The 128,004-nt window shown below is 48.1% G+C and overlaps 3 protein-coding genes and 1 pseudogene across 6 annotated transcripts; 3 read left to right on the top strand and 1 right to left on the bottom strand.

Moving 5' to 3' along the window:
• The first annotated feature begins 6,318 nt into the window (after positions 1 to 6,318).
• On the top strand, positions 6,319 to 29,463 carry Mxra7 (matrix remodeling associated 7). Of its 4 annotated transcripts, none has more exons than XR_009057446.1 (5): positions 6,319 to 6,636; positions 14,975 to 15,038; positions 19,169 to 19,262; positions 20,241 to 20,328; positions 23,069 to 24,304. XR_009057446.1 is itself a non-coding variant. In XM_057776554.1 (5 exons), the coding sequence occupies exons 1-4, from the start codon at positions 6,367 to 6,369 to the stop codon at positions 20,272 to 20,274; spliced, it is 462 nt and encodes a 153-aa protein (XP_057632537.1). In that variant the 5' UTR covers positions 6,319 to 6,366; the 3' UTR covers positions 20,275 to 20,320; positions 23,069 to 24,304. The 4 variants fall into 4 exon arrangements, 3 of the variants coding, with proteins under 3 accessions (XP_057632537.1, XP_057632536.1, XP_057632539.1); XM_057776554.1 differs by having other exon boundaries at positions 20,241 to 20,320; XM_057776553.1 differs by lacking the exons at positions 20,241 to 20,328; positions 23,069 to 24,304 and adding an exon at positions 28,648 to 29,463.
• An 18,714-nt stretch (positions 29,464 to 48,177) lies between these two features.
• LOC130877095 (alpha-N-acetylgalactosaminide alpha-2,6-sialyltransferase 1-like) lies at positions 48,178 to 70,433 on the top strand. Its single transcript, XM_057773999.1, has 10 exons — positions 48,178 to 48,343; positions 48,570 to 48,669; positions 66,975 to 67,449; positions 68,470 to 68,638; positions 68,730 to 68,901; positions 69,091 to 69,229; positions 69,480 to 69,583; positions 69,773 to 69,862; positions 69,945 to 70,044; positions 70,242 to 70,433. Exons 1-10 carry the CDS (start codon positions 48,178 to 48,180, stop codon positions 70,431 to 70,433), a joined length of 1,707 nt encoding a protein of 568 aa, XP_057629982.1.
• Positions 70,434 to 83,440: 13,007 nt separating this feature from the next.
• Positions 83,441 to 96,129, bottom strand: LOC130878383 (alpha-N-acetylgalactosaminide alpha-2,6-sialyltransferase 1-like). The gene is made up of 9 exons (XM_057776322.1): positions 96,075 to 96,129; positions 86,448 to 86,844; positions 85,236 to 85,404; positions 84,973 to 85,144; positions 84,645 to 84,783; positions 84,291 to 84,394; positions 84,012 to 84,101; positions 83,830 to 83,929; positions 83,441 to 83,632 (listed from the first exon to the last, which is right to left on the bottom strand). Exons 2-9 carry the CDS (start codon positions 86,811 to 86,813, stop codon positions 83,441 to 83,443), a joined length of 1,332 nt encoding a protein of 443 aa, XP_057632305.1. The 5' UTR covers positions 86,814 to 86,844; positions 96,075 to 96,129.
• A 10,563-nt stretch (positions 96,130 to 106,692) lies between these two features.
• On the top strand, positions 106,693 to 107,551 carry LOC130877846 (40S ribosomal protein S4, X isoform-like; annotated as a pseudogene).
• Positions 107,552 to 128,004: the final 20,453 nt, after the last annotated feature.

The raw sequence follows: 128,004 nt of genomic DNA, 5'->3' as shown, positions 1-128,004 counted from the left end.
TAGGGACAGTTGAGACAGTATCTGACTGCATAGTCATGCAGGCTTTGAAGTCAGGAGCCTCCTGCCTCAACATCCTAAGTGCTATAATCATGCACCACCAGGCAAGCATGCTCACCCTTGGGTTTTTTTTTTTTTTTTTTTCTTTTGTCACTGTTTGTTATTTTGTTTCTTGAGACAGGGTTTTTTCTGAGTAGCCCTGGCTGTCCTGGAACTCAGTTCGTAGACCAGGCTGGCCTCGAACTCACATAGATCTGCCTCCTCTGCCTCAAATGCTGGGAGTGAAGGCGTGCGCCACCACACATACACAACCACACTGTGGTGTTCTGTTTTAGTGTTACCGTCCAGCCTTGGCCCAGCTGTGCTGTCTGCATGACAATTACAGGCAGTAAATGCTCTCTGCGGCAGGATTAGGGACCCTTGTGGGGCGCTGTGCTCACCGCTGAGCAAACAGAATCCTGTGGTGGTCCTGTGTAAGCTGTTAGTTGCCACCGTCTCCGTTCTCATCTTCTGTCCCTACCTTACCCTCTGTCTTTGTGCACCTTTCCTCTCTGACCCAAGCTCCTTTCTTTGGGCAGCTCTGTCTTTGTGCATCTTTCCTCTCTGGCCCAAGCTCCTTTCTTTGGGCAGCTCTGTCTTTGACTGTGCATCTTCCTTCTCTGGCCCAAGCTCCTTTCTTTGGGCAGATGCTGTAGAGTTTCCAGGAGTGTGCAGGCTTGGCCAGGACAGGGCCACACTGGCACCGATTCGATGGGTAAGAAATCTCTGTGCTGTCATGTTTGAGTGTTCTGGTCGGCCCTGTGACTATGAGAACCTGGTCATTGTTTCGCTGTGTGTCACCTTCCGCTGTTGGTAAGGCGCAGCTGTGTATCCAGGCAGAGTCGAGAGTGGTGAGGCCTTGATCTGTGTAAGAAGTACCCGAGTGTGTGCTGGCTTCATGACCTGCACCTTTGCCCACCACTTGGTACCATATTAGGGTTATTTTGCACAGGGGAGTCTGAAGTCTCAGGTGGTATATTTTGGGGGAACAGTAGAGGACATGACTGGGCCTCCGGGGAGGTGGTCCTGGAGTTTTTGTCTCAGAACTTGAGTTGTAGATAGGCCAGTTCCCACACATGATGAATCAGTAAGGAATGCCCTGTCTACAGGGGACATCATGATTGGTGTCTTCATACTTCCAATCCACGTGCATCAAGGGTGGCTTGTATATGCAGGAAAGAAATCCTCGCATGGAGCTGGCAGTTTTCAGGGTGTCGGGTTCTTATGAATAGCTCTGGTGGAATTAACCAGCAAGCACCTTGCTTGCCCCCTAGACTCACCTGCTTGCCTTCACCTGTCCCTATAGCCCAGGAAAGTAGTCAGAGAAGAGGTTTGTCAAGGTCTTGTCCCAGGCCAGACTGCCTGTGATGCAGGGAGCGTTTTGATGCTCTGGAACTGTGGCGCTGCCTGTAGAATACCCCAAGACGTGGGTCTCAAGGGGACTTCAGGGTCTCTGCCAAGTGATACCTGGCAGTGTTTCTGTTTGAAAAGCACTCTGCCACCTTCAGACCGCCTTTGCCCTGCGTTGCTCCTGGATGCCTCTTATCCTTTACCACTGTTCCTGTCCCAACCTGTTTAAAAAGGAGGGCCAGGGAGACGGCTTAGCAGGAGAGAATAGGGGTCACCAAAACAAAACCTTAGTTCTACCCAGAACCAACATGATAGAGTGAGAGAACCGACCCCCTTGGGTTGTCTTCGGACACACACACACACACACACACACACACACACACACACGGGACAGGAGAGGCCTCGGGAGGTGATGGCACACACCTTCAGTCCCAGTACTCGGGAGGCAGAGACAGGCAGATCTCTGAGTTCGAGACCAGCCTGGTCTACAGAGTGAGTTCCAGGACAGCCAGGGCTACACAGAGAAACCCTGTCTCAGAAAACCAAAACGGGGTAGGGTGGGGACAGGAGACATGGCTCAGCTGTTAAGAGAGCACTTGCTGCTCTCACAGAGGATCAGGGTTTGGTTCCTAGCTTCCACGTGGTGCTCTAGTTCCAGGAGATCCTCCTCTTATCTCTGCAGGCACCATGCACACACATGGTACATACACATAAAAATAAATCTTAAAAATAAAATAGCTGGGGACTGGAGAGATGGCTCAGAGGTTAAGAGCACTGGCTGCTCTTCCAGAGGTCCTGAGTTCAATTCCCAGCAATCACATGGTGGCTCACAACCATCTGTAATGAGATCTGGTGCCCTCTTCTGGCCTGCAGACAGAATACTGTATACATAATATTTTTTTAAAAAAAGCTGGCATAGTGGCATATGCCTTTAATCTCAGCACTTGGGAGACAGAGGCAGGCAGATCTCTGAGTTCATAGTCTTTCATGGAACATAGCAGAGCTTGTCTGAAAACTAATAATACTGTTTTTTTTAAAAATCTAGTAAAACAAGATGCTGAGTATTGTATGCCAGTAGTACAGCAGCCACGGGCAAGCTAAAGTGGGAGGATCAGCTGAGCTCCAGATTTCAAGATTAGCCTGGACCACAGAACAACGGAGGTTAGGCAAGTGGATCAGGAGTTCAAGGCCAGTCTCCGGGCTGCAGAGCAAGTTCAGGCCCAGCCTGGGCTGAGTGAGATCCTATTTCAAAACAAGTTAAAAATTGAAATAAAACAAGCAACCAAAGAAGAGGTCTCTTTGCTACCAGGGGGCGGGATGAGGCACAAAGCCAGTAGCCTGGGAGGTACAGAAATCTCAAATGGAAAAAGCAGCTCTCCTAGTTCTTCCCTCCCCACCCCGATGCCAGAGGTGCCTCCCAGTCACTCATCATCATCAGAAACGGGGTGCCTGACCACCCTGCAAAGAAGTGTGTGTTTATTCTAGCCAGGCCAGCGGTTCTGCACCCGTCTCTGCTTACTGTCCCTCTGGACACTATCAAATACGCTCCCCTGTGGAAGCAGAGCAAAGGCAAAACAGAGGGACTGAGTAGAGTTGTGGCCCAGTGCTCAGGATAAGGAGCCTGAGCTTCCCACCTGTTCCCTCTCTTGATATGCGTGAGAACGGTAACAGAATATAGAATTCAGCAACACTAGACTGTCTGCTGAGCCACAGCTGGTCTTATTAAACCAAAGAGCTGGGTTGATAAGAAAGAGCAGACAGAACAAAAGACTCCACGTGGAGTCTTCCAGAACATTCACCATCAGCCTGGTGAATCCCACACTATACAGGTGCCCCTCTGTGGTCCTAGCCCTATGGGCCTAGGGTCCCATCCCGGAGGAGAAAGCCACCTCAGCAGAAGCACCATCCCAGTCTTGCTTGATTGCAGATTCCCAGTTCCTAGTTTTTCAAGCCTTGAGCAGAATTTCTAGTGCCTGCAGATATATCAGGGACAGGCCTGGGCCCCTGCCTGCGTGGAGCTCAGTGGGTAGTGGCTGATGTTCACAGGAAGCTGGTGAGGTGGGAGGCTTGAAGGAGTGCCTTGCCACAGTCAGCTCTCACCAGAGGTAGGCATTAGACCGGAGGACGTGAACCACCCTAGCGGTGTGCTTGTGCACATCTGGAGAGCAGCTGAAAGGCTTGAGCTAAAGATGGGGACAGTCCTTGTGCCAATGCTTTGAGACCTTGAGCTTTAGGCAAGGGGTTGGAATGGGAACATAGCAGATGTAAAAGGTGCTGTAGGAGGCAGGTGTGAGGATGCCGCTGTGGGTCCCTTAGCTGTGTGTGGCATTCCCACAGAAATGAATTCTGATGAGCTCAACCCGGGCTCTGGCTCCTCGGAACACCCCATGTCCTTATCAAGATGATACAGGGATTTCAGTATATACTGTATCCATCCCAAAAGTGGGGTCCCTTCCTTGTAGTGCTCAGTCGTGTCTCATTGTTTAGTTCAAGAACTTGAAACACTTATCCCCCAGGAATCTCCCGAGGGGCAACCTGCCCAAACCTGCTGTCTCCATGGTAACTGGACGCCTCAGAGAAACCAGACTGCCCTGAGCACCCTAGTCTCTTACAGTTTTCAGAGTACCAAACAATCTGGCCCTCCCACTCTGGGCTCTACCGCCAAATGCTTGTGGCTCTGCAAGGTATAAACCTTGATCATCACTTCAAATAAAGCGAGTGGATTTGGGATTGTGTCTTTTGCAGTGTTTTCTCCTCCTTTCTGACTCTCCAGTCAAGGTCACTAGGATATACTCTGTTAGCAGAACAGACTTTCTGTTGTTTCTTGAGACAAGTTCTCACTGTGTAACCCTAGCTGTCTTGAAACCTGCTATTGGACCAGGCTGGCCTCTAACTCAGAGATCCACCTGTCTCTGCTTCCCAAGTGCTGGGATTAAGGGCGTCTGACACCATGCCCGGTTCCAGTACCTCATAAAAATACATTTTATGGCCAGGCATAGTGGACAGCCACGTGTAACAAGATTAAAAAAACCCTGAGACAGAAATTGGGGTCAGAGGAGCAAAATAGCCAGCCACTGGCTCTTAGATCTATGTCAGTTCAGATTGGCAATCCTGCCTCCAGGAATCTCAGAATGAGATTGTGTGTGTGAGCTGTCTCCCGTTTTACACTCCTCTCTAGGGCTGGGATTAAAGGCGTACACCACTACCATCCGGTTTCTATGGCAAACTAGTGTGCCTAATGGGGGGGGGTCTTAGAGTAAAATAAGGCTAGTATACTTCAGCTGCACATCCTGTAGGAGTGAAAAGCCGGGAGCCTAGACACCAACCCTTCTGCATTATATGGTTGGGCTTTTCCCATCAACTAAGAGGAGACACATGCTTCTTAAAACCAGTGCTGTGCTGGGCGGTGGCGCACCTTTAATCCCAGCACTCAGGAGGCAGAGGCAGGTGGATCTCTGTGAATTGGAGGCCAGCCTGATCCACAGAGCGAGTTCCAGGATAGCCAGGATTGTTACATAGAGAAACCCTGTCTCAAAAAACAAAACCCACCAGTGACTTGCTATAGAATTGAGTTCTCCTTGTTGCTGAGGGATCTTCCTGTCACAGCTGGAGCTCACAAGCGGTGACAAAACTGTTTCTTCCAGGTAAAATAACACTCTGTCCTGGAGGAAGTAGCTCAGTGGGAGCGCACTTGCTGTCACACAAGTATGCTTGAGATTCCTTCCCAGTCTAGTATCTAGCCGAAGTTGGAACCCCATTTTGTTGCATGAGCTGAGACTGCTCAGATTGCCTTGAACTGGCCTTGAGACCTCCTCGGCTTTCCAAATAACGGGGATTATAGGTGTGAACCACTATCCAGGTTGGGGAGCCCACTTCCTTTCTGTTCTTTTGAGACAGGGTCTCAAGTAGCTCAGGCTGGACCCAAACTCGTGGCATAACCTAGGCTGGCTTTGAACTGATCCTCCCGCCTCTACTGAATGCTGGGATTACAGGCTTGCATTAACAAGCCCATTTGGGTTTGTTTGTTTGCCATTAGTCCTTTTTTCCTGACACACTTCGTCTATCCTGTATTTATTCAAAGTAATGAAAAGGTGGGTGGGGAGTGTTAGGGAAACACACAATTGGTTACAGTGCGTTTTACACTTTCATCAATAGAGCCCTAGGAAAGACACGGAAAAACAAAAACACCCTTCTTTCCACCTCATTCCACCCACTGCCAAAGCCAGGATGAGAAGCCCTCAGCAAGAACTCATGAATGCTACAGCTGTGGGCCATGGCTGCCAGGAGTCATGAGAGATTTCCCTTGTCCCTTTGAGACAGGGTCTCATATGCAACCCTGGCTGACTTGGAACTTGCTATGTAGATCAGACTGCATTTGAATCGTAGAGAACCGTCTGCCTCCGCCTCTGGCGTACTGGGCTGTGGGATCAAGGGCGAGAGCCACCACGTCCCGCTTTGATTTGTTTTCCTTTTGAGGGAATTGGTGTTCAATTTTCATGAGTCTTCTTGGACTTGCCCCCACAAGTTCCCCCGTAGGGCCCAGATCACCAGTACCCCAAGATGAGTATTTTTGTGTGTAGTGGGTGTTGTTATGAGATGAGATCTTGTATGGCCCAGAACTCTGTACCTGAGGAAGACCTTGAACTCCTGCACCCAACCCACTTCGAGCGCTGCGGATCACTTTTCTGCACCACCACCTCTAAGATGTACTTCTTGCACACGGCTGAAATGAAGCCAAATCTAAAGACGATGAACAATGAGCCTTTCACCCCATTCAGCAAGCATGAGCAGAGCCGGTGCCCCAGAGCATCAACCAGCGAGAGGTGGACTGGAGCCTCCCAGGGTCCGGACTCCAAGGCATCCTGAGAGCGCGAGGGGGCGTGGTTTTGGGGGGACTCCGCCTCGGGGCGTGGCCTTGTGGCGGGGCGCGGCGGGCTCTCTCGGGGTCCCGGCGGGCGGGCACTCGGCGGCCGCGGCGCGATGGAGGCGCCGGCCGAATTGCTGGCCGCGCTGCCCGCGCTGGCCACAGCGTTGGCACTGCTGCTCGCTTGGCTGCTGCTGCGGCGTGGGGCAGCCCCGGCCTCGGCCCCGGAACGCGCGTCCCCGACCGAGGTCCCTGGGGATCCGGCACCGCCTGAGCTTCCCGAGCCCAGCGCCTCGGAGCCCGCACCCGCGGGGCCGCGCCAGCCCGAGCGCATGGCGGAGCCGGGAGAGCCCGTGGCGGAGGAGCCGGCGGACGAGGGGAGGCAGGTACGCACCGGGTTAGCCGTGGGGTCCCCGGTAGGACACCCACGAGCCTGCCGGCTGAACCTCCGCAGGAAGGGCCGAGCCAGCGGCTGGCAGGAAAGGAGGGTTCCTGCGGCCGGTACGCTCCATCCTCCCCCAAAGTGGAGCTGGCCACTCTCCCTCCCTTCCTCCCCGCTCTGGCGTTCCCGGGCCTCCCACGGACGTTGACACTCTGCTCTGCGCCCTCCTCTCTCCCCGCCTTTGCCCACGCGTGCCCAAACCTACGGACACGTGCCCTTCTTCAAGATCTGCATTGGAGTTGGCTTACTCTCGACAACTCACTACTTTGGGGTGTGCGAGAAGGGAAGTTGCCTGTGTCAACTTGAAATCCTGATTCCAGAGGCAATGTGGGCATTGTGTGAGGCCAGGCGGACTGGGCTGAAAGAAGAGCACTTACTGGGACCATGTTATTGTCGTTTTCAAACTGCTTGTAGGCTTTGACACCCTCAATCCCCACCTTCTGGTTGCAGATGAGTCCACCTGGTGTGGAACAAAAGGTACGAGTAGAAGCCCTAGCCCCCCTTCTCCACTCCCACCCCCCAGCCCCACCCCCGTCCCCACCTCCCAGGAGCCGGCCCTCAGCTGACTAGGCCTTCTTGAGGGCACCTATCGCATGCCCCTTGCCCATTCTCTGATGCGCTGTAGATTGGATCCTGGCTTGCCCGAGGTTACTGGGTTTTCACAGCTCCAGGCCAGGCCACCCACTCTGGTCTCCGGTCAGATTTTAACACTTTGTTCTTCATCCTGAAGGCAGGATGGCTCGTGGAAGCCGTGGGCTTGCTGCGCTGGTGTGGGTATGGTCAGCATATCTGCCGGTGCTTCCTCTGTCCCTCGCTGGATACAACGGTTTACACGGGAGTGAAGCCCTTGGGACGGAGGAGGCGGCAGTGAGACTGGGCCCAGGCCTTTCTCTTTGCTGAGTCTGCCAGACCCCCTACTATCAGGCTCTTTGCTTGACAAGTGAGTGACTAATTGTGTCATTAGTGTGGCTTCTAACTTGCCCAGAGCCAGCTGTGAGGAGAGGCTATTGTGTTCAACCCAGGGAGAAAAGGATGCTGCTGGAGGCTCGCAGACCCGGGGTGATTGGCAGGTGGGGTTTGGGGTTCCTCTCAGGACATTACGGGCTCCCTCCACCAGCTCTGTTTTAAACTGTTCCTCTAGATTCCGTCTAGACCAAGGTGTCTGTTAGGGGCGCAGTCCTATCTTGGTCCTTTGGAGTAGAGCAATTTCTTTCTTTCTTTTTTTTTTTTTTAAATATTTATTTATTATTTATTATGTATACAATAGTCTATCTGTGTGTATGCCGAAGGCCAGAAGAGGGCACCAGACCTCATTACAGATGGTTGTGAGCCACCATGTGGTTGCTGGGAATTGAACTCAGGACCTTTGGAAGAGCAGGCAATGCTCTTAACCACTGAGCCATCTCTCCAGCCCCTAGAGCAATTTCTTAAGAAACTTTCTACAGGGATTTTCAAGACGCTCATCCTGTAACAGGGTCAGTAACAGTATTGAAACAAGGGCCTTCATATAATTAACGCAAGTGGGCATTTTGGATTATTTTCTGGTGTTGGTTGGTTGCTGAGGCAGATACTTGACATGGGCTGGCCTGGATCCCACTGTGTACTCAAGGCTGACCTCAAACTCAAAATCCTCCTGCCTCGGCTTCCCGAAGTCTGATGACTCACACCTTTATTCTAAGCACTCAGGAGTTGGAGGAGGACAGATCTCTGTGAGTTCAAATCAAGCCTGGTCTGCATAACGAGACTCCCCCATTCCAAAAGAAAAACCAAACCAAACCCTAGGATTACAGGCATCGCCGCCACACCCAGGTTAGTGGATACGTTGGAGGATGAGGTACCGTGCAGGGAGTTTAAGATGGCAGCCGAGTTGTCCTGAGGGAGTCCACCCAACAGTAAGGTAGTTTTCTCATTTGGAGGTCAGGCCCATTACCTGTGAGCCTGCTCTCTGACTCCTGCCAGAAATGTCAAGTGGGCAGAGTCCCAGGTGAGGACCTGGGAGACAGAGGCTCCTTTGTGTGTTCCTTCCACGCCTTCCAGTCGTGGGCGTCAGTGTTAGAAGTTGTCTTAAAATGGACTCAGGCGTGTCCAAGTGTTTCCAGGTCTTTCTTCTGATGCTCACATTGTGTGTGTGTGTGGGGGTGGGGAGCAGGGATAGCCCTAAGGAAGAAAAACCCGGGTTGGAGGCTCCCTTGGTGGTCCCTAGGTGGATCGGGGCCCACCCCACTTCTGTTGGGTGGGAACCACTGCCCCTGAGAGGCTAAACGCGCTTCTCCCCCACCTCATTCTCTTCATTCTCTGTTAACTGTTCCCCCTAATCCAGTCTGCTCCTTTCCCAGCGAGGCCTGGCTGTCTGTGGCAGCTGCAGGCTCTGCCTCGCAAAGCTGATTACTGAGAAGGATCTGGAGTCTGGGAGGCAGCCTTCAGCTGCTGCATAGATGACTTGGGTGCCCTCTAGGCCAGGGACCAGGTGGTGGGAGGGGACAGTTATAGACTGAGGCCTGAGTGGGGACTCAGGGAGCAGGGTTGGGGGTGGGTGGGCGTGAGGCCCAGCCAAGATGAGGTCCCGTCCTGCCTCCCCACCCCCCAGCAGTTTATAGTCCTGGGCAGGGACTCGGAGAGGTAGGATCATATTATTAGAATGTGTTTCATCTCTCTCGTGGGGATTACTTGGGGCGGGCAATGCAGGAAGCATGGTGGGTGGGCACAAAGGTCGGTCCAGTGACTCTGAGGTTAGACGCTTAATCTGTGCCCCAGTCAGGCTTCCTGGCATGTGGGTTCTGGTTCTACTTAGGAGTCCGAGATGGGAGAAAATGAAAAGATGGCAGAAAGGTGGGTCTAGGTGAGAAGCATGCGGGTTTCACTGTATTGCTCCTTCAGCTTTTAACTCGAGCTCCACCCTGTGACCCTGCCGTCCCCAACCCTGTTGACATTGGAAGCTCACAGACCCAACCCTCCCATAGTGATCAAGGGACAGTTGAACCCTTCCCTGTCAACTCATCTGACTTAGCAGTTCCAAGATGGTCCCATTTTGTCCTCTTACCAAAACAGGTAGGAGAGGACCAGATAGACGCGTAATAGTTCCTGTCCTGTGGGGCCAGTCCTGTCTTAATCACCTTAGCTGATATGATCAGACACTGTTGACAGGTGGCTTTCCTTGCACCTTTGACTCCTGGATTCCTAGACACTGGAATGCTCAGGTCTCGGAGCAGCAGGCTGGACTCTGGGGAGACCTCCTGTCCGTGTGACCTTACATGGCAGGGAAAGGGACTGCCGTGGTGTCTTGTAGTATTTTTATGAGGGCTCTAATCTCATCTGTGTTCCAGACTCATCTCACCCAGTCACATGCCAGGCCTGTTGTACTGAGACAGGATTTTATATAGCATCAGGGTGTCTTAACCCACTGAGTAGACAAAGGTGGCCCTTGCTTGTAGAGCAGGCTGGCCTCGAACTCACAGAGATCCACCAGCCTCTGACTCCCAAGTGCTGGGGTTAAATGCATGTGCCACCACTACCCAGAGACCTTGAACTCTTGGTTTCCCCCAATAATAATAATTAATTTTTTTTTACATTTAAATTTTTTTATTTTGGATGTATGAGTGTTTTGCCTGAATGTATGCTTGTGCTCCATGTGTGTACCTAGTGCCCTCAGAGGTCAGAGGAGGACACTGGATCCCTGGAACTGGAGTTAAGGATAGTCTATGAGCCACCATGTAGATGCAGAAAACTGAACCATGGTCCTCTGAAAAAGCAGCCAGTGCTCTTAACTTCTGAGCCACCTCTCCAGCCCCTAAAATCTTCTTAATTGCACACACACACCCAGAGCAGAGACTGCAGAACCCCAACCTTGGGAAAGGGGAGCTCCTGGAATAGCCTTTCTCTTGGGTAGATTCTTATTTTTGAGGACTCAGAGGCTGGAGATAAATTTCAAGACCCGAAGCTGGGCGATGGTGGCGCACGCCTTTAATCCCAGCACTCGGGAGGCAGAGGCAGGCGGATCTCTGTGAGTTCGAGACCAGCCTGGTCTACAGAGCTAGTTCCAGGACAGGCTCCAAAGCCACAGAGAAACCCTGTCTCGAAAAACAAAAAAAAAAACAAAAACAACAAAAAAAAAAATTTCAAGACCCGAAAGCACCTCCTCCACCAGCAGTATCGGCTGGGCTGCTAGTCTGCAAGTCTCTCCGGGCCAAACCACCCACGACTCCCACGCCTAGGGAATCCAAAACTGGCTTCTCCTCTGGCTAAAGCCTTAAAGAGATTTTAAAAGGTACCTACCTACCCTGTGTGTATCTGTGTGTGTGCGTACGTGTGTCTGTGTGTGGGCACAAGCCTGCTGGTGATGGAACCCGGGACATAACCTGCAAGTGCTCGAAGCTACTGAGTTACAGCCCATCCCAACCTTCAGTTACCAGCCCTCCCACCTTGCTTTCCCAAATGAATGACTGCGCTCACCAGCCTTCTCTGTTCCGACGTCATCAATCCCTTCGTGATTTTCTTCTATTTTGAAATGTGGGGGAGGGGCTTCAGCCCAACGTTTGCCCTGGGGTTGGGCACAAAGCAGACTGCTGCCCATGGGGCTTTTGTGCGTTTGTCTCATTCTAGTTTTATGAAGTGCTTGGTGTCCTTTAAACCTGCTCATGGGAACATTGCCCCAAACTGTTAATCTGATGGGACTGAGTCTGCTGCGCCTGCTCATTTGAGTGAGTTTGCTTAAGGCTGACAAACATGTGTTTGACTGGGCAATGCTTGGAGCCCGAGATGATGTTTTTAGACTGGATGTCTGAACAGGATAAGGTCGGGGTGGGAGTGCTAGCTAAAGGAACAGCGTGTTGGTCTGCCTCTATCTCGGTCTGTGCCCCCCCCACTCCTTTCTCCAACCCCATCCCCCACCTCTCCTGTGCTGTAAGCTAACCCCTTACCCCATGTGTGTAATTGGGTTTTCTCCCTTCCCCCTCACATTCCCCTTGCCCTATTGGAAAGGTTCTGGTGTATACTATCAACCGAAGGTCTTCTGGACCTGCTCCACCATTGTTGTCCTCTAGAACACCCCAGCCAGCATTGCCCTGATGGTAGTGAAGGACGCCCAAACGCACGAAGCCCTTTCCCATCTCTTGAGGACAGACACCCCTTCCCCTCAGGTGTCTGTCACTGTCTGCCCTCTTCCCCAAATCTTTCCTCTCCCCATGCTGCCCACACTGCCTAGACCCGAAGCCCATGCCTGTCTTGCCCTCCTCTTTTTCCCTGCCTTCTTGCCTGTCTCCCAGAGCCTCCTCCCAAGGGAGCAGCTCCCTGTAGTCTTGCTGGCTGCTATTCCATGCTGTGTTCTTGTAGGCTGTCCGATAGCCTTTTTCCAGGCCCCTGCTGCCCCTGTGCCCTAGGTTGCCCAGCTCCACCAGCTCCAAGTTGGATTTTCATTAACCCAGAAGCCGCATCTCAGCTTCCTTACTTGAAGCCCTCCGCAGCTTCTGCTGCAGCAGGGTAACTTTAGCCTCTGAGGCTGATAGACCTTGATCACAAGGCTCACTGTCCCCACCGAGGCCTCTGGTGTCTTCCTCATGCTCAGGCCCATGTCTGGACACTCGTGCTGACTGACTGCCTGGTACAACCAGCCTGCGTCTTTATACAAGCCCTGTGGATATCCTGTCTCCGTGCCCTTGACCACGTTAGCAGATACCAATCACCCTGCTCTCAGCTCTCTCCCGGCTCTCTCTCTCTCCCATGCATCATCCTATTTGGCTCCCCTCAGAGCACTTAACCAGCATGAGGTCATCTTTTATTTTTGAGCACATTGTCTGTGCAGAGGAATGTCTGCACACCACACAAGAACGAGACCAGGCTCCTGCCCACCACATTCCCCACCCCTTCCCCACTCCTATCACAGGCCCACTTGACAGCAGGCACCTGTGAGGTCTTTTTCAATAAAGAGCATGCAAAACCCACAAACATCCAACAAAAACGTGCTGTTGGCTCTTTGCCAAAGGCAGGTTCCGTTTCCTTGTCTCTCCCCTCCCTACTTACAGCCTACCTAGCATCCCCTGCTGCAGAACTTACTCCCAAGCCCTGTCTGATGCTCCCAAGGGGTAGACTGCCCTGTAAGGGAGCAAGCTCCCCAGTGCAAGAAGCATTCAGGGGGGAACTGACGCATGTTCTACACTGGGTTCTGATGTCGACTGAAGTGCTAAGAACTCTCCTCCCTTTTGGGCCTGACATGGAGCCCAGAGCACAGAGACAAAGAGAGCTGTCCCACATAGGGAAACCTCGGCCCCTCTTACGTTTCTGCAGATCCAGGCAGCCAAACAGCTCTGAGCTGTCCAGGCCCTGTAATCTGGGAGACCTCTGGCCAGGCAGAGGGAGTCAAGGAACCCATGAGTGAATGACAGAGGGCAGATGGCAGGCCCTAAAGACTGGTACACTTAGCCGGTGCCACGTGGGAGGTAGAGGTGGAAGCATTGCAAGTTTAGTGTCATTCCCAGCTACATAGCAAGCTTGAGGCCCACCTGGGCTACATGAGACTGTGTCTCAAAAACAAAGGAGATTGTGGGGGGCTGGAGAGATGGTTAAGAGCACTGACTGTTCTTCCAGAGGACCTGGGTTCGATTCACAGCATCTTTATGGCAGCTCACAACTGTTTATAATGCCAATCCTCTGGAGAGAAGGGCTCTGGGTTTGAACTGGCTGGCACTAGCCAGCTCCGCTTTCCAGCCACACTGCCAACCTCCACCCGCCATGCCTTCCGCAAGGGGGAGACACCCGCAGGCAGTCTCTTCCACCCCACCTGCTTTACCTTTTCTTCAGGAGTCCCCCCTGAAGAGCTGGAACTGACTGAGCTCCACCTGCCTAGCCGAGCTGCCGCGGTCTAAAGTCAATCAATCCAGATGAGCATCAGGTTTAGATAGGCCGTCACACCCTGGTTTTGCTTTGGTGGCTAGCCACAGGGTTCCTGCTGATCTTGTCGGTAGGATGCAGGGCAAAGGCTTCTCCTGGGACAGCAGATGGGCACATGCACACACACACACACACACACACACACACACACACACACACACACACACATTTGCCTTGCCCTAATCATCCAGAAGCCTGTCCGACCCTTCCTCTGCAGTGGCTTCTTGGGGATGCTGGATGGAGACCTTCCGTCTCTTGCCACCTCTGGACGAAGCTGAAGTGGGAAATTAACTCAGAACAGTTGAAATAGAGTTATCCACTCAGTTATACTGGGCTCACAATCAGTGGGGTGATTGGCTGATCCGCCAGCACACAGCCTTGCCTGTGCTAGGGCAGAATGGCTTCCACATAACCAGCACCGAGTCTACGAGCTCTGCTCGGTGGTAGACACTGGCCCTAGATCCTGAGGAACTCAAGGCCCAAGAGTTTGCCTCTTGTGACCTCCCGCCATGGGGCTTGTAAAAGCTGTGTTTCCAAGCTCAATTTGCTGTTCTGTTGGGGAGCCTCCTCCTATGGAAGCTGACTGCTTCTTGGGGTATCTGGGGCACCCCAGACCTACATCCATGTTTGTTTGTCTCCACTGCAGGCAGCTCCCTTCTACCCGCGCCCTCCCCCTCAAACCTGAAGTTTCCACCCTGGCCTGCCAGGCTTCCAAACCACAGTTCCTCGGGCCTCTGATGCCCTCCCCACACCCTCCAGCTCCACACAGTTCGCCGGTCACATGGCTCTCTCATCCTCAAACATTCCTGAAGTTGAAGTCACTCTTGCCTTCCACCAAGGCCATCCCAGGACGGGATGGGCTGCCTCTCCCGGCCATCTGTGTATTGAATCCATGTGTGGGAGAGACCAGGCTAAGGGGGTGGAGTTCCAGTTTTGGGTAAATGGTCACTGCACTGAGTAGAGACAGAAAATAACATTGAAAGGAGCCAGAAGGCCACTCTCTTGGAATAGCTGGGCTCTTGAGCTGGCTTTGGCCCTAGGTAGTGCAGCCAGATTTTTTGGCGTCTCTCTTTACTTACTAAGGTGAGGGTGGGAGTTCCAGGCCACTTACCAAAATGCCTGGACAGGCACTACCTGGGAATGGCCTAAGTTGAGGGCTTGTGATCCCCAGGGTCCTCTGTCTCTTCCTCCTGTCCTTGACTCTGCCCTGACACCACAGGTTCCACCACAGCCACTGGACACGCTTACACGGACCTTGGAGATGCCTTCCCCACTCATCTTCCCCAATTTAGGAGGTGGTCTCTAGAGAGCCACCTCCCCCAGCCCACATCTCACCCTCTCCTGAGAGAGAACAGGGTTCAGCTAGGTAAGCGGCACTGACCCCTGCCATTGTCTTGCAGGATGAAGAGCAGGACTCAGACAGTGAGACGGGGCCGCCCACTGAAGAACCTGAGGAAGAGGATGGTGAGCGAGTGGTACCTATTCCCATGAGGCTGCAGTCTTTGGCTCTCCCTGGACCACTCTGGGGGTGGTGGGATGGGAGAACTGGGGACCACAAGGACTTGAGGGTGGATGAGGGAGAGGGGCTACGGGATGATCTGATCAAGGCCCCCACTCATCCCTCACCTTCCTGCGTATACCTCCTTTGCACTTTTGGTCCAGGCTTTTCTGTGTGTAAAACAAGTCATTTAGTGCAGGAGGCCTTCCCTTAGAGGCAGAAGCTCTCTGGCCTTCCCTTGCTGCCAGGTCTCTTCTCCCCTCTTCCACCCATGCCTGTCTTTACGTTGGTTCTCTCTGGTGTATTTTGTTGGGAGGTCTCCCAGGGGCTGTTTCTCCTGAGCTCTGGGTGGTTCAGATGGGAGAGAGAGAGCCACAGGAATATATGAAACCCAGAGGCCCCCGTTTGTCCTAGACAGACAGACAGACAGACAGGCTGATCTGTCACAGTTTATTTCCTTCACAAAGAAGCTGGAGAAAAACAAAGGAAAACAGTTAATTTTTATCAGACCAGTACAGTGAGCACACAGAGATAATTGCATTTTATTTTTAAAGCAGCTTTAACGGGAACGGCGGGGAGCAGGGGTTCAGGAATGTTGTAACTGAGGCTCCTGTGGGTGTCAGTGGCAATGAGGCTCAGAGAGTGAGCAGAGCTGTGGGTTTCTGTTGGCACAGCCTCCAAGGGTGCCCAGGCACAGGCAGTGGTAGGTGAGAATGCCAACCCCTGGCCAGCCAGGCCCATGCTCTGCCCTCCTAGATCATCGAGTTAGGAGCTAACAGTAACTATAGCCCAAGAGTCTGTCCCTGCTGGCACAGATTCTAAGGTCCTGTTAGTGACTTGAGCATGCGCAAGGGAGGTTGAAAGGAGTCTGAAGGCCCCTGGGTGCAAACAGAGAGACCCCACCGGCTGCCATTCCTAACTCTGCTGATGTCCACCATCCACAAGCCCTGTACCCAGCCCCCTGCCTGCTGCTGAGTTCTTAGCTTTTCATCTGAGCTGCTGTCCTGGACAGCCCCCATCCTAATGGCCTGCCCCTCTAACCAGGCAGAGGGAGAAAGGCCAGTGGGCTCAGCTGTCAGAGGAAGCAAGGCTGTCCCCCCTCTGACCCCCCCCCAGCACACCGTCCCCCACGCGCCCCCTCTGCAGTAAGCAGCTCAGCCTCCTGGGCTAATTGATTAGTGTCGCTAAAATGACTTCCCCAAGTGACTCAGATTGACAAGGCCTGGAAGAGGAAGCCCCCACCCATACGCACTCCCCGGGGACTCTCACACCCAGCCCTCCTGTTCTAATGAAATTGGATTCGGCCCACCGCGTATGATTAAGTTCAAGCCTGCGTCAGTGGGCCGTCCTGGTGGGCTGGAAGAGCATCAAGCTAATAAGACTTGCCCCATAAACCAGAGCCCAGCCGTGCACCCAGCTGGCAGAACTTTTGATCTTTATTTTTCTAAAGCGGCACCCGAAAGCCGAGGTTCTCCTTGTTTTTGTCACTTCTTTGGGTCCATCCTGGGGGTTGTCTGCACCCGGGCTACAGCTGCCTTTTGGCATGCAGGGTATTCAGAGCTTTGGGATAGATGGAGACACAGCCCCTTCGCTCCTCAGTCTAAATGCTGCAGCTCTCGGCTGCAGATTGGAGCTGCTCAGGGAAGCTTCCTGATCGCCATCCTCATCTGTTCACATCCTGGACGTGCTTAAAAAGCTCTTGGTTCCGATGACCCAGATGGAGTGGAGTTTCCTTATTAACCTAGCTAGGCAGAGCTTAGCCTGGTGGTGGAGGGGGCGGTGAGGTGGTGGGAGATGGAGGGAGAGGTTGCAGAGGAGAGGGAGGCTTTCTGAGAAGAACCGTTCAGCTCTGCCTCAGACCGCCAGAGCCACCACCTCACCCAGCAACCACACCAACCCCCGTTGACTCACCCACAGTCACCTTGCTGTCCTGTACCCTCTGTAGAGTTGACCCAAAGCTTAATGTGGACCAGGCTGGCCTAGAACTCAAACGTTCTGCCTCCCAAGTGCTGGGAGTAAAGATGTATGCCATCATACCCACCCCTCCCACTTCAGCCACACATGCCTAGGGCCAGCTGTTGTTGATTTGAGGCTTCTTTGTGTGCGTTTGTCTCCTGTTTCTGCGGGATCACCAGCACCTGGAATTGCGCTCTCTAAATGCTTGTGGAATGATCTGAGGAGCAAATCAGGCCTTGAGAAAGGTAGAGATGGCTTCCTGAGGACGCCTCCGGCCCTGGGCAGCTAGATAATGAGTACCCCAATCCTCCTAAGTGAGGATTGATGTGGGGGACAACATGGCCCCTGCAGGATGTTTGGACTCTGAGATCATTTCCAGACCCTTCTTCCTCTGAGCCAGGAGAGGATGGTAGCATCCGTGTGTCTCATGACGTGAGTGGGGAGCCTGACCTGCTCTGAGAGGATGTGGAGGTGTCTCAGAGACACTAGGAAGTTCTAGATAGCAGCTGGAAGAGGAGATAGCATTGTCACGGGCTGTCGCCATCCCCGACCTTTTCTACCCTCCTAGGCATTAGGTAGAAGCCAGCCAGCCCGCTATTCCTGCCCCAGCCTTTCTACCTTCCTAGACATTAGGTAGAAACAAGCCAGCCCATCAGTCTCAGTCTCCCAGACACTGGCTGGATTAAGAGATGCTGAGAGCATTGCTTCCAAGCAGACTTTCTCATCAGGACACTCCACTTTCCCATGCTAACCTGCAGTCCTTGCCTCCCTCTGCTGGGGTACCCCAGCATCTGTGCTGGTGCTGTGTCACATGCCCTGGCCCTTCTCTGCTGACACCCCCCCCCCACACACACACACACTCTTCAAACCTACAGATCTGCCCTTTCTAACAGTCTGCAGGCACTGGAGGCTGCTGGCAGTCCGCCAAGCCTGTTCATTTCTGCATCCCATCTCGGGCCTGATGTACGCCTTCAATTGCTGATAACCCGGCGGGGGGGGGGGGGGTGTGGACAGAGAGACTGGGCCTGGCTGTCCCAAGCTTAGGAGAAGAAAAGGAAGGTCTGAGTCCCTGGGGCCCAGTGTGGGGACCCATGTGCTCCCTGAGAAGTGAACGGCATTTGCTATAGGTATGATCAGCATAAACTGGGGTTGAGGGAGGCCAGTGTGGTGGGAGTTGGGGTGGGGGTGGGGGAGCCTTGCAGGCAAACAACTGTGTTGCCTCAGAGGCAGGCAGATAACTCTGGGCTGACTTAAACCGGACTGGGGAGGGAATGACGTTTGGAGGATGGAGCAGCATGGGGGATGGTTTCTGTTTGCCCCTTTCTGTTCCCTCTGACCCCATTAAAGACCAAGGCGGTTGGCTGGAGAAATGGCTCAGAAGTTAAGAGCTCTGGTTGATCTTCCAAAAGACCTGAGTTCAATTCCCAGCAACCACATAGTGGCTCACAACCATCTGTAATGAGATCTGGTACCCTCTTCTGTCATGCAGAGGACTGTTACACAGAGAAACCCTGTCTGGAGAAAAACAAAACCAACCAACCAAACAAACAAAAAAAGAACAAGGTATAGGAAGCTATAGGAATTCATAAAAAGTGTAGGATGAGCCTGGGGTCAGGTGCTGGGGTGAGAAGATGCTGCCACTGAGCGTGTGGTCTGAAGCTGGGGCTGCACTCAGGCTGCTACAAGGGCTGTGCGTGTGACTTGTTGGCCTCTCTGGCAATAGGTTTTCTCTGCATAGCCCTGTCTGGGCTGGAACTTGGATCAGGCTGGTCTTGAACTCAGAGAGCCACCTGCCTCTGGCTCCTGAGTGCTGAGATTAAGAGCAAGAGCCGCCACCACCTAGTTTTTTGTTTTGTTTGTTTTTTGTTTTCATTTACCCACTGAGCTATGTTGCTGGACTGTTTCTTTGAGAGCTGGGGATGTAGTTCAGGGAAGAATGCTTGCCTAGCCCAGCATGTGCAAGGCCCTGAGTTTAACCCCCAGCTACATGCACATGCACGCATGCACACACACGTGCACATGCACAGGGAGAGGGAGGGAGAATCAACTAAAACTGACCGTGGAAGGGGATGCTACTGATTGCCGATCGGGACAGCCTAGCCCCCAGAGTTGGCACTAAACTTGCCCGCTGTCCCCACAGGAGCGGCCTTCTCCTTTAAGTACAGCCCTGGGCAGCTGAGGGGAAGCCAGTACAAGAGGATGATGACCAAAGAAGAGCTGGAGGAGGAGCAGAGGTAGGCGGCTTCTGGAACACGGGTGGAGGGGCCGAGCAGGGTGAGCCAGCCACCATGCCCTCTTCCCTTCGAGTAGGGGTGGGCCTGGGCATCCTTTCTTGTCCTGGTAATCTTCAGCCAGCCTCAGTCAAGGGCCGATGTTCCCCTGGGGCAGGCAGCACAGGGGGGCGGGCATGAGATGCCAGGGAAGGGCCTGGAGCAGCCTCACTGGTCACTTATGCGTGGAGCCCCTGACAAATCCAATTTGTCACTTGAGGACAGAGCGGGATTCTTGGTGCTCATCCATCTGGCATCCTCCCTCCTCCCGGCCCCCACCCGCGGTGTCCTTCTCTATCTGTTCCGCTTCACACAGCTCCGCTCTGCACGGCTCAAGGCAGCTGTGTGACTTCTGGGTTCTGGAATCAGGCCACACTCCCCTCACCCACCAGAGCCCCCAGTGTGTCTATTGGCCTCCCCACAACATTTTATCTGGACTGCATGGGTGGCTGAGGGGGGTTGTGAAGCAATAGCGAGGCCAAGGCAGCCGGCCACAGGAGGAGCAGGGTCTGCCCTAGCTCCCCCCCCCATGTGCACCTGCTGTCCCGCCCCCAGCGGTGTGAGCATAGCCGCTGCGCTATAGTCAAGTCTCACTGAGCAGCACCATTTCCCAGTCCCGGCACCCACAGGCACTGGTGGGGGACTAGCCCCAACTCATGAGCGCAAGCAAGGAGTACAAGGCTGAAGTGAGATGCACGGCTTACCCACCCTCTCTGGGCTGCTCCAGGGCTCCCAGCTTCCCTCCGGTGTCACAACCACACTGCTTGCCAGATCCTGTCTCCCTGCCAAGATGCTGACTTCACAGGAAGCCTCCTCACCCGGGTGCAGAGGGATGTCAGGGTAGGCACAGGCAGGAAGAAGCCCTTACCATGCGAGTCCCTAACTCCTTGGATGAGGACGCTGCCTCTTGTTGTGACCCAGTTTGCTACCTTTGTATTTCAGGATTGAGCTGACCTCTGACCTCACCTCCCTGTAGCGAGTCCTTTAGTCCTGGGCCACAAATGTCCTTGCAAACCCTTGTGGTAAGGAGGTTGGTTTCGTAGACTAGCCGTGTTTCCTCTCACGTTGTCTGCTAATGTGTCCCCAAAGCCACTGACGTGGTCTAAGCCCTCCTCCTCCTCCACCATCTCCATAACCAGTTAATGCATTTCCTCCCATCTGGACCTGCCTTGTTCTTCCGTACACGAGGAATCCCAGACACAAAAAGAGCCTTTCCCGGGGACCAGTTCAAGTCCCTGGTGGACCTAAGGGGGGACCGTCATCTCTGAGACCCAGGGTGCTATGGGAATATACATACTTTTAGTGAGGTGGCCAACGTGGCTTCGTCTCACCCAGAGGAGAGGTAGCTGGTTGTATAGTACACGGCGGAACCCCTGAGAGGGCCTGCAATCCCTCCTGTGTTGCAGGGCAGGCAGGAGTGTTGCTCTTCTGAGTGGGGCCTGCAGACCAAGGCCAGGACAGACATGGTCACGTTTGCTTATTTTTCCGAGGCTGTTTTGAAACTCCAGTTGCAGAGCTGAGGTGTTGCCACCAATCCCGTGAGGGTTCAGCCCCAGCTGGAGAGGCCAGAGGGCCTGAACCCCACCCTGCCATCCCAGGTGTTTCTGAGGATGGGGCTTTGGCAACACTGTAGCCTCATCCTGTCCTCTCAGGTCGATGCACTGTGGGCCCTGAGGAGCTATCAGGGTAGCAGAGCAGTTAGGCCTCAAGTTTGAGATCTACCACCGTCCCTTGTGTTCACAGTTACTGGGTGGCAGCTAGGCCTCAGTTTGGAGTCTGCCACCGTCCCTGTGTTCAGAGCTGAGGCCAGGAAATGAAAAGGCAAAGCCACTCCTGTGTCATTTCAAAGACAGCAGATTCCCCACTGCCTGAGGGCCTTTGCCTCCAAGTCTCCAGGGGACTCCAGACCACCCATTGATGTTTGGCTCTTCTGTGGGCTAGAGACTGTGCCAAGGAGCTGCTCTTGGGGTGAGGAAGGAGTCCCCGACTCCTCCTCCTCTGCACAGGGAAGTCCTCATTGTGTGCAGGTGGAGGTCCCGGCAGGGCCCAAGTTCATCCCACTCCCTACTCAGCATGCTTCGCTTCCTGTGGCTCTCACACGCCTGCCCCATCTGACGTTTGCTTGCTTCGCGCTGACCCCTGCATGTGGCCCCAGCTGAAGCTGCTCAGCCCCCGACCACACTCTGCCTCGTGATGCTTGGGGTTGCAGAGGCTGTTCAGTTTGGCTTCGACTTTCTGTCTCTGCATTCTGGAGAGATGGTAGTTGCAACACAGACCTGGACCCAGTTGAGTTTGGGGAACGGCCCTAGGAGGGACCCCTGAAATAGCACAACTGTAGAACTGGCGAGGTGGCTCAGGGAGTAAAGGTGTCTGATGCCAAGCCTGACGTCGTGAGTTCGATCCCTGGGACTAACATGAAGAAAGGAAAGAAGTGACTCCCGTGACTTGTCCCCGGCCTCCACAACATACACACTCACACATCCATGCAAAACAAGTAAAGATGTAATAATAATAATAATAATAATAATAATAATAAAAACCCATCATGTTACCATCAAATGAATGAAGCTGTCCTCAAGCTGGCAGGGTGCCCACCAACTCTGTCCCTACCAGACAGCCTCTGTCTGCTCCGAGGCTGCCGCAGGGAGCGCCTGGTTAACAGGTGAACGCTGCACCGCCTCCGTGTCTTGAACGATCAGCCGGATCACCACCATAGCTGTACCTAGAACCCTGCTCCGCAGCGACTCTGCTCTCCCCAGGCTTGCTCACGGGCCCTTGGGGAGTAGCAGTTAGAAAGCTAGAGGTCCCAGAGGGTTCTCTGATCTCAGCTGAGGAATGCCCTCAGATCTGCTCCAGACAAAACTCCTGTCCAGTGCCCGAAGTGCTGTAGTCCTGGCTGCTGTGCACGCTAACCTTTGTCCAGTTCCCTAGCAACGGGCATGCACGCCCCTCCTCTGCTCCCCACATTGGCTCTATCCCTGCCTCCCCCCGAAGCTTCTCTTGGGGGCGCCACCTCCCTCTGTGTGATTGGGATCGTTGGCTCTCAGGCTTTTGACAGCTCCCCCTAGGGAAGAGGCCTTCTCACTCTACAGCTTGGCAGGAGAGAGAAAGTGGAACCCAGCTTGTACGCTAGGCTGTGTTGGCAGGTCAGGCCAGGTCGCACACTGCTGAGGCTGGCAATCTGAAGGACTGTCAAGCTTTGACCCGTGGAAATAGACAGGACCTCAGAGGAGGGTTTCAAACTGCATATTGGGCTAGTAAGGGAGGTGGGAACTCACTCTGGCTCTTCCTGAATCAAACTAATGGCTGAAAGTGTGCATTGACTTTAGCTTCCAGGAGAGGGCGCCAAAGGCACAAAATTTAAGATCACTCGCCTTCAGCGACGTAGCCGGGCTTTTGATCCTCCTGGGCAACCTCACAGGAGACCAAGACCCAGGCAGCAGGAAGCAAAAATTACCCACGGCAGTAGGAATGTCACTAGTGTAACCCGCCACATAGCGAAGGATCAGCAAGCTCACTGCCCAGCTACTCTATACCCAGAAGCTGGACGTGGCTGGTGGCCGCCTGGCCGGGGGTTGCGGGGAGGGGGGTGAGGGACAGATGGAGTCCCTGTCACTGCAAAGTGTGTGGAGCAAACTGCTGGACTGACATGGCCTCTGCGATTCCAACCATCCCCCTCCAGCCCCTGTGCCCGCTCTTTCTGTCCTGTGCTCCTTCTGAAGTAAACCGAGCAAGATACATGATCTTTTTCTCCCTATTTCTCTTTACAGAACTGAAGAATAACGAAGGTGTCCTTAGCCTCCTCCTGAAGGCTTTCTTGCCTTTTTCACATCTTAAAAGCTTGATTGAAAAAAAAAGGAGCCCCCCCAGGGAGGAGTTCGTGCAGGCTTGGGGTGGGGGAGAGTTTGTCTGCAAATCTGCTGACACACTGATACCCCCACCCCTCTTGGGTTCCCTTGGGCTAGCAAGATCTTTGGGAACCATTGTGTCTCTGCCTTGCTCAGAGGTGTTTATGGGGTGGGGGGACAACTTGCCAAGAATTGGCTCGGGTCTTGGGCTTTTCTTACCAGCCATGTTTGCTCCCCACACCCCGCTCACAAACCTGTGCTTCTGTTCTCACCGAAACCAAACCTCCAGAGTTGAGAAGTGATAGGCAAGCGAGGGGAAGCCCCACCGGTGCTCACTTGCTGTTAGAGATGGTCACACACACCCTGGGGCAGGGTGGGGGGCTTTCCTCTTTCTCTCTGGCAGAAATGATTCATGCCGGGTACTGGCTTTAACGTGGCCTCCCTTTTTGCCCCCACTCTCCTCCCGGGAGTCTCGGGTCTAACCTTCTTGGTACTAAGGCCTTTTCACTAGTGTTCTTACCAGCTCAGCTTAGTCTCCACTTTGCTTGCAATAGCCGTCTTAGCTTCGAGTAGACTTCTGGGTTGCGCATTTTCTAGGCTATTCCTGGATGACTTTGAACCTCACTAGATAATCAACCAGCGGTCCCAGATTAGTTTTTCAGATTTTATATTTGACAGTATTTATACTATATATCAGACGACTCTGAAGTCTTAGACTTGTTGACGAAAACATTTTTTTTTCTAAAGCACTGAGTTTTTAGAAGACTTTCCATTTATTTAATAGAAAACTGGAAACATATCCAGCATTGACTCCTAAGCCGTGTGTTCCTGGCAGCCTTCTCCCGTGCCTGATAACTTGGGTTCGGAGCTTAGGGTTGAGCAGGCAACAAAGCAGCAGACACAGCTCCATGCCTTTGACACAGAGCCACGTGACCAAAGGTCACACTCGTTCCTAAATAGCAATAGTGAAGTCCCTGTCTAGGCGGGATTTCCTCACACAGAGGAGTGACCTCTGGATACCGTTAATTAGGCTCGCGTGGAAACCTGAACACGGCTTGTGGGCCACAGGCACCCCCGACTCCTGGCGGCTGAGCTCGCTGTGTACAGTCCGTGTTCTGGCCAATAAAACGTTAAGCAGAGGACCTTGGTTACTGTGTGTTTCTTCAGTTTGCTTTGTTTAAAAAGGAAGAAAGAAAGACATCTTTAGAAACAAACTTTAAACCTCTCCTTTTGATGCCTTTGATGCTCCAGCAGCGCACAAGGCTGTACGCATGCCTGATTCCACGTACACAGCCCAGGCTGGAGACATGGCTGTTGGGCTAAGAACGTTGGCTCTTGCAGAGGGTACGATTCTCTTCCCAGCACCCTGATGATGGTCCGTAACTCTAGTTCCAGGGAATCCAGTTCCCTCTCTGACCTCTAAGGGCATCAGGCAAACATGTGGTACACACACACACATACATACATGTAGATAAACTCCTGAACAAATGAAAACAAATAAGTAAATCCCACAGCGCTGTGGGTAAGGGGTGATGGTAGTGTACAACTGTGATCCCAGTACCTAGAGGTGCAGTTTACATAGTGAATTCCAGGCTAGCAAAGACCATCTCAACACCCCTCTCCAGAATCTGAAAAATAATAACAGTAATAATAATTATAATGACAATTATGATAAATACACAATTATCATGACCACCAAAACATTATGGATAGTTCATTAAGAGACAATACTGTATGTAATAAGGAAGGCCGCTTGTTTGTTCCTAGCTGCTCAGCCCCGAAATAATCACACAGAAACTGTATTATTTAAATCACTGCTTGGCCCATTAGCTCTAGCTTACTTACTAACTCTTACATCTTAACCCATCTCCATTAATCTGTGCATCACCACAAGGTCTGGCAGACTGTTTCATGAAGCAGGAACCCTGAAGGATGGTCTCATCTTTAGGCAAGTTCAGCAGTCATTTCTCTGGGTGTCCTGCATGTCTAGTTCATAAAGCAGTCCAGGAAAGAGCAGTTTCTTGCCCAAATGGCTAATAGACTCCATAAGGAGCCTCTTTGATGCCCATCTTCCTCTTGAAATAGATTGGTGCTGCCAGGAGCAGATGTGTCTCACTGTCATGAAAAGTCCTAAGTTCTTAAAACATTTTAAATGTCATATTCTAAAGGTCTTTGAAAGGTTTGAAGAATGCCTGTCTAACTGAAATATATTTCTATATATCTAGAAAACCTAACATGACTAGAAGCTTGACTATTAAAGATGACTATCTATTAACTTGTATTTCTTAATTATACATTACATTTTTAAATGAGCTGGACAAACACAATACCTTAAACAAGAGCAGAAATACATATACACAGTATAACAAAATTGACCTTAAATTTGTATCAATAAACCAGGATCCATACCAATGCAAATCTCTATAGCATAGCCCCCTTTAAATATAAAGAAATATTTATATAAAAATATTTGGGAATTTGGGCATAGTTCTCTAGACTGCTTCCTGCTGATTGGGAACACTGTTAATCAGGTCTTTCATGGTGTATCCTGTGTGCTAGGTTTATCTCAGTCAGCAGTTGGGCAAAGTAATTTTTGGGGGCGTTCACGGCAACATTTCAGGGGGTCCTGGTGCATCGAACCACATTAGCCTGGAATGAATCCATAGGTTCTCATCCTCTGTGGAAACACAAGAAGAACGTCTTTTCCAAAGCAATATACCCTTAGATCCATATTTTGAAATCAAGACACCTTTAAAGTATATATGTTGGTTTAGCTTAGCAATCCCCAGAATCAAATGTCTCTCTGCAGTCAAAAAAATTCAAAGAAAAGACAATAATATACATAATCCAGACTCTCTGTGAATTTTCTATTTTTACATGGCTTATTTTTCTTTATCCCTTTTAATCTATAACTGTTTGTACTCTGTCTCTTTAAAGACTTTACCTTTTAAAAAAAACATTTACTTCATTTTATAACTGTCTGTACTCTTTTCTTCTCTCTTCTAAGCCTACATACATTAATCCAACACTGTGAACCATTTATAGGTTTTTTTTTTTCCCCACCTAAACTTGTGTTTATTGTGTATCTGTAATTCTTTACTGTTCAGGAGCACTTCTTAAAAGGCTAAGCCCTTCTTATGAACTTAAGTGATGCCATTGCCTGCTTGCCCTGCCCAGCCCAGCATGGTGGAGCTGCTTGCTGCCTGGAGAGCCATGCACAATGCCCCTTCTCTAGGCACAAAGCCAGTCCATGTTGCTACCAAGCAAGCCATAGCATGTTGCTCACAAACCCCCTTCAAATGCTCAATCTCCTGAAAGAATCAGAGGTCATGCTGGCAGTATGGCCCAGAAAGCCTGCATTTCAAAACCGTGACTTTTTTTTCTGCTACCGCTGAATCAGGAAAACCTCTCTTAAAGGAGCTGCGGCACACCGCCAGCAAACAGAAAGATGCTGTGTGTTAAACTCTGTATTTTTGTGACTAGAATTCCCTTACAAACCCTCTCAGGTTTTAAGTGGATTTTAGTCAACCACATCGCTGCCAATTTGTTGTGTGAAAGAAGGCCGCTTGTTTGTTCCTGGCTGCTCAGCCCCGAAATAATCACACAGAAACTATACTATTTGGGCTGGAGAGATGGCTCAGCAGTTAAGAGCATTGCCTGCTCTTCCAAAGGTCCTGAGTTCAATTCCCAGCAACTACATGGTGGCTCATAACCATCTGTAATGAGGTCTGGTGCCCTCTTCTGCCATACACACAGACAGAATATTGTATACATAATAAATAAATAAATAAATAAATAAATAAATAAATAAATAAATAAATAAATATAAAAAAAAGAGACTATACTATTTAAATCACTGCTTGGCCCATTAGCTCTAGCTTCTTATTTGCTAACTCTTACATCTTAATTTAACCCATCTCCACTAATCTGTGCATCACCGCAGCCTACCAGCAAAGTTTCAGCACGTCTGTCTCCAGCGGTGGCTTCTCTCTAACTCTTCCTTCTTCCTCCCAGCATTCAGTTTAGCTTTCCCCACCTACCTCTATTCCCTGTGCAGTCCTAAGACAGTTTCTTTATTAAGCAATGGTATTCACAGCATACAGAGGGGAATCCCACATCACAGTACTCTCTGAATCTGACAGTGATTTTATCCATGGTTCTCAGTAACCCCCTCTGCTCACCATACTTCACACAGTGGGGTACAAAGTCCAGCCTGCATGTCCCCTCTTCCTCTTACAGCAGAAGTGATTATAGACCTAGCTTGTGCAGACAAGGGAGGGTAGGAATTGGGACATCAGGACTCCAACTTCTAGATGCCGGGGTAGACAGGAAATGGATTGTTGAGTGGAGGGTCTTGGTAGGGTGGGAGTTAGAACTTACAGTAGAAGGAATTCCATTAAAAGCACAAGGCCTAGCCTGGCAAACTGGCGCACATCTTCAATCCCAGTACTCCGGAGGCAGAGGCAGGAGGGTCTCTGTGAGTTTGAGGCTAACCTGGTCTACAGAGTGAGTTCCAGACCAGCCAGAACTACAAAGTGGGGACTGTATCAAAGACAAAAGAAAAGAGGAAAACCCTAAGTCCTAACACATCAGGACTGCCTCTCCAGGCAGCCCAGTGGCTGACAGCTTTGTTGAAGCCTGCTTGGTTATGATGGGCCCACAGCATAGCTACAGCACACATGGCCCTGGGGAAGGCTGAGATCTTAGCTTGCAAGTGTGGCTTAAATTTTCTTCAGGCCCCGCAAAGCAATCAAGTGTCATGGACTCAAGAAATCAGGATAGCAAAATGGAGCCGGGATGCAGTGGCCAGTCACGCTGGCAAGCCCAGGGCGGGCCATGCAGTGGAACAAACTGGACCACACGCTTCCTGGCTTCAGCTGCTCAGCCCATCCTTGATATTTGCTATGGGAGTCATTCTGTGCTCGTCAGGTGGGGTGGTGAAGGTCATAAACCACAAGGCAGCCACAGAACCACGTGGTCAACACCGAGGTCCATCTGGATCCACACCCACTCTGTGTAGGTAGGAAAAGTGCCTCTTTCTCTAGGCAGCAGAACCCCAGAGGGTTAATTTTAACCTACCCTCTCCATGGCCCAGAACGCTTGCCTACACATCTGTATGCTCACATCTGTATGCTCACATCTGTATACCCCCATTTCCCTCGCTTCTCGCTCATCTGTCTAAACTGAGCCTGCTCCTAACCCATTTTTCTCAGCACCTCAAGCCATTTAATATGACACGGGTCTCTTCGTCCTTGCCTCACTGTGAGATGCAAGTCAACTGTAGGCCCCACGAGGAAACTGAGGCACAGTGAACCTGAGACCCAGGATTTCAGGGCTGAATGTTAATGCAAACCACCTCCTGCATTTTAAGTGGATCTTCCACTGAAAAGCAAAAGTAGTTAGGCAAGAGGAGAGTCTCCACCTGGCACAGGTCCCACGTCGCCCTCTACCCTCACACCCCATCAGGAGTGCCTTTTCCTCTCATCCTCTCTTCTCAACAGAGTGCAGAAAGAACAGCTGGCTGCCATCTTCAAGCTCATGAAAGACAACAAGGAGACGTTTGGCGAGATGACTGATGGCGACATGCAGGAGCAGCTCCGGCTCTATGACATGTAGGCCTGTGGCCCAGCAAGACGTGACCCAGGCCACCCTGACAACCCTGAGGGACTTGGTCCGGGCGGTTGCGATCCCAAGACTTTCGAAGGACTGTCTCGTAAACACAGATAGCGTGGTGTGTTGTATAAGGATTTGCCCGGCCCCTGCAATTTTGATGTCCTGTTTGAGGAATCGGCATTGTTTTCTTCAGAGGAGGAAACCCCTGACTCCTCTGGCTTCAGCCTGCTGGTGAGGCTCCAGCTATGTCATCTTCTACAGAGCTAGGGCAGGTGGTCCCAGGAAGCTGACGAGGGCTTGGTGCTTGGACCCTGAGCACACTGTAGACAGAATATGGGGTGCTCTAGGGGTGATGGGTGTTACCTAGTAACCCTATACTCTTCATTCTGCCCTAGGGGTATTTCTGGAGGTATCTGGGGTGGCAGCAGATAGTCTGATTGAAAGGCTCAGCTGTTCCCCTGGGACAGAACAGTGGGGTCAGCAGTAGCTGCCACTGCCGACGCTCATCTCCAGGACAGCCATGCCTTGAGCGAGTTTGGCACAAGCTGGGCACTGTAGGCAGAAAGAATAAAACATACAACAGGACCTGGGTAGAACACGTGCTTAGCAAGTTCAAGGCCCCTGAGTTCCACCCCTTCCTCCCCCCCACCTACCACCCCAGGATGACAGCGTGATCCGTACCTTTGGTGAGACTGCAAGCCCTTTAGAAAACAAGAAAGGACCAGAAAGCATCCAGGGAAATGCTCCGGCGTCCCCTAGAATAATGCCTGCGTCAGAGCAGACTGCTCCGTGATGATGGGAATGAGTGAGCCACAGTAGCTCCATCATGCCCACCAGTCCTACTTCTTGTCACCCCACTTAGCCGGAAAGTTCATAGCCTGAGCAACCTGAATCAAGGGTATGCTGAGGACAGGAAGCGGGAAAGCTCTTAAGATCGACTTTTATTTGCTAAAATAAAACTAAATCAATATAAAGATATAGCTCAAACTATGGGGAGCAGAATTAATATTTTAAAGATTTATTTTATTTTAGCCAGTTATGGTGGTACACTTTTTTTTTTTTTTTTTTTTTTTTGATTTTCAAGACAGGGTTTCTCCGTAGCTTTTTTTGGTTCCTGTCCTGGAACTAGCTCTTGTAGACCAGGGTGGCCTCGAACTCACAGAGATCCGCCTGCCTCTGCCTCCCGAGTGCTGGGATTAAAGGCGTGCGCCACCCCCGCCTGGCAGTGGTACACATTTTTAATCCCAGTCTCGGAAGGCAGAAGCAGGCAAACCTCTATGAGTTCAAGACCTGCCTGGTCTACAGAGCAAATTCCAGGACAGCCAGGGCTACACAGAGAAACCCTGTCACAAAAAAACAATACAAAAAATATCTTATTTTGTTATTGTTTTTGTTTGTTTTCTTTTTTGAGACAGGGTTTCTCTGTAGCTTTGGAGCCTGTCCTAGAGCTATCCCTGTAGACCAGGCTGGCCTCAAACCCACAGAGATCCGCCTGCCTCTCCCTTCTGGGTGCTGGGATTAAAGGCATGCGCCAACACTACCCGGCTTTTTTTTTTTTTTTTTTTTTTTTTTTTTTTTTTTTTTTGGTTTTTCAAGACAGGGTTTCCTTGTGAAACAGCTCTAGCTGTCATGCAACTCATTTTGTAGACCAGGCTGGCCTTGAACTCGCAGAAATCCACCTGCCCTAGCCTTCCAAGTTCACTACCTGGCAAGTTTAATGGGTTTTGTTGTTTTGTTTTGCGATGGCCTCTCTATGTAACCCTCGCTGTCCTGGAACTCACAGAGATCCACCCACTTCCGTTTGCCTCCTGAGTGCCGGGATTAAAGGTTTGCACTACCACACCCAAACAAGATTTTATTTATTTATTTATTTATTTATTTATTTATTTATTTGTGTGTGTGTGTGCAGACGTGTGTGAGTGCAGACACCTGCTTGCCGCTCTTCCAGAGGACTTCAGTTCCAACAGCCCATGTCTGGCTGCTCTCACCCTCCTGTAACTCCAGCTGCAAGGGTAGGAACCTCATCTGGTCTCCATGAGCACCACACTCATATGGGGCATGTACACACCACACACACACACATACACACAACTAAAAATGTCCGCAGACTCAGGAGCCATTCTTTTTTTCTTTTTCTTAATTTGTTTATTATATATACACTTTCCAGGAGATAGTGCCAGATCTCATTATAGATGGTTCTGAGCCACCATGTAGTTGCTGGGAATTGAACTCAGGACCTCTGGCAGAGCAGTCAGTGCTCTTAACCTCTGAGCCATCTCTCCAGCCCTCAGGAGCCATTCTTAAACATTCCTGATGCCATTGGTTAAACAACACAAAACATTCCTTCCACCCTGCGACCTGAAACCAAGAGGAAAATCCTATTAACTCAAACGTCAAGACAAGAAATAGCAATACCGTTAGGGCCACTGAGAAGCATAAGGAAGGTGTGAAATGGCCAACTACCCCAGGACCTCGCCAGCACCCCAGCTTTCTCAGGTCCTCCAAAGATGGTCGACGCCCTCTAAGTCAGCCAGAAGCAGTCTTGAGAACTTGGCACTCTTATCCCTGTCCCACCTGGTATCCTGTTTAATTTCCCCACCTTTTTATAATAAGCAAAAAGTGGGAATGTTAGCATTCGGCTTCGTGCTGGCCTGCCCCCTGTCACCTGGCAAGACGCACCTGTCAGTATTCAGGCAGAGGCCTAGCCAACCCCAGGGTCCCAACGCCGCACATGCGCTTGTCAGTATTCAGGCAGAGGCCTAGCTCTGCGTGGGTGCTGTAGGCTTCTGTACACATGCGCCAAGGCCCCTTTAAAAGCGAGCACCACTCGTGCCTTCTCCTCTGCCTCTTTCCTTTCCTGGTCAGCAGACACGACTTTCTCTTTTAAGCCCCCCTTCCCCATCAATAAACTCTCACGTGGGTTGTTGGATATTGTGATTCATTCTTACCTGCAGCTAAACTACAACATTTGACATTGGTTGTCGAATTGGTAAAACCTAGGAGACACACCTAGTCATGTCTGGGAGGGCGTTTTCAGAGAGTTTTAACTGCGGGAAGGTAACTGTGGGCAGCATGGTTCTATGGTCTGGGCTCCTAAATGACGAAGGGAAAGTGGGCTGAACACCCTTCCCTGCTCCCCTAATGGACCCAGGGTGGCCAGCTGCACCCCACTCCCGCTGCCGTGACCCCCTCGCTGCAATCGACTGTATCCCCAAACCGGGCAGAGTAAATCCTTCCTCTCTTAATTTGCCCGGTCACAGCGGTGAGATGCAGGGTGTTGAGTGGGAGACCAAGCAACTTGCTCCACAATCGCGAGGATGGAAGTTTGTATCACGAAACTGGGTGCCCCCACAAACACCTGTCACCCAGTGCTGATGGGGGTGGAGACAGGTGCATTGCTGGGGCTTGCTGTCTTCCCCCTTAGCTGAGAAGGTGCAAGCTCTTGGTTCAGAGAGAGACCCTGCCTCAGAGGAGTAAGGGAGAAACCCGGTCTCGAAAAACCAATAAAAAATATTTTTTTAAAGGAGTAAGGGAAAATGATAGTGGACACTCTGTGTGCACATGCAGGCATGAGTAGACACGCTCATGCATGCACTTGAATGTGCACACACACAGAGAAACACATAAAATAGTATTTTGGGTTTTTGTTTGAGACAGGGTTTCACTGTGTAGCCCTGACTGTCTTAGGACTCACCTTTGACCAGGGTGACCCTGAACTCAGAGATCCGCCTGCCTCTGCCTCCCGAGTGCTGGGATTTAAGGTGTGCGACACCATCGTCCAGTTAAAATAATCTTGAGAGAGAGAGAGAGAGAGAGAGAGAGAGAGAGAGAGAGAGAGAGATTGTTCATGGTGGCATACATCTTTAGTATCAGCAAGTAGGAGGCAATAGTGGAAGATCTCTGAGTCTGAGGCCAGAGTGGTTTACATAGTGAGTTCCAGGACTACAAAGACCCTGTGTCAATAAGAAGAAGAAGAAGAAGAAGAAATAAGAAAAGGAGAGAGGGGGGCTGGAGAGATGGCTCAGAGGTTAAGAGCACTGACTGTTCTTCCAAAGGTCCTGAGTTCAATTTCTAGCAACCATATGGTGACTCACAACCATCTGTAATGGGGTCTGGTGCCCTCTTCTGTCCTGCAGACATACATGGAAGGAATTCTGTATACATAATAAATAAATAAATATTAAAAAAAAAAAAAGAAAAGGGGAGAGGAGAGACGGCCCAGCAGTAAAGATGCTGCAGCCAAGCCCAATGAGCTGAGTTCAGTCCGTGTGGTCCACTGATGGAAAAGAACCGATTCCCATTAGGTCCTCAGATCCTCCCACATGACGGCTGAGTGTGCCCTCTGCACGTGCACACACACACACACACACACACACCATTAAAAAGAAATGTAAAGGCAAATTTTAAAAAATGGAACAGGAGGGAGGCAGAGCCAGGCGGATCTCTGTGAGTTCGAGACCAGTCTGGTCTACAAGAGCTAGTTCCAGGACAGGCTCCAAAACCACAGAGAAACCCTGTCTCAACCCCCCACCCAAAAAAAAAGGAACAGGAAGGGTGACTTAACAGTTAAGAGCATGTACTGCTCCCATGCTGGATGGCTCAAAACTGCCTGTAACTCCATGTCCGTGGGGTCTGACGCCTTCTGTCGTCCCCTCCAGCACCAACTCACACAAACTGAAGGGGTTCAAGTCTCCCAGTCTCACAGCTGAGTTTAGGTTTCAGTTCTCTGAGAAGGACAAAGCAGGTGTCTCTCCCACAAAGGGCCATTTATCAACAATGCCCTTGCATTCAGGGTGGAGGCCTGAGCCAGCCTCACGATGGCTCAGAACAAATCCAGCAACCTCTTCTGAGTCCAAGCTTGCCCAAGCTTGTGCAAGTGTGTCCAAAAATGATAAGGCTAAACCTTGGTCAATTAAAGTATACTAGCTGAACTGCTGCTTGAACCAGTCATTTTGAGATGACCTAACTGTCCCTAAAACTCCCCTTAGCTGTGCCCAATAGGAACCTGCACGCTCCTCTTGGGGTCGTCTCCATTTTGTACAGGTAAACGGCCCTGCGTATGCTGGTGTAATAAACAGTCTTGGCTCTTACATACTGTTTGAGTCCGGGGTCTCCGTCAGCATTTCCTCGGGCCCTTACAAAATAAATAAGTATTTTAAAAAGTAAGAAAGAAAAAGAAACTCAGGACAGGATGGAAATGCAGAGAGAACACACGTGTGGCAGGCCACAGCAGAACATTCATCGGAATTCTAGCTCCTGGGTCCAGAGCCACACAGCTGAAGAAAGATACTGCCGGGATTCTGAGCTTCTGTCCACCCGGAACCAGGCTCCAGGCCTTCAGCCTCGCCCACTGCAGTGGCCCAGCACACTGCTCTGGAACCCTGCCCCCCACTGAGGCAACCTTTACTATACAGAGAGTCTCGGCTTGTCCCTCATGACACACTTGTACAGGTTCAAACTCAAGTCTGAGATGTTCGTATTTAGTTAGCAAGCCCTTGTTTGCTAGATCAGTTTCAGGATCTTCTTTCCCTAAAGTAGCCATGTACCTTCGTCTCTGTACAGAACTAGCTGGTGCCAGGCTTCCTGCACTGAAAGTAATTGCTGTTTTCAGGGGGCCATACTGAAGAAACAAGGTCTCTCTATTAGGTGGTGCTGGCTGTCCTGGAACTTACAGGCTGGTCTCCAGCTCACAGAGATCCGCCTGCCTCTGCCTCCAGAGTGCTCAGACTAAAGGTGTGCGCCACACATGGCCTCATAATGTTTTGTTTTGCTTTTGAGACAGGGTTTCTCTGTGTAGCTCTGGCTGTCCTGGAACTCACTCTGTAGACCAGGCTGGCCTCAAACTCAGAGATCCACCTGCCTCTGACTCCCGAGTGCTGGGATTAAAGGCGTGAGCCACCACTGCCCAGCGATGGCCTCATAATTTTTTTAAAGGATGGATTACTTTGGTTTTTATTCCCACATGTGATCATAAATATGATTTATTAATTTTAACTATGTGTGTGCATGTGAGTGCTGATGGCCATGGAGGCCAGAAGGCTTCAGATGCCCCGGAGTTGAAGTCACAGGCAACCGTGTGACAGCCAGTGTGATGTTGAGGACACTTGGGTCCTCTGAAAGAGCAGGCAGAGATCCTAACTGCAAAGACACCTCTCGAGCACCTCAGTGTGATCTTTTGAAAAGAAAAAAAAAAGTTTTTGCTTGAATTTTCCTGTGCATGTGTGCATGTATGCGTGTGTGCCATGAACTGGAGTTACAGTTACAGGTAGTCGTGAGCTGCCCTGTGGGTGCTGGGAACCAAACTCGCGTCCTCTGCAAGAGCAGCCCAAGCTGTGAGCTGCTGAGCCTTCTCTCTCCAGCCCCAGCATACTGCTCCTAGCACACTTTCCCCTAGGCTCCCTAGCTGCCCCGTTCTGAGGCCTTTCTCTCTCTTTGTAAACTGTATTTTTAACCACCCGCCCCCTCCCCCGCCCCAACGGGAACACTGTAACCGGTGGTGCCCTGTACTCAGCTTGCCTCCTGCTTTCTGTTGACCATGTATTCAATGTAGCTTTAGTTTATCAAAGGGCACACATTTAAGATTATCTTACCCCAGGCCCCTGACAAGGCTCAACGGGTAAAGGTGTTTGCTACCACGCCTGCTGAATGGAGTTCGATCCCCACCACCCACTTAGTGAAGACAGAGAACTGACTGCCTGGGAGTTCACCTCTGACCTTCACATACTAAATTAATGAAGGTTAAAAGTATTTTTTTTAGCTGGGTAGTGGTGACAAATGCCTTTAATTCCAGCCCTCAGGAGGTAGAGGCAGGCGGATCTCTGATGAGTTTGAGCCAGTCTACAGAGTGAGTTCCAGGACTGGCTCCAAAGCTACAGAGAAACCCAGTGTAGAAAAAAAAAAATCAAAAACAAAACAAAAAACAAAAGTATTTTTTAAAATATTATTTTAACCCATACCTGTGATTCCAGCACCCAAGAGGCAGAAGAAGGTAGGTCTCTGTGAGTTCTAGAGTTCTCGGCCAGCCTGGTCTACATAGATAGCTAGTTCCAGGCTAGCCAGAGCAACATAGTATCCCACCACCACCAAAAAGCATGGCATCCAACCTTCCACCCCTCCATCTCTCTCCATCCCCTTCTGGCAGGGAGAGTGGAGTCCCTGATGCACTACACTCAAGGTCTAGTGTCTGCAGTGATTGACCATATCCCCAATGAGGGGCAAGGCCTGACCCATCCTACCACAGGAGGCCGAAGCACTGAAGGTTGCTGCAGGGACTCCTAGTGGCTCTGGGGTGAACGGGGCCAGGTCCTGCGCCCCGCATCCCGCAAAGGGGCTGCAAGGCTAGTTCCCAAACTCATCGAACTACGCTGCCTCAACGCATCCCAATGCCACTAGTATTGGGGCCTTTCTCTGCCCAGCCTCTCATCTGCATTCTCCCCTAAGCAGACTAGAGTTTGGGGCACAGATCTCAGCCTAATCCAACACACAGTCCCATCACCCCCAGTCTATGAAATCCAGCTCGTCCTGCGCACAGCCACGTCCTCACCGGGTGCCCGGTCAGATGAATGTCGCACCGTTTCATCCGCCCCTGCGCCCGCCCTTGGGCGCTATGCCCTGGTTTCTTCAGCCCTGGTTTATCAAAGCAGCACTAAGTGTCAAATCAAATCACCCATTGAGCCTCCAGGGCCAGTTTCCATCCTGTACTCACCAGCAGCCCTGGGGGCCCCGCGGGCCGATGCCACTCTCCCAGAGCAGACCGGAATCTAATCAGGTGGCAGCTTGGGTACTTTCCAAACCATATCCTTCAGGCCTGGTTCACTGAATTATGTTGAAACGCGTCTGCAATCAAGGATTTTTGAAAAGTCCTTTTCTCACCCCTTTTAAGTTCTTTCATTCCTTTGTGACGAGCGCTCCAAAACTGTACCGCGTGGAGACAGGCAGTCAGACATCTAGCCCCTTTAGCAATTGATCGTATTCACCTACAAGGCGGCGCCTGGCTCTCTCTCAGCTCCGCCTAGGGAGAGGAAGCAGCTGGCAAGGGGGCAAAATTAAGAAAATTGTTCTAGGAAGAAAAGATGCGAGGAGAGAAACCGAAGTGGGCTGGGCGGGGTGGGGGAATCAACTTTGAATACTCAGGAGTGCAAATCGCACTTTCAGACGTTAATTGATACTGTCTGCTTACACACTGTGCAAGGCGGTGGAACGCGAAACCACGAGACCCGGTTTGGACCTTCTGGGCAAGCTGAATCAAGGGTCCGAAAGTTTGGAATCTGTGCTAAACTCAGAGCCCAGGTTAGTGTCCTCAGAGGGCAGAAGAGGCTGTGGGATTTCCTGAAGCTGAAGTTTCAGGCAGTTGTGAGTTATTCTGGGGTCACTGGGAATCAGCCCGGAGCCTCGGTAAGAACTGCCAGTGCGTTTAACTGCTGAGGCAAGAAACTAGTTCCGGCTGGTGACATCTTTTCTTTCTTTCTCTTCTTTGCTGTATATATTCTACACACTTAGAAAAAAAGACTGGATTTACCCAAACGTACTTTTGGCCAGAATGCTTTTTGTTTGTTTTGAAACAGTTTGACTGTGTAACCTGGCTGACTTGGAACACATAGACCACGTTATCTTTAAACTCACAGAAATCTACCTGCTTCTGCCTCCCAAGTACTGAGATAAATTTGTTTTTTTCAAGCCAGGGTTTCTCTGTGTAGCTCTGGCTATCCTGAAACTCGCTCTGTACACCAGGCTGGCCTTGAAAACACAGAGATCCACCTGCCTCTGCTCCCCGAGTGTTGGGATCAAAGGTCTGCACCACCACCACCCAGCTATTTTTAAGTCTGGAAACAGACAGGGTTTCATCAAGTCCAGGATAACCTTGAACTCACTATGTAGCTGATGTTGACTTTGAACTTCTGATCCTCCTTCTCCACCTCGCAAGTGCTAGAGTACAGGCAAGTGCCACCATGCTAGAGTTGCATGGTGCAAGGGAACAGACCACAAACGCATGCTAGGCAAGCACTCTGCTGCCTGAGCTGCGTCCTCGGCCCAGGGTCCAAGTTTCCCAGACAGTGAGTGGTGTGGTTCACTGCAGGGCTGCCTGAGGCCGAGGTGACAGAGTAAAGCCAGTGTCAGAGAGGAAGATAACTGGGGGTAACGGCGGAAAGCAATGGAATTGAGTCGAAAAAGAAGCTAAGTGCTTTGATTTTGTTGTGTCTGATGATTTTGTGTTATTGATTGGTGAGTTCTTTTGGTGCTGCTGTTACTGTTGCTTTTGTTAATTTTATTATTTATTTGTGGTGTGCGGTGTGTGTGTGTGTGTGTGTGAAAACTTGTAGGAGTTGGTTCTCTCCTTCTACCATGAAGGTCCCGGGAATCAGATTCAAGTCTTCAAGCTTGGAGGTGTCTTTACCCAGTGAGACATCTCCCCAGGCCTTCAGTGTTGTGTGCTGAGCCGGCTCAGCACACCATGAAAGGCTCTCTAACAGGCACCAGCAGGTTTTACCCCTTCGCCTCCCCTTCCCCTTGCTAAACCATTCGATTACATTCCCAAAGCTAGCTCCCAAAGTCTATCCCCTTATTTGTCCACTTCGTTATGCCTTGCTAAAATTACTATCAATACACCAAGGTCCAGTAATCAAAATTCATACATTGACTGTGCTGGTTACCAGGTCCAATCAGGACTTCTTGGCTCATCCGAACACAGCCTTCCCCTTTTCTCTCCTTAAAAGCCCACTCCTGCGAAAAAGACCTGCCGTCTGTCTTTGTCCGATCTGGAGGCAGGCCCCCAATGCTTGTAATAAACCTTCTTTGCTCTGAGAACTTGGTGTGGGATGTTCTGTGTTTCAGGAGTGGATCGAAGACACAGGGTCACTCCCAGATGAATGTAGGCTCCCTGGAAGCAGGGAGGAACAGTTTCTCTGAACTGCTGAACCCCGAACAGCACGCAGAGGTGCGTTTATTGATTGCTACACAAAAGGTGTTTTTTGGGTAAAACAATTCCTGATGCCAAAGGCCCTGATCTAATCCATATGTCCGTCTGAAGGGGAGCATCAAGCCTCTGCCACTTTAATCCTTACTGTGCACTGTTTGCAGTGCCCAATAATCCAAGACCTCCAGGTGTGCCAGGATGGTCCTGCGACCAAAGCTGTGCAAAGGCCATGCAGCCGCTTCAGAACAGCTCTACCGATAAGAATCACTGTTTCTCAGTGGTTTCTTCTAGAAAACATCTATCACTCTGAAGTTCACCTTAGATATGGTGAAAACCAGCTACTTCCGTCTAATGCTTTCCCTAGACACCATGATTCTATTAACTTCTCTGCAACCTGGTGTCTGGGTGAACGCTGCGTCGACTCCTAGCCCCGCCCCCGCTCCCAAGTGGGAGTTTAACGCGGAGCCAGCTTCTATTCCCTAGTCTGGGATTGACATCACTCAACAGCAATTCCCTCAGCCCCTCGATAATGTCTTAGGCAAACTCCTAGCTCTAGGCTGGGAAATGTCAGATCCACCCAGTTTCAGACACACTACCATATCTGAGCCGTCTTTACTCCTTGCCGCTGCTCAAACTGGCACACTCACCCTGGCTGCCGAGTAAAGGGGAAGGTTGGGCTGGCATGGTCTAGGGCTAAGATGCTTCACTCTTTCTCTTGGCACGGCCACCTCCTCGCTGAGCTGGGCACTGGAGAATGGAAACGGTCGATATGGTGAGAAGGGACAGGTCCCAGGTGGAGGGCGCGGATCAGACTGGGTTAAGCTCTAAGGTTAAGCTCTGGGTTAAGCAATAGCTATTGCTGTTGGTCTCAGTTACGCAGCTTTGCGGGGAGAGATGAGAGCAAGTGAATGTTCACTAGTGACAGACCTGAGAAGTGACCACACCTGAGGGAGTTTGGCAGATCAGTGAACGGACGGGGGTTAGGTACAGGAGTTTGGGGGCGTAGGTGAGTGGTTAGTCCAGGGGTGCAGGTGAAGGGTAACTCACGTGAGTGAACATGAGTATGACATCTATACCACACTCTCATCTTCCCAGCCTTTGCTCCCTCCTTCTGGAACTTGAGGAAGGGCCCAGTCAATCTGTTAAGTTTCCTGGCTGTAGGACAGCCACTGCCCAAGATAGATGGCATCCCCTTGTGAAATCTCCTCAGACAGAACAACCTTGTCTTCCCCAATCCCATTGACAGTCCCCTTCCAATCTCCAGAGGAAAGACCCTGCCACTAGGGTCCAGAGTCATCTGGCTATGGGGGCGGGGGTCCTACTCTTCCTCTACTTCTTCCTATGCAATCTCAGAAGATTTTCAGACTCGCCTCTCCCCCGCCCCAGGTCCATGGAAGACTGGTGAGAGCAGCGGCCACTCCTTGCTGGATTCCCACTATTTTCAGAGCCCATTTTCCTCGGCAGCTCCAGCTATAACAACTGCTGTCCATGCCACAACCATTTACGGTTCCAGATAATAAGTCTAAAAGGAACTGTGTGCTCACTTTATTTTTCTTTTCTAGACCTGTTTACCAGAATGGAGCCTTCTATAGTGGCAGAAAAGAAAGAATGTGCTAAATGACAACTTGACACAACCCAGACAGCCTGGGATGAGAGACTCAGTGAGGGATTGTCCGCAACAGTTGGCCTGTGGGTGTTTCTGTGGTGGGTTGTCTGGATTGCCTTGATTAAAATGGGGGATATCCACCCACTGTGGGCAGCACCATTCCCTAGGCCACTGTGGACAGCACCATTCCCTAGGCCACTGTGGGCAGCACCATTCCCTAGGCCACTGCGGGTAGCACCATTCCCTAGGTCACTGTGAGCAGCACCATTGCCTAGGCTACTGTGGGCAGCACCATTCCCTATGCCACTGTGGGCAGCACCATTCCCTATGCCACTGTGGGCAGCACCATTCCCTAGGCAGAGGGCCCTGGGCTTATCACAAGAAAGCATGCATTTGTTTCCCCTCTGCTCTGTGGAATATTCCTTTACTCTGTGTGAGTATATGTCACTGTGATTGGGTTAATAAAGAAGCTGACTGACCAATAGCTGGACAGGTAGAGGTTAGGCGGGACAGGCAGACAAAAAGAGAGTACCGAGGAGAGAAGGAGGATCTCAGAATCGTTAGGAGACACAGAGAGAAGGAAATGAACTTGCTGTACTGGGAAAAGGTTCCGAAATACGTGGCAGAGCGTAGATAAGAGATATGGGTTAATTAGGTTATGAGGTAGTTTGTGACAAACTAAGCTGTCGACCAAGCATTTATAATTAATAAGTCTTTGTGTGGTTATACTGTCTGGTGGGACAGAAAAGTCCGCCTACATATGGTACCCGCCATCAGGCAACATAGACTCACATAAGATCCGAGAAAGCTTTAAAAAAAAAAAAAAAAAAAAAAAAAAAGAGGTTCCAAACACATAAAAACAGTGTCAAATGCATCTTCTTGATAACTACTTTTTCTCGATGCTAGCAGTGAACAGAGACTCAGCTCCTTTAAGAGGTGGCTTCCTGGGTTGGTGCTAGTGGTTAACACAAGTGTGGCTCTTTTAAGAGGCCCTGCTACTGAACACTTAAATGGGGTTTATGAACAGTAGGGGGCAGTGTGGGCCCAATAACTCCCCAGAGCTGAAGTGGAAAACATGGCTCCTGCTGATACCTCTGCCATGAAGCTAGGCTCTCAGGGAACCAAGGAGAGAGGAGCCAGCTGCCAATGCCGTTTGCCAGCACATTTGCTGGAGACTAACATAGCAATTTAAGATTTATCTCATGCCAGGTGGTGGTGGCAGCACACACTTTTAATCCCAGCACTTGGGAGGCAGAGACAGGCACTCTGTGAATCGGAGGCTAGCCTGGTCTACAGAGTGAGTTCCGGGATACCCAGGACTGTTATATAGAGAAACCTTGTCTCAGAAAACCAAAAACAACCCCACAAAGATTTGTCTCATGCAACCAAAGAACAATACAGATGCTCAGTAATGACAGATCCAGAGGAAAGAAGCCTCTAAATGGTTACAGTGTTTTTAAAAATATACATAGGCTTGGACATGAAAAGAGAAAGGATATAGATGGTCATAGATTAAAAAATAGTTTAAAAATAATAACATAAAGTACTTAAAAAGAGATAAAGTAATAAAAAAATAAGCCACATAAAGATGGGAAATACACAGAGTCTGGATCCTGTATGCTTTCTTTTCTTTTTTTTTTTTTAAATATTTATTTATTATGTATACAATATTCTGTCTGTGTGTATGTCTGCAGGCCAGAAGAGGGCACCAGACCTCTTCTGTGAGCCACCATGTGGTTGCCGGGAATTGAACTCAGGACCTTTGGAAGAGCAGTCAATGCTCTTAACCACTGAGCCATCTCTCCAGCCCCCCTGTATGCTTTCTTGTATGTTATCTTTAGATTTTCTGATTCTAATGAAGGAACTGTTGGATTCAACCAACGTATATATTTTAAAAATACCTTGACTTCAAAATGTAAGTCAAAAGATGTGTTGCTAGCCGGGCGGTGGTGGCGCACGCCTTTAATCCCAGCACTCGGGAGGCAGAGGCAGGCGGATCTCTGTGAGTTCGAGACCAGCCTGGTCTACAAGAGCTAGTTCCAGAACAGGCTCCAAAACCACAGAGAAACCCTGTCTCGAAAAACCAAAAAAAAAAAAAAAGATGTGTTGCTTTGGGGGAGAGATTATACTTTTATTTCCACAGGAAATTTTGGTATAAAAAGATAAGATAGATAGTATTTTCTCTAAATTTGCCAAATACAAATGGACCAGATATTGTAACTGTAATTCTTACATGATAACTTTTTCATTGTATAAAATTTTACTATGTTAATGTTAAAAACTCCATTTTTAGCTGGGCAGTGGTGGTGCATGCCTTTAACCCCAGCACTCAGGAGGCAGAGACAGTTGGATCTCTGTGAGTTCAAGGCCAGCCTGGTCTACAAGAGCTAGTTCCAGGACAGACTCCAAAGCTACAGAGAAACCCTGTCTCGAAAAACTTAAAAAAAAAAAAAAAAGAAAAGAAAGAAAGAAAGAAAGAAAGAAAGAAAGAAAACCTCCATTTTTTTTTTAGCTTTTTTTTTTTAGATTTATTTATTTATTATGTATACAACATTCTGCTTCCATGTATACCCACACACCAGAAGAGGGCACCAGATCTCATTACAGATGGTTGTGAGCCATCATGTGGTTGCTGGGAATTGAACTCACGACCTCTGGAAGAGCAGTCAGTGCTCTTAACCACTGAGCCATCTCTCCAGCCCGAAAACCTCCATTTTTAATTATACAATGAAGAAAACATGTTTTTGCGAACTAGAGAAAACATGTGTTTGTGAACTAGTGGTGACCCCACCCTGCCTGTTGACTAGAACAGGTGTTTTCCAACAGCCTGCAAGTGCTTCCCTGTCCTTCGCCTGACCCAGCAACCTCCCGTCCCACCTTTGACATAACCAATCATAGTAAATGCCCTTAAAATGAGCCAATCCCTGCGTTTGACAAACAACCCACTGTACCCCCCCCAACCCGAATATGCCTTTAAAAGCAGCCTGTAATAGCTGGTCGGGGCTTCGCTCCCTCGCCTGGCTGAGGAGCCCGTTTGCGCAAACGAGAATAGACTTCCTCTTGCTTTTGCATCAACCGGACTGGTGGGTGGTTCCATGGGGCGGCCCTTCTGAGGAGTTAGCATCCCAGAGTTAGGGTCTAACAACAAAAAGGGGGGAAATGTGGAATATCCCATTACACTGTGTGAATATATGGTATTGTGACTGGGTTAATAAAGAAGCCTACTGGCTAAGAGCTGGACATGTAGAGGTCAGGTGGGACAGGCAGACAAAAAGAGTTTGAAGAAGAGGAGGCGTCTCAGGAGTTGCTAGGAGACACAGAGGAAGCTGGAGCTACTGGTTGTGAAGAGATAACAAGGGGTCCAGACATTTAAGTCTCTGTCTTAAAATGGTTGAGCTTACAATTTTTCTACGTTATTCTAATGGAAATATAATATGCATCACACAGAAATGGCAGGTTAAATGTTTGAGTCAGGATCTCATGGGTCTCAGGCAGCCCAGCCTGGCCATCTCAATCTCACTCTGTAGACTGTGAACTTCTACCTTGCCAGTGCTGAGCTACAGGTGTGGCCCCCACACTTAGTTTATTTGGTTGTGGAGGCTGGGGGGCTTTGTGAGATCTCACTAAGCACTGCACGGACCGAGCCCTAGCCCCAGCCCCAGCCCCTTAAATGCGTTCGGATCTGGTATTTTCAGCTTGCTCTGTGGCAGAGTACTTAGCTAGCATGTTCAAGGTCCTGATATCACATGCTTGATATCAAGCATTGCAGAAAAGAAGAGGAGGAAGGTTGGCCATGGTGGCATGCGCAGCAACCAATGAGGCTGTGCCCTGTCTGTCGTCAGCCTGGACACTGGAGATCAGAATGACCCTGTGTGGACTGGTTCTCTATGCCACACCATGGAGGTTCAGCCTCTTTCAGCCTTTGAACTATTCAGCCTGGTGGAAAACTGATGTGGCCAGACTTAATGACTCCCATTGCCCTCTCTGATCCTAGGGTCATTCTGCAGGTAACAATGGTGGCTGAGGCTTAGGGCAATATCATGATCAACGGTCCTCCTGGATACATTTTGCATGTCCAGTTCATACAGCGTACCATAAAGCAGTCCAGGCAAGGGCAGTTTCTTGCCCAAATGGCTAGCCTTGCCACACTGAAGGCAAATTCCATAACAAGTTTCTTCAATGCCCAGCAACCTCTCTAAAGTAATTGATGCTGCCAGAAGCAGACATGTCTCATCGTTGAGAAAAATCTAAGTTCTTAAAACATTTTAAATGCCATATTCTGTATGCTGAAGATTATCAAACTGAAATATACCTCTGTATATCTAGGAAACCTAACTAACATGACTAAAAGTTTGGTTATTATGGATGACTATTAATCTGTATTTCTTAATTATACATTACATGTTTAAATGAGCTGCACACAGTACCTTAAACAAGAGCAGAAATACATACACACAGTGTAACAAAACTGACCTTAAATTTTTTTTTTAAATATTTATTTATTTATTATGTATACAGTATTCTGTCTGTCTGTGTCTGCAGGCCAGAAGAGGGCACCAAACCCCATTACAGATGGTTGTGAGCCACCATGTGGTTGCTGGGAATTGAACTCATGACCTTTGGAAGAGCAGGCAATGCTCTTAACCACTGAGCCATCTCTCCAGCCCCCTGACCTTAAATTTGTATCAGTAGACCAAGATCCATTCCAATGCGAAGTGTTCATCTCTATATCATATCCGCCTTGTTTATTTACTTATTTTTTTAAGAAATTGACTGTGGGGCTGGAGAGATGGCTCAGAGGTTAAGAGCACTGGCTGCTCTTCCAGAGGTCCTGAGTTCAATTCCCAGCAACCACATGGTGGCTCCAACCATCTGTACAGAGATCTAGCACCCTCCTCTGGCGTGCAGGCATACATCGAGGCAGAATGTTGTATACATAATAAATAAATAAATATTAAAAAAAAGATTAAAAAAAAGAAATTGACTGTGATAATTAATCACTTATAAGCAATCCCTTTTAAGTAAAAAATAAACATTTATAAACAATCATTTTGGGAATTTGGGTGTTGTTCTCTCCAAATTGCTTCCTCCTGTCTGTTGGGTAAAGTAATTTTAGGGTTCATGGAGGCCTTTCATGTGCTTTGGTATGCTATACAGACAGTCTTTTGTCTGAGTTTCTTTTGGACCTGAGAGGAGAGAGACTGTCTAGTCAGACCAACGCTGGAGGAAGAGAGTGCCTGCCCACTGACAGCCGGACTGCCGCAGGGGTGAGACTGCAGGGGCCAGTGTTTGAAGATGTCAACACGCAGGGCTCCTTGTGCACGCGTGGGAATGCATGTTCCTTGGTTGTCTTTCCTCTTCACCCATCATCTTTTGTTGAGACAGGATCTCTCACTGTCTGGGTACCCGCTGTTAAACCTGAGAATTCAGAGAAAAAAACCTAACCCATGAGATCAAATCATGGTTGTCATATTAAAGCAAGCTATATTTGGGGGTGTACCTGGGACTGACCAGTCGGCTAAGTCAGGATTTCAGAGAGCAGCCCCTGGTGTTTTCTTGAAAATTCTCCTATTTAGTCGGGGGGGGGGGCCTCATCCCAGCCCCCTGGCATCCATCTTTGGAACGCTGGGCAGAAAACTCCATTCCAAGCTCCCTCTCCTGGGAGTTGCCTCAGTCCAAACTCCACCTCCAAGAAAGCCCACCAAAGGGTGACCCCCACTCCCCAGGGAAGGTCAAGACCACTCCCACAGGCTACTTAAACTGCCCCCCAGAGAATAAACACGTGGTCTCCCCTCTTCCTCTGTGGTGGTTGTGTTGGCTCTCCCCCCGCCCTCCACCCCCTGTTTTCCTGGGACCACCCAAGAGTGCAGGCGTCCAATTAAACCTGAATATCTTTTAATTAGGTTTGATTTGGTCTGATTGGGATTATTTGCGTTGGCGGAGAGGCTTGTTGGTAAGAAGGTCCCACGGGGGGTGGGTGTTTTTCCCATGGGCCCAGGGCCACGTGTGGAAAGGCCCTTCTCACTCGCGCTCTCTGCCAGGCTAAGATCGGCTTTGTCTTGGGAGTTCCCCTTTACAGTACTGCCACTAGGGCCCGGGGGCTCATTTGCGGTTATTTTTGTCGATTTTCAAGCTTTCCTGTGGGATTCAAGCGGCGAGGCAGGCCTTGCTGAGGTGAGACTGAGTGGACAGAGACGTTTGCCACTCATTTCTTACGACCCCCCTCCCCTTTCTGACTCAAGAGCCCTGTCCCGGCGGACACACTGTGACAGACTTGAGTTCCAAGATTTGGCATAGACTTCTAAATGAGCTCTTGCAATTCGAAGCCGGATCCTCTATCGCCTCTAGGCTGCCTTTTACAAAATCTTTATAAATTGGGACTGCCCTATACAATCTGTCCTGAATGACTAATTTCTCTATTCACTAAGATATGACCTCAATATGACCTTGACAATGGAACACGATGACCACCAGAGGGAACTCTTGAATTTTTCATCTCTGGGACCTCGAAAAATTTTTCCGCCGTGGGGATAAATGGACAGAACTCTCATATGTCCATGGTTTCTGGGCACTGCACTCTTGCCCCTCCCTCAGTAGCCCGTGTCTTACAGCATCAGTTTGGGTCGCCAGGATCATGGCGCCTCCAGATTCCTGACCATCTGGGAGTTGGGATCCTGAAAGCTCCACCATGACCATGCTGCCAGAGACACTGGCCCCTCCCCCTCTCACTTGAACCCTAACTACCCAACCCCGCCCTGTGGAACAACATTCTCCACATTCCTCCCCCTCCCCAGCCAAACCAGAGGTTCAAGGCCAACTTCTCCTCCTTACCCACCTTCTTCCCCTCCCCTTCCTCCTACCGCCTCTCCCTACCCCCCAATGCCACAACTCACCTCTCGGACCTCTTCTACACACTGGCCTAACCCCTCCCAATCCTCCCCTGTCTCCTCTCACACCAGATCTCACCATAACCCTGCCCTTCTCGGCCCTCTCCGGGAGGTAGTGGGAGCCAGTACCATTATTAAAGTCCAAGTTCCCACCTCTCTTCCGAATCTCTCTCAGACAGAAAAGTGATTGGGTTCTTTCTCTGCTAATCCTTCTGTTTATATTAAGGAGTTTCACTCTGTCCTAAGCCTACAATTTATCCTGGAATGATTTATATCATCCAGGCCTCTACTCCCATTCCTGAAGAGCGTAGAATTCAGGCAGCAGCTAGACAGCACGCAGACCAGACCCACCTAGTAGGCAATATGGTCCCTGTGGGGGAAGTGGCCGTGCCAGTCACAGAACCATACTGGGATTATCAACCTGGCCAAAATGGACAACAGAGGCAGGACATCATGGTCTGCTGCCTCCTTCAGGGTATGGAGATGGTCTCGGAAAAAGTAGTTAATTTTGACAAACTTCAAGAGATCACACAGCTAGCTGACAAAAACCTGGCCATTTTTAAAAACCGATTACAAGAGACCATGGTTCAGTATACTAGACTAGACGCAGCCTCCCCATCAGGAGCCACGGTCCTGGCTACCCATTTTATTTCTCAGTCAGCACCAGATATCAGAAAAAAAGTTAAAAAAGGCTGAGGAAGGTCCACAAACCCCCATACAGGAATTGGTGAAAATGCCTTTAAAGTTTTTAATGCCGCCCCCCCCCCCCAGAAGAAATAGCCAAGTCTTCCCAACAGACAAGGCAGCAGGAGGAGATAACGCTCTAAACCCAAGCCTTAGCAGCTGCCCTAAGGCCACCAGAATCCCCAGAAGGGGGACAAGAGAAGTCAACCACGAGGCTCTATCCCGCTGGAGCTCAGTCTAAGTCAACCTCGCCAGGAGCCTGCTACAAATGTGGTCTAAATGGCCATTTGGCACAATATTGCCCTGGGCCTCTGCTGCCTACGAGGCCATGCCCTATCTGCCAGAAGCCTGGGCCCTGGAAATCACAATGCCCCCGTGCGGGCTCATCCTCTATGCCACACCACGGAGGTCCAGCCCCACCGACACAGGCAAGCGAGACTGTGCCAGCTTCCGAACTACTCGGCCTGGTGGAGGATTGATGCGGCCCAGACTTGGTGACTCCCACAGCCCTCTCCGAGCCTAGGGTAGTGCTGCAGGTAGCAGGTAAGTCCATTACTTTTCTTTTGGGAGCTACCTACTCTGTTTTAACATCTCACTCAGGCCCTACAGTTCCCTCACCAATTTCAGTCATGGGGGTAGACGGGACCCGTTCCTTCCCACTTAAGACTCTGCCACTGCCTTGCATTCTTGCAGGGTGATTCTTTTCTCATTCATTCCCAGACTTTTCCATTACAGCCAAGCCTCTGTACCAGGCAGCCAGAGAGACCCCCATGGGGCCTCTCACCCACCTGGCCATCGTCCACCACCACTTCTCTCTACTGTGAGATGCCCTTCTAACAGCCCCTGCTCTCACTCCTCCAGACCCCACGAGACTTTACCACCTTTATACAGGTGAGAGGTCAGGAGTGGCCACTGGAGTTCTAACCCAACAGGTTGGGTCTTCGAATCAGGCTGTCGCCTTTTTATCCAAACAGTTGGACCTCAGCATCTATAGATGGCAACCATGCCTAAGATTCCTGGCAGCAGCAGCTGAACTCACTCAGGAGGCTCTCAAGATCACGCTGTCCAGGCCAATCATGGTATATCCCACCCGCCACCTCTCAGATCATCTGAGACACTCCTCTCTCTCTCTTTCTCTCTCTCTGGGCCTCCATGAGTCCAGGTTTTTCACTTACTGTTTCTAGAAAACCCCAAACTACTTTGGCCTCCAGTCCTGCCCTAACCTCCCCCCTCCGCAACTCTCCCTTCCTATTCCCTCCCCCTCTGGTATCTCCTCTCACTCTTGCCCAGAGGATGTAGATGCCCTAAGCTCACCTTGGCAGGGTCTTCTAGACCAGCAACTTACAGATCCCCAACTCACCCTGTTTGTTGATTTTGGAAAGTTGCCCTATAGACAAATCAGGAAACCGCCAGGCAGCGTATGCAGTGGTCACTTCCCCTAACACGGTCAAAGCGACCCGCCTGCCAATGGGAACCTCCTCGCAAAAGGCCAAATTAATTGCCTTGACTAGGGCACTCCAAATAGCCAAGAGCCAACGGGCTAATATCTGTACTGACTCTAAATGTGCCTTCTTAACAGCCCATACTCACTCTGCACTCTGGAAGGAAAGGGGCTTCCTTACTACCAAGGGCACTCCCACAGCTACCAGACCCCTTATAATAAGCCAACCTCAGCTCCCTACAGAAGTAGCCATCACTCACTATCGGGGACACCAGTCCTCCAAGGACCCAGTGGCCAAGGCTGACTCAGTGGCCCAGGGGCTGGCCTCCAGCTCCTCGGATTCCACAGAACACATCTTGTTCTTGACTCCCTGCTATCAGCCCTGTTACCAACCAGGAGAGAGGGACGAGCTCATAAAGGGGAGGGGGCACAGAAACAAGGGATGGGTGGTTCTACTTAAATAACCTTCGCAGCCTTCCTCAAGACCAGGCATTGTCGATCATTTCAGACATCCGCCAGACCTTACACATGGGCCCCAAGCTTTGTTCCATTTCTATTTATTTATTTATTTATTTATTTATTTATTTATTTATTTAGTATACAGCATTCCTTCCATGTATGTCTGCAGGCCAGAAGAGGGACCAGACCCCATTATAGATGGTTGTGAGTCACCATATGGTTGCTGGGAATTGAACTCAGGACCTTTGGGAAGAACAGTCAGTGCTCTTAACCTCTGAGCCATCTCTCCAGCCCCCTTTGTTCCATTTCTTAGAGACCCTCTTTGACCCCACCCATCTCTGAGATCATATTTCACAGGTTCACTCCTCCTACCAGACATGTGCCGAGGCCCACCCACAGGGGGCTCTCCATACATGTCAGTCTCTACATAAGCTTCGTGGACATCAACCGGGCAAAGATTGGCAGGTTGATTTTACCCATATGCCTACTCATAAAAAACTCCATTAATTCTCTTAACAGTTGTGGACACTTATACAGGGTGGATGGAAGCGTTTCCAGCCTCCAGGGAAACGGCAGATGTGGTGGTTCATATGGTATGATATGGTACTCCTGGACCACATCATTCCTTGGCTTGGCATCCCCCGGACCATCCAGATGGACAATGGGCCAGCCTTCACTTCCAGGGTCATGGAGCTCGTGTCAGAGGCTCTCAACATCTCCTGGAAATTCCACACCCACAATTCTCGGGAAAGGTGGAGAGGGCCAATGAACTCATCAAACAACAGCTAATCAAGCTCTCCATTGGACTCAGGTTATCTTGACCCCCCCTTCTCCCCAGTGCCCTTACTTGCCTCAGGACCACCCCACGTTCCCCTATGGCCTGAGCCCTTTTGAGCTGCTTTATGGCAGGCCCTTTCTCCTTAACCATCACATCCAGACTTAACTCCTCCACTGGCAGGGTACCTACCCCCTTTCTCCGTTCACATGCTGACAGCTGTCTCCCTGCCCCACACCAGTGGACCCTAGTGCCCCTGAACCTGCCCGGCTCTCCCCAGGGGACAGAGTACTTCTCAAACAGCTAACTCCTAGGTCTCTTGAACCTTAATGGACAGGACCTCACCTGGTAATCCTCACTATCCCCTCGGCTGCCAAGCTCCTGGGACACCCATGCTGGTACCATCTCTCCAAGCTCAAGCGGGAGCCCACTCAGGATACTTGGTCTATCCAGCAGTTAGGATCTTCCACCCTCCGGTTTTCCAAGATGCCACAATGAAGGGCCTAGCTATCTGCTCCTCGTCCTGGCACACTCATCTTTGTCTGTACAAACAAGACGGGTAATAGCAATATTTTTTTTTCCTAGCCACCTGCCTTCTTATCTCCCTCAAGGAACAGATGCCTGGCGTCTCCAGGATGGCAGTAAACAGGATGCCTCTCTAGCTACACCTCTTGCTGAGCTCACCAACTCCCAGCTCTGCCCTCTCCCATATTGCCCCACGCCAGCAGGGAACAGCCAGATTTGAGCTGATGCCCCTTTATCCAAATAGAGTCTGAAACATTTGGTTGGAAGCATCACCTCAGCTCTCTGGCACCCCTTTATACAAAGAGTCTGGCGTATTTGGTCGGGGGCCTCATCCCAGCCCCCTGGCATCCATCTTTGGAAGGCCGGGCAGAAAACTCCATTCCAAGCTCCCTCTCCTGGGAGTTGCCTCAGTCCAAACTCCACCTCCAAGAAAGCCCACCAAAGGGTGACCCCTCCCCAGGGAGGGTCAAGACCACACAGGCTACTTAAACTGCTCCCCCAGAGAATAAACACATGATCTCTCCTCTTCCTCTGTGGTGGTTGTGTTGGCTCTCCCCCTACCCTCCACCCCCTGTTTTCCTGGGACCACCAGAGAGCGCAGGCGTCCAATTAAACCTGGATATCTTTTAATTCTGTTTGATTTGGTCTGATTGGGATTATTTGTGTCAGTGGAGAGGATTGTTGATAAGAAAATACCTAACACGTCCAAAGGGAAAGATAGGCTGTTGAGAGGCCAGAGAGTCGGGTGTTACAGTGCTCAGAGAGGTGCATGGCCAGGGAAGAAGCAAGAGGAAGGATATATATCTCACGAATGGGGTCACAAGAGTTTGCATCAGATCTAAGAAACAGGATCTTATTTTTTTAATTGATAGTTATTGAGCTCTACATTTTTCTCTGATCACCTCCCTGCCTCTCCCCTCCCCCTACAACCCTTCCCCAAGGTCCCCATGCTCCCAATTTACTCAGGAAATCTTGTCTTTTTCTACTTTCTACTTCCCATGTAGATTAGATCTATGTAAATCTCTCTTAGTGTCCTCATTGTTGTCTAAGTTCTCTGGGATTGTGGTTTCTTTGCTTTATGTTTAAAAACCACCTATGAGTGAGTGCATGTGATAATTGTCTTTCCGTGTCTGGGTTACCTCACTCAAAATAATGTTTTCTAGTTCCATCCATTTTCCTGCAAAATTCAAAATGTCATTTTTTTCTGCTGTGTTGTACTCCATTGTGTAAATGTACCACATTTTCCTAATCCATTCTTTGGTCTAGGGGCATTTAGGTTGTTTCCAGATTCTGGCTATGACAAACAAAGCTGCCATGAACATAGTTGAGCACATGTCCTTGTGGCACAATTGAGCATCCTTTGGATATTTACCCAAAAGTGGTATTACTGGGTCTTGAGGAAGAAAATTGGGTTGTTTCCTAATTTTCTGAGAAATCGCTACACTGACTTCCAAAGGGGTTGTACCAGCTTGCATTCCCACCAGCAATGCAGGAGTGTTCCCTTTTCCCCACAACCTCTCCAGCATAAGTTGTCATCAGTGTTTTTGATTTTAGCCATCCTTACAGGTGTAAGATGGAATCTCAGAGTTGTTTTGATTTGCATTTCTCTGATGACTAAAGATGTTGAACATTTCCTTAAGTGTCTTTCAGCCATTTTAGATTCCTCTGTTGAGAGTTCTCTGTTTAGGTCTGTACTTCATTTTTTTTAAACTGGATTATTTGTTCTTTTGTTGTCCAATTTCTTGAGTTCTTTGTATATTTTGGAGATCAGCCCTCTGTCTGATGTGGGGTTAGTGAAGATCTTTTCCCATTCTGTAGGCTGTAATTTTGTCTTGTTTATCGTGCAAGATCTTATTTTTTAATTACAAATAGAAACCTTACCTGGCAAGGGCTTACCGCAGGACAAACAAGAGCTTATTCTTTGTTTATTTACTTGTTTAGGATTTAACACAGGACAGATGGGAGCTTCTCAATGACAAATAGAAACTCTAAAGTGCCAGGGCTTACCACAGGACAAACTGGAACTTGTTCTTAACTGTCTTAGCTGAAAACAGAACCCTTAACCTGCAAGGTCTGTTTTTCCTGGTTTGGTCTTCCATTAACTTGTCAGGTATATCATTCCCATTTTGGTCTTATGCCACCGAGTAGCCCATACTGGCCAGTGAACCCAGAGATCTGGCAGTCTCTGACGCCCCATTGCTAGAATTATAAGCATGTACTGTCATGCCCTGCTTTATTTTCATTGTACATTGTTATTATTATTATTAATATTATTATTATTGTAGGTGGGCGCTCGTGTCAGAGGACAACTTTATTGGGTTGCACCTTTCCGTGGACTCTGGGGGTCAAAGTCAGGCCGTGAGGGTTGAACAGCAAGCACCTGCTGAACCATCTTTCCACACCTGACTCCCCACCACCACACACACCTTTTTTTCCTTTCATGTGGCAATTGAGGATTGAACTAACTAGGGTAAAAACCCTTGCAAAATAACCACTTTACCAACTGGGCCATCACCCCAGCCCCAAGAACAAGGACTTGACAACGAGCCTATTCAGAAAGAGACAGAGAGACAGAACAGAAAAAGACAGTGAGGCAGAGACAGAACACAAGAATTCCCTGAAAGGGAGGGGTGCCCCTGTTCTGGTGCCAAGAGTTGCAGTGGGATTTAAACCCATTAACTGTCTTACAAGCCCCGGCTCCCTAGGAGCCTGTTAGCACGCTCTTGTCCCTAGGAGGGTGGGTGAGGCACTTGCTGGCGCATGATGTGGGTGAGGGCCAAGGGCTTTGGGGCAGAAACAGAAGCTTTGAGGTGTGAGCAATGAACCCAAGCCCTCAAACCTGCAGAACTGCACCTTCCAAGTGACCCTGGGCCTGCTGAGTGCTTGCACAGCTCAGCATCCTAGAAGCAGGAATCCACAATACTGCTATGTTATCTGGAAATCTGACCTGAGAGTAGATCTGTGAACAAGTGTGCAGGAGCCCATGGAGGCCAGAAGGGGGCAGCAGATCCCCTGGAGCTGGAGTTTAGATGGTTGTGAGTTGCCTTGTGGGTGCTGGGTTAAAACAGCTGTGTTCTCAACCACTGAGCCTTCTCCCGGGTCCTGGATGCTTCTCTGTGAAGCCTTCCATGGTCCCTGGATGTGAGCAAGTCTCAGAAACGTTAATGGCTGGTGCTGCTCCAGTCACAGTTTCGGAGAAACTAAGGAAGTTGACCCGCGATGGTGGCCTTGTGTGGAGCACCTGAGTGTGGATGAGCACCTGAGCATGAACACCACCACTTCTCGCGCTTATGGATGAGGCTGGGAGAGGAAGTGACCAGATAAAAGCGAGGCTGTTTGTGACGGATATATGGTCTCATATAATTCTCCAGAATTTGGCTTCAGAGACTAAAAAGGAAAAAAAAACAACCACCTTGTTTGAACAGAAGGAGTTTCTCTTCCTTCAATCCATGCCAGCTTAAAGCATACTCCACCCTTCCTTTCCCTCCTCTGCTCTCCAAAGTAGCTAGATAGAAGGTGACAGACCAGCGCTCCCTGGCCGAAATACCTGCACACGGAGGCCACGTGACTTCTCTATCAGAGACTTGCTCTCTCACAGGCTTCTGGGATCCAGCCAGGCACCATGAAGACTTGCTGTGAGAGATTGCATCCCTGCGCTCAGGGGATCCTGTTATTGGCTGTGCTGACCTCGCTCTTCATTCTGCCTTCCTTCATCAAGGATCCCAGCACAAAGCCTTCCAGGTAAGAAGGGACCAATCCTGCAAGTCCCAGAAAGACTAGCCAGTGAGGAGGCCTGGGGACCTCCGAGCTTCCTATGTGTCCACCATGGTGTGTTAAGGTCCGGAAGGAAGGCCAGTGTCAGAACCTGGAAGAGATGGAAATGGAGGTGGTGGTGGTGACCAAAGGTGCCTGGCATACCAGGAGGGTTGTAGGAGAAGGCAGGCAGGAGCTGGGGACTCAGGGACTGCATCTGCAGACAGCGCACACAGCACGAGACAGGTTGTCCCCAGGGCTGGTGAGTAACAGGGCAGCTGGAGAAGGACCTGCTCTCAACGCCATTCTCCTTGACCTGCAGCAAAGACTTAGTCTGTGTATTTCCCGTGTCTCAGAGGGTTCTCATTCTGAAAGGGAGTCAGTAGAGTTTAAGACCTCCTATTGGTGGGGTGAGGGGGACCTGTCAAATCTGTGCCCCAATTGAAGGCTTCCCATTGGTAGTGGTGATGGGGGGAACCGTCAAACCTGCGTCCCAAGTGGAGACCTCCCGTTGGTGGGGGTGAGGGGGAACCATCAAACCTGAGCCCCAAGAACTTCTCGAACATTTAGCACGTCTCCCGAAGTGAAATCCTCTTGCCAGGCTCAGTGAAAAAACTCTTTTGGTTTTACTACTCAGCACTTGCAAACAATGTGTTCATTCTCTCACAGAGACAGGGGGAAAGTACACACAAGTTGGGTTAGGGAGGTGGCTTGGTGGGTGGAGTGCTCGCCCAGTGTGAACAAAGCCCCTGTCTGATTCCCTGTATCAAACCAGGATGGTGGCACATCCTAGTATTCGGGAGGTCGAGGCAGAAGGATCGGGAGTTCAAGCTCAGCTACACAGCAAGTTCAAGGCCAGCCTGAGCTACAGGAGACCTGGCTAAAGAGAAAAGAAAGTACAGAGAAGTGATCAGGAAGCGAGGGTCTCCCTGACTCTATCACTGCTTAATACCTGGGTGTGTCCAGTGCTTGCAATATCACAGTGACCCCTCTGCAGTGTTTGTGCACAGGCTGTTCTACATCCCTCCAGCTTCTCACTCCTCAGGGTGAGGACAACAGGCAGCTAAGGTGAGTCACTGGATAGTGCACTGCCCTGCCGGTCACAGAGCTGGGCTAAACCCAAGCATTTGTCCTCTGATCTGAGCTTGACCCCTGCAGGTGGTGTAGCTGAGGATGGTTTTGAACTTCTGATCCTCCTGCCTCTACATCCCCAGTCCTGGGATTACAGGTGTGAGTCACCATGTTGGCTTAGGAACACTTTTTACCTGGATAAGATTTGTCTCTCTCCTTCTTGGTCATTAGATTGTGATTTGGAGGAAGGTTGGTTCAAGACTCCTTCCCCCGCAAAAAAATGCAAAACATCTTCTAAGTCTCCTGAAAATGCCTCCATACTTTTGTTTACTTCAAAGGTTCATTTAGAAGATATTTGTTTTTGCTTGTGGTGTGAAGATGTGTTTGTGTCTGTTGGTATTCTATTTGAGACAAGTTCTCTCTGTGTAACCTCGGTTGTCTTAGAACTTGCTATGTGGACCAACCTGAGACTCACAAAGATTCACCTCCCTCTGTTTCCCAAGTTCCAGGATTAGAGGCCTGTGCAATTTGCCCAACCCTTTTTCTGATTTATTTATTTATTTTTGTCACTTGACCACTCAGTTCTCAAGTATGTATTTTGTCAATGACAATAGCTGTCACGGTGTCAAAGATCATCCCTAGAAGAACATGGGAAGGGGAGGGGGTGGAGGACTCCAAGGCTGCTAGAGAGAAGTGTCTGGTAGGAGTGGGCTGCAGCAGAATCCCTCCAGCCCCGTCCCCAGCCAACACCACTGGCTCCCAAGTTCACGGGTACGGTAAATAGGCCAGTGAACATTTCTGGTCTAGAGACTTTTGAAGGCTGAATCTCAGTGCACTTGTTCATTGTGCAGCACATTGAGGAGACAACAGAACTGCTCTGTCCTGCCCTGGGTCTTCATGGCCCAGGCAGCTGTGGAGCAGGAGCTTAGCACTTAGGAGGGGACACCCACTCCCAGAAAGGTGTCCGTGGACAATGGTGTTGCTGGGAACTGTGGGAGACGGGAGCCTGGAAAAGACCCTCCGAGGGGTCCTTCGAGCAGAGGTGCTTTCCCCAGGGAAACCTCAGCTACTGACTGTTGAGCCCATGTCAGCGAGAGCTGGGCAGCCACCAAGCTGACTGCATCTCAGGACAAGCAGGGACAGCTCTTCCCAAGCCAGGTGTGGAGTATAATACCCAAAGGGGCTCTGAAAAGGAGAAAGGGCTGAGGGAGGGGTGTAGCTCCGTGGTAGAGCAGTTGCCCAGCATCTCTGAGGTCCTGGGGTTGATTCTCAGCCCCTGAAAACAGGAGGAAGGGAGGGGATAGGTAGCGACAGACAGATAGACAGACAGATAGATCTAACTCAGACAAACACACAGTGTCTCACTATATAACCCAAGATAGCCTCAAACTCATTGATCCTCCTGCCTCAGCCTCCCAAGTGCTGCAATTATAGGCATGTCTACCACTCAAAAGTAGAATGAGCCGGGCAGTGGTGGTTCATGGCTTTAAACCCAACACTAGGGAGGCAGAGGCAGGCAGATCTCGGTGAGTTTGTGACCAGCCTGGTCTACAAAGAGAGTCCCAGGACAGCCAGGGTTGTTACGTGGAGAAACCCTGTCTCAAAAAACAAACAAACCCAACTAGAATGAGACTTAAAATCCCCTGAAGTGACTGTAACATGAAGTATGTTCAATAAACTCTACGTAACCAAGTCCCAAATGATTGACAGAGGGAACAGTTGCCATGGAGAGAGGTCTCTGGAAGAGAGAGAGTCTAGAAGGTCTCTGTTAAAGACAGTGTGTAGTTTGGTTGAGTGACCAGCAAATGGTCTCCAGCAAATGGTCTTTAGGTAAGGAGGAGTCTACCGAGAATGGGGCTAACCTAGAATAATCTACAGAGAATAGGGCTAACCTAGAATAATCTACAGAGACTGGGGCTAACCTAGAATAATCTACAGAGACTGGAGCTAACCTAGAATAATCTACAGGGAATGGGGCTAACCTAGAACAACCCATCAGCCTTGCTGAATGGGGAAGTAGCATTCCCGACATGAAAGGCTTGCCTGAAAAGCAGGGCAGCCCTAGAGAAGGGTGGGGCCAGAGGACAGTGGCAAAGGGGCCTTCAGAGCAGAAAGGCTGCCTCACGAGAGCAGGGGTTTGGACCCATCCAGTGTGATGATCAAGGGCAGAGGGATTGCCTACATAGTTAATTCTGTCAGCAATGCAAGGAGGCTTTAGTCACTGAAGCCCAGGGAGGATTCCAGAAGAAAGAAGTGAATTTCAAGAGATATTTTGAAAGAGTGGTGGGAAGAAGGTGGGGGTGCAAAAGTGATCCCAAGTCTTACAGCCTGGAGGAGCCACAGTGTTGCAGGGGCCGACGGATGGAAGCAGCAAAATAAGTAAAAGATGGCTAGCAATAGGACAGCACTGGGGAACATGCCTATGACCCCCAGCACTGGGGAGGGGGTCAACATGCCTATGACCCCCAGCACTGGGGAGGGGGTCAACATGCCTATGACCCCCAGCACTAGGGAGGGGGTCAACATGCCTATGACCCCCAGCACTGGGGAGGGCGCTGCAGCTGGAGGATCCTGAGTTGGAGGCCAGCCATCACCAAACACAACCCTGTATCGAAAAAGAAAAATTGAAGTGAAGGGTTTGCCACGGGAGTGTGATTCCCAGAACTCATGTAAACTCCAGGCGTGGTGGTGGCCACTGAGTCCCAGTGCCGTGGGCATGGAGACTGGTGGACCCCTGGGGGTCGACGGCCAGCCAGCCAAGCCTGCTGCAAGCTCCCAGCCAGAGACTCTGTCTCAAATAGCAAAGTAGAAGGTTTCTAAGGAAGACACCGGAAGCTGACCTCAGGTGTCCACGTCCATGCACATCCATGGGTACACTCACCGACACACACAAAAGTAACTTGATGAAGTTCACAATGGTGACAGAGCTGTGGAAGTTTTCTTTACCTTCCTTTATGGGGGTCATTGTAAAGACGGTCACGCCCTCACTTATGACACATGGATTCAGACCTGGAGCTGCTCTATCAACTGTATCCCAGGAGCCTTCTGTGTGTGTCTTTGATCTTTACAACTATACCAGATTGTTGTTTGCACATCTTTTCAAAGAAGATTAATCTGAGATCCATAAAAGTCAAGACTCGTCCCACCCATCCTGGAGACGGCAAAACATAAGGGATTTTGGCCCTGGGTGCCATTCTTACCCCGCCCCTTTCTGGTGAGCCCTCGAGAGATAGAAAGTTTCATAGAAGAGAGTAAGACACGAACCTGAAAGTGTGAAATATTCGTGTGGTGTTGCTATTAGCACTGAAGTCACACTGGACAGCTGTTACAGAGGAAAGTGGGTGAGTTCCAGCAAGTGCGGGGAGCGGCAGAGCATCGTGGAGAGAACAGGGTTTGTGTGGTTCCCAGAGGCCACCTCGGGAACGGGAGACTAACGGGAGAGCCAGTGAACCTGAGCCCAAGACCTATGGGACTCTTTAGATGTTTTCTGTTTGAGTGTAGACATAAGCATGGGGCTGCAAAGATGGCTCAGTGGTTAAGAGCGCCAGCTGCTCTTACAGAGAGGACTAAGGTTCGATTCCCAGCACCCACATGGTGGCTCACAACCACCTGTAATTCCATGGGCTTCTAGAGAAATGCCCTCCCCTGGCTTTCTCAGACGCCAGACACACACATGGTGCACATATATGCAGGAAAAACATCCCTGCACATAAAATAATAAAATTAAAAACAAAAGAAACATAACTATTTTCCTAAAGAATTATTTTTATTATTTTTAACTATGTGTATGTTTGTGTGTCTCTGTGTGCACATGAGTGAAGGTGCCCACAGAGGAGTGGGATCCCCTGGAACTAAAGTTATAGATGCCTGTGAGCCACCTAACATAGGTGTTGGGAAACTCAAATTTGGGCCCTCTTGAAGAGCAGTAGTGCCCTGAACTCCTGAGCAATTTATTAGCCAAGAAATAGGCAGGTTTTCTCTAATCCTCTGATTTCAGGGCTTGGACTCCTAATTCAGGAAGCTGCAGAATTTAATCCCTGAGGGCCTCACTTCTCAGCGCCATCCCAGACTCCAGGAACAGGCAGCCAATGTTTAATAATTTATGTATCTTTATTTTATGTGCATTGGTGTTTTGTTTACATATGTGTCTGTGTGAGAGTGTCAGATCCTCTGGAACAGGAGTTGTAGATGGTTGTGAGCCGCCATGTAGGTGCTGGGAATTGAACCCAGGTCCTCTGGAAAAGTAGTCAGTGCTCTTAAACACTGAGCCATCTCTCCAATCCCAACAGGGGGCCAATTTTTGAGCCACTGGTTGGGCTGCTGAGGAGACCATCATTGTCCCTGTCCCATGGCCTTTTCAGACCCACCTAGCTTAGGTGGAGGATCCTCTGACACTCTGTGGTCCTGTCTTCCTCGGGTCAGCATGTAGTCATTCCCCCTCGGAGTCTTCTTAGGCCCATGGAGCCCACCTGTAATCTCAGCATAGTGGAGGCTGGGGATCCTCAGAGGAAGCTAACTAGAAGCTGTGTTCGTAAGGATGGGTTGAAGTGAGGAACCGCCTTGACGTATATGGTGGAGAGCCACTGCGGAAGATACCCTATGTCAATCTCTGGCCTCCACATACATACACACGTGTGCACATCTGCACATACATGTGCAGGTACCACAAAGAAAAAACAAGTTAATGGATCTAATGCCTTTTGTTTCCTGCCTCATAAAGTCCTTGGGGGGGGTGTTATGAGGCATTAAAAAATATGTCGTGTAGGGATTAAGTGTGCTGTGGTGCTCATGTGGAGGTCAGAGGTCAACTGGCAGGACTCTCTCCTATCATGTGGGTCCCGGGGATCAAACTCGGGTTGTCAGGTTGGGTGGGAAGTGCTTTTGCCAGCTTGCCACCCCAAGTCAGTAGTTAAAGGTGGAATGGCTTCAATATATTGTATGTTTGTTTTAAATCGAATCTGAACATAGCCCAGGATGACCTGGAGCTCATTATGTAGCCCAGGCTAGCCTAAAACTCCTCATCATCCTCATTTAGCTTCCCACGCGCTAAGGCCTGGGATGGCCAAGGTGTTAAGTTGCTGAAGAAAGGGGCTTCAGATGGTTGTGACTTCCCTGGTCAGGGCCAGGTTGAAGCAGGCAGGGCAGGGTTGAGGCAGGCTTGGGAGGGCTTTCTCTGCTTATGTGCACCACTGTCTGCTTACAAAGAGTTTTCTCAGATTCAGGATCAACCAGTTAAACAAGTTGAAAATAGCTACAGGTAGGAGACAATGTGGCTGGAGTTAGGGTCAGCGCCTGGGGCCTGGCAGCCTTAACAAGTCACCACCCCCTGTTCTCAGTAGACTAATTAAAAAAATAAGTAATAATAAGCCAGGCATAGTGGCACACGCCTTTAATCCCAGCACTCAAGAGGCAGAGGCAGGTGGATCTGTGAGTTCAAGGCCAGCCTGGTCTACAGAGTGAGTTCCAGGACAGCTAGAGAAACATGGTGAGACCTGATCAAAAAACAAACAAACTGAAACAAAACAAAAAAAGTAATGGTGAAAAGCAGAGAAAGATTCATTCAGTGTGGCCACCTTGGGACAGGAGACAAAGGTCAGGTGATTCCCAAGTCCATCTCCACGGCAAGGTATGGGTGCAGAGACTGGAGGGGGATATCAGATGTTTTCCTCAATCGTTCCTTACTCTATTGTTTGAGATGGGGTCTCTGCTGAACCTAGAGCTTGTCACCTGGGTTCTACCGGATGGAGCCCATGAGCATTTTCTCTCCAAGGCCAGTCAGTGTGTGAGTCCTAAGGCCCTTGGTTAAGCAATGAGGGCACCTGTGCTACCTGGAGTCCTCTGGTCTCTGCCCCTGAGGACAAGCTCTGCAGAGGTGCTGAGACTTGAACCTGGGTCTTCATGCTTAAGCAGCAAGCATATTCCTAACTGAGTCATTTCCCCTGCTCCGATAAATTTATTTTGGAGTTCAATATCTTGTATCTTTACTCCCACGTAGACCAGAATTATGTAACTAAATTGGTTTTTGCCTGGGGATTGTCTACAAGCCCTTTGCTCTGTCCCTCTGAGTTAGAGGCGTTGTAGAAAAATGCTCTCCTCAAGCCCACCCGGCCCACGTACCAGGTCAGGCCCCTGGAGTCTGAACCTCCAGAGCAACCAGCATCTGAAGACTTCTCAAACCCTCGTTGAACTCTGTACATGAGAATAATGGAACACCTATGTACATACCCACATAGACACACCTAGTCATTACAGGTAGACTTAATTCTAGAGAACTTAGTGAAAATAGATTACATAATTTTGTCTCTACCTAGGTCATTGCTTCGACTTCCTGTAAAACTTAAACAGGTCATCAAGTAACCGGAGCATCTATAGACAGAATGTCCCTCAGAGTCACTGAGCCACCCTTGCTTCGAGATAGATCCCAAAGAGGGGTTCTTTTTCTCTCCATACTGCCACCCATGCTGTGTGCTGAGAGCTGCTTCATGCAGCAGGTCCACTGCCTTCAGCTAGGGGCGTAGCTCAGCTGGTAGGGTGCTTGCCAGCACTGCACAAACTGGTCATAGTGAGGCATTCCTGTAACCCCAGCATCTGGGAGTTGGAGACAGGGAGGATCACAAGTTCAAAGTCATCCTTGGCGACACAGTGATTTTTTTTTTTTTTTTTTGATTTTCGAGACAGGGTTTCTCTGTAGCTTTTTGGTTCCTGTCCTGGAACTAGCTCTTGTAGACCAGGCTGGCCTCGAACTCACAGAGATCCGCCTGCCTCTGCCTCCCGAGTACTGGGATTAAAGGCGTGCGCCACCACCGCCCGGCCCACGACACAGTGATTTTGAAGCCAGCCTGGGACATGTGACAACTGTCTTAATGTTTTAAAAATACACGTGTATATGTAAACACATACACATGTATGTATCTGTATCAATATACATGCTAGAGAGACTCATCAGTTCAGAGTACCAGGGGGCTGAAGATGACTCATGGATAAGAGCACTGGCTGCTCTTTCAAGGTTCTGAGTTCAATTCCCAGCACCCACATGGTGGCTCACAGCCACCTACAATGGGATCTGATGTCCTCTTCTAACATGCACACATACATGAAGACGGAGCACTCATACCTAAAAAAAAATACATAAATAAATACAAAATTAAAAAGAGTGAGTACTGGTCTTGCAGAGGATCTGGGTGTGACTTTTAGCACTAGCCTCGAGCTCTGCGGGCACCTAAATTCTCATGCACACACCCACTCACAGACATAACATCGTTTCAAAATAAAAATAGCTGGGTGGTGATGGGGCACACCTTTAATTCCAGCACTCACGAGGCAGGCAAATCTATGAGGCAAAGGTCGGTCTACAGAGCAAGTTCCAGGTTGGCCAGAGCTACCTTACATAGAGAAACCCTGTCTCGAAATAAACAAACAAACTTAAAATACATACAGAGAAATGCATTCTCTGTATCAGGCCAATGTGTGTGTGTGTTCCAAGGAAGAAGGCCCCTGGTTCCCTGGTTAAGAGTCAAGGACTCCACTCCTCCCCAGCATCTGCTTAGAAACCTTAAATTAGGTCTTTATTCAGTTTCAAGGTCAGAATAGACAGTGCCCTTTCTGAAAGATTAGAACAGGTCTCTTGTTTTGTTTTGTTTTGTTTTGTTTTTCCTAGTTTAGGAAGGCAAGAGATACAATGTAACCAAAAAGTTGGCCATGGCTGAGCGAGGCGGAACAGCGAGGCAAGGTTAGCAGAGGTTCTCGCCCACTTGACGGGCTGCATTTCTTCGGCCTGACAGAATTCTCCTTGGCTTCACCCCTAACAGCAACCATCTCCTACTGTCCAGCCCTGACGCCCGACTTTATTCAAATCTGCAGCCTGTGTATGTGTATCAGCATACCCTGCACAGAACAGACATTTCGTGAACAGCCACTGAGTGACACCTTTCTCATGTCCTCTGTGACAATACCACGACAATGTCTCTTCTATCTAATAGACTGGAGCTTTTTCCGGAGCTCCCAGCCAGAGTTTATCGTCCACCCTGAGATCACATAAGACTGGCTATTCTACTGTGTACACAGCCTGCTCAACCTGCCTTTTATGTTACAATAAAACAAGTGTGAAACAGTATAACGAGCTTGCTTGCCTTGAATTTCCCTTGACACCAACTTTTACGACCTGAACTAACGTAAAGCTATAACCCTAAATTGAAATTATGTACTCCTGGTGTTCCTGACTCAGAGAACAATGCTTGCATATCATTTCCTGAAGGCAATAAAAGTAAAGGGTGGAAGCAATCTTATAAAATGTTGGGCACAACATTTGGATATTGCTTGATAAACAATGGTACTTGTAATACCGCAAGTTGGGTCTCTTGGAGTCAATGACTTAATCACTTGTAAAACCCTGTTGAAGATTTCTGTAGAGTATCCCATTCCTTCCCGTTGTGATGCTTTCTGTGCCATTCAGTAAAGACAGAGCAAAGCCCTTGGTATACATGCCGTCACTCGCTGACAGACTCAGAACTAGGGACAGACTCCCAAGACAGCCTTCGGGCAGGCACAGATTCAGGCTTGAGAAACAAATGGGCATAGGACAAGACAAAGGAGAGTGAAGTAGAGACCCCAAGTCTTGGTTAAATTCCACCAAGAACGGCTTTGGCTTCTTCCCTTGGTGGGACACCAGTGCATTGCTGGTCACTTAGAGTATATTATTCATGCCTTCAAACTGACCACTCCTCTGTATGTCGTTCAAATGCTTTTGTTCAAATCCATTTCCTTGCTGGACTTAGTGGCACAGCCTGTAATCCCAGCCCTTGAGAGATGGAGGCAGGAGAAAGAGGAATTGAAGGTACATAGTGAGCCAGAAGCCAGCCTGGGTTGCAGGGCTCCCTGTCTCGAATAAAACAAAACAACACAGGTGTGAGAGGAAGTGACTAATACTTGTTAAATATACATCTTTATTTTTATTAAGTTATTATAATTATATATATATATATATTTGGTATTTCGAGACAGAGTTTCTCTGCATAACCCTGGCTGTCCTGGAATTCACTCTGCTAGCCTTGAACTCACAGAGATCTGCCTGCCTCTGCCTCCCAAGTACTGGAAATAAAGGCGCGTGACACATCGTCCAGCTATTTTAAATTCTTTATGTGTATGATGGTTTTGCCTACGTGTATGTAAGCACGCCATATGCATGCCTAGTGCCTGTGGAAGTCAGAAGGTGTTGGATGCCCCGAAACTATTACAGGTGGTTGTATGCCACCACGGGAGTGCCGGAACTGAGTCCAAATTCTGTGTGAGAGTAGCTCATGCTCTTAACTGCTGAGCCGGCTAGCTAGCTTTTATTTATCTATTTTGAGACAGGACTTTTCTACATAGCCTTGTATACCCTGGGACTCACTGTGTAGACCAGACTAGCCTGGAACTCACAGGGATCCACCTGCCTCAGCCTCCCGAGTGCTGGGATTAAAGTTGTGCACCGCCACCCTTGGTCATTTTACTTCTTTATTTTGGGAGAAGGGCACACAGATATGCCAACTATGTGGAGGTCGGAGGACAGCTTGAGGGGGTTGGTTGTCCCCTTCCACCCGGTGGGTCCTGGAGATCCAGCTCAGATCACCAGTCTTGACAGTCAGTGCGTTCACCTGCCGAGTCTCTTGCCAGCCCTGTGCTTGCAGTTCGCACCAGTGCCCTGCACTGGTGGACAACGACAGGAGGCTTTGCCCCAATGGCAGAAGCAGCGGTCTCATACAGATGAGACGAGCCAGGAATCAGACAGGTTAGGAATCTTCCGATCACATGAGCAGGGGAGGGGAGGAGCTCAGGCGTTCAGATCTGTGGGTCTGTCCATTTCATGCGCCTTTCCTTTTTCTTCACGCCGCCTCGGTAAGTCTCTTGCATACAGAGGAGAAAAAGAACAGCAGGAGCAGACAGGGTTTGAGAGACATCTACCCAAGATGAACAGGAGGCCTCGATGGGAGGGGCAAATGAACAGGAACTGAGACCGTGGGACTGCACCTGGGTCATGGCCAGACTAGTTAGAGAAGGACTCCTTCCCCATACACCCAGAAATTCCCTCCAAACTCTGGATAATACAGTTACCTAGATGTCTAGTCAGGGAAACACAAAACCGGTAGGTACTCACAGACTCTGTGATACAGGCTGCATACCGGAAGGATGCTGTCCTAGTCACTGTTCCATTGCTGTGAAGAGACACCATGACCAAGGCAACTCACAGAAGAAAACATTTAACTAGGGCTGGCTTACAGCTCCAGAGGCTTAGTCCGTCATCATCATGGCAGGGAGTGTGGCGACAGGCAGGCAGACGGGTGTGGGGCTGAGAGCTTTACATTCTGATCTGCAGGCAGAGAGAGAGAGCGACAGACACTGGACCTGGCCTGGGCTTTTGAAACTTCAAAGTCACCCATAGCACAGTAATAAAAGCCCAGAGATAGATAATGGGGTTTAACCTGAAGATCTAACTTAGTTGGTAGAGCTTGAGATTCTTAATCTCAGGGCCATGGGTTGGGGCCCCATGTTGGGTGTCACCCACACCCAGTGGCACACCTCCTCCAACAAGGCCATACCTCTTAATCTTTCCCAAACAGTTCCACTAACTGGGACCCAAGCATCCAAACAAGCCTGTGAGGCCATTCTCATTCAAACCATTACAGACAACTTTGAACAGACTTACATGAAAGTTGAAAAACAAGGGCTAGGGAGATGGCTCAGATGGTAAAGTGACTGCCATGGAAGCATGAGGTCCTGAGTTTTAATCCTAGCACCCACAGGCCTGCAAACCCTGAGGATTCCTGGGGTTTGGTTAGCCCCCCAATTCAGCTGAGTCAGAAGGCATCAGTTTCACTGAGAAACTCGGTCTCAAAAGCTAAGGAGGAGAGTAATAAAGGAAGCCAGCGCTGGTTACAGGCACATGCACGGCTGTCCTCACTCCTGCTCTTTTGTTTTATTAACATGGGTGCCGAGGAGTCAGACTCAGGCGCTCATAATCACACAGTAAGCCCTCTTCCTCACTGAGCCGTCTTCCTGCCTGCTAGTGATGTTTCTGGTCTGTTTGTAAATCACCCAACCTTCATCAAGAGTTATCTGTATCCAGGTATCAGTTTAAAGAGAAGAACAAGGAAGAGAAGTCTCAGGAGATGCTTCAAAAGGCCGCACTCCACAGACTCAGCATAGAGCTGCCACTGAGACCTCAAGACAAGGAGATGACCTCGGTCAGGACAGGAGCTCTGGGCCTGAAGAATCAGGGTGGAATGGCAGCTAGAGGCGAGGGGGAGGAGAAGAGGAAAGATCAGGGCAAGGAAGAGCCTGCGGCAAAGACTCCCGTTCCAGAAAGTAGGGGCAGGATATTGGCAACTACAGGAGCAGTGTTGAAAGAGCAGAGGAAGAGGCCAAGGGCCACAGCAGCTGTTCCAGCCAAGGAGAAGGCAGCCCAGGTCAGCCCATCCCGGGCCTCTTTCCCACGACCCACCACCAAAAGAAGTCAAAGACTAAAAGCCTCCAACTTCAAGTCTGAGCCTCGATGGGATTTTGAGGAAGAATACAGTTTGGATGTGGGGGGCCTGCAGACGGTGAGTTGGGACCTCCTCACTTCCTCAACCTCCACACCCCGCCCCCATAGCAATCAGCCCCTTCCTCTAAGCTCAGCTGTCAGTTTTACCTTGGCCCACCCTGAGCTCTACCCAGCACTGCGATTGGCCCAACACTGCTGTTGGGTCATCCCTCCTTCCTATGACAGCCAATCAGGGAGGAGAAGGCAGTTCCATACAAGGTCTGGACCACTCAGCAGGGGTTGGGTGGGAAGGGGTTTGTTTGTCTTGGAAGCCTTGAAGAAGGCCTGAGGCAGATCAGCAGTCTGTGGGAACAGTGTGGCCAGTTGTGGCCTGTGGGACAAGAATCCTTATTCTATAGTCGTGGGACTAACGGACAAGAAGACAGCCCTGTGCCCAGCTGCTGTCCCCCCACCCCCAGGAACACTGCCATCTTTGGAAAGCTGACTCTAGAACCTTCACTCCTCCAGGCTCAAGAAAAACTGTGGGCGCTCAACCCCATGTCCCATCCCTAATCTTTCTCACCCCTGCCCAGGAGGGCAATATGGAAAACCTGTTTGTGGATACACAGAACAGGATCATTGTCCCAACAGTACAGTGGGCATACCACGTGCGTCCTCAGACTTGCCAAGGTGTAGCTGGCTAGGGACTGAGGGGGACTGCTTTCTGGGGCCAAGGTTGGCCAAGATGTGGAGTGTTAGACAACCAGACACGGGTTCCAGTGTGAAAGACGGAGGATGGGCAGGACCTTTCAAACTGTAATGCCCAGTCCATCCTCTGGCTGATGGTGCCCAGTCCAGCCTCTGGCTGATGGTGCCCAGTCCAGCCTCTGGCTGATGGTGCCCAGTCCAGCCTCTGGCTGATGGTGCCCAGTCCAGCCTCTGGCTGATGGTGCCCAGCCCAGCCTGTGACTGATGGTACCCAGTCCAGCTTCTGGCTGATGGTGCCCAGCCCAGCCTCTGGCTGATGGTGCCCAGTCCAGCCAATGCCTGATGAATTTTCTGTGCCCCTCCCTTGCCTGACACATCCTCCCGCACATAGACCTGCCCAGACTCTGTGAAGATCAGGGCCTCCAAGTCACCATGGCTAAAGAATATCTTTCTGCCCAACCTCACTCTCTTCCTGGACGGTGCCCACTTCACCCAGAGCGAGTGGGACCGTCTAGAGCACTTTGCACCGCCCTTTGGCTTCATGGAGCTCAATCAGTCCTGTGAGTCCTCACTTCAGGGCAGAGGGTGGCCGGCTCCTGTCTGGGGTCTGCTTCCTTCCGGGACTCTGAATGGAGCCCTGCTCTGTTCCAGTGGTCCAGAAGGTGGTGACCCGCTTCCCTCCGGTACCCCAGCAGCAGCTGCTCCTGGCCAGCCTCCCCTCGGGGAGCTCCAGGTGTATCACCTGTGCCGTGGTGGGCAACGGGGGCATCCTGAACGATTCGCACGTGGGCCAGGAGATAGACAGCCATGACTATGTTTTCCGGTATGTTCTCCACCTCCAGCCTCGTGCCTGTCGACATGGACTATTATGGGAAAGCAGACAAGTGTCCCAATGCTTTTATTTAGAAAATGGAGTGTGTCTCCAGCCCCTGCCTTTCTGCCCCATCCTCTCTCACAGACCTCCACAATTTTCTCCCCCATCCCTGCCATCCGCTTTGATCTTTCCATATAGACTGAGTGGAGCCGTTATTAAAGGCTATGAACAGGATGTGGGGACCCGGACGTCCTTCTACGGCTTCACTGCCTTCTCCGTGGTCCAGTCAATCCTCACGCTGGGCAGTCGGGGTTTCCAGCATGTGCCTCTGGGAAAGGTGAGAAGAGAGGAATGGGCGTGGCCACACAGCCTCCTGACGAGGGAGTGACAGTAAGATGAACACCTTGTGTGTGGATGGAGTCTGGGTCGTCCTACGCTCTGTTCATATGAGGACAAGACCAGTCCTCTTGCCATGGTCACTCAGGCCATGGCACAGCCAGGGGACAGTCTGGAATCAGAGCGGGCCACCCCCAGCCCATGGTCCCTAACACGGTACAGCTGAACCACTTGCTGTCCTTGGTCTTCAGGATGTCAGGTACCTACACTTCCTGGAGGGCACTCGGGACTACGAGTGGCTAGAAGCGATATTTTTGAACCAGACCATGGCAAAAACCAAACTTCATTGGTTCAGGTACCTCTTCCTTTCCTGACCCAAAGCCCAGGCCAGACTGAGAAGTCAGTGGCTGACTTCAAAAGACTTAGACAGGTGGGACTGTCTCTGTGCCACCTGGAGATGGGATAACAGTCATACCATGACCCTGTCTTGGCTCCAACAGGCTGGGTAAGAGAACAGGTCCTGAGTGATCCTTCCCTGATACAGGCACAGGCCCCAGGAAGCTTTCCGGGACGCCTTGGACATGGACAGATACCTATTGCTGCACCCAGACTTTATCCGTTACATGAAGAACAGGTGAGGGCTGAAAGCCTACGGAGGGGCTGTGCCCCTTGTCCTCGCTGTCTCCTGACAGTGGGGATCTGGGTATTTTGAGCAGGTTTCTGAGGTCAAAGACGCTAAACACTGCCCACTGGAGAATATACCGCCCCACCACTGGTGCCCTCTTGCTGCTGACGGCCCTACATCTCTGTGACAAGGTGAGGCTGTGGAGCTCAGCTCAGGGGGTGGCTGAAAACCTCCAATGGGAATGGGGAGTGGGATGAACATGCATGTGTCCCCAGGGAACCTGCATGCAGACCCCTGGGGACAGAACCAGGAGAAAGGAGAAAGGGTCAGACTTCCCATGAAGGAAGCCCCAGGGCAGTCCCAAGCTCCTTCCCCATTCTCTATGCAGGTGAGTGCCTATGGCTTCATCACCCAGGGCCACGAGCGCTTCTCTGACCACTACTATGATAAGTCGTGGAAACGGCTGATCTTTTACACCAACCATGACTTCAACTTAGAGAAAACAGTATGGAAGCGACTGCATGATGAAGGCATCATCCGGCTATACCAGCGTCCAGAGCTCCCGAAAGAGAAGAACTGACCAGCTCGGCTTCAGGAGTCTCCTGGATCATGCACACCTCAGATGTCCCCACCTTCTCCCAGGACTCAAGCAGGCTCCAAGCCCTTGGAGAGTCCCAAGGAACAGCTGTGAGGAGCCCGAGGGTTGGGAGTCCTCTGGGAAGTCATTACTAGCTCAAAGCACACACATAGACACCAACAGTTCATTTCAGGTTACCTTACTTTTCAAACTCTGTCTTCAGGACTCTGGAACCTAAAACGACACTAAAACAAACAAACAACAAACAAACAAACACACCAGCAACAACAAAACCTTCTTTTAGACAAAATGCCCTGTAGGGTACCAAAGAGCCTGGGGGTTGCTTTGATTGTGCAGTAGCGATTCCAGCCGACAGGGGGAGGCAGCGGAGCGCTAGAGCGCTCATTGACTCCCCTTGTGGAGGGAAGAGGAGTCACATGACAAGTGTGAGTGTGTGTGTGGGGGGAATTTGGGATGGATAGAGCCCCATGGCCTGCTTTGGAGTAATTTCCTTGGCAGCGCTTCTGCAGAGCGGAGCCCAGGGCTCCAAAGTACAACCGGGTGCAGTGCTGGGCAGGACGAAGTGGCCTAGAGCAATGCAAGAGGCGAGGGCTACCGAGATGCAGCTGGGCAGCACAGGCCGCATTGCCCCGAGGTGGCCTCCAAGGAGGATGCCTGAAGGGTGCATCTGCCTGGGGTCGCCCCTTTCCCTGTGTCCTGTTCTGGACAGCTCTTGGACCAGCAGGTGGAGACCACCCCTGCCACTTCTCAGGTCTGCAGAGTGACAGTTGCTGCTTCTGCTGCCCTGTCAGCACAGCTCTGCGGGGGTGGTGTCCACATTTACTGATGAGGAGAGAAGACTACACAGGTGCAGGAAAGTCCTTTGCCCAAGTTTGTCCCAAGTCCAAGTCGGCCCCAAGTCAACTCAGCCTAGCTTCGGCTCATTTAGTGGCTTCACTCTGCCTACATCGCACAGTTAACCCCTCTGGAGGAGCAGAGAGGATTGGGGTGCAAGCTTGCCCAGCAGGCACAATGTCTAGGTCCCATTCCAACACCGGAAGGAAATGAAGTTGGAGTAGTAATAATAATAACCAGGGCTACAGAGAAAGCTCAGGGGTTAAGAGCACACACTGCTCTTCCAGAGGACCTGACTTTGGATCCCAGCACCCAGTTAGGCAGCCACAGCTGCCTGGAACTCTAGCCCCAGGGGATCCGCAGCCTACTTCTGTGTTTTGTGGCACCTGCACTCACGTGTACATTCCCACACGAGGACACACATGGACACACAATTAAAAAGATAAACCTTGGGGGGCTAGAGAGATGGCTTGGACGTTTAGAGCACTTGACTACTCTTCCAGAGGTCCTGAGTTCAATTCCCAGCAACCACATGGTGGCTCACAACTATCTGTAATGGGATCAGATTCCTTCTTCTGGTGTATACACAAAGTACATGAATAAATAAATTAAAAAAAAAAAGATAAACCTTGGGGGGCTGGAGAGATGGCTGGGAGGTTAAGAGGAATGGCTGTTCTTCCAGAGGTCCTGAGTTCAATTCCCAGAAACCACATGAGGTTCACAGCTATCTACAATGAGATCTGGTGCCCTCTTCTGGTGTGCAGGCATACATTCAGGCAAGAACACTATACAAAATAAATCTTTAGAAAACAAGAAAACAAGCCAGGTGGTGGTGGCACAAGCCTTTAATCCCAGCACTCGGGAGGCAGAGGCAGGCGGATCTCTGTGAGTTCGAGGCCAGCTTGGTCTACAAGAGCTAGTTCCAGGACAGGAACCAAAAGCTATGGAGAAACCCTGTCTCGAAAAAAAAAAAAAAAAAAAAAAAAAAAAAAAAAAAAAAAAAAAAAAAAACCAAATCTTTAGAAAACAAAAATAAAAAATAAACCTGATGCAATAAATGGACCTGTCTCACTAACCCCACATATACAAAGAACTCAAGAAATTGGTCACCAAAAGAACACATAATCCAATAAAAAAAAAAAAATGGAGTACAGACCTAAACAGAGAACTCTCAACATAGGAATCTAAAATGGCTGAAAGACATTTAAGGAAATCAACATCCTTAGTCATTAGAGAAATGCAAATCAAAACAACTCTGAGATTCCATCAAAAACACTGATGGAGAGGTTGTGGGGAAAAGGGAACACTCCTGCATTGCTGGTGGGAATACAAGATGGTACAACCCCTCTGGATGTCAGTGTGGCAATTTCTCAGAAAATTAGGAAACAACCTTCCTCAAGACCCAGTAATACCACTTTGGGGTGTATATCTATAATGAGCATGTAAACAGATTCCTCTGAATGAATAAATAAAGAAAAATCTGTAGTGTAGATAGAGCAGGAAATTTATAGAATAAGAATGAGTGCAACTTGGTGTAGTGTAAAAGCAGTTCTTGTGTGTGGTGTGGAAAATTTCTAAGGTGAAATATTAAGAGAACATTTGCCCGCTGGAAGGCTGCCACACCCATCTGGCCCTGCCAGATTGGGGGCTGCACCCAGCAATCTTGGTAACGAAGTAATCTTGTCACACGAGAGGGACCCCCACCCTTCTGTGGCCAGTCAATTCTGATAACCTAGGACATCTGGTTATCAGAAGCATCAAATGAGAGGCAGTTTCAAACTGGCATAAAGTGAGAAGGCAGAGGCAGGGCAGTTATTTCAGTTCTCACAACGGCCTGGGCACGCCAAGCCTTGTAGAGAGAGATCCTCTAAGCCTACCTCCGAATAGCAAAAATTAAATGCCTAAACATTTAATGCTCTGTCTCCCGAGTACAGAGCTTCATCTCCCGAAAGCAGACATTTTACGCCTTGCATCCCAAATGCAAACAAAGTCTCATTTCCTGAGAGTAAACATCAAAGTCCTGTCTCCTGAGAACAGACAAGACACTCTGCCTTCCTGATTGCAGACAGAACTCTCTGCCTTCCTGGGCACAGGCAGAACGCTTTTTCCTTCTGAGACTAGGCCATAGACTACGCGGTCAAGAATTGATATAGCACCTGATACCAGCCTAAGAGCAGGACATCGAAACCTTATCTCGCGAGCGCAGACTACTGGGTCAAGAGTTGAGCCTCGCTGTCCAGCCCCCAGTGTGATCAGGCGTCCAACCTGAAGAAATTCAAAAAGCCCTTTTTAAGCAGAAGAATACCAGGTCGTATGATGCTATTTAATGCGTGCACAAAATGTTAAGAGAAGAGCATAGGTGTGTTAATACATATGCTAGTATATGGAATGTTAAGAGATATCTTATAAATAAGTGATAAGTTGTATTAAGTTTAAGAAGTGTTTTATAGGTAATGGATAAGTTGTATTAAGGTCAAGAAGCGTTTTATAGATAAGTCATGAGTTAGATTAAGGTTATGAATTGGTTTTATGTATTAGGTTTTGTAGGATTAATAACTGTGATATTGAATTGCCTGTGTGTTGCCCATTATCAGTCCCCCATGCCTATTAAGATTGTAAACCCCATAGATGCCTTGGCTATTGGAGTTGCTAGTAAAGAATCATTAGAAAGACAATTCTCTTGCTTGGTCTGGTCACTCATTGTTCAAAGGATGCTCAATCGCGCCACAAGGACATGTGCTCAACTATGTTCATAGCAGCTTTGTTTGTCATAACAAGAACCTGGAAACAACTTAAATGCCCCTCAACCGAAGAATGGATAAGGAAAATGCTGGGATTAAAGGCGTGCGCCACTGACGCCCAACATCTGGGAACTTTATTTTTTAAGGTAACTTTTTATAGTCAATATTTTTAAATTAAATTTGTTCTTTGAAAAATTCTACATGTCGCTCCAGTGGTGGTGATAGCACACACCTTTAATCCCAGCATTCGGGAGGCCAAGGCAGGCGGATCTCTAAGTTCCAAGCCAACGCGGGCTACAGAGTGAATTCCAGGATAGCCAGGCCTACATAGAGAAACGTATCTCAGGAAAAGAAAAAAGAAAGAAAGAAAGAAAGAAAGAAAGAAAGAAAGAAAGAAAGAAAGAAAGAAAGAAAAGAAAGAAAGAAAGAAAGAAAAGAAAGAAAGACGAAAAGGATATATATATATATATATGCTGGTCCTGAGTTCTACAAGGAATCAGGCTGAGCAAGACCCCTCCATGGTCACTGCCTCAGCTCCTGCCTCCAGGTTCCTGCCCTGTTTGAATTCCTGTCCTGACCTCTTCAATAATGGGCAGTGATGTGGAAGCAGAAGCAAATAAACATCCTCAACATGCACCATTTGGTCTTGGTGTTTCATCACCGCAGTAGTGCCCTGACTAAGACAGGTACTAGCCAGGGCTGGAGAGATGGCTCAGAGGTCAAGAGCACTGGCTGCTCTTCCAGAGGACCTGGGTTTGATTCTCAGTACACGCATGACAGTTCACAGACATCTTACTCTAGTTCCAGGGGATCCAATGTCCACTTCCGGTTTCCTGTCAAGTAAAGAACTGTCTTTTTTTTTTTTTTTTTTTTTTTTTTTTTTTGGATTTTTTCGAGACAGGGTTTCTCCATAGTTGTTTGGTTCCTGTCCCGGAACTAGCTCTTGTAGACCAGGCTGGTCTCGAACTCACAGAGATCCACCTGCCTCTGCCTCCCGAGTGCTGGGATTAAAGGCGTGCGCCACCCCACCACCCGGCAAGAACTGTCTTTTGTTATTGGAAAAGATGACCCAACACAATAAACCTGTCAGTTCTCTCTCTCTCTCTCTCTCTTACACACACACACACACTAATTTATATACAGAGTGTCAACTCCAACAGAAATGACAAAATAAGTTATTTTCTAGATTGAAAAGTATCACTAAACTGACCACAGATGAATAAACAGGTAAGAAGAGCCAGGAAACTGAAACAGACACCCATCAGTGAGGTCTGATTCTCCCAGCTACCAAGGCATACTGTAACAGCTTTCTGATTAAAACAGACTGGTCCTGAGCCACGAACTGATGGAAGGGCAGGAGACTGGAAGGCCAGAGAGAGTTCCAGGTAGCTGGGAAAATCACCCTACTTACTTGGTACTGAGGCAGAGGCAGGCAGATCTCTGTACATTTGAGGCCAGCCTGGTCTATATAGCAAGCTACAGGCCAGCCAGAGCTACATAGCGAGACCTGTATCAGAGAACAAAAGTTAAACATAGACGATGGGAACATAAGAAACAACATCGCATGTCTGTAATCAAACAGTAGGGAGGCTGATGCAGTTTGTGAGTTCGAGGCCAGCCTGGACTACAGAGCAATTTTCAGGAAAGCCAGGGTTATGATATGGGATGTCCTTCTGTATAAGTGTTGCTTTATTGGTTGGCGAATAAAGCTGTTTTGATGGATGACTTAGCAGAGTGAAGCCAGGCAGGAAATTCGAACAGAGATAAGGAGAAAGAGTGGGCGGAGTCAGGGAGATACCAGGTAGCTGCCAAAGGAGAGGATAGGCTGGAACCTTAGAAACATTAGCGGTAGGCCACAACCTCTTGGCAATACACAAATTGATAGAAATGAGTTAATTTAAGATGTAAGAGCTAGGTAAGAATCAGCTATAATCATTGGTCAAATAGTGTTGTAATTAATATAATTTCTGTGTGATTATTCGGGTCTGGGCAGTAAGGAAATGAACAAGCAGTCTTCTACTACAGGTGCTACACAGAGAAACCCTGTCTTTAGAAAACAAAACAAAGGAAAAACTACATAAGGGCCTGGAGAGGTGTTCCATCAGTTGAGACACTCGCTGCTCTAGCAGAGGACTGAAGTCTGGGTCCTACTGCCCGTGTTGGATGTCTCACAACATCTGCCTGTGACTCCAGCTTCAGAGGATCCAACACCCTCTCTTGTCTGTTAAGGGCACTGAACACACATGGTGCACATACTAATATACACATGAATAAAAGTAAACAAATTTTAATTAAAAAACTATCCATTTAAGCTGGGCGGTGTTGGCGTACGCCTTTAATCCCAGCACTCGGGAGGCAGAGGCAGGCGGATCTCTGTGAGTTCGAGGCCAGCCTGGTCTAGAAGAGCTAGTTCCAGGACAGGAAGCAAAAATAGCTACGGAAAAACCCTGTCTCGAAAAATCAAAAAAAAAAAAAAAAACTATCCATTTAAAAATAAATTAAAAATACCATATAGAGGGGAATAAGGTGGAGATAACAGGGTTTAAGAGCTAATAACATGGTCCTCCAGTTTCCTTCGGAATCTGGTCTTAAATTCTTTTGTTTACTTGCTTGGTTTTTTGTTTGTTTTGTTTTGTTTTGTTTTCCTTAAGACAGAGTCTCTCCATAGAGCCCTAGCTGTCTAGCTGTCCTGGAACTCACTCTGTAGACCGGGCTGGCCTTGAACTCACAGAGGTCCAACTGCCTCTGCATTCTGAGTGCTGGGATTAAAGGTGTGTGCCACCACAATGGGCCACTTTGAAGTTCTTATATCTATGAGATTAAAAACCTGCTAAAAAGACCCTGGATTCCCTGGTAAACTATGGTGCTGAGGGAAGATATCAACATGAGTTGTGATTTTAGATGGAAGACAGAGAATTAGATGTGGTTTTTTCAAGACAGTGTTTCTCTGTTTTACCCTGACTGTCATGGAACCCTACCTAAAAAAAAAACAAACAAAAAAATTATATGTGTATGTATATTCATGTGTATGTTCATATGTATGTACATTCATGCAAGTATATGTTGGTGTGTATATATTCATGTGTGTATATGTATTCAATTTGTGTGCATGTGTATATAAATTTATCCTATGATTCTATCTAGATCGATCTATCTATCTAGATCCGTCACCATGAAGCAGGAAAGGGAGGCAGGGGATCTGGGCTGAGTGAGGAAAGAATCACTGGAATCCTCCTGAGGCAGAGAAGGCAGACTCTAGGACAATTAGCAATGGCTTATTCCCCCACTACCGACTTCCTACCCATAAACCTACAATTTTCTGGGAATCTCACCAGAAACTCCATTTACGGAAAAGCACATATATTAAACCTGCTATACAACCCCAGTTGCTTCTAGTGTGAGTTTCTCAGATTGTAAATTCATCCAAGGCATCTCAGGGAAGAAAGCAGAGGCAGAAAGAAGGGTGGGGTCCCCAGATACCCACTGAGCAATGGAATTTCAAAAGCCATCATAATCTTGGCATGGTTCCTGCTGTGACCCTCGAAGGGACCCCACTCACTCTCTCTCTGTGCTTTCTCTTAACCCTCATACGCAAACCTGTATTGAAACAGATTTTTAATATATGTATTTTGAATTATGTGGAAGGCGATTGCACGTGTGAGCGCAATGGCCTGAGGAGGCCAGGAGAGGGCATCAGACGCCCTGAGGAGGAGGAATAGGAGGTTGTGAGACACCCGGGGTGTGCGCTGGGAACCAAACTCAGGCCTTCTCCCCAGCCCTGAATTAGCTTTAACGAAACTTTCAACTCTGCCTCGCTCAACCAGCCAGGCCTGAAATTCCTTCCAGTGTCGATCCATGAATCCCACTTTGTCCTGAGTAAAGGTTCCTAAAATCTAAGACACCGGTTCTCAACCTTCCTAAAGCTGCGACCCTTTAATACAGTCCCTCATGTTGTGGTGACCCCAACCGTAAAATTATTTTTGTTTCTATTTCTTAACTGCAATTTTATTACTGTTATGAATTGTAATGTAAACATTTTTGGAGAGAGAGATTTGTCAAGGGGGTCGTGACTCAAAGGTTTAGAGCCACAGGTCTAAGAGAACTCAGGCTGCTGAGGGTGACTGAGTGGAGTCGTATCTCTCTGTCAGTTCACTAGAGACATTAGCAGTCTCTGGACGCTACTTAAACCATCAAAGTATTTATTTAGGGCACCTGAGCTTCCACACTGAACAAGAAGCTCACCTGATCCGGGAGTAGGCAGCTGGTGAGCTTCATTCGGCTGACTGGTGCCAATGTGAACAGCTTCCGAGGCAGGAGTCAAGTGTGTTCCAGTGCTAGCATGACGTGAAAAGGGACCAAAAATGGTGCAAAACTTAAGGTCCTGCTGGATTTGTTTCTGCCCTCCCCTCTGGTTCTCCAAAGATTAAATTCAATATGTTTGAGCTGTCTGAATAGATAACTTAAACTGATGTCCAAAAAGCAGTTTGTCAGTGAAGATGAATCCTTTAAAAATTTGGTGGTTTTAAAAAATGTGTATGATCCACTCTCCCCAATGTAGTGTGTGTGTGTGCGCGCGCGCGCGCGCGCGCGCCCCCGGGGCCTATGTGGCAGCCTAAGGAAAGCCCGAGGGAGTCAGCTCTCTCCACCACGTCCTAAGAAGGTGAGTGCCTCAGTCCTCTGAGCCATTCCAATGGTAATTTAGTCCTTTAAAATCAAAAGGTGAGGAAGGGGGAGGCCTGGGAGAGGGAGGAGGGGGAGGAGAGGGAGAAAGAAGAGGGAGAAGGAGGAGACAGAGGAGGAGAGAGACAAGGAGGACAGGGAGAAAGGAGGAGGAAAGAAGGGGAGAGGGAGGAGGGGGAGGAGGAGAGGGAGAAGGGAGGAGGATGTAGGAAGAGAAGAGAGGGGAGAGGGGAGGGAAAGATGCAGCAGCAGTCCAGGAACCTGGGAAGGAGACTCTGCCACCAAAATCAAAATGACCTGAGGGTGAGAATAAGGTGTCAAGGGGTGAATTTTCACAAAATAAGAGGACCAGACCGGATGCCAAAGTAAACACAGAAAGACAACCATCAACAAATAACTGCAGGGGACCTAGAGACCGGAAGTCACGATTTCACACCTACCCAGTAGCTTACACATTCTTGCAGGAATCCTTGCTAGACAGAAACGCTTACCACATAATCACCATCTCCCAGGAAATACTGGGTGGTTAAGAGCACTGACTGCTGTTCCAAAGGACCCAGGTTCAGTTCTCAGCACCCACATGGACCATGACCCCGGAAGGTCCGATGCCCTCTCTGGCTTCCGTGGGCACCTGCGTGTCGTACACTCACACAGACGTGCACACATACAAATAAATAAATAAATGAATAAATAAATCTTAAAAAGAAAAACTGAATTTCCAAGAGGGGTCCCAAGTGGCTAACTGGGCCTAGGTTCAACATGGCGCCTGGTGGCCATTTGATGCCTGGTGGGGTCACATCTCTGTTCCGTATTCCTGGAATAACCACAAGTTGAGCCCTTGCAGTCGTTGCCTGGGTACGTTCCTGTCTCAGCTGCCAAGATAAACAGGCTCTGGAAAGTTCTATTTTGTCCTGAGGACCTGACCTGTTATGACCCGCAGTCAGCCAATCAGGACTGACTATCTGCTATTTGTTGACACCCCTCATTTACATAGCTGACCTGCGCCAGGACTACAGCAGCCCGCCCCTCTTAGTTCCTACAGACTACTCTTGTTTTCTTTGGGAGATGGCTAGCCCTGATTTGTAGACTATTTCTCAAAGCTCCCCCCCCTTCCCTTTGTTTGTGCGCGTGTCCATGTGTTTATGTGCGTCTGGTACACTCGATGCTTAGGACCGACCATACAGAACTGCAGCTCTAGTGGACCTGGCGCTCTCCGCGTTTCTGAGGACACCCGGCGCTCATGCAGTGGCACGTACATACAGGAACGTAACTACTCATCTAAAAATAAATAAATCTGTTCTTTAAGAGTCCGGGTACTAAACACAAAAGCTGAAAGTGACCAGGATTTTAAGTATTCAAACAACAGCAGAACAACTGAGATGGATGAGTCCTGAGGGATGAGCCAAGATTGTACACACACACACACACAGACACACACAAACACACAGACACACACATACACACACAACACACACACAAACACACAGACACAAACACATACACACAGACACACACACATACACACACACAACAGACACACACATACACGCACACAGACACACACATACACACACAAACACACACACACTGCTGTCTAGGGGGCCAGCCTCCAGCAGCATAGGGCTTTGAAAGGAATCTATGGAGTCCCAGTAAACTAGGACTTTTCTATCTGAAGGGGTTTGAGGAAAAAGACACTAACACTCTCTTGATGAGCTTCCTCTTTATTCTCTGTTCTTTCTTACTGTATACTTTTATACCCCAGCAAAGGTTTTCAGGCAATATAGAAATTACAATCTGGTTGCTTTCTGTTTTTTTTTTCTTTCCTTTTTTAAAGATTTATTTATTATGTATACAATATTCTGTCTGTGTGTATGCCTGCACACCAGAAGGGGCACCAGATCTCATTATAGATGGCTATGAGGCACCATGTGGTTGCTGGGACTTGAACTCGGGACCTCTGGAAGAGCTGCCAGTGCTCTTACCCTCTGAGCCACCTCTCCAGCTCTACATTCTGTTTTTCAGGTCAATGATTACAAGGAATACAAAACAAACAGTAAAAACACCGCATTTTCCATCTCCCTCGCATGATTGAGCATTTTACATATTACAGGTGAAAATCAAATTACCCCAAGAATCCTTGGACATTCATACCCAAGCAACTTGTCGCAGATTAACAGTGTTGGCAAGCAAGGTATTGTTCTCAGGTCTTTACTGGCAGGCTGGATTTTGTAGTTATAAAGAAAGGACCAATTATTTATTACTTATCTTGAAAGGTAATCTTATAAGGAATCTTAAAGGAATCACAAACCTAAACTTTAATATGTGAAAAAGAACCAGTTAGCTGTACTTTAAATCTTTAGGGCACATATTCATTCATTAATAGCTTTTTATATCAGGAGATTGAGGGCAGAAATGGGTATAAGGAATTAATCATCACCTTTGGTCAGCAACCAAACCTAGCAAGAAAGGCACGTGAGCCAATAATAAATGGGCTGCTTTGTTCTTGTTCCCTGACCTTAACGAGTTCAGCTTTCAACGACATGCATTTCCACTTTAGATTGTCTTCTTGGTTTTATTTTTCACCTCGAAGCTATTTAACAAAAACATCTTAGTCTAACTTCATTATTTTCAAAGCCTCGTTGCAGCTACGATGCACTCTGAGATCTGTGAACACATCTCCCAATGTTAAGGTTGGAATTTAAACTAGCTGGGCTACTGGGGACTCAACTGTTAATCATTAATTTGAACTACAATCCATGCAGCTCCTTAGGTGAAACTCACAGGCTCTGGCAGTGAAACAACCCTTGTATTTATTTTCATTCATCAAAATTCTGTATAAGCTATCATTATTATTATCAGTTAGACAGTTCAGCTTGGAGAAGAATCGCGTTCTTGAAAATCCACAGATAAAAATACCCAGTAGAGTGTGATGTGTCCAAGACATAAACGCACTACATTACAGGCAGAGGAGCTCGACCTCACGTCCACTCAGGCTGTGCTGGATACAGCAGACAAGGCAGTGATAAGCGTGTGAAGACATAGCCAAAGCAAAGGACGTTCTGGGGTCTGGGGTCCCGTGACCTTGCCTAAACGAGATTCACCCACCAGAGAGTCCTCCTGGTAGGCTGACACCTTGAACTTCAATTGCTACCTGCTGCTCCTCTGACATGGCTACACACACACACACACACACACATATACACACAATTCACACACACTAAATTGGTAGGAGGGTAACCAAACACATTTTTAAAACCCATCAATTTTTTAAAGGATTCATCTTCACTGACAAACTGCTTTTTGGACATCAGTTTAAGTTATCTATTCAGACAGCTCAAACATATTGAATTTAATCTTTGGAGAACCAGAGGGGAGGCCAGAAACAAATCCAGCAGGACCTTAAGTTTTGCACCATTTTTGGTTCCCTTTTCACGTCATGCTAGCACTGGAACACACTTGACTCCTGCCTCGGAAGCTGTTCAGATTGGCACCAGTCAGCCGAATGAAGCTCACCAGCTGCCTGCTCTGGGGTCCAGGTGAGCTTCTTGTTCAGTGCGGAATCTCAGGTGCCCTAAATAAATACTATGATGGTTTAAGTAGCATCCAAAGACTGCTAATTTGTCTCTAGTGAACTGACAGAGACGCGACTCCACTCAGTCACCCTCAGAAGCCCGAGTTCTCTTAGACCTGTGGTTCTCAAACTGTGGGTCACATCCCATTGACAAAACTCTATCTCCAAAAATGTTTACATTACAATTCATACCAGTAGAAAATCGCCTAAGCTAGGTTGAGTTGACCTGGGGCCAACTTGGACTTGGGACAAACTTGGGCAAAGGACTTTCCTGCACCTGTGTTGTTTTCTCTCCTGTTCAGTGAATGTGGACACCACCCCTGCAGAGCTGTGCTGACAGGACAGCAGAAGCAGCAACTGTCACTCTGCAGACCTGAGAAGTGGCAGGGGTGGTCTCCACCTGCTGGTCCGAGAGCTGTCCAGAACAGGACACAGGGAAAGGGGCGACCCCGGGCAGATGCACCCTTCAAGCATCCTCCTTGCAGGCCACCTAGGGGCAATGCGGCCTGTGCTGCCCAGCTGCATCTCGGCAGCCCTAGCTGCTTGCATTGCTCTAGGCCACTTAGTCCTGCCCAGCCCTGCACCCGGTTGTACTTTGGAGCCCTGGGCTCCGCTCTGCAGGAGCTCTGCCAGGTAAAGCACTCCAAAGCAGGCCATGGGGCTCTATCCATCCCATATCTCCCGAGACCCACACTTGTCATGTGACTCCTCTTCCCTCCACAAAGAGAAGCAATGAGTGTCCCCTGGAGACGCTACTGGACTATCTAAGCAAATCCCAGATCTTTTGGTACCCTACAGGGCATTAAGTCTAAAAAAAGGTTGTATTGTTTGTGGATATTTTGTTTGCTAGTGTGTTTTGTTTTGTTTTGTTTTTTCATGTCATTTTGTTTTGTCCCATTCACTACCGAGAGCCTCAATTAGTGTTATTTTAGGTCCCAGAGCCCAAAACCTTGAAGAAAGAATTGAAAAGTAACCTGAAATGAACTGTTGGGTCTATGTGTGTGCTTTGAGCTAGTAATGACTTCCCAGAGGACTCCCAACCCTCGGGCTCCTCACAGCTGTTCCTTGGGACTCTCCAAGGGCTTGGAGCCTGCTTGAGTCCTGGGAGAAGGTGGGGACATCTGAGGTGTGCATGATCCAGGAGACTCCTGAAGCCGAGCTGGTCAGTTCTTCTCTTTCGGGAGCTCTGGACGCTGGTACAGCCGGATGATGCCTTCATCATGCAGTCGCTTCCATACTGTTTTCTCTAAGTTGAAGTCATGGTTGGTGTAAAAGATCAGCCGTTTCCACGATTTATCATAGTAGTGGTCAGAGAAGCGCTCGTGGCCCTGGGTGATGAAGCCATAGGCACTCACCTGCATAGAGAATGGGGGAGGAGCTTGGGACTGCCCTGGGGCTTCCTTCATGGGAAGTCTGACCCTTTCTCCTTTCTCCTGGTTCTGTCCCCAGGGGTCTGCATGTAGGTTCCCTGGGGACACATGCATGTTCATCCCACTCCCCATTCCCATTGGAGGTTTTCAGCCACCCCCTGAGCCGAGCTCCACAGCCTCACCTTGTCACAGAGATGAAGGGCCGTCAGCAGCAAGAGGGCACCAGTGGTGGGGCGGTATATTCTCCAGTGGGCAGTGTTTAGCGTCTTTGACCTCAGAAACCTGCTCAAAATACCCAGATCCCCACTGTCAGGAGACAGCGAGGACAAGGGGCACAGCCCCTCCGTAGGCTTTCAGCCCTCACCTGTTCTTCATGTAACGGATAAAGTCTGGGTGCAGCAATAGGTATCTGTCCATGTCCAAGGCATCCTGGAAAGCTTCCTGTGGCCTGTGCCTGTATCAGGGAAGGATCACTCAGGACCTATTCTCTTACCCAGAGGGTTGGGGCTAAGATGGGGTCATGGTATGACTGCTATCCCATCTCCAGGTGGCACAGAGACAGTCCCACCTGTCTAAGTCTTTTGAAGTCAGCCACTGACTTCTCAGTCTGGCCTGGGCTTTGGGTCAGGAAGGGAAGAGGTACCTGAACCAATGAAGTTTGGTTTTTGCCATGGTCTGGTTCAAAAATATCGCTTCTAGCCACTCGTAGTCCCGAGTGCCCTCCAGGAAGTGTAGGTACCTGACATCCTGAAGACCAAGGACAGCAAGTGGTTCAGCTGTACCGTGTTAGGGACCGTGGGCTGGGGGTGGCCCGCTCTGATTCCAGACTGTCCCCTGGCTGTGCCATGGCCTGAGTGACCATGGCAAGAGGACTGGTCTTGTCCTCGTATGAGCAGAGCGTAGGACGACCCAGACTCCATCCACACACAAGGTGTTCATCTTACTGTCACTCCCTCGTCAGGAGGCTGTGTGGCCACGCCCATTCCTCTCTTCTCACCTTTCCCAGAGGCACATGCTGGAAACCCCGACTGCCCAGCGTGAGGATTGACTGGACCACGGAGAAGGCAGTGAAGCCGTAGAAGGACGTCCGGGTCCCCACATCCTGTTCATAGCCTTTAATAACGGCTCCACTCAGTCTATATGGAAAGATCAAAGCGGATGGCAGGGATGGGGGAGAAAATTGTGGAGGTCTGTGAAAGAGGATGGGGCAGAAAGGCGGGGGCTGGAGACACACTCCATTTTCTAAATAAAAGCATTGGGACACTTGTCTGCTTTCCCATAATAGTCCATGTCGACAGGCACGAGGCTGGAGGTGGAGAACATACCGGAAAACATAGTCATGGCTGTCTATCTCCTGGCCCACGTGCGAATCGTTCAGGATGCCCCCGTTGCCCACCACGGCACAGGTGATACACCTGGAGCTCCCCGAGGGGAGGCTGGCCAGGAGCAGCTGCTGCTGGGGTACCGGAGGGAAGCGGGTCACCACCTTCTGGACCACTGGAACAGAGCAGGGCTCCATTCAGAGTCCCGGAAGGAAGCAGACCCCAGACAGGAGCCGGCCACCCTCTGCCCTGAAGTGAGGACTCACAGGACTGATTGAGCTCCATGAAGCCAAAGGGCGGTGCAAAGTGCTCTAGACGGTCCCACTCGCTCTGGGTGAAGTGGGCACCGTCCAGGAAGAGAGTGAGGTTGGGCAGAAAGATATTCTTTAGCCACGGTGACTTGGAGGCCCTGATCTTCACAGAGTCTGGGCAGGTCTATGTGCGGGAGGATGTGTCAGGCAAGGGAGGGGCACAGAAAATTCATCAGGCATTGGCTGGACTGGGTACCATCTGCCAGAGGCTGGACTGGGCACCATCAGCCAGAGGCTGGGCTGGGCACCATCAGCCAGAGGCTGGACTGGGCACCATCAGCCAGAGGCTGGGCTGGGCACCATCAGTCACAGGCTGGACTGGGCACCATCAGCCAGAGGCTGGCTACCATCAGCCAGAGGCTGGGCTGGGCACCATCAGCCAGAGGCTGGACTGGGCATCATCAGCTAGAGGATGGATTGGGCATTACAGTTTGAAAGGTCCTATCCATCCTCCGTCTTTCACACTGGAACCCGTGTCTGGTTGTCTAACACTCCATATCTTGGCCCACCTTGGCCCCGGAAAGCAGTCCCCCTCAGTCCCTAGCCAGCTACACCTTGGCAAGTCTGAGGACGCACGTGGTATGCCCACTGTACTGTTGGGACAATGATCCTGTTCTGTGTGCATCCACAAACCGGTTTTCCATATTGCCCTCCTGGGCAGGGGTGAGAAAGGTTAGGGAGGCGGCATGGGGTTGAGCGCCCACAGTTTTTCTTGAGCCTGGAGGAGTGAAGGTTCTAGAGTCAGCTTTCCAGGGACAGCAGTGCTCCTCGGGTTGGGGAGCAGCAGCTGGGCACAGGGCTGTCTTCTTGTCCATTAGTCCCACGATTATAGAATAAGGATTCTTGTCGCACAGGCCAGAACTGGCCACACTCTGGCCCCCACAGACTGCTGATCTGCCTCAGGCCTTTTTCAAGGCTTCCAAGGCAAACAAACCCCTTCCCACACCCCCTGCTGAGTGGTCCAGACCTTGTATAGAACTGCCTTCTCCTCCCTGATTGGCTGTCATAGGAAGGTGGGATGGTCCAACAACAGTGCTGGGCCAATCGCAGTGCTGGGCCGAGCTCAGGGTGGGCCAAGGTAAAACTGACAGCTGAGCCTAGAGGAAGGGGCTGATTGCTATGGGGGCGGGGTGTGGAGGTTGAGGAAGTGAGGAGGTCCCAACTCACCGTCTGCAGGCCCCCCACATCCAAACTGTATTCTTCCTCAAAATCCCATCGAGGCTCAGACTTGAAGTCAGAGGCTTTCAGCCTTTGACTTCTTTTGGTGGTGGGTCGTGGGAAAGAGGCCCGGGATGGGCTGACCTGGGCTGCCTTCTCCTTGGCTGGAACAGCTGCTGTGGCCCTTGGCCTCTTCCTCTGCTTTATCAACACTGCTCCTGTAGTTGCCAATGTCTTGTCCCAACTTTCTGGAACAGGAGTCTTTGCCGCAGGCTCTTCCTTGCTCTGATCCTTCTTCTTCTCCTCCCCCTCTCCTCTGGCTGCCACAGTGTTCTGATTCTTCAGGCCCAGAGCCTCTGTCTTGACAGAGGTCATCTCCTTGTCTCGAGGTCTTGTACACTGACACCTGGACACAGATAACTCTTGATGAAGGTTGGGTGTTATACAAACTGACCAGAAACATCACCAGCTGGCAGAGAGACAGCTCAGTGAGGAAGAGAGCTTACTGTGCGATTGTGAGCGCCTGAGTTTGACTCCTCAGCACTCATGTTAATAAAACAAGAGCAGCAGTGAGGACAGCCAAGCATGTGCCTGTAACCAGCGCTGGCTTCCTTTATTACTCTCCTCCTTAGCTTTTGAGACCGAGTTTCTCAGTGAAACTCTTAGCCTCTGACTCAGCTGGATTGGGGGCAACCAATCCCCAGGACTCCTCTGGGATTGCAGGCTGGTGCCTATGGGTGCTAGAACCTGAATCGGGATGGTCGTGCGGCAGTCACCTTACCATCTGAGCCATCTCCCCAGCTTCTGAATTCTACTCTTTTTTTTTTTTTTTTGGTTTTTTCGAGACAGGGTTTCTCTGTGGTTTTGGAGCCTGTCCTGGAACTAGCTCTGTAGACCAGGCTGGTCTCGAACTCACAGAGATCCGCCTGCCTCTGCCTCCCGAGTGCTGGGATTAAAGGCGTGCGCCACCACCGCCCGGCTCTGAATTCTACTCTTATGCAAGCCTGTTGAAAGCATCTCTGATGGTTTGAATGAGAATGGCTCCCATAGGCTCTTATGTGTGTATGCTCGGTTCCCATTCATTGAAAATGTTTGGGAAGGATTAGTTCTGAGAGCTGAAAGTAGACAGCGGGTGACCACTAGTGTTCAGCAGGCTGACCCACCAGACAAATGGCTCTCTGGTAAGGTCGTGGAGTTACTGACTGACTGTAATTGGCCAGTTGCTTCTCTCTGCAATTTCTCTCATGTGCCACTTCTTCCCTAAGAACTATATTTCTTTACTAAGAACTGTATTTCTTCCCTAAGAGCTGCTATGTGTATTTTTTCCTTTTGCTGTGTGTTTATCTCGTGAAAATATTCCATCTTCTGGGCACATATGTAGCTGTGGATGGTCAGGAACGTGATTCCCGCCTAATTGTATTGTTCTGACAAAGAGAAATAATACTAGGATTTTTTCACTACTCAGACTGGAATGAGAAAGTAATAGCATACTCAGTCACAGAGACAGATTATTTTAGACTTCGGAACAAATTCAAAGCAAACTGGTTGCCCTGGAGATGAATACACAAGGACAAATTCCCAGGTGTTTATTGCTGATTTAAGGTCAGGCATGAAGCAGCTTTGGTAGACATGACCCTCTACGGTAATTGACTTTCTGCAAATAACCTGACCTCAAGGTTCAGCCAACTGTTTATTGTTTAAGTCCTGAGTTTCAACGTCACTTTGTGCCTGGGAACCCAGAGAACCCTAACAGTTTAGGCTATACACATAATCAAGCATCACTCACTGGCCGGTCCATGTGACCTCCCTGATTTTAGAGAAACTGTGCGACTTATCCTATGTTATGAGAAAGGGTCTGGCCCTGAACATGTAGCATATGATTGTTCAGATTTTGGCTGTGAAAGAAGGCTGCTGTGGAGAGCTGTGCAGAGAGCTGCCCTGTGTGCAGAGTATGAGTGTGTGTGTGTGTGTGTGTGTGTGCGCGCGTGCGTGTGTGCCAGGTGAGAGAGAGAGAAGTGTAAGAGATGAAGAAACATGAGAGAAGTGAGAGTGAGCAAGTAAAGAGTGAGTGATATAGAAGTGTGAGTGTGAATGTGAGTGTGTGTGTGTATGTGTGAGTGTGTGTGAGTGAGAGGAGCTGTTGAAGGAACTGTGTAAAGTGACGTGTGATAAACGAGCTATGCAAGTGAAATGTATAACTGACTATGTGGAGACACATTCTCAGAGAGCATTTTAAAGATGAAGTAAAAGAGAAAGCTACCATCAGAAGGCATGTGTGTTTCCTTATTTTCCCTCTCAGAAAAAGTCTAGCCCTCAGATAGATAAGAATTGTTCCTAAGCCCTTGGTATCTGAGACATTTCTTTTTGCTCCCCTGGAACTGTCGTGGGAGCTGGCCTTCCCTGGGCTGCTGTAGATTAGGAGGTGGGGCCTTGTTGGACGACATGTCACTGGAGATAGATTCGAAGTTTCAAAACCTAAGCCAGGCCCAGTGTCTCTGTCTCGCGCGCGCGCTCTCTTTCTGCCTGCAGATCAGGATGTAAAGCTCTCAGCCCCACACCCATCTGCCTGCCTGTTGCCACACTCCCTGCCATGATGATGATGGACTAAGCCTCTGGAGCTGTAAGGCAGCCACAGTTAAATGTTTTCTTCTGTAAGTTGCCTTGGTCATGGTGTCTCTTCACAGCAATGTAATAGTAACTGAAACAGCAGCCTTCCATTGTGTAGCTGGCGTCAACTGTTCTGTGAGACAGAGAAAGCTCTGCCTCTAACCAGGTTTTCTACCAGAAACAAATATTTGAAGCCCCATTTCTTCAGCATGTTTTCTGAGACAGGGTTTCTCTGTATACCCCTGGGTGCCCTGGAACTGGCTTTGTAAACCAGGGTGGCCTTGAACTCAGAGATCTGCCTGCCTCTGCTAGGATTAAAGGTGTATGTCATCACTGTCTGGCTTCTTCATGTTAATGCCTCTCTTTTCTTATTCCTGGCTTCAGCACTTAGGAAGCTAATTCAGGAAGATCAAGAGGTCAAAGCCAGGGGCTGGAGAGATGATAGCTCAGAGGTTAAGAGCTGTCAGGAGCCATTTTTCCCTCCCAAAATTATTATAGGGATCATCGCCCTGAGGAGTTTGCAGAGGGCTCCACTTCCCAATTGTATTGAGAATTGTTTTATTGACAAAGCCTATCCCACACCCAAATTATCTGTTAATAGAGAGCTATCTGTTAGCGGAACCCGCCTCACATTTCAAACCATCTAGAGAACTAGGTGTGTCAACTTGTGAACTCCTGGCAGAGGAATCGTCACCTGACTGATCGTAACCTCTTGGCCTACATGACCGACGTGGACCACGTGGCAAGATCCCGTGCCCCAGCCCCCCAAACTCCTCATTCAGAGGATATATAAGCTGTAACAATGACTCTAATAAACGGAGACTTTGACAAGAATTCTGCTTAGCCTCCTTCCTGTCTCCCGCCCATGTCTTTTCAGGTAATGCCTCTCCGGGACCCTGGAATTACTGGACCTGCCAGGGGGGGTTACACCTCTAGACTAAGTAACCCACCAAGGCGGTCGACAGTGGTGCCCGAACCAGCGACCTGGAGCACAGCTAACTATCGGACGAAGACGCGCAGTCCGGGGACGACAACAAGAAGAAAAGAGAAGGTTCTGCAGCTGTAGAACTCGGACAGATCTGCAGGACGAGGTAGGCGCAGGATCACTGTCGTCCAATAAGACATGGGAACGGTCAATTTCAAAGGAAGAAAAATTTATCAGGGAGAGAGGAGTAAGAGTCAAAAATAGAGATTGCTTGTGTATAAATTTATAGCCAACATAGGTTAATTTCAGTACTGTGGTTCTGTAGGAAAGTTTTAAAATCAAAGATTGTAATACATTCAAGGGTTCCTTAATTGCATAGGATTTTAAAATTGTTTAGGATATCCTGAGTTTTTATTTCTTTCTTATAAAGTTGAGGATTGTTCTTTCGAGTTCTGTGAAAAGTTTTGCTATAATTTTAATGACCATTTATATTAATTCTGTAGGTGAGTTCTATGAGGAATGTTGGTATAATTTTTAATGGACATTTACACTGAATCTGTAGATTGCTTTCAGTGAAATTGTCATTTTTGCTATGTTTCTTCTACTTTCCCAAGAAAATAGGAGATCTTTTTATTTTCTAATGTCTTAATTTTTTTCTTAAAAGAGTTAAAGTTCTTATCATACAAGTTTTTTCATTTGTACGGCCCACTCTTGGGTGGGAGTTGTATTGTCTCAGTTTGTGGTCCTTTCCTGCTGCCAGGTGTAGCTTCAGGGTGGACTGCTGAGACTCAGGCCTCAGGCCTCTCACTAAATTTATCTAGGGCCAGAGTTATACTCTAACAAATGATAATGGTTAAAAATAAAGAAAACATTTTCGCCTTCACAATCAGAGGTAACAGGACTCAAACTTCTGTCCTGCTTGCTTAAAGTTACTCCAAGATATTTTATGGTATTCATGGATATTTAAAAGGATGATGTCTCATTTATCCTGGGTGTAAAAGAGATACACTTGGGTTATTTTCAGATTCTAGCTATGATAAAGTAGTTCTGCTGTGAACATAGCTGAGCACATGTTTTTATGGTAGGGCCAAAAAACTTTTGTATTTAGGCCCCAAAAGGGTATTGCTGAGTTTTAAGGTAGATATTTGCCTAATTTTAAAAAATGGCCGTAATGAGGGACTCCCAATGCTGGGGAGACTCTCACTCAGGTCTCGGGAGGGCACGGCCCCCCCAGTGACTTGCAGGAGACCGTCCTTGCTGCAATCACACGAGGCTTTGGTTAATGAGATGGTACTGGGGCCCGATGCATGGGGGAGGAGTTCGGCCTCTAGGGACCTGGAGAGGAAATTTTTGGAAAGGGGGCCACAGCCCAGTGGTCCAGGAGGGTCATAAAAATTCCAAATATCCAATGATGGTCGCAGGGGGACGACTCCCTGCCTCTCGGGACCACTCCCAGGGTAATCAGCTCGTTCCTAAACAGTACAGTGATAATCGCAGGGGGGGAGACTCCCTGTTTCTTAAGATTGTCCTCAGGATTGTGGTCTGGCTTTGTCTTCAGCTGGTTCCTAGGGCAGGGTCACTGAACAGGCTAGCCCTAGATTTTTGATTCTTTTCTTCCTGCTGGGGAAGTCTGGATTTATTCAGGTTTTTCAATACTAGGTATGATCCAAGAGTGGCTGTGCCAGTATGCACTTCCAGCAATGAAGTTTTTTCTTTACTCACATTTTCTTTTCTTTCTTTTTTTTTGATTTTTCGAGACAGGGTTTCTCTGTGGTTTTGGAGTCTGTCCTGGAACTAGCTCTTGTAGACCAGGCTGGTCTCGAACTCACAGAGATCCGCGTGCCTCTGCCTCCCAAGTGCTGGGATTAAAGGCATGCGCCACCACCACCCGGCTACCCACATTTTCTTAAGCATAAATTGTTAGCAGTAATTTTTAATCTTGGTCATTTTTACAAGGATAAAATAAAATCTCAAGAGTTTTGATTTGCATTTCTCTGATGGCTAAAGGATGTTATGTTTGAGCATTTTTTTAAGTGTCTCTCAGTCATTTTTAAGTTTGTTGAGAGTTTTCAATTTAGGTCTGTAACAAATATTTTTATTGGATTAATTTTTAATAACTAACTTCCTGAGTTCTTCATATGTTTTTAAAATGGGTTTATGATAAGTAAGGATCTTTTCCCACCCTATAGTCTTGTTATACAAAAGCTTCTCAGTTCAGGAGATCTAATTTATGGTTTCTCCCAATGTTTGTGCCACTGAGGCTGTGTTTAAGATGTGGCAAAATGTACTTCTAAAATTTTTTCTCTGTGAGGTTCAACATAATTTTTATATGCTGAGGCCTTTGACTCATTTAAACTTGAGTTTTGTACATGGAGATGGATATGGATCTATTTTTATTCTTCTTCATGTTGGTGTCTAATGAGGCCAGCATCATTAGTTAAAATGCTTCCTTTTTCCATTTTCCTATCTCCGAGGCAGACTTGCAACTTAAGAGGAAGATAGCTTATAAACTTTTAATTAGATATTCAATGGTTAAAGCTCTAGTTATAATCTTATGGGAGACCTTGAGCCGCTAGGTAAAATTCTTACAAAAAACGGTTTCCAATAGAGAACTTAAAAAAGTGCCTAACAGGTACTCAAACAGGTAAAATATAAATCAACAGGTAAAGTATACAATAATGTATAAGTACAATATATTGCAACTATGGCGAGTGCGTGTATTAAGTACAAATTTATTCTACAACAGTTTTATAAAAAATGCTGTTTATGGCTAAACCTTCCCTGTTTTGCCAGTTAAGATATTAAACTCTTAATTTAAAACAGTAGCCTGTCTGGTACAGAAGGGCAGGATAGAATCTGGGAGATGGTTTAACAAAATATTGACTATGATCAATGTTTCTTATACTAAACAATAGATTCATTGATAATTTTAAGATTGATTCCTGGACAATTGTGCTTGCTCAATTCAAAGGCCAAAACAATAATCTTTTCCCAGATGATCATTGCTACAATTCACACACCTGTATTTTGCTAATATTATAGCTAAAAATCCCTTAAAGGATTTTATGCTAAATTTTACAAATGGCTCTTCCAATGGAAGAACTGCATATATGGTTAATAATTAATAAAAAGAAATTATGGAGCGTACCAAGGCTCCTTGAAAGCAACTTATAACAGTTACACACAGATCCTGATATAAACGGATCTGACATAATGACACCAAGCTGACCTTTACTAAGGCAAGATAAAAAAGCCCTTGCAATGCATTATGAAAAAACCCGACCTATATATATTTGGGGTTGAGGATATGTTTATGCTTTTTTCACAGAAAGAAAATAAAAGCTGAACCTGATGATGTCGTGGCAGTGGACACCCCATAAAGGAGTTCGAGGAGAAACCAGTTGGAGAGGAATCCTTGATCCAGTCTTCCCTGCTCCCAAGACGAGGAGTGCCTGATAACAGGACCTGCTATGCCACTCTGCAGGGTTTCATTCTGCCTCCAGAGTCCAGGGAGACCCGGGCTGAGATAATTGCCAGGATGTGCTTCAGGTAGCTGAGTCCAGCTCACCTCACCCAGGAAGCCCACCTGCCCTGAAGCACAAATGTTGAGCTGCTTCTGCAGTCTAAATTCTGTTTGCTTTGGAGCCAAGGTGCAGACTAAACATCTGACTGTTTTAAACTTTGGGACACAGAACTCATTTTAATTAAAATACTAACCCCTCTTCACTTAAGAAGGGGGAAGATCAGGGTTTTGACTGTTGCTCAGAGACTGAAACTGGTGGTATTTAATAACAACAATGTCTGTCATTGTATTTTTACTGGAATTGACCTAATGATATTTGTAACTGCTTATAGATGTTGGAAAAAGTTTGACACATGCTGTAAAGTGTTTGGGTTTAATGCATATGTTACACTGCCCTAATTGTTGGCAGGCAGCACTCATAATCTTATGTGGAGTAGGCATTTAGGAAGGAGGATGTACCTTAGGCCAGACTAAAAGGTGAATACTGGGTTTGGAAAACGCCCTTTCTTCTTGTCTGGAAGATGGAGCTATTGGTGCCCAAATTATATCATTATATCTTTTATTTGAGGAGCTCCTCACAGTCTTTTCATTAATGGTTGAGGCAGGGGCCCAACGACAGGAGTTAGTGTGGAGCCCTCCCCTGAATAGCACACCATACAGAGGCCGTACAGGCCAACTCAACATGGCATGATGTCAGGACGAGGATCGCCCTCCACATAGCCTAAGACAGGGAACCCTGCGGTCAAGGCCTGCTTACTTTAGGTCTTGCTAGATACCTTTTATTTGAGGAGCTCCAAGGACGGGCGACTTGTGACAGGACCTCCCCCAACCTAAGTCAGGGTCCTGGGAACCTGAGGACGGGTAAGGGGGAAAAAGACCTGGTCCCCACTCGACCTAAGACTCATAAGGCACCCTCTGTTCTCAGGAGAGATAAATTGCTCCACCATTTGAGAGGAGGGTCCCCCCTTGTCCCAGTCCCTTCTCATTTAGATCTGATACCAGGGTTGGACTCTGACCTGGTGCCCTCCACTTGATAGATGCCTGCCTTTATAAAAGGAAGGGGGATATGTCAGGAGCCATTTCCCCCGCCAAAATTATTCTAGGGATCATCGCCCTGAGGAGTTTGCAGAGGGCTCCACTTCCCAATTGTATTGAGAATTGTTTTATTGACAAAGCCTATCCCACACCCAAATTATCTGTTAATAGAGAGCTATCTGTTAGTGGAACCCGCCTCACATTTCAAACTATCTAGAGAACTAGGTGTGTCAACTTGTGAACTCCTGGTAGAGGAATCGTCACCTGACCGATCGTAACCTCTTGGCCTACATGACCGATGTGGACCACGCGGAAAGATCCCGTGCCCCAGACCCCCAAACTCCTCATTCAGAGGATATATAAGCTGTAACAATGACTCTAATAAACGAAGGCTTTGACAAGAACTCTGCTTGGCCTCCTTCCTGTCTCCCACCCATGTCTTTTCAGGTAGCGCCCCTCCGGGACCCTGGAATTACTGGACCTGCCAGGGGGGTTACACCTCTAGACTAAGTAACCCACCAAGGCAGTCAATAAAGAGCACTGGCTGCTCTTCCCGGGGACCCAGGTTCAATTCCCAGTACCCATATGGTAGCTTACAACAATCTACAATGAGATCTGATGCCCTCTTCTTGTCTGCAGGCACACATGCAGGCAGAATACTGTATACATAATAAATAAATAAACAAACAAACAAATAAATAAATACATTTTTTAAAAAAGAGTATAAAACCATAGGGAGTTCTAGGCCATCCTGGGCTATGTTCAGATCCTACTTAAAACAAACAAGCAATATATTGAATTCATTCCACTGTAAGAAACCAATTTGGTATCAAATTGTTTTCAAATGTTAAGAGAAGCAAAACCAGCAGGCGGTTGTGGCAGATACATTTAATCTCAGTACGCAGGAGGCAGAGGCCAGCCTGGTCTACAGAGCAAGTTCCAGGACAGCAAGGGCTACAAAGTGAAACCCTGTCTCGGAAACAAACAGAGTAATAATACCAGAAAAGCTTTTTCACTGAGCCTGAGAAGAGAGTCTTACTGCGAGAGACATGTTTAATGTTCTAGAAGTTCTTGTGGAGGTCTTCAATTGGGGCACAGATTTGACAGGTCCCCCTCACCCCACCAATAGGAGGTCTTAAACTCTACTGACTCCCTTTCAGGATGAGAATGCCTCTGAGACACAGGAAATACACAGACTAAGTCTTTGCTGCAGGTCAAGGAGAATGGCGTTGAGAGCAGGTCCTTCTCCAGCTGCCCTGTTTCTCACCAGCCCTGGGGACAACCTGTCTCGTGCTGTGTGCCATCTGCAGATGCAGTCCCTGAGTCCCCAGCTCCTGCCTGTCTTCTCCTACAACCCTCCTGGTATTCTGGGCACCTTGGTCATCACCGCCACCTCCATTTCCATCTCTTTCAGGTTCTGACACTGGCCTTCCTTCTAGAGGTACTTCAAAGGACTCCTGACATTAACACCCCATGTGGATCTATAGGTGACTTGGAGGTCCCCAGGCCTTTGCTTTTTCTGGGACTCACAGGGTTGACTCCTTACCTGGAAGGCTTTGTACTGGACTCCTTAATGAAGAAGGGCAGAATAAAGAGCAAGGTTAGCACAGCCAAAATCAGGATACCCTGAGTCCAACGTGTACTCCTACAACAGATCGTCATGGTGCATTAGCTGATTCCAAGAAGCATGTCCTGGGGCTTGCTGTAGATATCTGATTGTCCCCTTGCTCCAGTGTGCTGAGCAGGAAAAGCAGTACTTCAGCTTTATGCTGAGGTGCTCTGGAGATCAGGAGAGATAGAGGAAGGGTGGAGTATGCTTTAAGCTGGCATGGATTGGAGGAAGAGAATCTCCTGTTCAAACAACACTATTTTTCTTTTAGTCTCTGAAGCCAAATTCTGCAGAATTATATGAAACCATGTATCCATCATAAACAGTATCGCTTTTATCTGGTCATTTCCTCTCCCAGCCTCATCCATAAATGAGAGACGCAGTGGCGTCCACATTCAGGTGCTCACGGTAGGGACTACACACACGGTCACCATTGCGGGTCAACTTTCTTAGCTTCTCTGAAATTGTGACTGGAGCAGCACCAGCAAGCAGTGTGTCTGAGACTTGCTTGCATCCAGGAACCATGGAAGCCTTCACAAAAAAGCATCCAGGGCTGTGGAGAAGGTTTGGTGGTTGAGAGTACAGGTTGTTCTTGCAGAAGATCCAGGTTCAGATCCCAGTACCCATATGGTGACTCACAACCATCTGTAACTCCAGCTCCAAGGGGACTTCTGCCCTCTTGTGGCCTCCATGGGCTCCTGCATGCTTGAGCACAGACATACTCTTAGGTGGGCACACATAACATACCTTTAAATAAGAGAGCTCTAAGCCTAATACAAAAGTAGATACAATAAGAACAAATATCAAGAAGAAAAATTAGAATTATAACCAGCATAAATAATATCAAGCAAGAAACATAGGATAAATATTCACAAGAGGAAAGTAACTGTGACCATCTATTCTTCAACCCCCACTGAGTAAACAAGAAGTGCAATCAAGCAAAACTTGCAGTAAATGGCAGAAAACTGGCTACCCGGGCAGGGCAAGCACCCAAAGTCTCCTTTGCAATGTTGGAGCAACCAATTTTGGCTAAGACCTAGATTAACTGACAGATCATTTTCAGAGGCAGGAAATTTTTCAAAACCGTCTTACCCTGTCTTGGCAAGATTTGGCAGTCTTTTCTTGAATCCTGCTTGTCCTGTCTGGACATTGTGCATTTTGTCAGTGGTTGAGGCATGGGCAGTTTCTTTCCCAAGAAGAAAACAAGCTGCAAGTAGAGTGTCTTCAGTGCTCAGCATTCTCTTGGGAATAGATGGGTGCTGCCAAGAACAATAGTGTCTCCTGTTAACAGAACCCTAAGTTATTTAAATGCCATATTCTAGAGTTCTTTGAAGTAGTTGAAGATTACCCATCTATGCGGAATACAATCTCTATGAATCTATAGAACCTGATTAGTCTAACTATAAGTATGACAGACATGGATGACTATTGACCTATAATTCTTAATACCTATATAGCTTAAAGATGAAGGCTTCATATTAAAATATTAAACAATCTTTAAACAACTGTGCAGCAAATGAGGACAATGACCTCAAAATGTAAACAATGTATAAGTATCTTGATCAGAGGTAGAAATTTATAGTGCAATATGATAAATATATCCTAAAATTGTTTCAATATAAAAATGTCTTAAGCAGAGGTAGAAGGATGCATACATACAATATGACAAAATACCTTTGCCTAGGTGTACAGTTATTGTAGTCAGAAATGGCAGCATATTCAATATAACAAATATAATTTGAATTTGTATCAATATCTATACCAATGTAATATCACAAGTAGTCATTCTATTACTCACTATTCTTATTAGTGTGAGTAAGCTCACACTCCTCTCCCTACTATCCCATCCAATTTCCTTATTTTTTTCAAAGAGATCCTTGAACCTGCATAATTTCCACCCCAACCCTATACCAATTATAATCAACCCCTTATTTATTTATTTATTTATTTATTTATTTATTTATTTATTTATTTTGGTTTTTCAAGACAGGGTTTCTCTGTGGCTTTGGAGCCTCTCCTGGAACTAGCTCTTGTAGACCAGGCTGGTCTCGAACTCACAGAGATTCACCTGCCTCTGCCTCCCAAGTGCTGGGATTAAAGGCGTGTGCCACTACTGCCCGGCTCAACCCCTAATTTATATCCCTAACCCTGAGGACAAACATTGTTGGGAAAGGGGACATTGTCTTTTAGAATTACTTTCAGCTGTCACCGGGGCAATGTTCTTTCTATGGGATCCCATGGAAGTAAAATGATGGTTAAGTTCCAAAATTATTGTCTGGTATAATCACAAATAGTCTCTGAGTATTTGGTAGGGTTTTTCTGAGGTTCTATTTGGAGTTCTGGCCAGAACGCTGTAAAAAAGTGCACCATTTCCACTAACCAAGTTGGAACCATCTTGAGCAGCTGGTACCCAGAGCGATTTTATAGAAGTGCTATCAGCATCATGACGTCATTTCAACCAGGAGGAGTCGTCGTTGTGGAGCCCCATCTTCTTCCTGGAAATGTCAGAGACTATTGCAGTAAATTTAATTGTTCACTGTGGAAAACTTAAAAATTATTTATATAGACATATATTCAATGAAAGGTACAATAGAGACAAAAATAGGCATGGAGTAAAAGTAAAAGTTTTCCTAAATTCTTTCTTCTTTTTGTCCCATACCAGATGGCTCCTGACATGAGACAGAAACTCTGATTTTTTTCTTTTAACAACATACTTGGATTTAGAGAAGGACAGCCATCGTCCATCTCCAAAGCCAGCTTTGATTTTTAAGTGAGTTGTGACTATTATTCTACGGGCAGCATACATATACCTATATACTATATACACACATACATACATATATATTCAGTGATTTTTACCCTCAGATGACCTGTCCTAATAAGTCATAATTCTCTTTGCTTGGTGATCCTATCTGGAGAGTTATCTTTTCCTCTTTAGGCATCGAGATGTCCAGAGTCCCATGACTTTGAAGATGTGTGTTTTCCTGCAAAGACAAGAACAGAACCCTGCCCCAACCCTATATGGTTTCCTTACTTAACCTGTGTGGTTGTCACATCTGTGGATGGGCCGTCATTTCTCTTTCTCAAGAGGTTTCTCTTTTTCAAAGCGAATCTTTATTAATTTTGATGGTACTCATAACTTTTCTTCTCCTGTGGAAACAAGAGCAAAACCTCTTCCCCAATGTAGCACATCTCCTGGTTTCCATTGTGAGGTCAACACATCCTTGAAATACACCGACTGATTTAATTCAGAAGTTTTTTTCTATTATCCAATGTCTCTCTGCTGCCATTGTTCCTTTCTCATTAGCATTAAGGAAAATTCAAGGTTAATAAAGCATTATGGAATCTATTTCTGGGGGTATTTTCATCCCTTTCTGTTTATTTAGCATATCCTTTATAGTTCAATTTGATATTTCTATAATTGCCTGACCTGTAGGATTGTGTGGTATATCAGTAATATGCTTTATATTAAAATAAGAAAAAAACTGTTTCATTTATATAGAGACACATGATGGAGCATTATCTGTCTTTATTTCTGCAGGTATACCCACGATGGCCAAACTTCTAATAAAAGTTCTTAATAAAAGTCAATTCCTTTTACTGAATCAGCCTTTTCTGAGCTCAAAGAAGTTGCCCACTAAAAACCTGAATAAGTGTCAATGGTGTGGTGCACATGTTTTAATTTTCCAAAATCTGCAAAGTAGAACACATCCATTTGCTAGATTTCATTCCTTTGTGTACCCTTTGGGTTACTCCCTGCAGGTAGCGGTGTTTGGTTATAGAAAGAGCAAGTAGGACATCTCTTTATAATCTCCCTTAGCTTGCTGCCATATAATAGAAAACTCTTTCTTTAAACATTTGCTATTGATATGATGCTTCATATGAAATTCTGAGGCCATCAGCACATCTCCAATCAATTATTGAACAATTTCTGCATTACCTTATGCTAGAGGACCTGGTAGACCTGTGTGGGTTCAGATATCTGTTACATATATGGGACAAAGCCTGTTCCTGATTATATCTTGAACCTGTATGAACAATGAAGTCAATACTTTATCATCTGGCATAAAGTCAGTACTTTCAATATGCAAGATAACTTTCTGCATAGTGTTAATTAGTAACTATATTGAGAGGTTCTATAAAATCCCTTAGTACCATGAGAATAGCATATAATTCTGCCTTTTGAACAGAATTATAAGGGCTTTGTTCTGCCTTACTTAAATCTTCTAATTTTTAACCTGCCTTCCCTGATTTATGTGCATCAGTATAAAATGTACAAGTTCAAATTATTAGTGTGTCACATACAATGCAGGGAATAATTCAAGTGGTTCTCTGAATAAGGTTAATTCTATCACTTTGGGGATAGTTGCTATTAATTTCTCCCTAAAGCACTTTGCCAGGGTTCATTGTATTCCCATATTTTTTTTAATTTCATCAGTAGTAAAAGGCACTATAATCTCTGCTGGGTCTATAGCTGCTAGTTGGTGAAGTCTCAGTTTTCCTTTTATAATTAATTTAGAGAATTTTTTTGTTTGTTTGTTTTTTTTGTTTTTTTTTTTTTTGTTTTTCGAGACAGGGTTTCTCTGTGGTTTTGGAGCCTGTCCTGGAACTAGCTCTTGTAGACCAGGCTGGACTTGAACTCACAGAGATTCGCCTACCTCTGCTTCCCGAGTGTTGGGATTAAAGGCGTGCGCCACCAACGCCCGGCTGCTTTAGAGACTTTTTTGACGTAAGCTTTTAATTTTTTTACTTGATTTATGTGGTAAAAAGATTCACTCTAAGATAATATCTTCTCTTTGCATTAAAATTCCTGTAGGAGAAATTCTGGAAGGCAATATTACTAGAATGCAATTAAGATTTGGATTCACCTATCCACATGTCTCTCCTGTAATTTTTCTTCAACAACAATCAATTATTTTTCTGTTTCAGCTGTTAATTCTCTGGGACCATTTAAGTCTTTGTTACCATCTAAGGCTTTAAGTAAATTATTAGATCAGGTGTTATGCCAACAGCCGTTCATAGACTGGGAATGTCTCCTAAAAATCTTTGAAGGTCATTGAGAGCCTGCAATCAGTCTCTCCTAATTTGTGCCTTTTGTGTTCTAATTTTCTATAAACCTACTTTATAACCTAGGTAATTGACAGAATCTCCTCTTTATATTTTTTCAGGAACAATCTGTAATCCCCATTTAGGCAAAATTTTCTTTACTTCTTCAAACATTTTTTTTTTTTTTATTTTCGAGACAGAGTTTCTCCGTAGCCTTTTGGTTCCTGTCCTGGAACTAGCTCTTGTAGACCAGGCTGGCCTCGAACTCACAGAGATCCGCCTGCCTCTGCCTCCCGAGTGCTGGGATTAAAGGCGTGTGCCACCACCGCCCAGCATCAAACATTTTTTTAAAGGATCTACATTTGAATCAGATAGCAAAATGTTATCCATGTAATGGAAAATTATAGATTTAGGAAATTTTTTGTGTATTATTTCCAATGGTTGACTTACTAAGTATTAGCACAGGGTGAGGCTATTGAGCATTCCCCATGTGAAGACGGTCCATTGATATCTCCTAGTAGGCTGAGAATTATTATAAGTAGGCACTGTGAGGGCAACTTTTTCTCTGTTCTTTTCTTATAAAGGTATAGTGAAGAAACAATATTTTAAATCAATAACTATACGAAGCCATCCTTTCAGTAATAGAGAAGGCAGAGGAATTCCAGATTGTAGAGGACCCATAGGTTGAATAACCTTGTTGATAGCACTAAGATCAGTCACCATTCTCCATTTACCAGATTTGTTTGTAATAACAAATACAGGAGAATCCAAGGCCTGGCTGCCTCTTCAATATGGTGAGCATCTAGTTGGTCCAATACCAGCTGTTCCAAAGCCTACAGTTTCTCTCTGTTAAAGGCCATTGGTTAGCCCATATTGGTTTCTCAGTTAACCATTTTAAAGGTGGGGCGATTGGTACCTCTAAAGGATTACTAGTTACTTTTGGTTCTTGTACAGTCTGAATGGCTGATGACCTTTGTGTATAGTACCTTATAATATCCTTTCCAGAAACATGAGTTTCTGGGACTGCAGGATTGTTAATCTTGGTGCTCCATTGCTGCAGCAGGTTACAATCCCATAAATTCACTGTGATATTAGTCACATATGGACCCAGTCTTTCTCTCTGTCCTTCTGGCCCTGTGCATTCAACCCATCTTGTGCTTTGTTTCACTTGAGATAGGGTTCCAATTCCTAAGGATTGAACATCTGCCTCTTAAAGAGGTTAATTTGTATGGTTCTGGAGTAATGATACTTGGGTCTGCACTCATGTCTATCAAACCCACAATTACAATGTTATTGATATGCACTCTTAGCATTGGTCTTTGATCATTTCTAGAAGTCTGCCAAAACATATGCTTCCTATTTCCTATAGGAATTTTTGATTCACCTTCCATGTTTATTCCACCATTCAGAACAGTACAGTTTTTTACAGCAGGCAACGTATTTTTTTAATTTTCCTGGTGAGACATGTCCTCCACAGTGACTGGGAATGGCTGTATCATGTTTGACTTGGGGGCCTCAAGGAGTTTCCTGATGGTATCAGGTTGCCTTGTCTGTTTTTCATTGATCTGCATTCATTGCTCAAATGTTGGCCTTTGCCATACCTCCTATATAATCCAGAAGGTTGATGCTTTTATTTTTGCCATTTCCAGAGGAAACATTATTTCTAGGAACACCTTGTCTACAATCCCTTCTCAGATGTTCTATTCTACCACAATTAAAGCATTTGGCATTTTGATGTTTCTTCATACCTTTGGAAATTGCTTCTCCTACCCAAGCCTCAGTATTATAGTCAAATGTCTCAACGTTCATTGTCTGCAGGATCCATTCATCCATTGGTTCTTATCAAATCTTTAAAAGCCCAAGTATCTTTTCACATACTAAGTTGTCATTTTCAAAAGCCAGAGATTCCATAAGTACTGTCTAGCATCTGGGTCTGTTACTCCTATTTGTACAGACTTAGTTAATCTTTGTAAAAAGTCACTAAAGGGTTCTCTATGGCTCATTTAACCATGGCATATGATTCCATTAATTTTCCTGTTCTGAATCTTGTCCCAAGTATTTAAGACTGCTGTGTGGCATAGGGACAAGATTTATTCATAATAAAGAGCTTAAACCTGTGGGTCAGTATAATTGCCCTTGCCAAGAATTTGATCTTAGAAAGTCTCAAGTACTTTTGCTTCTCTCTGATGGTCTATAATTTTTGCCACTTCTCGACAGCAGCGTTTCCACAGTAGTTGTGACCCATCTCCCAGGACTGCTGAAACTAATTGAAACAATTTTGTGGGGTAGCCTTATTGCTTGAATCCCACATTTTTACCATCTCTCTAACAAACGGTGAATACAAGCCATAAGATACTACTGCTGGTTTAATTTCTTTAGATATCCATCTACATTTCTTGGATTCCTTTAAGCATCTAGAACTTGATGTCTTTTCAGAATTCTTTTGTTTAGGTAGAAAATGCAGTGACCACACCTTAGACCAAGCATCCTGTAGGCAGCCACTCCCTGGGTCAAATCTCCTGTCATATCCTTGAAGGAGCAGGAATATGCCTGAAGTCTCTGAGCTTTGTCAAGGTGGAACGAGCCCACTTCTCTGGGCTCCCACACCTACTCCACAAAAAAGTCTGTCAGATCTTCGGGATCTGGTGACTGAAAACTGTCACTGGCCTGGAACTTCTGCCCCCAACAATCATGGAGGAACCTCAGGAGATTAACCACATAGCCAATAAGTCTCTGTCATTTTTAACAGATTTAGAAACTACTTGGTTGTGTTATGACTTTAGCCAACCAGCATGGCTGGCACTTCCAGGTTTCAGGACCAGGCATGTGCAGACAAGCCCCTGGGCAAACATGTCTAGCCATCCTGGGGCTCTTACAGGCCCTGTGTGACCCACATGCGGCATGGTTGTAACACTTACATATGACACAGCTATGTAAGTCCTTGCATACATGTGTGAGCTCCGTCATCTGCATATGACACAGCTATATCATCCCCCTGTGTGCATGCACTAGGCAGCCTTAAAAAGCTGGACGTGCCATCCTCAGCCCTCTCTCTCTGCACACCAACTTCACCAGGCCTGTTCACATCTCCTCTGATAAACTCCTAAACGGGTTTGTTGTGTGATTCGTGCTTCCTTCTCACTCATGTCAGGTCATTTCATTGGTGCCATGAGACTTGATAGGCTCTCAAATATCTCTCCAAGGATTGGGATCCAGAACTGGGTATTTTTTTTCCACAACAACCATGTGTTCCATTGGCCTGAGCATGACTTCTACCCACACCACTGGCTTCAATTGAAGAGTTTCCACATTATTGTCAGCTTAACTGCTTCTCCAAACCTGAGCAATTGACTGTTGAGCTCCTGGAAATCTTCTGATGTTCTTGAAATGGGGGAAACGCCCCCAACCATGGCCTTCATGGCTATGGTCGAGCCGTTCACTGACATTCGTCTCTGGTTGCTTCCCATAGCTAAAAACATGATGGGACAACCCAGGGTAGTCCACCTGAGCTAGCACTGTACACATGAGCAGTGTGTTTACCATGGGGTCCAGGGTCCCTCAGATTTTTCTTTTTCTTTTCTTTCGGACCACTTGTAAGTGGTCCCCACCATGAGAGACCACTTGGAACAGCCTCTAGCCTCTCTGACTTCCGAGTCACCCAGACCAGAGTCAACACCCCACCTGTAGAGAAGATACGTCTTTCTATTAGGTTTACAGTGTTGCCATTTCACACCCCACATATAGAGATGAGATGTCCTCCTATATGCCTTGTGGTGTCACTGTTCTCATGGGTTTTCATGGTTTCAACTATGGGTAGCAAGTCATTGAAGATTGTCGATCCAACCTCCCCTCCCAGGGTGCCTTTTAGAGGCCCTGAAACCCCAGGCCTTAATGCCCTACAGATTCCCACACTTGTCCTTCTTTGCTTGAAAACATGGCCTCATTACCACTTAGATAACAATTTAGAGTGGCCGCCTACTGGCACCTTTGATTCCGATATTCTACGGGAGCTTTCTAACTACTGTCAGTGCACAGGCAGATGGAAAGAGTTTCCTTACATCCAAGCCTGTTGCAATCTAAGCTCTAAGTCTAAGCCCTCTGTCTTTGCAAGTTGTTCACCTGCTCACATGTTCCTGGCTCCGCCATCTGAGCTGGAAGAACCTCCACTTCCACCCTGGACCCAGCTAATGAACCCCCACCTTTCCGACCTCAACGGGCAGCTACTTCTGCTTCTCCAGCTCCCACTCTGGATCTTTCCGACCTCAGCAGACAGACACTTCCACTTCTTCACCTCCCGCTGGCTCGTCGCCTGCCTTACCACCTCTCTCCACATATGAGGTTCACTAAACTCATGCAACATACCTCCCTGATATAGAAGCAGTCCCTGAGCGGGAACCACACTGTGATTATAACACCCCAGGTGGAATTTAAGCTAGGGACTGGTTTTTGACTTGCCTTCTGGCAGGTCTCTGCAAGGCTGCCCTCAAGCCAGTAAACTATAAACAAGCTCTCAGAGGTCATTCAAGACAAGAAGGAAAATTCTTCTGCGTTTTTGAAACACCTCACAAAGGCTCTGTTACAATTTGCTAACCTAGATCCAGAATCCCAGATGGCAGACAGTTACTCATGACTCATTTTTTTTTCCTCAGTGCTACCCTGACATTAAGGCTAAACTTAGACTTTTGGAGAAAGGCCCCTTGACCCCACAGGCATGGTTGCATCGTCTACAGATGATGCAGCTACATAAGTGCTCTTGTGCATGCATGAGCTCCGTCATCTGCATATGACGTAGCCACTTCATCCCCCTGTGCGCATGCGCTGGCAGCCTTTAAAAGCTGGATGCGCCATCTTCAGGCCTCTCTCTCTCTGCACCTTGATCATCAGGCCTGTTCCTGTCTCATCTAATAAACCCCTAAGCGGGTTTGTTGCATGTTTCGTGCTTTCTTCTCACCTGCGCCAGGTAATTTCAGTCTGTACTTCCTGCTTACTCCTGTGAAATGGCTCCTTCTCAGAACCCCGATGGCATCGATGACTGTGCTACTGATAGATAGCTTTGTCAGTTTAAAAGCTGCAACCAAGACTTGAGCCTCCTTCTTAGTTCTCTTCACATGTAAAATTCAGGCCTCCCTTCGCTAGAGCTATTGCTAGATCTAGACACAGTTTCCCTGGCTACCAGACTCTGAAGAGGAAAAGTCCCAAAACAGACTTCAATGTAACTTTTTACTATTCCTTTATTTAAAGGAACCCACTTTCGGTGACTGTTTACAGTAAGCTTGTGTCCCGCGGTGAATGATTGGATAGAAAAAGGGAAATGTTTACGTGAGGATTGAGAAAACGAAAGCTTCAATTGTGTGTGTGTGATGATAACGTGTTTCAAGTTGTGTAAATATAAGCTAATAACTTAAGGTGTGTAAGGCAAGTTGTAAAGATCTGAGGATGTGAAAGCTTAGGTTGTGACAAGAAAGTGATTTAGGGTATATAAAAGAATAAAAGACGGCTCACTGGAAGAAGGCGAGTCTCTTTCCGTTCCCAGCGCAGCCATGGCTCGTGGTCCCAAGAAACATCTGAAGCGTGTAGCAGCTCCAAAGCATTGGATGCTGGATAAACTAACCGGCGTGTTTGCGCCTCGTCCGTCCACTGGCCCTCACAAGCTGAGAGAATGTCTGCCTCTGATCATTTTCCTGAGGAACAGGCTTAAGTATGCCCTGACTGGCAATGAAGTGAAAAAGATCTGCATGCAGCACTTCATTAAGATTGATGGCAAAGTCAGGACCGATATAACCTACCCTGCTGGGTTTATGGATGTCACCAGCATTGACAAGACTGGAGAGAACTTCCGTCTTATCTATGACACCAAGGGTCGCTTTGCCGTTCATCGTATTACACCTGAGGAGGCCAAGTACAAGTTGTACAAAGTGAGAAAGATCTTTGTGGGCACAAAAGGAATCCCACATCTGGTGACCCATGATGCTCGCACTATTCGCTACCCTGATCCCTTCATCAAGGTGAATGACACCATTCAGATTGATTTGGATACGGGCAAAATAACCGACTTCATCAAGTTTGACACTGGTAACCTGTGTATGGTGACGGGGGTGCTAACTTGGGAAGAATTGGTGTGATCACCAACAGAGAGAGACATCCTGGCTCTTTTGATGTGGTCCATGTGAAAGATGCCAATGGCAACAGCTTTGCCACCCGGCTTTCCAACATTTTTATTATTGGCAAGGGCAACAAACCATGGATTTCTCTTCCCCGAGGAAAAGGAATCCGCCTCACAATTGCTGAAGAGAGAGACAAGAGGCTAGCGGCCAAACAGAGCAATGGGTGAAACGGTCTCTAAGAGACATGCTGGAGACGTATTTGTACTCTTGCCAACAAGCCTTTTTGGCAACGTGCTAGATTAAACAGCATGATGAAAACTAAAAAAAATAAAAAATAAAAAAAAATAAAAGACGGTTCCGATTTCTTTCCCTCCCTGTACTACTGTTGTTTGGGGGATTTAGAGAGTTCAGGGTTCTAACATTAATCTGTGGAGTTCCGATAAGCTGTTAACATAGCTCTGGTAAAGCACCCATACCGTCATAGTCGTGAGCTAAGATCTTGAATTCCCTTTGCTTGTCTTCTAAGTATAGACTTAAAAGTGCTTCTCACTGTGCTAAAAACGTCTGTCTAACCTATATACACCCAGTCTTCTATATACACCCTCTGCAGAGGAAAGAGGCCCAGGTTTCATGGTCTGTGTTCATACTGAAAATCAAGATTCTCCCTTCTGCTCCACTGGAGGTCTCTGTCCTCCCCGAGCTCGCTGATATTAAGGAGTGTTCGCTCTTTTAACCTCGAATCATTCCCCAAGCTGCTTCTCTGACACAGAGGCGTGAGTCTACTGCCTTTTACGTGGATTTCAGTACAGATTACAAACAGTGGTGATGATAGCGTATCTAAAACTTAGCTCTTTTTTTTTTTTTTTTTTTTGGTTTTTCGAGACAGGGTTTCTCTGTGGTTTTTTTGGAGCCTATCCCGGAACTAGCTCTTGTAGACCAGGCTGGTCTCGAACTCACAGAGATCCGCCTGCCTCTGCCTCCCGCGTGCTGGGATTAAAGGCGTGCATCACCACTGCCCAGCAACTTAGCTCTTTTTGTAAACTGAAAAATATCTTGTAAGCATCAGGAAAATCAGCTTGAATCTACCTCTCATGGGTCAAACGGGCTCCAGATAAGTCAATCAACAGCTGCTTTCCCACCTGTCTATTAAGAGTGGGAACTCTCCCTTTTTCCCTGCTCTTGGGACTCCCCTCCCTCAATTACAGGGACCATGGGCCTAAAAGTTTCAAATTCCCCCTAATCTCCTTCTGCCTGTAATATATAACTGTTCCAGCATTCTGCCAGGTCCAGGTGTTTTTTCAAAACCTGCATCCCAGACAGTTTCGAAGCTGCTCGCCCCTGGTGGTCCCAGCCCCACATTACTGCCTGTACTTAACTAGCCCCGGACGGTCGGTCCTGTAGAGCCTGGTTAGCAAGTGAAGCATCTTCCTCTTCCAGAACTTGGCCAACATCCCAGCTTTCTTGGGTCCCCAGAGATGTCAATGCCCCCCCAAGACAACAAGAAGCCGTCTAAAGGGCATGGCACCCCCATTCCTACCTCAACATCACCCCTTCCTGTTCCTCATCTTTTATAATAAGCAAAAGGGAGGAGAGTTAGAAATCAGGTTCCCCGGAATCTACCTTCAGTAGCTCAGCCTGCCAGCAGCTAGCAACGTTATCGTAAGTCGCCAACCCTTTAAAAGATCCCTGCCGTCACAGAATGCTCTCTAGTTACCTCTCTTGTTCTTTTTCTCTGTCTTCTGGTCTGTCTGTAGGTCTGTCTCTGTCTCTTCCATGTCCCCTCTCCCAAACTTCTTAATAAGATCTGTTTCATAGTGTGACCTCTTTGCAGCACGCCTTGGCCTCAACCCTCCAAGGCCCATCCCCACCACCCTATCACCCCGCCACCTAATCCTAACACCCTCTCTCTCTCCTCTCATGGCCAAGTCCAGTTCAATCTACTTCCTTCTCTCCCTGCTCTGGATTCTTCCAGATACATCTAGCTGTTCTCTTGTTCATATCGACAGCACACACCTTCCCCTCAGCCATACCTAGAAGCGGTCGGTCATGTTTATGCATCACCCAACTCTCTGAGGAGGCCCTGCTGGCTGAGTCCTCTGCCTGGCACAGGTATGGAGACCAGGCCCAAGCTCCTGCTGCTCTGAACTACTGTGCACGGTTCAGGCTGCGCCTCACACTGTTTCAGCGTAGAAGCCATCCGTGGGGGTTGAATTATCTCAGGCTGTTTCCTGGTTCCCAGGTTTCGGCACGTGCTCTAGCACATGCCTGGCAAAACCACGAAAGGCAGAGGAGCACACGCTTTAGGGAAACGCATCGAAAACACCATCACAGTCCTTGTTTGGTCTCAGCTGCTTTTCTTTCCTTTTTAAACTAAGATGTTTGTCTCTCCCACCTTTTTTAGACATGGAATGTGTGAGCGCTTCCTCACAGGTAAGAGACACGTAAGGCAATGCACATTAATGTTAAGTATTTTCTGGTCAACAAACCTCTCCGCTGACGCAAATAATCCCAATCAGACCCAGGTTTAATTAATGGGTGCCCGCGCTCTCGGGTCGTCCTGGGAGAACACAGAGTGGAGGGAGAAAAACCGAAATGACCACAGGAAAGGGAAAAGGGGAGACCATATGTTCATTCTCTGGGGGGCAGTTTAAATAGCCTGGGGAGTGGTCTTGACCCTCCCTGGGGAGGGGCCACCGTTTGATGGGCTTTCTCAGAGGTAGAGTTTGGACTGAGGCAACTCCCAGGGGAGGGAGCTTGGAATGGAGTTTTCTGCCCAGCCTTCCAAAGATGGATGCCAGGGAGCTGGGGTGAAGCCTCCATCTAAATATTGCAGACTCTTTGTATAAAGGGATGCCAGAGAACTGAGGTGATGCTTCCAACCAAACAATTAAGACATGAGAGTGTGTCACTCTTGGGACTGAATAATTGGCTCAGCAATTAAGAGCACTTGTTACGAATAGGTGTTCTGTAAAAAGCGATAGTTGTTTTCTCCATTGATGCAGTAAGGCAAATTAATTTGAATTAAAAGTAAAAGACCAGGTTTATTGGGCAAAACATTCCCAGGTGACCTTTCTAGCCCCAGAGATGAGGCAGGGGGAGGGGGATAGGAAAAATCTCAAGGCTGCTCTCCAGGAGGCTGCCCACGTGGCTGTACTTAATCAGGGCAGTGACAAACCTTGTGTAGCTTTCCAGAACAGTTTCAATTTGGAGTTATAAGTTTTTAAGTTAATTTTTTGTTATAAATTTTTCACCATACCCAATTTCTTTTTTTTTATATTTATTTATTTATTTATTATGTATACAATATTCTGTCTGTATGTATGCCTGCAGGCCAGAAGAGGGCACCAGACCCCATTACAGATGGTTGTGAGCCACCATGTGGTTGCTGGGAATTGAACTCAGGACCTTTGGAAGAGCAGCCAGTGCTCTTAACCACTGAGCCATCTCTCCAGCCCCCACCATACCCAATTTCTTAGCTGTTTTTAGTAAGGTAGAATAGCATAAAATAACTTTAATAATATTATTTATACCCAATTGACATATGAATCTCTGTCATTACATCAGATTTAGTAGCTGGAAATCCCAGAGGCAAATTCTGAGCCCAGGCAGCTCATTGTAACAGTAACAGCTGAGTTATTACTAAGACTCATGGAACACGTAAACTTGGGCATTCAAGACCAGTCAGAAACAAGCTTGCAGTGGCCACAGACATTGACACACCCAAATGAGCCTGAAGTAATTTTTTTTTTCTAAATTTGATAACTGTTTTTTATTGAGGGTATGGGAAGGATTTTATGTTCCATCTTCAACACCAGAGGGAATCTGCTAGAAAGAGTAAAATACCATGTATTCAAATGGAAATTTCTATCAATATATTTCATTTTTAATTTTTTTTTAGACCAGGCTGACCTCGAACTAACAGAGATCCATCTGCCTCTGCCTCCAGAGTGCTGGGATTAAAGGCAAGAGCTACCACCCACCTGGCTTTTCTATTGTTTCCATTGAGCTACATATTTTCTCCATTCCCCTCCCTCCCTCACCCTACCCACTTCTACCCTCTCCCATGGTCCCCATGCTCCCAATTTACTCAGGAGATCTTGTCTTTTTCTACTTCCTATGTAGATTAGACCCGTGTGTGTCTCTCTTAGGGCCCTCATTGTTGTCTAGGTTCTCTGGGGTTGTGAATGGTAGAGCTTGAGGTAATTCTGTGTGGCTCCCATGTCCACAGGACAACATACATGCTCAGATCCACACAGACATACAATGTAGACAGGACTTTTCTAACAGTTTGAGACAAACAAAACTTTTCACAGGAAACAGATTTTTGTTACAAATTATATAGATTTTAAACCACATCCAAAGAGCAACTTAGAACTTCTGAAATAAGAGTTAGAGAAGCATGCGGGAAGGTCTAGGAGTCTTAGGAATGTGGGCGAGTGAGTTTAGGTAGAAGACGTTTGGGGACCCTCTGTTTGCGGCAATAGCAGTTGTAAACGATCTGTGAACATTTGGAAATCACAAGTTCGCCAGCTTTAGCCATTGATTTGTATTGAGGCCAAGCTGAAAACATAAAACCTGAGTCCAAGGGTCACAGAGTGGGTCTGCAGGTTGCAGGAGCCCGAGCCACGGAGAAAACACAGCCGGCTAGCAGCTCCCAGGCTGGTGGGGGAGGGGAGAACAGGAACGGAGCCCACGTGGGTGCAGGAGGCCGCTGGAGCCAGGCAAGCACATGTGTCCGTGCGGAAAGTAATACAGGAAGAACCAGACTCTAGAATTTGGAATTGGATTCAGTCACAGACAAGCGATCTGTCCACACCCTACTGAGGGCCAGAGCTGCAGACTCTGAGAGAGAACAGGCGTGTGCTGGGCAGGAAGCGGCGGACCTCTCTGGCTCTGACTCCCATACTGTGATAAACACAAGGATGGGACTTGTACGCAGTGTAGGGTGGAAGAGCAGGCACAAGTAGGCAAGGAGAGCTGATCCGTTGCCGGAAGAATCCCAGTGCGGCAAACACCAGGGGAGCCTAGTGAGTAAAAGGCAAAGTGGGCACCCTTTGGTGGGCCCTGCCAAGCCAGTAGGGAAACACAGCAGGAACAGCGGAGTTAGTGCAAGAGGTTTATTGGGGGACAGGGAGAAAAAGCCCTACTTATTTCTACCCTAGGGCTGGGAGAGAGCGGGCAAAGGCAACAAACCTGAAGACCTGAGTTTAATCTCAGCCAAGTACATTGTAGGAGAGGAAGGACTACCGGAAGTTTTGTTCTGACCTCTACACGTGCATGATGGCATGCACACAGGCAGCACACGCACATGGAGGATGGAGGCGCACGTTCTGAAAAGATCAATGTCCCCATCGTGGGCAGCATCTGCCCTCTGCATTTCTAATTCTGCAGCCACAGATTCCTGATTCACAATTCCGGCACTCAGGAAGCAAAGGCAGGGGGATGGCAGCCTGCTCTGCCTAGTGAGTTCTGGGCCAGCCAAACCTACATAGCTACTCTCTGTTCAAAGTGGAAAGAGTGCCCAACCAACCAACCAACCAACTAAATAATGCGAACTCAGTTGCTGCGGCATTGTCTGGGCCGCCCAATTCTGGTTGGGCATGAACTCAGTCAGGTGTTGTGCACAGAGCACAAAGTCCAGGCCTTTTCATCCAGTCTCTGCATTCATGTAAGCTTCCTCAGGTCTCCACACAACAGCACACCCGTGACGCTGGCTCTGAGGTTTCACTGTTTGCCCAGCTGGACGGCAGCAAGGAGCATGTTCGTGCATGCTGTGTTTTGGGCAAGCTGCGTGCCTCCAGAGGTGTGGGGGTGGATGAAGACAACCCAGGTCACCAGTTAGGAGCTTCCCTCCCCTCCCACAGGAGCAGCAGGGGATATTTGCAGACAATTGCAGCAGGTATGGGCACCTCGAAATTAAGGGCTGAATCAGAACCATGTCGAGTGGTACAATCCAGGAGAAAGGCTTGGCAAGAAAGTCTAGAGTAATGGAGTGTGCATCTGCTTTTGACAGTTTGGACACCTAAAGTGGAATCATCGCTCAGAGTTGATTGATAGGTGCTAGGCTGGGAGTAGAGACACACATGACCTCTGCCCTGGGGATTTGCACATTTGCAAATACCCTTTTCATGGCTCAAATGCAGCGTTTCCTTGGAACTTTGGTGCACTGTCTTCATACACTTTGCTTAAAGTACATTTCTATCATTTTGGTTTAATTCCATAGTGACTCTATTTAATGGCTGTAAGCCTTTGATATGTTTGACAAACTTGCCAAAATCAGCTTCTAAAATTAATTCCTTTTGATCCAGGATTTACTTTCGGATCTCCCGAGGGGCCTAGAATATTCCTCAGAATCCTGTAAAGACATGCACTGGACATATTTCTATGGATGAGTGTGCGAGTTACCTGGTTCACCGCTATGATGAAATAGCTGACACACAACTTCAGACATGAAGTTCTGGGGCTGGAGAAATAGCTCGGTGCTTACAAGCACATACCGCTCTTCCCACAGGAGCCGAGTGCAGAGCCCAGCAACTCGCAATGGCCTATAACGCCAGCTCCAGGGATCCAACGTCTCCTCTGACCTCTGAGGACACCACATACATACCAATAAGTTAAAACAATCCTTTGAAAGGAGAGTCTCAGGGACCCAGGAGACAGCTTGGTGGGTAAAGATGCATTTGCCACTCAGCCTGACAACCTAGTTCAATTTCTGGGTTCCACACAGTAGAAGAAGAGAACTGGGGGCTGGAGAGATGGCTCAGTGGTTAAGAGCACTGACTGCTCTTCCAAAGGACCTGGGTTCAATTCCCAGCACCCACATGGCGGCTCACAACTGTCTGAAGATCCAGTTGCAGGGGATCTGACACCTTCACACCAATGCACATTAAATAAACCATAAAAAAAAAAAAAACTGGCCAGGCGGTAGTGGTGCACACCTTTAATCCCAGCACTTGGGAGGCAGAGGCAGGCAGATCTCTGAGAGTTTGAGGCCAACTTGGTCTACAGAGCTAGTTCCAGGACAGCCAGGGCTGTTACACAAAGAAACCCTGTCTTCAAACAAACAGAAAAGCACTGACTGAAACTGTCCTCTGACCTCCACACACGCACTATGGTATGCACCCACGCATACCATGTGTTTGGCTGGAGACTTCAGCTCACTCCTGCTTGATCCGGAAAGCCCCATTCCTCTCTCTCCAAGCCCCGCCCTCTCAGAAAGGCACCAAAAAGCCCAGTTCCCCATTCTTGGCAACCACTGCAACTCCTCCCCTGAAGTTGCCAGCTTCCCAATTCCTCTCCTGAAGTGCTCAGCCTTTGACCCTACTTGGGCACAAACCCAGCTTGTGGTGGGCACGTCATCTCACCTCGCCTCCGGGTTATACAATTTCCCTGCTCTAGTTTGGGTGTGTGACTTCTCCTGCCTCGACCCTTGGGGCTGGAGAACTCACCTGGAGTTGCTTTGCTCAAATAAACCTGTTCTTTTACTTTTTCAGTTTGGCTTGATTGGGCTTACTGCACCAGCAGAGAATCCTATTATCAAGGTACAGAAAACCTATGACCATGCACACACACGTGCACTGTGCACATATCTATCATAGTACTAATTTCAAAACTCTAATGAAGAAACAAGAATGTATTGTGTATCTTGTCATTGCCGTGAACAGTGCCTGAGAAGACGCATCTAGAGACAGAATGTTTATTTTGGGTCATGATGCAGGGATGCAGTCTACCACAATGGGGAGAACATGGCCTTGGAGAGACTTCTAACTGTGTGGCCAGGAACCTGCTCACCTCTCCACAAGTCAAGCAGCAGAGAAAGCAGGGGGCACTCATCTGACTCCTCCCCCACCCCTTTACTCAGCCTGGAGTCCAGGCTGTGGGATGTTATCGCCCACTTGAGGGTGGGTCTCCCCTCTTCACTCCATCCCTTCTGGAAACTCCCTCAAAAATACAAACAGAGGTGAGTCTCCTGGGTGATTCTGAATCCAGAAAGCCGAGAATGAGAAGTCACCACCACATCTGCTCAGCTCGGTGAGGCCAGATGAGAAATAGTTAACTCAGGACTGAGTGACCGGCTTTAGGGGATCGTAACACGGAGGTCAGAGGTCAGACCTCAGATCACAGCTGAGCCTTCTGGCCCCCTCGGCAGACACGCCAACCCCAGAAGCAAGCCTGGCTTTGAAGTGTTGCCCACCTCTGCTGAGCTGCAGTGCAGGCGTCTTATCCAGCTCCTCGGGGACTGACCCTGCTCCCAGTCCCTTCCTCCTAGACAGGTTCCCATCAGCACCAGGTGACATAATGAGCTAACTTGGTATAAATCATAGCTACACCCTCCATTCTCCTTTTTTTTTTTTTTTTTTTTTTTTTCGAGACAGGGTTTCTCTGTGGCTTTGGAGCCTGTCCTGGAAGAACTAGCTCTGTAGACCAGGCTGGTCTCGAACTCACAGAGATCCACCTGCCTCTACCTCCCGAGTGCTGGGATTAAAGGCGTGCGCCACCATCGCCCGGCTCCATTCTCTTTTTGAAACCTGAGAGCATATGGCCTCTCTTTGGTCCCAGAACTGGGAAGGAGAATCCCTGGGTTTGGTGAGAGAACCTGCCTCAAAAAATACAATGGATAGCAATAGAAGAAGACACTTTATACTCACACACACACACACACACACGAGCCTACATGCATGCACACCCAGACACATCTGGGTGGCTGCCCAAAAGTTTTCCAGACCCTTAAGACTTGAAAAGGTGATGGTGAATGTATTCACAACTTTAGAGGTCAGTCATTTAGAATAGATCAGCTCCTCCTGCTGTGGCTTGTCCATCGATTGCCACCAAAGGCTTTCAGAAGCTGGACAGAACCTGGGTCATTGCCATGATCTCAGCTGGTAGCTCAGGCTAGCTCTCAGCTGGGTGCCTTGATTATCCTCCCCCTCTCTCATCCTCGCTCAGGCTAGACAGATCCTTGACCAGGTGGTGGAGGATCCTAAGACTATAAAACATGGGACTGGAGAGATGGCTCAGAGGGTAACATACTGGCTGCTCTTCCGCAGGTCCTGAGTTCAGTTCCCAGCAACCACGAAGTGGCTCACAACCGTCTGTAATGAGGTCTGGCGCCCTTTTCTGGCCTGCAAGCAGAACACTGTATACATGGTAAATGAATGTTTTAAAACACAATCTGATCAGAGGGCCATTTGTGGCTAAGTCTCAGAAGGCATATGATATCATTCCTGCCACATTCTATTGGCCGAGAAAATCACAAGGCCAGTCAAGAGTGGGTGAGGGGAAACAAAGTCATGTAACAAAGAAGTTACTGTTCTGGGACAGGACTGCAGCCATCTTTGTCACCAGCCCAACACAGCTGGAGACGGCACTGCTGGTGCTCTGCACAGTGCCTGGCAATGGAGACAGAAATAGACCCTCAGCACAAAGAGCCCAGTCTTTCTCCAGACCCAGTTTCTGACCCAGGGGTGCGTTCTGTGTTTCTAGAAGCATTGCAGGCATCTTTACATGTGCCGATCCTGACTACATAGAAAACGATCTTTTTCATGTCCTAGAGATTCAACCGGGAATAAAATTCAATCAGCCCAGCTCACGTCCCCTGTCAGTACTGGGACAGCAGAGGTGAAAATTGGGTTTTGAGATCTGTCCTTGTCTGCATGCGCACACAGGTGTGCGTGTGTGTGCTCATGTGGAGGTCACACGGGTGTGATGAGACAGGTGTGCGTGAGTGTGTGCTCGTGTGGAGGTCACACAGGTGTGCGTGAGTGTGTGCTCGTGTGGAGGTCACACAGGTAGGTGTGCATGAGTGTGTGCTCGTGTGGAGGTCACACGGGTGTGCATGAGTGTCTGCTCCTGTGGAGGTCAGAGGATTAGCCTTCTATGTTGCTCCCTAGGAGACCATCCGTCTTGTTTTGAAGACGGGGCCTCTCATTGGCCCGGGGCTCAACAATTCAGCAAAGTGATGAGCGAACCCCATGGGTCTTCCTGCTCTGGGATTCCGACTCAAGCTTGCATTGCAAACACTCTGACTAAACCATCTCTCCTCACAGCAGATCCACCCTGAGAAATACCCGCCTTCCCTTGTGGGTCTGCCTCAGCCGTGTAGAGTGTCTCCATCCTTCATCCAAGGAAGCCAGATTAAGGCATTCAAGGGTGACGGTGGTGGTGATGGTGGTGACAGTAAAACAGCCCAGCTGAGATCCAGGTTCCCGTCTGGTACGGACTTGTCTGGAAGGAGCAGCAGAGAGGAGAACTTGTCTGGTCTTGTCTGGGAGAGTGCTCAGCATAAATGGGTTCCCCAAGAGGACTAAGGGAGACCAGAGGTTGGGGAAGACACATGAACCTTTAAAGCTACAGGCTTCAGATCAGCACTCTCTGAACTGTCTACATACAAACTCTGGATTCAGCTGTGTTCTCTTTGTGTGAGTTCGGCTCCCAAACAGTGCTCATCCAAGGGACAATGTTCAATCCAAGAGGTCCCAGGATGACACCTTGTCACTGCAGTGGTCTGAAATGACCCCTTTATTTGCCACCACCAAGTGTCTAGTGCTACCCCGCTGTATCCATGACGTACTTTATAAAATCTCCTTTATTATTACAGTTCCACAGCGGCTGCTCAAGGCCCTGCGGGAGCTCCATTGGATATGAATTTTCTTGTGTTTCGAGGGACTCAGAGTGGCACCCGCAGCGTAGGTGAGGGCCCACAGATGCCACATGCTCAGAGCTCTCATGGCTCACAGGCAACCCCAGGGAAGAGTCTCTCGTCCCAGCGCGTGCTGCCTGCTAACTTGTAAAGGCCGTGTCCTCTAGAGCTGTTCTCTCCTTCCGCAATACAATCCAGGGCTGGAACCCGGGTTGTCAATTTAGTGCTGCAAACTGAGCCATCTTGCCAGCCCTTGTATCTTTTTCATTTGGACTATTTTCCCCTCTCTGGAATCATGTAGAATCTTTTTTTTTTTTTTTTTTACTATGGACACATGAGCTGATTCTAGAAAAAAATGTATAGAATTCTTTCTTTTCCTTCTCTTTCTGGAATTATCTAGACATTGTGTCTCCTATATGTATCTTCTCGTGTGTTTGTTTAAATGAGAACTGCCCCCCCCAAAAGCTCCAATATTTTAGTAGTTGCCCTCCCCCCCCCCCCCGCGCTCGTTGGTGGCACCGTTTGGGGAGGTTTGGAGGGAATAGCCTTGCTAGAGAAAGTGTGTGGGCAGATCATGGGGGGCCTCTCCCCGAGGTTAACACAATGCCTCGCAGGTGTAGACTGGGTCCTCAGGCAGCAAGCTGCTGTAAAGCAAGGCACTGCCCTCACAGCTCACCATGTGACCTCTCCCACGTATCTCACCACCATGGTGATGCCATCAGCCTTTCTAGAACGAGACATGTCATCACTAGGTCTTGAACCTTCACAGTTGTGAGTTAAACCACCTATGGTTAACTCTCCGCCCCACCCCACCCTTATGATCAGATGAGCTGTGGCGCACACACCTTGAACCCCAGCACCTATAATCCCGATCTGGCCAGTGGGGTTACAGTGAAGTTCCAGGAAAGCCAGAGCTACACAGGGACAGCCAGGGCTACCGAGAGAGAAACCCTGTCTTGAAAAACAGAACAAAAGTTAACTAGCCCCAGGTGTTTGTTTTTGAGACAGATTATCAAGTAGCTCAAACTGGCCTCCACGTCTAACACGTGTACACATGGGCATAACATACATGTGCGTGCGTGCGCACACACACACACACACACGCATACTCACACGCACGCACACCAAACAAAGAATTTAAACCACTAGGTATGGGGATAGGTAGCCAGGTAATAGCAATACACAACTGTAGTTCCAGCACTTGGGAGTTTGGAGGCGGGAGGATCAGGAGTTCAAAATCATTCTTAGCTACATAGTGAGTTCAAGACCAGCCATGGATACACGGGACATTGTCTCAAATAAATAAATAAATAAATAACATGAGCAAACAAAACCACTGTTGAATAATTTATGGATAATTTTAATATACCTGTGAGTTAATCTCCATTATCAACTTGATAGATCAGCTTTATCATCATGAACAAGTCTTTGGGGGTATCTGTGAGGGATCATGTATGTTAGCAAGTGCCACCCCAAATCTGGGATCTCAGACTAAACATAAAGAAGCAAGATAGGCCAGGTGGTGGTGGTGCACGCCTTTAATCCCAGCGCTCGGGAGGCAGAGGCAGGCGGATCTCTGTGAGTTCGAGGCCAGCCTGGTCTACAAGAACAGGAACCAAAAAAGCTACAGAGAAACCCTGTCTCGAAAATACAAAAAAAAAAAAAAAAAAAAAAAAAAGAAGCAAGCTAGTTGAGCACCAGCATCCATCTCTCTGTCTGCTTCCTGATTGTGGATGTGATGTAACCAAGCCACCATGGCTTACTGCCACCAAAACTAGCATTCCCCCCCCTGTCTCTCTCTATTTCTCTATCTATCTATCTATCTATCTATCTATCTATCTATCTATCTATCATCTATCTATCATCTATCTATCTATCTATCTATCTATCTATCTATCTATCTATCTATCTCCTCTGTGTAACCCGGACCATCCTAAAACTTGCTCTGAAAACCACCAGGCAGACCTCAAACTCGGAGATCTGCCTGCCTCTGCCTCTGCCTCCTGAGCACTGTGATTAAGGCATGCACCACCACTGCCTGGCAACTGTTTCTCTCTGAAGATGCTATTGTCAGTATTTCATCCCAACAAGACAAGAACTAACACAGTCCTATAAACAGAAAAAGAGCAAATCATTGTGATTTTTTTTCTTGAAATAATTAAGTTACAACACAAGCAATATTATGGCAGCAGAATTAAGAGCAGCTACCCAGAATTTTGAGGATTTTTGTTCCCTATCGACACCGCGTCCTGTTGAAACTGCACAAAATGTTGTTAATTGCTCTGTAGTACAAGGGAGCAAATTAGCAATTGTCAAAATTAGCTTCTTAATTTTTGACAAATAACATATTTTCAAGAAGTTGAAAGAAGGCTTCCCATCAATATGTCTATAAAATGAATACAAAGAAGATTGCTTTTCCAGTTCTGAAAGGCATTAGGTTCTGATTGTGTAGGGCACAAGCGCTGATCCATTTTGGGTCTGATCAGAACATCCCTGCCCAATTCAAAGCACGACCATCAGCTGTGTTCTCCTTCAGCGAACTCAGATTCCACTCAGCAGAAATCCTGGTGTAATTTACCTTTTGAGACATTCCTGACACACTGCCAGCGCAATCTTCATCTTTTCTTTCTTCCCCATAAACTCATTAACCATCTAAAAAGGACTTTGATGGAAATGGCAAAATCAGGCACTGGTGTGCAATTAGAACGTCTAATGGGTTTTGATTGGGAACTTGGTTGAGATTCAGACCCCATAAGACACTGAGAAGAAGAAAAAATGCTTTTTGTGAAAATGTGGTTTTGCAGACCGCTTACACAGTATTGTTCCAGAGGAGAGTTTTGAACTTACGAACTCTCTATCTGAAAAATTTGCACATAAGAACATTGCACAGCAAAATTAACCAAACCTAAAGTCTATACACCTTAATGAACTTTTATGCAGTTAGAATTGGCAAAATAAAGGAAGTATTTTATTGAGGCAGGATCTCACTCTGCAGCCCTCTCTGACCTGGAACTCTGTGTAGACCAAACTGGCTTTGAATTCACAGAGATCATCCTGCCTCCACCTTCTGACTGCTGGGATCTCATGGCTTGTAAAACTGTGAAAGCATAGCTCATCTCAAGTGAAATGTATGTTTACAGACTTTATTTTTATTTAACTGTGATGTGGGATTCCCCTCTGTATGCTGTGAATATATTTTATTACCATAAAGAAACTGCTTTGGCCGATAGCAGGGCAGAATATAGCCAGGCTGGAAGAGAGATAGAGAAAGTAGGCAAAGTCAGGGAGACCCCATACCAAAGGAGACAGATGCTGGATCCTTACCAGTAAGCCACAGCCTTGTGCTGATACATATATGACTAGAAATTGGTTAATTCAAGATGTAAGAGCTAGCTGGAAATGTGCCTGAGTCATTGGCGAAACAGTGTTGTAATGAATACAGTTTCTGTGTGATTGTTTCAGGTCTGGGTGGCCGGGAAACGAAAGAGCCATCTCCATTTACATATCTGTCAGAAGCTATCTCAGGTAACCTCGCCTCAAACTCACTGCAGCCAGAGATGATGATAGAATCTTACTCTGTAGCCTTGGAAAGCCTGGAGCTCTCCACGCAGACCAGGCTGGCCTTGAACTCACAGACACCCATTTGCTTTAGCCTCAGGAATGCTGGAATCAAAGGGAAATACCACCACACCAAACTTTAGCCTTGAACTTCTGATTCTACTTCTGCTGCCAAAGTGCAGGGTTACAGGCTCCTGTGTGTGCTCCAGTAATGCCCTGATTTATGCTACACTGCAGATGGAACCCAAGGCTTCATTCATAGCAACTGAACCAGATCATCAGCCCTACAGATACACTTTCAAATATTTTTATCTCAAGTTAATTACTTTTTAATTCCTAACAATAACTAGTGAGGTTATTTCAGATCCAGACTAATAGATTTTTCTGTCCCCCAATAATAGGCTTCTCAATTGACACAGTGCTGGAGGAGGGAGCTGCCTGTTGATTTCCGGCCACCCCGCTAGCTTAGACGCAAAATAATTACACAGAAACCGTATTAGCTAAATCACTGCTTGGCCCATTAGTTCTAGCTTCTTATTGGCTAACTCTTATATTAATTTAACCCATTTCTATTAATCTCTGTATTGTCATGTGGCTGTGGCTTACTGGGTAAAGTTCCAGCGTCTGTCTCCAGTGGGGCTATATGGCATCTCTCTGACCCCGCCCTTCTTTTTCCCAGCATACAGCCTAGCTTTTCCTGCCTAGTTCTGTTCTGCCCTTGCCAAAGGCTCAAAGCAGTTCTTTATTCATTAACTAATAAAAGCAACACATAGAAGGACCTCCCACACTAACACAGCAAGCCAGATCAAGTCAAATTGAAAAAGTAGAACAGGTTTATTTTAGCAAAGCAGCTCCGGGTGGGTTCTCCAGTCCCAGAGAGAGAGGCCAGAGAAGCTACACATCTGAACTAAAGCAGGGAACTTATATAGGTTGAAGGTTTAAGCCCAAGTATGGTCAAAAGCTGACGGCTTTAGGCGGAGACTTGGGCTGCAGGCATCTTCAGGGGAGGAAGCTACCGTAGCCACCAAAAATGTAGAACTGGACTTTTTGGTGACTTTTCTTTCTTGGACATTCTCTGCAAGGATGGGGTTTGGAGAGAGAGGAATGGGATTTTCTGGGTCATGCAAGAGTGAGCTGGAGGTTCCGACTGAACACAGACAAAAGAAGAACTTCAGCTTGTTTATGGAAAACTTCAACGTACAAAGAGTAGAGGGATCTGCACAGAGGGTCCTATCAGCCATTGCACAGGTCCAACAATGATCAGCTGGAAGACCATTGTTTCCTCTTTATCCCCCACTTAGCCATCACAAATAGACAAGACCGATTATGAACACATCACCTTGTTCCATCTGTAAATACTTCAGTGTGTTTTAGTTATACATCCTCTTTAAAAATACCCCCAGTGCCTCTGGGCATGGTGACTGACTTCTGCAATCACAGCACTTGGGAGACCGAGGCAGGAGGATTGCTGTGAATTTGAGGCTTAGATTATCTAGTAAGTTTCAAATTAAAAAAAGCAAAAGTCCAGGAACATAGCTCTGTTGGTAGAGTCTTGCCCAGCACATCTGAAGCCAGTTCCATCTACACTGCCACATAAAACATGGTGGCAGCCGGGCGGTGGTGGCGCACGCCTTTAATCCCAGCACTCGGGAGGCAAAGACAGGCGGATCTCTGGGAGTTCGAGGCCAGCCTGGTCTACAAGAGCTAGTTCCAGGACAGGCACCAAAGCTACAGAGAAACCCTGTCTCGAAAAACCAAAAAAAAAAAACAAACATGGTGATGGTGGCACACCTCCACGCACTTGAGAAGGCAAGAGCATCAGGAGTTTGAGATCACCTTGTACCCATGAAATCCCTTCTCAAAACCAAGCAAGCAAAACAGTAAAAACCCACAACACTGTTATCATCCTTAAAACAAGTTAACAGTTCCTTAGGCTCGTGGCTGTGCTTTGGATGTGGGCCAAAGGCCTGGGGTAAAGGTTTGCTCCCAGCCTGCCATCATGGGATGACCAGCCCTTTAAGAGGTGGAGCCAAAAGGAGCTCTTCCAGTAATGGAGGGTGGGGTATCTTTAATGGGAATACCAAAACCCCAGTTCTCATTTCTGTGTATGGTACATATGTGCCCCATATGTGTGCCCCCATGTGTGCATAGAGCCCGGGAAGACCAGAAGAGGGCATCACATAGAAGGCATAGGGTTTTCTTGGACTGGAGTTAGAGACAACTGTGAGCTGCCATGTGGGTGCTGGGAATCAAACCTGGATCTTCTGCAAGAGCAGCCAGTACTCTTAACTACTGAGTCATCTCTTCAGCCCCCTATAAATGAGATTTTTTTTTAAATTTTAGAAAACATTATCCAGGTGATGGTGGTCCATGCTTTTAATTTCATCATTCTAGAGGAAGAGGCAAAGACAGGTAGATATCTAGGTTTGAAGCCAACCTGGTCTATAGAGGGAGTTCAGGTCAGCGAAAACTACACAGAGAAACCCTGTCTCCAAAAAAACTCTAAAGAGAGAGAGAGAGAGAGAGAGAGAGAGAGAGAGAATTAGGCATGGTGGCACATAGCTGTAGTCCCAGCCCTCAGGATGTAGAGAGGAGGTCAGGATTTCAAGGCCAGCCTTGGCTACACAGTGAGTCCAAGATTAACCTGGGCCACAAGAGACTCCAAAGAACAAAAGGTCATAAGGAACTCAACAGACCAATCATTAGAAAAACTTAGAAAAGAAAGCCATCTGAGGAGGGGGCTATCCAGGCAAGCAATATCAGTCCGTAGATGTCTACTAACAATGCCCTGAGTCTTGTGTTTGAGCCCCTTGGCCCTGAACTGCTGCCTCCCTTCCTGTTTCCCACCTCAGCGAGGCAAAAACCTGCTGCTGAGACAGCTAAGGATGAGAGCAGCCAACAACACCCAACTCCCTTCTGCCCTTCACGGGGTATCCCTGAGTGTCCTGGGATGCTGTCCCAGCTGTCCTGCTGGAGGACAGAAAGGCAGCAGGGGCAAGAGACATCTCCTCAGTTGGCAGCTGGCCCACTGAGCCCACTGTTCTGGAAACGAAGAGTGGGGCCAGTGTCCATGTCACACTGATCCTGGCAGGTAGGCATTCTCCCCAGGGCTCTGCCCAGGAGCCAAGAACACTAGAACCCTAGGCTAGGTCCAGCGAGGTAGGAACAAAGAGTGCCATGTTCTCTCAACCTTCCCGGTTGTCAGGCCTGAGTCCAACTCTTTTGATCTGTCTGAGCCCTGACTTGAACCTGCCCTCTGCCTTTTCAATGCCTTGTACCTGAGAAACCTATGTCAAGCACTGTGGTACACACCTGTGATCCACAGAGGCAGGGAGATCTCTGTGAGTTTGAGGCCAGCCTGGACTACATAGTAAGTTCCAGACCAATTAGGGCTCCATAAGAAGACCTTGTCTCAAACAAAACAAAAAAAGAAAAAAACAAAAGCTATAGGTGGACTTTCTCCCCTCACCCCAGACATGGAGACTTAATATTAATTATAAATGCTCAGCCAATAGCTCAGGCTTATTACTAACTAGCTCTCACATCTTAAATTAATCCATTTCTGTTCATCTTCATTCTGCCACATGGCCTGACCTCTCATCTTGTACCTCCTACTTCCTTTCCATATCTAGCTGGCAACTCCTTTCAGTCCACCCTTCTTCCCAGCATCCTTAGCCTAAGGCTCCCACCACAACTTATTCCTGTCCAGCTAGCTATTGGCCGGTCATTTTATTAACCCAATCACAGTGACATATATTCACACAGTGTAAAGAAATAGTCCACACACAAAAAAAAAGGCAAAAGAAACCTGTAGGCCATGTGGTGATAGTACACGCCTTTAATCCCAACACCTGGGAGGCAGGTGAATTAAAAAAAAAAAAAAAAAAAGGATGGGGGAGAAAGAAAAAACCTGTATTGCTGCTGTCACTGAGACAACAAATCCTTTCTCATGTCTCTCAGAACATGTTGTCCACCCTCCCAAAAGCAAATTTACAGGGGGTCTTTATGGACAGTCACAAGCAGCAGGCCAGGTCCAGTCCTGTGTCCAGCCCCATCTGGATGCCTCAACTCCACCCTGTGATTTAACAATCACTCCCTCCTGTAGCATTTGGATGGAGGACAGGTTCTATAACACATTGGGAAAGGACTCTTGGGGACACTGCCTCGGAATCCTTGGGTGGACTTAAGTCCCCTTGTCTGACACCCTACCAAGCCTCATCAAGCCCTGTTTCAATCATGTGGCCATGCTTTCCAAAGGGCAGTAAGCCCACCTTTGTTTGGAGTGTAGGGTGAAAAGGGCCAAGGGAAAAACACTCTGATTCTAATATGACCCCAGGAACAGGGCTTGACATCCCACCAATCCCTGATCTTGCCTGAGTCAGGCTAGAGTAAAGCCCTAGAAATAGGCTACAAAAGTCTGCCAATCTCAAGCCACCCTGGAAAGCACCCCCCAACCTTGTACCCTGTTCTGTTTGCTGCTACTTCTTTCCTTGGAGGCAGCCACTCTCCTGGATTTTTCCTTCCCAAATAAATCTCTTGAGTGAGATTTGTTGTCCAGTGTGACATTTCCAAAGAATCATAACACTTTCACTGGAGAAATGTTCCCCTAGCCACGTAGAACTGTAACATGTAGATGGAAGTTTCTCTTTGACCCAGTCCTGTAACCTTTCAGTCCCAAATAAACAACACAGAGGCTTACATTAATTATAAACGGTTTGGCCTATTGCTCAGGCTTATTACTAAATAGCTCTTACAACTTAAGTTTACCCACAATTCTTGTCTATGTTTAGCCACGAGGCTTTGTACCTTTTCTCAGTAAAGCATTCTCATCTTGCTTCCTCTGCGTCTGACTGGTGACCGACTCTCTGCCTGTCCTCTTCCCAGAATTCCCCTAGTCTGGCTGCCCTGCCTATACTTTCTGTCTGGTTACTGGCCAGTCAACATTTTACTAAACCATATGAGTGACAAATCTGAACAGTGTACAAGAACATTATCCCACAGCAGTAACACTTCCCTGGACCTGAGCAGAAATGTAACAACTTCACTGGGAAACCCTCCCCTGCTGGGGCAGAGTTGTTACACTTGCACTGCGGAAACCTTTCCCTGGAGCAGGGCTATAAATTGCTACTGTTACAGTGACTTTGTAGTATTCTCTGGCTCCCAACTGCCAGGATCTCTTGTATCTGAGCTGCAACACTTACAGGGGACTTAACCTGTAGTAGGGAGCTGCTGGCTGCGTTCCTGCCACCTGGCTAGCTTATGCCCCAAAATAACAACACACAAACTGTATTCTTTTAAACACTGCTTGGCCCATTAGCTCTAGCCCTTACTGGCTAATTCTCATATCCCAATCAACCCATCTCTAATAATCTGTGTAGCATCAGTCTTACCGGGAAAGATTCAGCATGTCTGACCTGGCGGCTTGCTTCATGGCATCTGGCTCTGAGAGGAGCTGCCCTGCATCTGAGCTCACTTCCTCTTCCTCCCAGCATTCTGTTCTGTTTACTCCACCCACCTATGTTCTAACCTATGAGGGCCAAGCAGTTTCTTTATTTTTTAACCAATGACCTTCCTCCATCATTAACCCTTTCTACCTACATCAGCAACACACCTAATGGGAGCAGTAAAAAATCATAGGCATGAAAGAGCTAGACTGGATAGCAACAGGCTCCAACCCACTCTTGACAGTATACAGAAAACCCAGTTCAAAATGGGTCACACATTGGGTGGTGGTGGCGCACGCCTTTAATCCCAGCACTCGGGAGGCAGAGGCAGGCAGATCTCTGTGAGTTCGAGACCAACCTGGTCTACAAGAGCTAGTTCCAGGACAGGCTCCAAAACCACAGAGAAACCGTGTCTCGAAAAAAAAATGGGTCACACATTTAAATATGAAACATAATCCTATACCCTCCCCCTAAAGAAGAAGAGCTGGCAAGATGGCTAGGCAGGTAGGGCACTTGCCACCAACTCCAATAACCTGAGTTTATCCTGAGGACCGATATGCTAGAAAGAGACCTCACTCCTGTGAGTTGTCCCCTGATCTCTGAACACACACTGTGACATGTGCATGTACCTACCTTCACACACAACAAAATGCAATTTTAAATTTAAAGAAGCTGTGTTGGCTTAATCCCAGCACACAGGAGGCAGAGGCAAGTAGATCTCTGTGAGTTCGAGACCAGCCTAGTCTACAGAGTGAGTTTCAGGGCAGCCAGAGCTACAGATGAGACCCAGTCTATAGAAAAAAAAAAAAAACTCAAAAAACAAAACCAACCAAACAACAACAACAACAAAACTCTCAAAACTTAAGAAACCCAGTTAGAGGGCTAGAGAGATGATTTAGTGGTTATGAGCAATAGCTGCTTCTCCAAAGAACCAGGAGGGGTGGAAGTGGGCAGTAAGAACAGCAGGAAGGAGGCCATGGCTATAAAAGAGCACCATGAGGGATGCTGGTGGCTATGGAAACGGTCTTTATCTTCACCTCATCTATATCCATATCCTGCTTTTTAGTATACTATGT

This window comes from Chionomys nivalis, chromosome 7, assembly GCF_950005125.1.
Source record: "Chionomys nivalis chromosome 7, mChiNiv1.1, whole genome shotgun sequence".
NCBI classification, from domain to species: Eukaryota; Metazoa; Chordata; class Mammalia; order Rodentia; family Cricetidae; genus Chionomys; species Chionomys nivalis.
This window is presented reverse-complemented; position numbering and strand designations above follow the sequence as displayed.

Coding starts and splice junctions, on each gene's coding strand:
- Mxra7 (XM_057776553.1), top strand. CDS start 6,367: ATGGAGGCGCCGGCCGAATTGCTGGCCGCGCTGCCCGCGCTGGCCACA. Junction 6,637..14,974: donor CGGCGGACGAGGGGAGGCAG/GTACGCACCGGG, acceptor ATTGTCTTGCAG/GATGAAGAGCAGGACTCAGA. Junction 19,263..28,647: donor GAGCTGGAGGAGGAGCAGAG/GTAGGCGGCTTC, acceptor TCTTCTCAACAG/AGTGCAGAAAGAACAGCTGG.
- LOC130877095 (XM_057773999.1), top strand. CDS start 48,178: ATGCCCTATCTGCCAGAAGCCTGGGCCCTGGAAATCACAATGCCCCCG. Junction 48,344..48,569: donor ATTGATGCGGCCCAGACTTG/GTGACTCCCACA, acceptor ATTCATTCCCAG/ACTTTTCCATTACAGCCAAG. Junction 70,045..70,241: donor CCCTACATCTCTGTGACAAG/GTGAGGCTGTGG, acceptor TTCTCTATGCAG/GTGAGTGCCTATGGCTTCAT.
- LOC130878383 (XM_057776322.1), bottom strand. CDS start 86,813: ATGACCTCTGTCAAGACAGAGGCTCTGGGCCTGAAGAATCAGAACACT. Junction 84,102..84,290: donor ACCAAACTTCATTGGTTCAG/GTACCTCTTCCC, acceptor TCCCTGATACAG/GCACAGGCCACAGGAAGCTT. Junction 83,930..84,011: donor ATCCGTTACATGAAGAACAG/GTGAGGGCTGAA, acceptor TATTTTGAGCAG/GTTTCTGAGGTCAAAGACGC.